Source organism: Malus sylvestris, chromosome 4 (assembly GCF_916048215.2).
Source record: "Malus sylvestris chromosome 4, drMalSylv7.2, whole genome shotgun sequence".
Taxonomy (NCBI): Eukaryota; Viridiplantae; Streptophyta; class Magnoliopsida; order Rosales; family Rosaceae; genus Malus; species Malus sylvestris.
Window position 1 is genome coordinate 6,244 of NC_062263.1, and position 143,549 is coordinate 149,792.

A 143,549-nucleotide genomic window follows, 5' to 3' on the forward strand; every position below is an offset into this window, starting at 1 on the left:
TCAACCCTCAACCCTCAACCCTCAACCCTCAACCCTAAACCCTCAACCCTCAACCCTAAACCCTCAACCCTAAACCCTCAACCCTCAACCCTAAACCCTCAACCCTCAACCCTAAACCCTCAACCCTCAACCCTCAACCCCTAACCCCTCAACCCTCAACCCTCAACCCTCAACCCTCAACCCTCAACCCTCAACCCTCAACCCTCAACCCTGAACCCTGAAACCCTGAACCCTGAACCCTCAACCCTGAACCCTCAACCCTCAACCCTGAACCCTGAACCCACAACCCTGAACCCACAACCCACAACCATCAACCCTCAACCCTCAACCCTCAACCCTCAACCTTAAACCCTCAACCCCTAACCCCTCAACCCTCAACCCTCAACCCTCAACCTTCAACCCTAAACCCTAAACTCTATTATTGATGTATGTCATAGCCGTTTTGAAGTTTATGACGATTACTAAACCTGGTAAAGAGCTTATTTCTCAAGAAAAATGTATTATTGATGTATTTCATAGTCATTTTGAACTCTTAGGACGATTACTAAACTTGATAAAGAGCTTATTTCTCAAAACAAAGCTATTATTGATGTATTTTGTAGCCATTTTGAACTTTAGGACGATTATTAAACCTATTAAAGAGCTTGTTTCTCAAAACAAATCTATTATTGAAGTATTTCATAACTGTTTTGAACTGTATGACGATTACTGAACCTGATAAAGAACTTGTTTCTCAAAACAAATCTATTATTGATGTATTTCATAGCCATTTTGAACTTTACGACGATTACTAAGCCAGATAAAGAGCTTGTTTCTCAAAACAAATCTATTATTAATGTATTTCATAACCATTTTGAACTGTAGGATGATTACTAAACCTAATAAATAGCTTGTTTCTCAAAACAAATCTATTATTGATGCATTTCATAGTTGTTTTGAACTCTTAGGACAATTACTGAACCTGATAAAGACCTTGTTTCTCAAAACAAATCTATTATTGATGCATTTCATAGCCGTTTTGAACTCGAAAAAGTAGCAATTTCCAAAACAAGCTTTTATTGTCATCTTAGCATTACCGATGGACCTAATAAGGTTAAGAAAATTGGGGCCGCTACCCCTGTCCAGGATTTTGAAGCTATGATCATTCGTAGAGATGGCTCAAAATTTGTTGGTAAAGCAATTAAGGATATGAAAAACAAAATGCACAACTTAGTCGAGGACTTTTATGAATGGGATAATTATTCGAAAGCACTAGAATGTTTAATTGCCCCCCGCAAGAAGTCACTAGTTAGACACATATTTCACAATGAATGTCAATACATAAAGGCAAAAGAGTTGAACGATTTACTGTGCAATCTATGTAAATTCTGTTAGGAGAAAGCCATAGGCAATATCTGTTGATTTCTTGCATCCAATAAGCTCATGTTAATTCCCAAGACAAAAGCTATAGACAAGTTACAAATTCATATGCTCTTTGTAATTCTTTGAAAGTCGAACGATGAAAGACAGAAGTCGAACGACAAACGACGAAAAACGAAAGTCGAAATATCTTACGACAAAAGACGAAAGACAAAACCCGATCGACGAAAGAAGAAAGACGAAAGGCGAAAGATGAAAGACGAAAGCCGAAATACGAACCTGAAAGACAAAAGCCGAAACACGAACGACGAAATACAAAAATCAAAAGACGAAAGCTGAAAGACGAAAAACGAAAGTTGAAAGATGAACGACGACAGCCGAAAGACGAACGACGAAAGACTGAAAAACGAACGACAAAAGACAAAAGACGAAATCTGAAAGACGAAACCCTAAACCCTAAACCGTAAAACCCTACGCCCTAACCCCTAAAACCTAAAGATATAAACCGGACGATGTTCACCCCTACTTTCTATCAATTTTTTGTGTCATTATAGTTTCTTTCGCAATTTTCTCTCTTGGTTCTCTATTAAGAAAATATTTTTTATCACGTTTTCATTTAGCGTTTTTTATTTTCACTTCCCCTACTTTTATTTTTCCTCAACACAAGGCTGTGTCACATTTTTCTCGAAGATTTTTTTAGATTTTCACAATTTCCGAACATTGTATATGGGTGAACTTTTGAATCTTCTAGTAAATATTCTCGATAAGGTTCTATCTCTCATGCCGATTAGTGACAATGCTTGGACCAGTGTCTTCTCCCTGATTTGGCACTTTCATTGGAGTATAACTCTCATTCTTGAATTCGATTGGGAGACTTGTCATTGCATCTTGAAGCATTTAGGACATGCGGTTGTTGCGAATCATCATCTTGTTATGGGCTTTATTTTTTTATGAGCAAAGGTAAAACACCAAAAGATTTCTGCAGTGGGTGGACGAAATTCTGAATCAGCATAGGGATATGCCACCAACAAACACGATTAAGATACATTTTCCAATCGACGTTCAGTTATCTACATCCATTAATTGGTGGATGCATTTTTTTTTCTTGAGGAAGAAGGTAAGCACCTCAATTTTGAACTCATAAGTCTATTATATTTTTTGGATACTAAGATATTGACATACAATTCCCATACATTTTTCTTCTTCTAGTTCAAAGATGCACTGTAAGGTATCGTTGAGAACCCTGAATTCTCGTGGCCTATTGTTGGGCAAAGAGTCTACTTCATGGAAGTGTCAACTAATGTAAGAGAGGTAATATTGTAAACTTGTCCTTTCTTTTTTTTCACATATATGACCATGTCGACTATTAGAAAAATTACCATATATAACACAAAACTTCTCCATCAATTCCTTCTAGGTGAGCTTTTCAATTTATCATTATACCTTGAGAAGTAGAAAGAATTAAATGCCAAAGGTGTAGTTCTAAGAAAGAAGTATGTATGATGTGGTTTAGAACTACACCCATAATCTAATTCTCCATCCTCGAAGATATATAGGCAGTCTGATATGGATGTGATTAACATCCCCCCAATTAACCTTATTCATCCCTTGCCAGTGTTCATTGGCAATTCCGACTGAATGATTGCCTCCGGCTACAGATATGCATGATCTTGGTTCCAACATAAGGACTTGGTGAAAAAGCAAAGGGAAAGGTTGGGTCGAGGACAACTATGATCCTCCTCTTCAGACGACAACATCAGTGACTTTGTGAGTTCGAGATTGGTGACAACCCAAATATCTTCCATACCCAACAATTCTATAAAAACCCTCAAACCACTCTCCATCTCTGTAAGGCTCTCCACCCTCTCCATTCTCTCATTTATCCCCATCTGCACAATCTAAATATTTTCCACACCCACAGCAACTCATGAAAGTTTTAGATTCCACACCTAACTTTACTCTTGTATTTCCGATAAGTCGACCAATTTGCTTTGTCTTATTCAAAATATTTTACTTTCGAATAGCCATGGCCATGGACATGGTGTGGGCGTTGGGGTGGACGAGGACGGTTGGGTTTCTACAACAACAATTGTGCAAGAACACCACGAAAAAGGATGAGAGACGTCAAGACCTGGGTTTAGAGTTAAGGAGTTTGTTGAAGTCATAACCTAGTCTGCAATGATACGCTGTGGTTTAGGAGTTTCTTGATTCAAACGAGAGAAATGTGTGATGGTGATGGGGGAAGAGAGTGGTTGTGGCCTTTAATTAATTATTTTAATATCTAACTAATTTTTTTAAAAACATTTAAACAAAATTTAGTTTTTTATTAGTTTTTTAGACGTGTGATGCAAGATTGATAGCCACATTAGCACAAATATAAAACTCATTGTTATTACGTTATTTAACTTAACAGATTTATTACTACATAACTTGTTTTATTAACACCCCACATTTTTATATTAAAATTTTTCTTAACACACCCCACATATTTTCCAATACTACCCTCACATCAAACTCTTCATCCCTTTCAAACAAAAGAATAATCCACATTTTAAAGATAAGAAAGATAAATTAAATTGTTGTATAAAATCTTCATCTTGTTGTTTGATTTATAAACTTCCGTTTCTTGAACAATTACGTTGGATTCTAAGAAGCCTGATGGACAAATGGTATGAACTGTTCTTATAAGGTCATGTCAGTTCCAACCAACCAAAAAACATTGAATTTCTTCATCATCAAACAGCCACAAGAATATTACATTTAATTACATCTTAAAATTTTACAACATTCTCCAGTTTTCTTCTTATTTCTTGGATTCCAATTACAACAGGGCATTGTAAAAAGTCAAATTTTTATTCCATTATTTAAATAATTTCTTGAATGTGAAAACCAACAAATGAACGTGGAGCAAAACTCATATTTTTTTTTTCCGTTCATCAAAAGATATTTTTTCATCAACGTGTTTGTGTTTTTAGGGTTTTGCTCTACAATGGAGAGTAAGAGTAGCTATGAGGGCTCGAATTGTCATTTCATATTAGAGTTACAAGTAGTTTAGTATTACATTTTTAAGTGGGGTGTATTCAACAACATGTGGAGTGTTAATTAAAAAACCCTTAATAGATATATGAAATTGAAATGAAATAATTAGTACATTTAAGATATTGAAATGTTTTAACGGTGTGTTTACACCAAGGGAATGGAAGAAAGGAATAGGAATTGCACTGATTCCAAGGGATTCAAGTGTTTACCAACATTTGGGAAATGAAAATATGTGAGACCCACCTAAAATGGGGAATCAGATTCCTTAAACTTCTGGAACCAGATTCTTAATATTGAGATTGTATTTGGATTCCTCGCAATGAAGCTCATCACAAATTCAACTTTTGTACCAGTATTACCCCCCATTGTTTTTTGCTAATTCTAGAACATTCCTTGCAAATTTACTTGCCCAACTCTAACAGACAACCTTAAAACCTTCAACAAACCCATCTTTTCTTCCCAATTCTGATTGGAGAAGCTTCACCTTTAGCTATATTTCGTTCAGCTTCAGCCCTCTCCCAATTCCTATCAGTCGTTGCCGACTTGTCGACTTTCTAGAATCCATATAAACAGAGAGAGATGAATGATGTGATAGTATGTGCGGCTTGTGAGGGAAGGCTTTGGTGGAAGGTGGCGATGGGCTAGGGAAAAATGGACTTAGGAGGAAGGAAGATCAAGAGGAAGGTAAAAGGGATGGTGGTGGTTACGCTTACACATCTTCTTCAATTATGTTTTAAATACCTATTTTTTCTATTATTTATTTGGGTAAATCTCAGTTTACTACCCTCAAGTTTTGTTGTTTTCAACATTTTGTACATGAAGTTTTTTTCGTCCCAGAGTCATACCTAAAGTGTTAATTTTGGGACAATCTAATACAGCCGCTAGTCTGGCTGTTAAGTTTCCCATTAACTAATAATGTGGCGCCTATGTGAACAATGACTGATCACCACGTGTCATTAAATGGTCCACGTGGAAATTAAAAATTCAAAAAAATATTAAAATAATTAATTAATTAAAAGTATTAAAAAATAAATAATAAATAAAATTTAAAAAAAAAACAGGACCCCATTCTTCTTCCCCACCCGACATCCCTCCATCCCTTCCACCCCCTCCACGGCTCCTCCCCTCCACCCTCATCCACACAACTCTCTTTTTCCTTCCTTATCCTCGGCGACCTACTTGAGAATGCTGACAAAACAGACCACCAAATCCTTAAAAGAATTTGCATCAATGGTAATTAGATTAAACAGTGAGCAGAGCGTGGCACCCATAACGCCTAGATCTTTATCACAGAGTTGCTTCAGAAAATTCGAGACTAGACGTGAAACAGAGAAAGAAAGAGAAATAGATGAAAGAAATAACCACCACTGCTGCAATGGTTTGCAAGTCACCGTCGAGCCTAAACGCACCTACGTCTTCACTATCCACGTGGACTCCCACCGCATCCTGACCATCGTTACCTACTACCATTCCGTCGTCACATAGTGGTTGAAGCAAGTCCTCAAGTCCCCCAACACCAAAAACGACGTCGTTCTAGTCGGTTTCAATGCAGAGGACAAGTACACCGGTAGCTCGGGACTCAAGGAATATTCATACCAACTCCCCACCCTCAACATCGAGTCCCACACCCTCATCTACCACATTCATTTCACCTGGAACTACGGCAAGGTCACGTCGCGCTTCCTCATCTCTTTCTTCCAAGACCCTAGGGTTTTCGTCGTCAGCCGCGACATGGCCACCGTCTCGTGGAAGCTCAAAGCTCATAACCAGATTGAGATCAGGAACACCGTCGACCTCAATGAGCTAGCGATCAATGGGATGAAAAGAGACGACCTGAATCTCGACCGCTATGATCTCGGACGGCTGATGAATGTTATACTTGGGAAGAAGATGGACGTGGTTTGGCCTAAGAATAAGGTCGAGTGGTTTGGCTATCAATATCGATGAGAACTCGGAGCTGAAAATGTCAAGTTCTCCACAGTCAACTCATATCTGTGCTTCTTGATCGCTTCGAAGTTGATTGACGTCATTGATTTCACTGCTGCTGGTCTCTCTCTCTCTCTCTCTCTCTCTGTTCTCTTAAGTTATTCCATTGATGATTGAGGGTTTGAATGTTAGGGTTTTGGATGGAGAATTAAGGGTATGAATTTGGGGGAATTAATCAGTGAATTTCCATTGCATGAAGAAATAAAGGGAGAGGTTTCGAGGGAGAAGGGGGTGCACGGGTGGAGAAAACGAAGAAGGTGAAGGGATGCTCGGGTGGAGGGGATAGAAGGGTGTCGAGTGGGGAAGACGAAGGGGGTTATGAGTTTTTTTATACTTTTATTTTTATTTTATTTTATTTTTTTTTTTTGAATTTTTAATTTCCATGTGGACCCCTTAATGACACGTGGTGCCTAGTCATTATCTATATGGGCTCCATGTCATCAGTTAACGGAAGACTTAACAATCAGACTAACGAATGTATGAGACTATCATAAAATTGACACTTTAAGTATGACTCTGGGACGAAAAAAACTTCATGTACTAAAGGTTGAAAACCACGAAACTTGAAGGTGGTAAACTGAGATTTACCTTATTTATTTTATATACATATTTTTACTTTTTTACTTTTTTTTTTTAACAAACGATATTATCTATATTAAAAGGTATATTTTTAGTTTTATATCTTTATAAAATCTTGTTCAATTGTTTTATAAAATACCTACTTTGGTTGAAATTAATTTTATGAGAATATGTGTAGCATTTAAAAAATATTTATTAAAAACAAACAATTTAGTACTTAAACTGATTTCAATTCTGATTCATATAAATAAGTAAACATTTTACATGAAATCTACATGTCATTTCAACTCCGATTTCTGGCAATCTAGTAAACAACTTCAATAGAAATCTAATTCTGATTTCATCTCATTCCAATTCATCCTCAATTCAATTCTTTTTTAATTTAATTTCTCTTGTTTTAATTACGGATTAGTAAATCAACTATAATGATATTACATGAAGTTGCAATGATAAACAAATCTAATGGGTAAAATGAATTTTTTTTAAGAAAAAAAAAAGGAATGGTGGCAAGCATGGTTATCTACCCTTTCTGGATTTGGCGAGGCTATAAAGAATTTCACCATGTCTGTAGTTGGGGTCAAGCAGACTCTCCAACTCAGAGCATCGAACACATGACCTCCCATATCCTTTTGCTTATAGGAAAAGCAATGAAAATGATTTGAAAACTTTTAATTTAAAGACAAAATAAAGGGTAAAATAAATAATATTAAGATTAATTTTTTAATATAAAAATATAATTTTTTGTTAAAATAAACGATACCAAAAATCTTTTCGTTAAAATCCCAAACTACAATCTGTGACCTTACCACTGGGCATGGCTGAAAACAGCTGAAATTGGTTGTAAGAGAGAAAAAAACCCTCTCACGATAAAAAGGAAAATAAAACCAAAACAACAAAAACTTGTCATCAATTTCTTAAGAGGTAGAGAAGCAGCAATGGCGCTCTCGGCGTCTGACCTGCCAGCCATGTACTCGCTGCTGGCCAACTCTTTGAGTGGCGACGAAAATGTGCGGAAACCGGCGGAGTTAGCGCTTTCGCAGTCGGAGGCAAGGCCTGGTTTCTGCTCTTGTCTGATGGTAAGCAAAGCAGCAGCTGTTTTTCTTAATTAATTAATATTAATTAATAAAGAAATTAGGGTTTTAGTTTTTTGGGGCAGGAATGCGATCGATCTTGGTTGTTTTCTTTCTTGGAGAGATTTCTGAGAAAATAGAATGAATGCTTGTTATTGTTATGCAGGAAGTGATAACTGCCAAGGATTTGGTAGCTCATGTGGATGTTCGCTTGTTGGCTTCAGTGTATTTCAAGAACAGCGTTAATCGCTATTGGAGGCACCGGCGAGATTCGTCGTAAGTATCTCTCTTCTATCTCTCTCCCATTAGCAGCAAAGCAAACCCTTGACCTCTATGTGGTGTGTGCTGAAACGTGTGTTTTCAGGGGAATCAGCAACGAGGAGAAAATGCATCTGAGACAAAAACTCTTATCACACTTTGGAGAAGAGAACGATCAGGTGTTCAATCATTTCCTCTTGTCTTTCATTTCTTCTTTCTTCTTATAACATTACAAGTTTTTGTTATTTTTTATTTTCTGTTGAAAAAAATTTGAAAATACCGTAAGCAATTTCAAGGCCGATTATCTTTACTGGCATCCTCGAGGAAGATTAGACCCATAGTTACTGGAATTGGAAACAATATTGTACCAGTTTTACTTTTTTAACTTCTCTTTAATTTTGTTAATTGCTTCTTTTTTTTATTTAGACTATTGCAAACTTTGCAATTGCCCTTCCATTATGTTATAATTTCACATCTTCGAATTTGATAGGACTTTCTTTTAGTAGTTTTAGTTTAATACGATACAAGCTCTCCTTCTCTCTTCCTCTCCCTCCCTCCCTTCCTTACTCTCTTAAGTTTTAGCATTTGGTGATTCAGAAGTTCACTCAAATTTAGCTGCTACTGATTTCCTGTTTTCTTCTTCTTTCTCTTTTTCCCAACACAGATAGCAAAAGTGTTGGCCGTGCTTGTTTCCAAAATTGCTCGTATTGATTACCCCAAAGAATGGTATGAGTTTACTGTAACTTCAGCTTCTTTGTTTTCTATCTCAAATGGACCTTGCAGGAAAGTTATAAACTTATAATCTCGTTGAGCTTTATGTTACTTAAGATTTCTCTCCTTAACCAATTCTTCATAAGAAATGTGAACTGGGGGAAAATTTTGAAAAGAGCCACATGTCTCAGGTGTATGATGCAGAAAGCCAGAATGGACATGGATCCCATTTTTTGCTTAGTTTGAAGGAAAAGTGAACCCAGAGAGAACTGTATGGGGAAATAGATTTTTTACTGTTGAGATGAGATTTTTTATTGTATCATAATTAGGATAAACTGATGGATGAATTGTGATAACTTTAGAACTTTAGAAGTGAGCATCAACTTGTTTATTTTGATTTGTTATTTTCCATACTTGCAGACTTTTATGCCTTATCCCCTTCTTTGAATGTTCCCATATCAAGTGCATAACTTGTGCTGATCTATCAACATAATGACATGTTCAGGCCACAGCTCTTATCTGTTTTAGCACAAAAGCTTCAATCAACAGATGTTCTTTCTTCCCACAGAATTTTTTTGACCCTCTTTCGAACTTTGAAGGAACTATCCTCTAAGCGTCTTATCTCAGACCAAAAGAACTTTGCAGAGGTATACACTACTGTACACTTTCCTCTTTTCTTTTCTTTTTTTTTTCTTTTTTTTTCTTTTTTTGCTTTCCTACAAATTCAAGTTGCCTTCCATTTTCTCTAATGGTCTTATTGTAAAATTAACAATGTGCTGAAATGTGTTTCTGTTTCATTCCTTTAATTGTTGAACTAGATATCTTTTTTATGGTTTTCATTCCTCTATAACAATAAAACTTGCTGATTATGACTGGGTCTCGGTGTTAAAGCCTTAATGGCATGGTTAAGGAAGCTTGTGCTTTATTTATTTTTTCTCTGTATAGCTTTAAAGCATGTATGGGGTTAAGCTAGATATGCTTTTTCTTTAGTTTAGTTCCTGTTATAGTTAAATATTTTCTTATGGTTTTCATTCCTCTACAACAATAAAATATGCCTTGAGCTGCTAGTCATATCTTTTATGGAGCAATCTTTTGTAATTGAGATTTCAATCGCTGTTAATCTTTATAATTTGGTTGAGGCTCTGAGTAGGCAGTGTGTACCTTTAATATGATGCCCGTGAAGGAGCCGAAGTTTTGCTGAGCCTGGTTGTATGGTCTCGTGAAAGTTAACAATCTTTCAATAAAAATTTATAGTAATTTCAGATTGATGACATACATATTTTTCTTTTCTTACTACTGAGTTCAAAGCTGATTTCTTGAAGAATGTCTTGATTGACACAATTTCTAAGCTCTATCCGCCTGTAGTGTGAAGCAGTGTTTTTAGGGGTGTGGATCAGGTCGAGGTGTACAGAGATATATTTATATAAAAATATATATACATATATGTTAAATATAAGTTTATATGCCCAGTAGAAAGTATTTTTTCTCCATTTTTGTTGACACAACCAGTGCTTCTTTTGTTACCATTAGACCAAAAATTGCAGACAACTGTATGAGAATTTTATATTTCTCCAAGCCTTTTAGCAAATAGGTATTATTTTATTTGGTATTGATTAGCCTCTAATTAAGTTTTGGCCTATTTCTATAATTTGTTAGTAGCTTTTATTAATTTTTATCAAACTGATGCTGACTTTTCCAACAACAACAACAACAACAACAACAAAGCCTTTTCCCACTAAGTGGGGTCGGCTATATGAATCCTAGAACGCCATTGCGCTCGGTTTTGTGTCATGTCCTCCGTTAGATCCAAGTACTCTAAGTCTTTTCTTAGGGTCTCTTCCAAAGTTTTCCTAGGTCTTCATCTACCCCTTCGGCCCTGAACCTCTGTCCCGTGGTCACATCTTCGAACCGGAGCGTCAGTAGGCCTTCTTTGCACATGTCCAAACCACCGTAACCGATTTTCTCTCCTCTTTCCTTCAATTTCGGCTACTCCTACTTTACCTCGGATATCCTCATTCCTAATCTTATCCTTTCTCGTGTGCCCACACATCCAACGAAGCATCCTCATCTCCACTACACCTACGTGTTGATGCCTCACCGCCCAACATTCTATGCCATACAGCATTGCCGGCCTTATTGCCGTCCTATAAAATTTTCCTTGAGCTTCAGTGGCCTACGACGGTCACACAACACGCCGGATGCACTCTTCCACTTCATCCATCTAGCTTGTATTCTATGGGTGAGATCTCCATCAAATTCTCCGTTCTTTTGCAAGATAGATCCTAGGTAGCGAAAACGGTCGCTCTTTGGTATTTCCTGATCTCCGATCCTCACCCCTAACTCATTTTGGCCTCCGTTTGCACTGAACTTGCACTCCATATATTCTGTCTTTGATCGGCTTAGGCGAGGACCTTTAGATTCCAACACTTCTCTCCAAAGGTTAAGCTTCACGTTTACCCCTTCCTGCGTTTCATCTATCAACACTATATCGTTTGCGAAAAGCATACACCAAAGAATATCATCTTAAATATTAAGTTTGTGATCTTCGCTAGATTGCTCCGGTCATTAGTGTGGATAAGTATGCAAATGGATAGAGACAGGAAGCAAACACAAGATGTACGTGGTTCACCCAGATTGGCTACGTCCACGGAGTAAAGGAGTTCTCATTAATTGTGAAGGGTTTACACAGTATATAGGTTCAAGCTCTCCTTTAGTGAGTACAAGTGAATGATTTAGTACAAATGACATTAGGAAATATTGTGGAAACTGATGCTGACTTTTCCGAACAACAAAAAAAAAAAGATAACTTTCAACTAACTTTTCTTTGTTAGTGGTCACGGGACCTTATCATTTATTTTCTGTTGGCAAGCAATGAATGCAGTGTAGCTTCATGCCAACCACATAGTTAAGCTGCCAAATGGACTTGGCACAGAGCTGCACACCTGATGTAGAGTAGAGAGATTTTATTGCTGTTGAAAAATTAGGGGGTGCCACAATCTTTTTTGTTTAAAAACATTTGAACATCCAGCAAAAACAGACTATAGTTCAAGAGTTCTATGCTTTCTCTTCGAATGCACATTTAGAGCACCAAGTTTCGCTGAGGCTTAATTTCTTCAGGACTTTCGGGAAACTCAGCAATGTCCAAGGCATTTTGGGACCGCCTTGCCCTGAAATGGCTTTTTGGGCAGTGAGAATCTTGAACCTCGTACTGTACTTCTGGTCCATCCTCATTGTTTGACATAATTTTTAGTGAATTTTTCTGTTTTTCGCGGGGACTGACTCGAGTTCACTGAGCTGGGCCCATCCAGTCCATGAATCTCACTGGACCCTTATTTTTTTCCACCTATGCAGATTTTGGACCAAAATTTAAGGGCCAGGTTGTTGTTGGCAGTTTGATCTCCTAATATATTTTTGTTTCCAACTACCAACTTGCTTAGTGCTCTGTACGATCTTTACAAATTTGATTGGTTGATAAATAGTTGTTACTATCATCATCAACACATTGACATAAAAGCAAGGACACATTACAATCTCATTGGTGGGTCATTGTGTAGGTCTGTTGTTTATATTTTATAACTAAGATTTAAAACATAAGGCCATCTCCAAACTCAAAATTTTTACCCAAACCCTCATATTAAGTGGTTCAAACTGGTCTTACATAATGACTTACATGGAATAGGTTCATTACATATTAACTGTGTATTAATTCAGTTGTTTCTTTGTAGTGAATTTTGAAGCTTAGTGGTTATTGTCAACTATTAGTGGATTTGCTCTTTATTTTGGGGATGATATTTTACTTGTATAATTTATAAACAATCTTGTATGAAACCTTAATATTTGTTGACATCTTTTGCAGATATCAGCTCAGTTCTTTGATTATAGCTGGCACCTTTGGCAGAGCGACATGCAAACAATTTTACATGGTTTTTGTACAATTTCTGAAAGCTATAACTCAAATGCATTGGAGCTACATCAGGATGAGCTTTATCTAACTTGTGAGCGATGGCTGCTGTGCTTAAGGATAATATGCCAGTTAATAGTTTCAGGGTTTCCAAGTGATGCAAAATGTCTGCAGGTAGTTAAAACCACACCCTTCAAAAGAAATGAAAATTGGTGTTGGTGTGCACCAACGCCTTTCATCAATATGCCTGTACACAAATGTTCATAATTAACTGATCTGTGTATTTCTTAGGAGGTCCGGCCAGTGAAGGAGGTCTCGCCCCTGCTCTTGAATGCCATTCAGTCATTTCTCCCATATTGTGAGATATTGTTCTCCTGTCCAATTTTTTAACAGTTATTGTGGTTTCTATACAAACTTTGTGTAATTGTATGTGTTTGCCAAATGCCTCTGTATGCTCAAGTTCGTCACCCTATGTTTGGATAAAGGATTTTTAAAAGTACCGAGGCTTTAGACTCGATCATAAAAAAATGCACTACAAGAACACTACCAATGAACTACTCAAGCACAACAAAGCTAATCCTAGAGCGCTAAAAATACACTACAAAGACACTAAACAAGGGACTTTCAAAATGACTCCTTGAAGTCATTTAAAAATTCTCTCAAATATACTGCATCTAGTCTTTCAGGCCCCTCTATCTAATTTTGGTAGTGCATTTCTAACATATTTAGCCTAAGTTCCTTGAAACTTTAAAGTCCCTCATACAAACATAGGGCAAAGGTCTCAGTATATCAACTGCTGTTTAAGATCCACTAATTTACGTTATTTAATCAGTTTGACTTTTTACAGGTGTCAATTTCCCCTTTCCATGTGTATATAATGTTTAAATATATATTCAAGGTTGCAATATGTTATTGCTTAACATTTTTCTGAAGCGTTTCCTTTTATAACAGATTCTTCCTTTCAGAAAGGACATCCTAAATTTTGGGACTTTATAAAGAGGGCATGTACTAAGTTGATGAAGGTTTTAATTGCAATTCAGGGCAGACATCCTTACTCATTTAGTGATAAATGTGTCCTTCCAACTGTAGTGGATTTCTGTTTAAAGAAGATAACAGATCCTGAACCAGATGTATTATTATTTGAGCAGTTTCTGATTCAGTGTATGATAATGATTAAGTGTGTCTTGGAATGTAAAGAGTACAAGCCAAGTGTTACTGGTCGGGTGATGGATGAAAATGGGGTTACACTGGAGCAAATGAAGAAAAACATATCCGGTGCAGTTGGTGGCGCCTTGACTTCCCTTATGACAAGCGAACGAATAGTATTCTTGTGCAACATATTAGTAAGAAGGTAATGATGTTCTAACCTCTCTTTCGTTTTATCTACTGCTATGGCATCATCTTGCTTGGTTTTTCCTTGATGTTTGAGATTTGGGGGGGGCGATGGGGGAGTGCTATATTTTGGAGATGTCTTTGGTACTTCACTAAGTTGAATAGAGATGTGTATAATGAAACGATACACCGATTTGCCCAGTACTTTGGGCTTCTGGTTAAATTTGTTTAAGGTAATGGGTATTTACCTGGATAACCCCAAGGGACTGTTTTTCCTTCCTCAAGGAAACCCATACTTTGTTTTGGAAGGTTAAGAAAGCTAAGGATTATGTGGGGTTGCAAGATTCAGGCTTTGCTTTGTGTGGTTTGGTTGGTGAGAAGAAACAAAAGGATTTTTGAAGATTATGTCAGAGTTGGTTTAATGGAGATGTGGGACAGAATTCCGGTTTTTGTCAGCCCTTTGGGCATCTGTGTCTCTTGAGTTCAATGGAATTTCATTCTTCTGAATTTGGCATGATTGGAAGGCGGCTACCTTCTAATAGTTTTAAGGCCTTTCCAGATCTTCAGAGCTGTTTTTTTTTATTTTTTCAAATTTTCAGATTGTTTCCCATTGTTTGGGTTGGTTTGCACCCCCATGCCCCCCATGTTTTTTTCTCTCTCCATTAATACAGTCATCTCTTTATTAAAAAAAAAATGCTATTTGTAAACTTATTTGGGTAATCTGCTGCACAGGTATTTTGTTCTTACATCAAGTGATTTGGAGGAGTGGTACCAAAGTCCTGAATCATTCCATCATGAGCAGGATATGGTTCAGTGGACAGAAAAATTAAGGCCATGCGCTGAAGCTTTATACATTGTTCTATTTGAAAATCACAGCCAGGTTGGTACATGTTTATACATGGTTTTGTTAAATTATTGTTCCTAAAAGAAAATTATATTTTGAGTTTTAGAATGGTGCTTATGTGATCTTAGTTTATTTATTTTAGCTTCTAGCTCCTGTTGTGGTTTCCATCCTTAAAGAGGCAATGAATGGTTGCCCAACTTCAGTGACTGAAATAACTCCAGGGTTGCTTCTAAAAGATGCTGCTTACGGTGCTGCTGCATATGTTTATTACGAGCTCTCAAATTACCTGAGCTTTGATGATTGGTATGCCTATTCTATGCAAGAATATCTATTAATTTATGCATGTCTTGCATTAGGTTATCCAAAATTTAGGTACCTTTAAATTGTTGCAGCATCTATTATGGTGGTGCTTTGTGAAATTGATTTATTTTGCGGAACTCACATGATATAACTCTTATCACATGTCCATTTCATTATTACAACCTTATTTTTTTTATGTCAAATACCAGAAGCTATGCGCAAATTCTCATAATTTTGAGCTATGCATGTGATAGTATGCTGTCATGTTTTCTCTTCCTTTTTTCCGTTTTCTTCTTAATATAAAATTTTTAGTGAACTTTGACAATTTTTCTGGATGAACGATTGAACGATTGAACGATTGCAGGTTTAATGGTGCCTTATCCCTTGAACTCTCAAATGATCATCCAAATATGCGTATCATCCATCGGAAAGTTGCACTAATATTGGGACAATGGGTTTCTGAGGTAGCAATTTGTCTATATATCACTAATCAACCATATTTTCATGTGCCAACATTACTAGTTTTGTATTCCTTAACCTTTCACATTCAACAAAGAAATTGGGATAGATAAGGAGAGATATTTAGTTAATAATGTTCTCTAAAGGAGGAGAGGTGCATGTACTTAATGAAGATTTGATATATGTTGCAAGCAAAGTTTGTTCCATCAAGTCTAGTTAGCTTCGAATGTTTACATTTATGAATAGGGATATAACATTGGTCATGAACTTTTCATATCCTTCTGTTTTGATGTATACTCTTCCCTAAGTAAATTATAGAGCCCATGGCAAACAAGCATATATGGAGAGAATAATAGTAGGACTTGTTTTCTTCTGTTTCCCCTTGATATTATTTCAACACCAGCAAATTAAATAGATTACAGAATTCAATGGTACCTTGTGAACTGTATATAAGTTATGGAGGTATAGGGTGTGGTAGACTACTCTGATGGATTTTCAAGAATCAATGGAACCACTCTCTCTTGTGATATTTATTATGGCAAGCTGATCCTTGATTCATTTATATTCCATTTTGTATATCTGTTAGTCATTCTTGCCCAAGTGTATCTACTAGCTTACGGAAAATGAATCAGTTTTGTTTGTTTTACTTTATCGGCAGATTAAAGAGGACACAAAAAGGCCAGTTTACTGTGCTTTGATCAGATTGCTACAGGACAAGGACCTATCTGTAAGGGTATGTGTATTCTTCTTATGTAGATATTCTCCCCTTCATTGCTTTGAGGTTACTAATGCTGCTAACATTTTGTTGGTGCTGCTTGTTCAATTACTTTAGTGTGCTTTTCTTGTTTTAGTTGGCAGCCTGTAGGTCTCTGTGTTTGCATATTGAAGATGCTAGCTTTTCAGAAAGAGAATTCATCGATCTTCTCCCTATCTGTTGGGATTCATGTTTTAAGTTGATTGAGGACGTTCAGGAGTTTGACTCAAAGGTATGTTCCCCTTTTGCTCTTCCAAACATCTGCTGTTTCACTTGGAAGCAACCTGCTTGAATACTTTTCAGTTTTCACCTTAAATCAATTACATTCACTACCTTTTGTGGTGGCTGAGTAGCCACTGTGGGGTGAGCAGTGGCAACTTACCCCACTGAAGATGTTGCTTTCATTTAGTGTTGCAGGGTGAATTATGCGTCCAACCCTAATTTTTTTTAGTTTATGGGTGGGTGGGGAGGAACAATTTGCCGAGATGCCTAGTGGGCACTCAGCTGTTCTTTCTCATCATGTTTTTTCATCCTTCCTCTCATGTTTTTTCCGTTATCTCTTTCATACATAAGAAAAAGCCCTAAAAACCATAAATGAAGGTACTCTAACAGGCCCTTAGTATTGATCTTTCTATATTAGAGTTTTTGTTGGTGGACGTTTTGGGTATCTATTTATTGGGAGCTGATTTTCACACACCCCTCTTTATTTTTCTGGCCATCGGATTGAATATATCAAACAAAAACCACGGACATGATTCAACAAGGGTGTGTAGGAGGAGAAAAAGGTGTGCGTTTATCATTTCCCTTGTTTTATAATGGGTAGTAGGCCCTTATTACTTATTTTATGTTACTTGGGTTTATAATCAGTGTTTTAAAAAACGGGGCGCGCGTAGGCAAGGCGGCGGTGAAATCGCCTCTACCTAGTGGGAGTAGGCAAAGACTCGCCTAGATGTGGTCGAGGAGCGCCTGTGGCATTTGATTGGGCATCGTTTTTGTTTAAAAGTTGCCGGAAAATGATTTTGGTTCAGTTTTAGTTGCCGGAAAATGATTTTGTTTAAAAGTTTCGAATGAGTTCAGGGATTATTCTCTCTCATATAGTGTTGGGATATATTAGCTGCCGTAAAATGATTTTATTTCAGTTTTATTTACTTGTAAATAGATCTACTTGAGAGGTCTTAGCTAGTTTTGCTAGATGGTGGATTTCTTATCCACTATTTTGTAATTCATGGTTTTGTTTTAATAAATTGTTATCGTTTCTCCTCACAAAAAAAAAAAAAAAAAAAAAAAAGTTGCCATAATCTGGAAAACTTTCAGATGAAGATGAATGCCACGGCGTCGTTTGGAGTGTTTTTCAAACTGACCCATGACAGCTGTACCCCAGCTGTCCAGCATAATCTCAAACTTTCCAGCATATTCCTTAGTATATTCTCCCAACATATATTATTCTATTAGGTTTTAATTTTAATATTGTTTTATCGATTTCAAACATTTCAATAAAAACACCTTTTTAACTTTATATTATTTTTTCCTTAAAATATGATTGGCCAGCAAGAAAAAATAAGAATTTTTTTGTTTTTGGTTTTTTTTATAACGTTATATATTCTTTTTCCTTAAAATGTTTTTTTCTTTTGGGACTCTTAAGTATTCCTCTAAAATATTATATAAATACATAATATACTAAAAATCTTAAGTCCCGTGAGGCGAACCTCAAGGCTTTCGCCTAGGCGGGGCTATCCCTAAAAAGCCTTGCTTATGCCTTCACCTTTTAAAACATTGGTTTATATGCAGTGCTACTTTATGGTAACCACATACATAAGAGCCAAAAGTACTTAGCAGTTCACACAGGGCTAGAAACCCGATTGAGAGATATGTTGCCTGCTAGAATTAAGGGGCCCCACGATCTTAAACAAAATCATTTTCCAGCAACTAAAACTGAATTAAGTAACTAAAACTGAACCAAAATCATTTTTCGGGCTTCAAGCTAATCCAGCCATCCATGTACTTGCATTGCGGCCCGTCCATTAGTTCGATGATTCTTCTTCTCCTTATTGATAGCTAGTCCTTGTGGAGATGGCTCGTTTGGGACTCCTTCTGGAAGGCTAAAAGTGTTTAGTGACAACCAAAAACGCTTAAGACTTCTGACTATGCTTGGTAGAATAGAAGTGCTTTCTGGAGAAGCAGCTGTCAGGTGCTAATAGGTGCACTTAGATTTTTAATTAAAAATAGGGTTTAGTGTTGGATCATTAACAAAAAATTTCACATTTATAATAAATGCACTTTATCAAAATCGCTATGGGCATAAGTGCTTTATAGAGAAGCAATCCCAAATGGGCCTGTGTTTGTCACATAATGCGTTTGACATTTATGTTCACTATTAGGGAGAATGACAAGTCATCCATTTCAGTTACTATAAAATAGTTAGTTATATGTAAATGTGATTAGCTGTGCTAATGATTGTAGGGTTGTTATAAGGTTAGGCAGTTAAGGGGTATTGTTGTAAATAGCCAAAGGCTATATATATATATATATATCCTCACAGTGTACAATTATTTTGTTAAGTCAATACAATTAGAAAACTTACAGAGGAAGTTTTCTGTTTCTATATGGTATCACACCATTTTGCTTAACAGCATCGATTCCTCCTTCCGCTCAAATTGATCGATCGATCGATTCTTGCTCGATTCTTGATTGATTCCTCCTTCTCAGATTCTTCAATTCTTCTTCTTCGATCTTTCTTACCTCGTGATTTCTGCAAGATATGGTGGTGCAATCCTCTTCGACACCGCCTGAATAGTCTTCTCCGTCGATCCAAAACCCTAATTTCTTTGGTAATCCAAGTCCTTTGAGTTCCTACACCTCTCTTACAATTCACAACATCGGCAGCATGGTGCCGATTAAGCTGAAAAGATCAAACTACCTACCATGGTGTGCATTGTTTGGCCCAATCCTCAGGCGATACAAGCTTCTTGGAATCATTGATGGAACTGAAGCATGTCCATCGCCATTCCTGTCTGATCGCAGCATCAATCCTGCATTTGAGGAATGGTATGAAAAAGATCAAAATCTTTTGATCTGGTTTAATTCCACACTTTCTGAGGAAATCATTCCTTTCACGGTTGGGGTTTCCTCTTCTCATGACCTCTGGGTGAAGCTTGAACAGAGATTTGGTGGAATTTCAGAGGCTCACATTCATCAATTGCGGTCGTGTCTTCAATCGGTTCAAAAACGATTTCACTCTATCTCTAAGTATCTTCAAGAAATCAAAGAGATCTCCGATTCCTTGCAAGCTGTTGGTGCCTCTGTCTCTAATCGAGATCTCATTGCAGCCACTCTTCATGGCTTGCCTGATGAATTTGAGTCATTCATAGACTCAATCATGCTTCAATTGTCCTCTACATCTCTTGATGAGCTCCATGGTCTTCTTCTCACTAAGGAATTGTCTATGGCTCGACGCAAAAATGTCAGTTCATCTTCTGCAACTGAGCCTTTTCAAGCTTTCTCGGTGCAATCTCAACCCCCTCTATTATCCACTCCATCCGTGTTTGCTGCTCAGCACCAACTCCAATCATGGCACCAACCAAAATCTCACAATCGTGGCAAGAATAATCAGGGCAATTCCTTCCCTCATAGAGGCAATCGTAACTTCCATACCAACTGTGGTCATTACTCCAACAATCGTGGCAATCGCAATTATCAAAGCCCTCGCCTAGCTCAAGGTTCTTCCACTTTCAAAGTTCCTTGTCAAATCTATGGATCTACCAGTCATGAGGCTATTGACTGCTTTGATCGCATGAATCTAGACATTTGTGGTCGGATTCCTCCAGCCAAACTCGCTACTCTGTATGTCAATCACTCTGCCAAACCATCTCCATCTTGGTTGATTGACTCGGGTGCCACCTCTCACATTACCAATGATGTTGCCAATATTTCTTCTCCTACTCCCTATACTGGCGAGGACAAAGTGTATATTGGTGATGGTAAAGGACTTTCTATTCAATATATTGGTTCATCATTCTTACATATTCCTAATAATTCTTTTGCTCCGCAATGTTTTACATGTTCCACACATGAAACATAATCTCTTGTCTGCCTATCAGTTTCTTAAGGATAATGATTGTTCATTAATCCTTGACCCTTATGGATCCAGTGTCAAGGATCGTATTTCGGGGAAGATGCTTTTGCGGGGACCGGTTAGAAATGGATTCTATCCTCTTCAAGCCTCAAGTACTTCTTCAATTTCTATTGTTTCTTCTCAAAAAAAAAAAAAAAAAAAAAAAAAAAAAAATCTTCACATACAGCTTTGCTTGGTATTAAAGCTCCTGTTAAAGTTTGGCACCGGTGCTTGGGTCATCCTTCCTCCTCTATTCTCCGTAGGGTAATTTCTAATCATCCACTGGCATTACAAGGCAAGTCCACTATTGATTTCTTCTGCTCAGATTGTGCACTTGCAAAGAATCATAAGCTGCCCTTTGGAGTAGCTTCTTCAAAAACAACTCAAAGTCTTCAACTTTTGCACTGTGATCTGTGGGGTCCAGCATCTGTTATTTCAAATAGTGGTTTCAAGTACTATTTGCTTCTTGTTGATGATTTTAGCAAATATAGCTGGTTCTTTCCTTTGAAGTCCAAGTCCGATGTATTTTCTACATTTGTTGTCTTCAAATATTATGTAGAAAATTTACTTGGAAATAAAATCAAAGTTCTGCTTTCAAACTCAGGTTTATGCAGCAACCAAACATCCTCTTCCTGTTGATCTTGATTATGTTCCTAGTACTTACTTGCAAGCTTCTAAGCATGCTCATTGGCGAGCAGCCATGCAAGATGAATACAATGCCTTGATCTCTACTGGTACTTGGTCACTAGTCCCTTCTAATCATTCTCAAAATTTAGTTGGCTGTAAGTGGGTGTTTCGAGTTAAGAAAAAGGCTGATGGTACTATTGATAGGTACAAAGCTCGCCTTGTAGCAAAGGGTTTTCATCAACAAGAGGGTATTGATTTTCAAGAGGCTTTTAGTCTGGTTGCAAAGCCGGTTACAATTTGTATCCTCCTCACTCTTGCTGTCCAATATAATTGGTTCCTTAATCAATTGGATATAAGCAATGCTTTTCTTCATGGAGACTTGAAGGAGGATGTATACATGCAACAACCTCCAGGATTTGTTGATCCAACTTCTCCTAGTCATGTTTGCAAGTTGAGAAAATCATTATATGGACTAAAACAAGCCCCCCGAGCCTGGTTTGACAAACTCTATCAAGCCCTTCATTCTCTTGGATTCCATCAATCATCCTCTGATGCATCCTTGTTTGTTCTCAATGGTCCTCATTTGGTTATTGTCCTAGTGTATGGTGATGACATTCTTGTGACTGGTCCAAACTCTCACCTCTGTCAATAGTTTATTAAACATCTCAGTTCTAGTTTCCAGTAAAGGATCTTGGTCCTTTACACTACTTCTTGGGCTTAGAAGAACACCGATCTTCACAGGGCATTTTTCTACATCAAACCAAATACTTATTTGATCTTCTCAAGAAAACAAACATGGAGGGTGCAAAACCGTGTTGCACACCTCTTAGTTCCGTGAAACTTGATCATAGTGGGCCTCTCTTGTCCAATCCCACTGAATATCGTTCTATTGTAGGCGGTTTACAATACCTAACTAGGACTAGACCGGACCTTGCTTTTGCTGTGAACCAGATCTGCCAATTCATGCATGCTCCTAGGGAACAACATCTTCAGGCAGCTAAAAGAGTTCTCTGGTTTCTTAAAGGTTCTCTTTCCCATGGTCTGTGGTTCACAAAGGGTCCTGTCCATCTTTCAGCCTACTCTGATGCTGATTGGGCCGGCTGTACGTTTGATAGACGTTCTACAAGTGGTTACTGTGTGTTCTTAGGCTCCAATCTCATTAGTTGGAGTGCCAAGAAACAAAGTACAGTGGCTCGGTCCTCTACAAAAGCTGAATATCGCTCCTTAGCTCACACAGCTGCAGAACTCACTTGGGTTTGCAAAATTTTTAGAGATCTTCACTTCCCTCTACCTACACTGCCTAAACTTTGGTGTGACAACATCTCCTCAATCTCCCTAGCATCTAATCCTGTCTTTCATGCTCGCACTAAGCATGTTGAGATCAACTACCAATATATTCGAGAATTGGTTCTCGCTAATCTTCTTAAAGTACAGTTCGTGTGCAGTGAAGACCAATTGGCTGATCTCCACACCAAGTCCCTGTCTAAAAGTCGATTCAACTAAATGTGATTAGCTGTGCCAATGATTGTAATTAGTTAGGGTTGTTATAAGGTTAGGCAGTTAAGGGGTATTGTTGTAAATAGCCAAAGGCTATATATATATCCTCAGTGTACAATTATTTTGTTAAGTCAATACAATTAGAAAACTTACAGAGGAAGTTTTCTGTTTCTATATTCACACTAAACATGTGTATCGTGCTAAAAGGTGTTATAATTGTGACTCTCCTCTACTGGGTCTTGCTCTTTGATGTATCCGGCAATAGACTATACTTATAAAAATTAGGGTATAACTAGAAACACACAAGATTTATACCGGTTCGGCAAAACTTTTGCCTACGTCCAATTGTGATTTCTCTGGTTAGAGAAACCACAGCTTCATATAGCATACAGTACTTTTCCAAACCCTAGAAGTAATCTCTCTCTCCTCTCTCGGCTGTCTCTGTTTTTTCTTTCCTGCTTTTCGGCCTTGCCGCACCCTATTTATGGATATAAGGTGCGGTTTACTGAACCCTCTGCATATTTTCAGGTTGAGCTCTAATTTGGCATATATATTTTAATATTAGTCTGTTTATCTCTTTCCTCATAACGTCGATAGAGAATTAAAATCTATAATTTACCTATGGTTGTATTAGTGGACAGATGTCAAGCTTTGAATGTGATGGTGAGCATACACCATAGTTTATAGTGGGGAGCAAAAATGCACCCCCTGAATAACATCTTAATGTTTTCATGAAAGAAGAAAGAAAATAGTAAAAGTACGGGGATCCCATTCCTTAGTCAGGACCAGGGCCTCCTCGTGAGCCATAGTGATAGTGTAAACATATAAGTTAGCCTTGTCCTATCCAAAGCACATGCACCCATCTGACCAAGTCGATCCCTTTCTGGTTGCAGGGAAATCAATCCTAAACAAATTAGGTCGCTAACATAGACAAGCCAATTCCTAACAAAAGGATAGGATTGGGTGTTCTTATACTGTTAAATTTCTGTTATTTTGAAGTACATGTGCATTAGTTCTTGCATTCAGTCGTGTACAGTGTCCTGTTTTGTTAACAGGTCTGAATTCACCAGGAAAATCTTGATAATTTCTGATAAGAAATTTAAGTATGCCTTTTAACAGATTGCTCTTGGCTTAACCAAAGTCCCTGTTCACTTTCATTTATTTTCAGGTTCAGGTTTTGAACATGATTTCTGTTCTTATTGGACATATGAGTGAAGTTATGACATTTGCAAACAAGCTGGTTCTATTTTTCCAGAAGGTAGGAGAACATTTCTTTATTCTTCAGTGCTATTTGTTCTCCTACTGTTCTAAATGTCACAATACCTAATGTACTAGGACAGAATGATTTTTGAAATGGATTTTGCAAACGTATGCAATGTTGAGTTAGGTTGAGCAACTTCATTGTTTTGAGGTACACAACAGATGGCTGCAGAGTGCTTCGATCCTCAGTCTCATTTGATATTGTTTCTTTTGTTTCTTTGCAAAGGCTTGGGAGGAATCTTCCAGTGAATGCCTTCTGCAGATTCAACTTCTTGTTGCTTTGAGGAACTTTGTAGTTGCACTTGGCTATCAGTCACCCATTTGCTACGATATATTACTGCCCATTCTGCAAAAGGGAATTGATATAAATAGCCCTGATGAGCTCAATCTTCTTGAGGACAGCATGCTGGTTTGCCCTATTAAGTTTGTCTTATTACTTTACCAGCTGGCATCATCCTTTTATTTAATATGCTAAATGCAGTTAGCTTAATTGTGCAGTTATGGGAGGCCACACTTTCTCATGCTCCTACTATGGTGCCTCAACTACTTGCATATTTTCCCTATCTTGTAAAAATCATGGAAAGAAGTTTCGATCACCTGCAGGTAAGAAATCTTGACTCTGCATGGCCTGTCTGTTATATTTTTTGGTTTTTTTCTTTTATTCTGGAACTTCTTTTTTGTTATTTGATCCTTCAAATTTTACTCACAATCTGCCAATGAATGGATGCTTAATATAGCGTAGGATAGAGTGCATTACACAGTTATAGTAATAGCTATTCACATTGCTTTCAACATATGGATACGGATTTACATCGTGCATTATCAACATATCAAGAATTCCTTGATGAAAGAAATATGGTATCATCAGATTTTAGTGAAGCTTCTGTGCTTGAAATGGATATACTCCACTCTTGAATTTTTCATGAATTGGGATTTAAGGAATAAATATTTGAAAACAAAAACACCCTTGGGAAAATTACAACAGAAGTTGGTTAAACGGTTGTTTGAAATATAAGGCAAAACAAGGTTTAATGTGTATTCTTATGACAAGAAATTTGACGTCGTTTCCCTAATAAAAGTCTAATAGTTAATGTTGTTATATTTCTGAATTGAAAAGATGTATCCCTGATTTTTTTTTTCTTGCAGTGAGTTAAAGTTGATTTAAGATGACTTTTATATGACTCTAATGATGGTATTGACTGCTGTTCTCCATTTATCGAATGCTCACACCCATATTATTCGTAGCTTGTTTTGCTAAATGATATTCAAACTGAATCTACCAAACTTCTGAGGGTGGAAAATGGACAAGTAATTATAAGATATACTGCTGTTGTAAAATTTACTTGTAGGAACCCAGTTCAATTTCTGATCTCATCTATACGCCGAGTCCTGTTTTGAGAAGCTGTCTGTTTTTAGTTGCACATTTTGGGAAACTTTCTCAAATCTCAATTAGTTTAGAGATTTCAATTTGTAGGCATTGCCTCTATTATCTTGGCACTGTTTTTTTTTTTTCAGAAAATTTCCCTACAAATATTTCTGTTAGGACCCCACTTTTTTAGCATTTATTATCGTTAAAGGTAGTTTGGTGCTCATGCATTGTTATGTTTGTCCGTTGTAATATTTCGACTCAAAATTATTGGCAGGTTGCAGTCGATATAACTGAAGACTACATTATCTTAGGTGGATCCGAATTTCTTAGTATGCATGCTTCAAGTGTTGCTCAAATTCTAGATCTGGTTGTTGGAAATGTGAATGATAGAGGACTACTTTCAGTTCTTCCTGTCATTGATATTCTAGTACAGGTAACTGATTAAAACTTGCAAGTGAGAGTAGACAGTTGATTAGCAGGCCATTTAGACAATCAACTAAGGTGTTGTGAAATTACTATAAGCTTTGTAGTAAAGATGGAACTGCCAAAGCATTCTATACAGAATATCTAGTTATTATGTTATTGAAGCATGCTTCTAGTGACTATGTTTTTAGAACCATCATGGACTTCACTATCTTATGTTGCTTTGCAGTGTTTCCCTATAGAAGTGCCCCAGTTGATCAGCAGTACATTACAAGTGTGGTTCTTTCTTTTTAGCTCCTTGATATTCTTACTTTATAGTATTTCATGTTTTTGTCCTTAAAAAAAGTTTATCATATGATGCCTTTTGGAGCGTGTCTAAAGCTGAAATTCTTTTCTGTTCAATGTTGTTAGAAATTAATTGTTGTATGTTTGAGTGGAGGCGACGACCAAGATCCTCCTAAGACAGCTGTTAAAGCATCTGCAGCTGCCATCCTGGCAAGAGTTTTGGTTATGAGTACCAATTACCTAGCCCGTTTAACATCAGAACCATCACTTTTGTCGTTCCTTCCGAAGTCAGGTGTCCCAACTGAGGAAAATGTACTTCTTTGTCTTGTTGACGTATGGCTTGACAAGGTTAGTACAGTACAACATGCATCTCCATTGCAAGGATACTTCTCAGGATTGTTCAGTTTTCCCTGTCTTCTCTTATATTATCAGACCAATACTTATGTGTATGTTTTCAGATGCTGAATTTAGATGTTTTATCAATTTGTGTGTCTACATGCATAGGAGGGAGTCCCAACCGAAAAGGATTAAATTTTTTTACAACCCAACCCTCACTAAAAGAAAACATGAGCTGAGCCAACCCTTCCCAATAAAAACAGGTCAGGTTGTGTTGAAAATTGGGTTATAATAGTCTTTAAATAAAATATTGCTTAAAAAAGCCAATGTACTTACTAAATAGGTCCAAGAGCCCTTCTTAAAAAAATATCCTATACAACTTCAACAAGAAATTGCAAGAAACTTTGTGTTTGCAGACAAGTAAATGTTAGGATTTGGTTTGTCCTTTGTTAAAGTCCTGTTTTGTTTGGATTGTATTAGGAAAGCCAAAGGTGCACATATTCTTGTCCTAGAAGGATTAGGAAAGAATTAAGTTTTCTTGTACAATTAGATTTGGAATCCTAAAAGCATAAACGAAATAGGAATGCAGATGTGTTTTCATATCCCAAATAGATTAGGTGCGTTAATCAGTAAATAGGAATGTAATCCGCACCCGATACTTTTTAGAAGCCATGGTTTCTCTGCCCAGAGAAATCACAACTGGACATAGGCAAAAGTTCTGCTAAACCAGTATAAATCTTGTGTGTTTCTAACTTTTTAGTTATTCTCTATTTTTGCTACATTTATTCTATTGCCGAATACATCAAAGATCAAGATCCGGAGGGGGGTCGAAATTCTAACAGTAAAAGCTCCTAGGTCAAATCTGACATAAGCCTGCTTTTAACCCCAAGGCAGCCCCATAGGTGAAATAGGACAGTGCATTGTTTTACTCACTAGTTTATGCATATACAGTTTCACCAGTTATGTCGCTTAATTGGAAAGTTACTGTTAGTGTGGAGTTTCCATAGATACTTCTTTTTCGGGTGACCATTTTGTTGTTTTGCTGATTGCTTTTTGTTTTAACTTTGTGGCATCCTGTACTAGCAATAAATTTTTGTTTTCCTTGTATAAAATAAAATTTTAAAAAATTTAAAAAAAAAAAGAAGAATTTATATACATTAAAAATGTTAGTCATATTTTCGGGGAAGAGGAATGAGGCTTTGCTTGGAAAGTGGTTGTGTAAATTTCAAACAGATATGGTATGCTGTAATCTGAAGTAAATATTGGCTGCAGGAAAATGGGCCATTAATTTTATATATTTTTCTGAATATTGTTACAATATTATAAAGTATTATGATTCATATTAACGCATTTTTGTTAAAGTAGAGTACACTGGAGTTATATAGTGCCAAGACAACCCTAATAAGAGTTATAATGTGCAACATGATCCACAGTATTGAATATTGTACTTGTTGAACCGAATATAATGTGTAAACATACTGCTTACACATACGGATATAATGCACAGGAGTACAAGTTTCATCATTTTTGCTTGTAGTGCCATACACACATAGTAAATAGAGAAAAAAATTTCTGCTCATACTTGTTGAAGTGAACAATGAAATATGTTCTTATGGAAAATGGATAGTGGGAATGAGTTGGATTTTCTGTAAGTTCGTTTCTTATTGCCTTTCTGGTGTGCTTACCAAATAAATTATTTGGTCACAGGTAGACAACGTATCTTCCATCCAAAGGAAGACATATGGCCTAGCCCTTTCAATAATTCTGACATTAAGACTTCCTCAAGTCCTCAACAAACTTGATCAGATCCTAAGGTATGAGCTTCACTATGAATTTGGTCAATCATCTGCTTCCTGATTAATAATCAGTGATTATTGATGATCTTTCTACATTGTGAAATGATGCTTATTTACACATGCAGTGTGTGTACGACTGTAATTTTGGGTGGGAACGATGACTTAACAGAGGAATCGAGGTTAGATCCCTTATGATTCTACTTTGATGTGCTTGCTCATGTCTGAGAACTATTTTACTATTTAATTTTTCCTAATGGACAACAGTGGTGATAACATAAGCTCGAGCGGGTCCCTTAGCAAGGGTACCATTCTGAGTAAAGAATTCAGAAGAAGACAGGTAAACTACTCCTTTCTCCTTTTTGGTCCTCTTTGATATTACTTGTATTTCTGTAGTCCAAGGTTATATGAATCCATGTCCATGTGGGGTACTATTTCCTGATGAAGAAGTTATATCCCACTGCAGCTCAAGGTTTCAGACCCTATCAACCAAATGTCTCTAGAGGCTTCAGTGAGGGAAAATCTCCAAACATGTGCTACCCTTCATGGAGAATCTTTTAATAAGGCGATTGGTTGCATGCATCCCTCAGCATTTTCACAATTGAAGCAGGCATTAAAGATGGAGTAGCTGGCTTTCTTACGTTTTTATTTTCCCAATCGATTGGTGGTTTCATACTCATGCTCAACGCCCTTCAGATTTTCTCTGTTCTCCAAATATTGGGTGAGTTCTTCTACAAGGTGAAAGGATCTTTCCACCGAAGGGTAGGAAATATTCAGGGGGATGGAAGTAGCATTATGGAAGTAAATAATGTGTTGAGCTGATCTCAATATTGTTTTAGATGCATGCCTTTCTAGTAGTGCACATACACGGCGATGATCATTGTCAACTAGTTTGATATATTTCTTTATCAAAATACACAGTTGTAAAGCTAGAGTCTAATGCCATATAAATTCCTTTCCATTCCAGGTGAATGAAGTTTGAAGCATCGTGATTACTGGTCCCCGTATTCATTGGTTTTCATAGTTTCTTGGGCTGGATTTTGATGTCCGTTTGTGTCTTGAATTTCATTTGCATTGCTCTTAGGCAACAAGAGAGACTCTATATAGATTGCCAATCTTGTCACTGCATGTGACAAGCGTTCATTCACCGAGGTAAAAAAGAAACACATAGCAAGTGATTCGTTCTCGAGTAACCAATCCAGCTCTGATATGATGATATCCCCTTGTTATGCGCTGCCTAGAAAAGATAACTTTTTTGTTTTTTTTTATTTGTTATTTGTTAGAGATAGATGTGAGGGCATTGGGAAAGGCGTGGAAAATTTACACGGAATGGAATTATACTTTTTTTTTTAATTGTTTTCATTTTGTGTACTATACAAACTATATTATTTTTTCCACATCCTTCGTCGCAACCCATACGTATTAAATGATTGAACGTTAGGGAAAATTTAGAAATGTTGCGGAGTGTCATTTTAAAGAGACTGTCTTCCCACCGTTAGGGAAAGATAAGAACCTCAACATTTCTAAAGAACGAAACGAACTGTTGTGAACGAATTTCATTTTATCTCATTTAGATCTCCCTACCTAAGCATGGAAATTTTTTCCGAAAAGCCCAAACCAAACCGAAAAAATCCCAATCTCATACCGAAAAATTCTCAAACCAATAGTACAGAAACTTTCCTTACCTGAGGATGGAAATTTTTCTTGAAAATCCTAAACCAAAGCAAAAAAATCCTGATCCCATACTTAAAAATTCTCAAACCAGTAATACAAAACATTTAGGGACTCGAACTAGTCATGAACATTTCGGTACGAGAATTGGGATTACATATTCAATGGTTCGGGAATCCCAAACCAATATATATATATATATATATGGTTGCATGCATGTTAAATTTTGAATTTAAGTAGTTTGATAGTAGACTATATTAGAAATAGAAGTATGAAATTAAGTAGTTAGAAACTTTGGACCATCAATTTGACTTGGTATGAATGAATTGGTATTTAAATTGGTACGAAATTTCAAATTGGTATGAGGTAAAAAACCTAATTTCAATTGATATGCAAATGAGTAACAAAATTTCAGGCCAAAAGTCCAAATTTCGGCCCATACCCAAAAATCTCAAATTTTAGCCTAAAAGCCCAAAATTCAGTTCCAATCCATCCCAATATACCAAAAACAATTCGGGAATACCGAAATTTCGGTTTGAGATTGGTCTTTAAATTCTCGTCCCGAAATTTTTCAATTTGGTATTTGGGATCTCATTCTTGGTTTGGGATCTATATCAAACCACCCCTACCCTTACCACACTATCTAAGACTGAAGTGTGACGTATCCTAGATCTTTAGAGTGTTACTCAAAGCATGCTTGGTGCTTGTACTAATCTAGCGAAAGTGACGAGATCACATATAGCAGCTGCAAACGTGCCTTCAAAGATAAACATACCTAATGGACATCGAACCACTATCCCAGAAGGACGGGAAGCTATTAATGTGTATCGGACATCTCCCGAAAGTAGGTTGCTGCACCTAATGGTCGATTCTAGTATAGTGGCAGCTAGCCATTCATATGCTCCCACCTAGAAGCATGGCAGACCTGTTGGTTCAAAGGATTCACAACCTTAGAAAAGGAAACAATGGCACAAACTAGTGAAACTAGTGTGGATCCGACTATCGCCTACTCGTCATATCCAATGCATGAGGCTATTCTAGATTTATAGAAGCATCCTTGAAGAATCAAATTCTTCTCTCGAGAATCAAGAGATTTCAGTCCATTATGCTAGCTTGGATGAGGTTTGGGAATATGAATGAGATGATAGTCGACAATGCATTCGCATGTACAGTAGCTACTGATATCATTGTGAGAGGGGGTTACTTGTCTGACCCGCACATGACATGTTCTCAAACATGTTATGTTTTTACCGTTTGAGACACTACAATATCTTGGAGGTCAACCAAACAAACCTTAGTTGCAACTTCTTCGAACCATACTAAAATTATCGCCCTACACGAAACCATGTGTGAGTGCTTCTGGCTGAGAGCTGTTGTTGAGCATATTCAAAGTAATTGTGGGCTTTCTTCCGTCGTTGATGTCCCTACAACGATCTATGAAGATAACTCTGCATGTATGGAACATATCAAGAAGGGATACATCAAATGAGACAACATCAAGCATATTGCTCCAAAGTTCTTCTTCTCCCATTAGCAACAAGAACACCAGAAGATTGAAGTCAAGCAAATCCGATCCCAAGACAACCTAGCCAATCTCTTCATAAAGCCTAATTACTTCTCAAGACATCCCAGAAGATTGAGGTAAATTATACACCCAAATTTTATTCAAAACCTAATTAGTTATTTATATATTTTTTTTATTTATCTCTATTGCTTGGATTTTAAACTATGATTGGTTTTTGTGAGAAATGAACGGAAAAAAAAAATCAAGGGGACATCCTTATTTTTGGATTTTCTCCTATGTGAAACAGAGTTAGACCTTAAATCTTCTTTTTGAAAATCAAGGTATTAGTGGATACATTTTTTTACCTGGTAGTTATATTATTGCTTTTATATGTATTATTGACTCTATATTTTGGTATACAATCGGAAAGGAGAATGTATGTAGCATAAGTGGTTGATTATAATTTTGGGTTTTGTTCTTTCACAGTTTCGGACTTTGTACAATTGCTACTCCCATTACCTGGTGAGACATTACAGTCTTTTTTCTGCTCAACTTTTTAGTATTAATTCTCAAAATTTTGCCTTCCCTGCTTCTTTCTCAAGGTCCTTATACCCAAACATGTGCGAGTTTGTATTTTTCTGATCGATTATACTACTGGGAACTTGGTTACTTTTATTATTTTTTTATATATTTTTGTCGGGTTTGTTGTTTTTCGGAAAATTATTCAAACTCTCAATATAGAGTGTTAAATGAGTATATGATGTTGAATTTCACTTTCAAAAGGACTGTTACAAGTTTTGTGTCAATTTGGTTGTGATAATAAGATTACTTCATGGAATTTTTGTTTCTGGTTTCCTTCTCAGTGTTGAAGATGTTCATTCACAAAAGAAATGAGCTATGGAAGACTTCATGATGGACTGATGCAAGAGATTAAGAATATATATATTCTTTTCGGGCTTCCCACTTCTAAGGTTACCTAATGCACAAACAATAAGAACCCGTCTTTTTTTTTTTTTTTTTTTTTTTGCAATTGCCAGAAAGACAAAAGAGCTTGTAAACATGTATTTGTCATGTTGCATGGACAAACAAAATATATGTGAACTGCATGCTACCTCTGTTTCTGATGCAAAGACACTATATTTTGTCATTGCAACTTTTGTTAACAGAAACTTTCGAATTCGCCATTTTGATTGTATATTGGCTTTTGATGTCAACTTAATAGAATGTAAATGCAAACTGAACTGCTTATTTTGTCTAGATTGCTGCATTTGAGAATGCAATTGTGTTGCTGCTGCTTTTTGAGTGAATTTTTCTGTCGATATTATTCATGGTTGTTGTAGATTATAGTTTGAAAACCTGCAACAAAGTGCAATCAAGTTTTCTAATTACATCTATACTAAGAAGACATTCATGGTGTAGCAATCAACATTACCAGTGTAATAAACAAAACCTTTTTACAACCTCACCATTATTGTTTAACGTTGGAGAAGAAACTTTTTATTGTTTAACGTTGGAGAATAAACTTGACGATTAAAAGTAATTTAGAATTTCTCTTCACGGAGTAGTGTAGAATTTCTCTTAATTATAATGGAAAATTCCTCCCCTCGCCTGTATGTATGACAAGAAATTAATTAAGGATACAAATGGATACGAAGCAGAAATGGAACTATTATTGCTATAATTTGAAGAAACAGTGCTTCTTATAGAAAAAGAAAGAACATACACGTCGATCTGCAACAAAGAATTGTGATTCTTTTCTATCCAATAGCTGGAAATTAATTAATCATTGGATTAGTAGTAGGGTATTGCTGGGGGAGGAGGAGATGCATATGACACTCCTATAACTGGTGGAAGTGGCGTGTTTTCGAACGGGGTCGGTGGAGGAAATTGTTGATGTGCTGGTGGTGGTGGAGGATGCCAATGTTGTTCTTTCGGAGGTGATATTGGTAAGTGGTGATGGCTTGATGGTGGCGGTACGAAGTTTAATACCGGTGATGGCACAGTATGCTGGCTTGGTGGTGGTGGTGATGGTGGTGGTGGAATCACACAACCGGTGGGTGGCAGAGGAGCCACTGGATGCGATGGCTCACTTGGTGGAGGAGGAGGAGGAGGAGATGGATGATTTGGGGGTGGACTACTTATACCTGTGCTTGTGTGTGGTGGTGGGGTTTTCGATGAATAATGCTCGTGAGTGGGTGAAGGAGGTGGTGTTGTAGTATAATGTTCCTGTGTTGGTGGGGGTGGAGATGCATATGGTGATGGCAGTGGAGGTGGCGGATGCGGTGATGAAGGTGGAGATTGTGGTGAAGGTGGAGGTGGAGGCGGTGGACTTGTGTAACTATGATAGCTTGGAGGTGGTGGGACGTTGGTTGAGTGCTGTTGAGGTGGGGGAGGCGTGTGGGGCTGATAATCGGGAGCTGCTGCGTGCTGTGGTGGTGGCGGCGAAGCATAATTGTAATGATAGCCTGGAGGCGACGGCGGCACCATATCATGTTTAGAGTGAGGTGGTGGGGGTGGAGGTGATCTTAGATGGGTACTTGGTGACACCTCTTGGGAGGGTGGTGGTGGGGGTGGTGGTGGCGTCAGAGTCCAATGACCATGACTACTGGATGGAGGGGGTGAGGGCGGAAGATGAGTCCTGGGTGATACTCTTTGATTAGGTGGTGGCGGAGGTGGTGAATGGTAAGTGGGCTTTGTATGGGAATGGGAATGGGAGGGAGGAGGAGGTGTCGTATGAGGCGCTACAGGTGAGGGAGGAGAAGGAGAAGAAGAAGGCTGTGATGGTGGTGGCGGAGGATGCGATCTAGTCGAAGGCGATGACTCTGAAGTCGGGGGTGGGGGTGGGGGTGGGGGTGTTGAAACCCGAGGCCTTCTTTGAGTAGGCGGCTTATTCCTAACAGGCGGAGACGGTGTTGAGACCCGTGGAGGCCTTTTAGTAGAGCCGTCGCGGCCTCCTGGACTGCTGCCTCCGCCTCCACCGGGATTGCCGCCGCCGCCTCCAGGAATGCTGCTGCTGCATTTGAGCTTGGTGCAGTCGACGGGACGTGCAGCTGGGGAAGCACATTCCCTTGCAGATCTCTGATCCGACTTGCCACGAATGCAGTTCTTGCGACCATGGATTACATTATTTTTGTTAGAGATGGCAGCACAAGCAGGAGCCTCTCCGCTGAAATAGTTGAAGGAATAGGTAAAGTTCTGCAGCTGAGGCAGCTGGCAAACACTCGCCAGTATGACGCCGGTGAGTCTGTTGTGGGCGACGTCGAGCTGCTCCAAGCTCTTCATGTTTTTGCCAACGGTGGAGGGAAGAGGACCCTGAAGCTGGTTGAAGCTGACGTCCAAGACGGTGAGATTGGTAAGGAGGCCGATCTGGGGCGGCAAGCAGCCGGTGAGGTTGTCGTTGAGGAGGATGATCTCGTTGAGGGTGTTGGCCATCTTTCCAATGCTGGCGGGGATGCAACCGCCGAGTTTGTTGTTGGCCAACACCAGCACAGAAACCGGGGAGTTGCCGAGATTGTGGGGGATGCCGAATCGGAACCTGTTGTCGTTGAGGAAAACAGCGTCGAGATCCTTGTCGAAAAGCTGGGAGGGGACGGAGCCTTCGAACTCGTTGAAGCGGAGATCCAAGTACTTGAGGGAAGGCAGAGACAGCACTACTTTGGGGAAATCTCCGACAAAGCGGTTGTTGCTGAGGTCGAGCTCATGGAGCAGCTTCAGGCGGCGCAGGGTGCTTGGGACAACGCCACAGAAGCGATTGGAGTTGATGTGGAAGAGTGCAAGGTCCGAGAGGAGGCCAAGCTCCGGAGGGAGGTAGCCGGCAATGTCAGCGTGGTTGAGGTCGATGCCAGCCACCACGCGTCCGCCGCGGCCTCCAATTGAATTAGGAGCAGCTGGAGCGCAGTATACGCCCATGTAGGAGCAGACGTCGGAGCCATTCCAGGTGGCGGTGAAATTGAAAGGGTCGGAGAAGATGGAGGACTTCCAAGCTTGGAGGGCAATGTAGGCTTGGCGAAGCCTTGGGTTCTCAAACTGGAGGAGGCTTGGATCTACTGCTTTGACAACTTCATCAGTATCAGTAACAGCAGTACTAGTGATGGCGGCTGTGCAGGCCAACAAAACAAACAGCAGCAAGGAGGAGGAGGAGGAGGAGGAGGAGGAGAGGTGCCTCCTAGAATACGGAGGAGGAGACATTGGCATTGGTGAGTGAGAAGGAGCAGATGGCAGGCAGACAGTCAGTCACATGTGTCTCTCATCTCCCCATGCTCTGTGGTTGTGTTTATAGAAATTTCCTTTTTTTTTTCTATTGGCCTCTCTCTTACAATTGAGATTTTATATTTGATTTGAGATGAATTTCTTCCCTTCATGTTATTATTTTGCCTACACATGTTATGTCTATGAACAAATTTGTTTAGAAAATGAGAATGAGAGAGGGAGAGAAAAGACGTGGAAGGAGTGAGAGATTTTTTTTTTTTTAATATTGAAGGTATTTTAGTATTACCTCTAGGTGATACTTCAATAAAAAATAGTAAAATTTGAACCTATGAAATTACATTATTGCTTTTTTTTTTTTTTTTTTGTATGATAGTTGGTTGACAAAGAAAGTTTCATTAATTAGTAAAGATTATTTCTTTCGGTGAACATTTTTATTATTTGTTTTCAAACTTACCCTAGGGTTTGGTTTGGATTGTCATTCATTATCATGTTCATTTTATGCAGATGCAGACTACAGTGAGGTGAGCACGGCAGTAAGTAGATATGCAATAATGGTTGGTTACAGACTTACGGTGGGTGTGAATAAATTAAAAAAAACAAAAAAGATTATCAGCCAGGGATAGTTGAACATTTGATTTGAAATTTATGTGATATGTAGGGGCATATGAAATTATGAAACATGACATGCTGGCACGTCTCGCAGATAGATTTCTTTTTGAGAGAGAGCTTCTTTCTTTCTACCCTGTTGTCCTGCATGGAGCATGGAATGCAATGTGTAGTGTAGAAGAAGTTGTGACTTGCGAGTCCAGCTAAAAACAGTGTTGATGGTGGTTGCAGCATATTTACTTACTTTACGTGGAAGTGTTGAAGATCACCACTAATCAATGTGTTCTGCCTTAGGGGTGTGATATTCACACCCTATTTTACTTCCCACACACATTCTTAATTTTCGGCCGTCGGATCGGATGAATTAAAAAAGATCAACGAATAGAAATTATCAAGGAGTGTATGAGAAGTAAAATGGGATGTGCATCCATGCTTTATTGCTCAGTTTACCAACCAAAAAAAATCAATGTGTTCTGCTTTTGCTTGACTTGCTCACAACGTGCCAGCCACCCCCACCCCACCCCCCATAGGCTTTTTTCAGGGACGACTAATGAAAAGTCCCTTACAAAACAAAACAAAAAAAATTATCCAAAAACATTTTGACAATTTTTCTTATTATTAAGGATATTTTTATATTGTAAAGACAATAAAAAAAAATGGAATCACACTTCAAAATGGTTTTTGTTGAAAGTATAAATTTTATATCAGAAAAATAAGAAATATTACATGTGCTTATAAATAATTGGCTACTACTCATACAGTTATTTGATTTTATGGTGAAACATTAGCTTCCATCAATTTTAAATTAAAAAAAGTTTTGTGACAAACTTCTTGTTAATTTTTTTTTTTTTTACTCTGCATATAAAATAAAATGATAGTGTTGGTTTTGCTGTTGTATCCGAACTCAATCATGAAATATATCTTAATTAGATTGATCCAACTTATAACATGTTTATTTAACAGAAGCCGAAACCGGAGAATTTAAGAATAAAGACAGTATAGTAGGGAAATCAAATCAACTACTTGATTTCATTACTTGTTTAGATTGAGAGTATTGTATTGGATTACTAATTTGAAAATTTAAAGGTTGAAACTCATGTATTCTCTTTTTAATTATGTATGTACGTGATAGTAAAAGTGGCGCAAGTTCAATTCCCTTTCTTGTCATGCTGATTCATGATATACCCCCTATAAACCTAAGCAGTTTCTTTTCTTTTTTTTTGGTAGAAACCTAAGCAGTTTCTTTGAACTAAAAGGAAACACAAAGATTTTAGGGTATTTTTTTTTTTTTGGGTTCTTCTTTCCTGATGATTAGCAAGTGTGCTTTACTGTGCAACTAAGTAATAAGTCACTAATCAGGACTCAGAATGATTAGCATGTAAATGATTTTTTGTCCGAATCTGAGACATCACCAAACTCTCTCTTTCCCTCCCTCCCTCCCTCCCTCCCTCCCTCCCTCAATGGTCCATATAATATAAGGGGGCGTTTGTTTCACCTTCTTAAGTGGGACTAGACTGGTTAGGATTATTGTCCCATGTTTGGTAAGCTTGGGGACTAACTTAAATGAGACTAGCCCGGACTCGTGTGGACTATCTCCCTCGCTAGGTCGTCTTAGCGAAAACCCCCCCCTCCCCTGGAAAACCACAAGACTGCTAAGACTCGTCTCATTTGTGCCACTTGGTGTCCTCCCTCTGCGAAGACCTTGCTTCGTCTCCTTTTGTGCTGCAAACCTCCGAGGAAGGTCCCGCTCTCGCCGTTGTCCGATTCCTCTGAGCTCGCCTGGGCCCTCGCTATTAGACAAAGAAAGAGAGCTTGACATATTCAAATTTACCCAGTACTCAAATCTCCAAATTCAATTCAAACATGCAAATTTGAGGTTTGCTGAACACAACGGCGATGAAGGAATATTGGAGGCCAAAACGCCGGCGCCCACGACGGCGACGAAAACGGCAAAGGTCTTGGATTGGGACGACAGCAGCTTGGGATCATCGGCGATAAAGATGGGGTAAACAACCTAAGACACCAAATTGTGGAATTGGATTTGATTTAATCTCAAATTGTGGAATTTAAAATTGTTGGGAGTTGATTTTGATTTGATCTGTAATTGCAAGGAGTTGGTTTTGATATGATATGCAATTGTAGGAAGTTGGTTTTGATTTGATCTCATAGTATGGAATTGGGTTTCGAAGAAGAGGAAGAGTTTTCAGAAAAATAGAAGGAAAAATGAGAGAATTAAGAATAAAATATTAACAGAGATATAGATAAATTAATATAATATTAGAATTTATTAATTATCATGCTTCTTAGTCTGACACTGCATCAAACGCTTCACTAAGTTAGTCCAGCTTAGTCTATTCTAAGGCAGTCCAGCTTAATCCTTAAAGCTAGTCAAGTCCGAGATAGTCCGGTGTAACAAACGTTTCCTAATATTATATAATAATAGCATAGAGCATGATACGATATTAATGTAGTCGCTCGGAGAGGATTTCTTCCTGCCCTTTTTAGTTGTTTACTTGTTTAGTTGCAAAGGAAGGAGTGAAGGTACAAGGGTGGGTCCCCTTCCCTTGGAAACACTGTTTGCACGATCTATAATACCTGTTCGATTAAGAATCTTTCCCCAAACTAAAAAGCTTACATTTCAAAACGCGTAAAGGACATGCCACTACCATGATTCATCATTCTTGGCTCATCTTTGTTTTTGTTTTTGTTTTTCTTTTTTTTTTAATAAATAAATAAAACAATAAAAAAAGATAACTGGCAGCAAACATGATTCCTCATCTTACTTTTTCATTACTTATGAGTATTTTGTCTTTCATGCATATCTTTTATTGAGGTCATTATATCAAATTCGACGATTAATTATTCATTACTTATGAGTATTTTGTTTTTCACGTATATCTTCAATTGAGGTCATTATATCAAATTCGACAATTAATTATTCATTACTTATGAGTATTTTGTTTTTCTCGTATATCTTCAATTGAGGTCATTAGACCATCTCCAACCCTGGACTAAAAGCCAAATTACCCCCCCCCAAACACTCTCCAACCCATGCTAAAATTTTAGGCTAAATGCCAAATGCTATTTCTGGGCCAAATACCCCCCAGCTTTCCCCCCGGGCTAAATGCGAAATGTTTATCGGAATTTAAATTTTTTTAGATTAAAATGTTCATAAAATTAATTTACAATAATCTACATATTTATTTTTTTTTTTAAAATTGATTTAAGAAAAAAATTTAGGCTAATTCAATTCTTTAATAATTCCGGGCTAAAATTTTAGAGTAGAAGGGTTGGAGCAGAAAAGATGTTTCTGGGCTAAAAGCTAAATTTTCCGGGCTAAAAAATTTGGCTTTTAGCCCAAGGGTTGGAGATGGTCTTATATCAAATTCAACGATTAATTATTTGCTGTCTATGGCTACTTTAACTGCTCAATTCAAGAAACGGAAACTAATGACAATATTTACTTACCATTCAGCATCTAATACATGAAAATAAGTACACTAGTGATGCAACGGAAAGATACTACGTAAGCATTCAATGGATAAATTAAACCCCCGACACTATGCATTACTTACTTCAAGAGAAAATCTCTCGATGCCATGAGTTCCAATCCTTGATTGGTAGTCGTACTCCTATAAAATTGAAGTAAAATTTGCCATATGGGAGCCAAGATTTCGTTTCTTTCATGGCAAGGATGGGAAAAACAAAACTTCAATGGTGAGACTAAGAAACCCGCAAATATGACCACCATAAAAAATTTATGAAAAAAATATATATTTACGGTTGCAATGATTGAACTGAGATATCATCGCAATAAGAGAAAATTGTAGTAAGGATCCTTAAACTTTAACATAATTTGAGTAATGGTCCTTCAATTAAAAATTCATGACCATTGGTCTCTTAACTCTTCAAAATGTGCAGCTATGGTCATTTTCGTAAACTCCGTTAGAACTTCCGTCAAAATGATTCATGTGCCACACACGTGTGGTTGAATCAAGAGGGTGGCTAAATCAAGAGGCAAATATGGAAAACGAAATGAGAAAAATTATAGTAATGGTCCCTTAATTTTAACCCAATTAGAAAAATGGTCCCTCAACTTTAACTAAATTGGAGCAATGATCTTGCAACTTTAACCCAATTGTAACAATGGTCCTTCCAACATGATTCATTCTGACGGATTTTTGACTGACTTGACGAAAAAGACCAAATATGCATGTTTTGATGAGATAAGGGATCAATCTTTATAAATTTTAGTTAAATGACCATTATTCCCATTAAACTAAAGTTAAAGAATCATTGTTACAATTTTCTATCGCAATTAAGTCTCATTTATAAGCATTTTCTTTAGGTTTACTCAGTACCCACGTGCTACAACTTGGGGATGCCACGCAAGCATATAGCACCAGTGGGAAATTTAAGTGGCTTTTGTCTTCTTTTAGAGCAACTCCACCCATGGAGCTCACCCCCCTGACAATCCACTATTGAATCCACCATATTGAACAGTAACTGCCTTTAATGAATAGTAATTGCCATTAATGAACAGTAATTGCCATTTGCATCTCCACCCTTGGAGCCGTCCCCCTTGGCAATAGGCAATAAAATATTAGTTTTTTTTGTTTTGTTTAAATAATACAAAATAAAATTATTTGTAATTTCGGATAAGATTTTTTAAATCGTTTTTGTTGCCCCATTAAACTAAAGTTAAAGAATCATTGTTACAATTTTCTATCGCAATTAAGTCTCATTTATAAGCATTTTCTTTAGGTTTACTCAGTACCCACGTGCTACAACTTGGGGATGCCACGCAAGCATATAGCACCAGTGGCAAATTTAAGTGGCTTTTGTCTTCTTTTAGAGCAACTCCACCCATGGAGCTCACCCCCCTGACAATCCACTATTGAATCCACCATATTGAACAGTAACTGCCTTTAATGAATAGTAACTGCCATTAATGAACAGTAATTGCCATTTGCATCTCCACCCTTGGAGCCGTCCCCCTTGGCAATAGGCAATAAAATATTAGTTTTTTTTGTTTTGTTTATGTTGGTACCATATATTGGGCCTCGTATATTTGGGCCTTGGGCCTTGTATTTGGGCCTCACACTAAAGCCCATACTTTGTAAAAGAGGAGGAGCCCCTTATTCTATAAAAGGGGACTCCTCCCCTCATTCTAAGGAAGGAAAAGAGTCAGCTTAAGAAGGCTAAGAGAAGCTCTCATTACATTCAGGAGAGACCTCACACCACCGAGGCTCTCCTCTCCCTTCTCTTCTTTCTCTAGGGACTTCCCCCAAACACTGGTATCCATACACTTACAGAGAAACAGAATCAACTACAGTGTGGACGTAGCCCAAACATTGGGGTGAACCACGATAAAATCCTTGTGTTCTTTGTGTTCTTCGTGTTCTTGAGCGTTTGTGCAGATTCACGGTCGGATTTACGTTGTTCCAAGACCGTCCCGGTTTTGTGCATCAACATTTGGCGCCGTCTGTGGGAATCGACGCAAAAAGCTATATCGGTTCTTTTTCATTTTTTCATCTCACCACCGTGAGACCTCACCACAAGATCCACCGTGAATCTACACAACCTAGATGTTGCTGTTGGAGAAGGAAGTTCATGCACTTGGAGGAGTACGGGAAGGAGTTGGCTGACGCCGCCATGAGCTGAGAAGCAGTAGCAAGTCTCTGCTGCTGAACGATTTTAGATCTAAAGAGTTTTTCATGGCCCATCATCTTGAGCTTGCTCGGCGACCCAACAACCACCTGTCCACAGCCGTCAACGGCATCTCCAAGCCTGCCGTCGTGCAAAAATCTGCAGCTGGCTCCGTTCTTGCAGTGGCTTCTGGCGAAATACAAGCAGGGTTTCCACCCAAACCTTGAGTTGGGGTCCTCCAAGCCCATGTCGCTGACTGAGCAAAAAGCAAGACACAAATAAAAAGAACAACACCAACAGCAATAATAGCGACATCAATCACATATCCTTTGGATCTTGTAAGGACACGCCTTGCAACTCAGACAAATGTGATGTACTACAAAGGAATTTGGCACACACTGCGAACTATAAAGGACTCGGAGCAACCCTCTTGGGTGTTGGGCCTAGTATAGCTATCAGTTTTTCAGTTTATGAGACCTTGAGAGCTTCTTGGCAGTCGCATAGGCCTGAGGGTTCTACTGTGTTAGTTAGTCTTGCTTATAGGAGCCTTTCAGGAATTGCATCATCAACAGGCAAATGACTCAGCAACAACAGCAGCACGACCAATCCCCAAACCCCCGCCACTTTGCTCCACTCCAATTGAGTTTGTTACAGCAGGATATTCCAATGGATGATAATCATCATCAAAAGGGCTTGGACAACAACAAAAAACGTTAGGTCTCCATCCACTTTTTCCTGTCGACCGCCAATGTCGGGATAAAGATAAGGCATCTTCTTTCTTTATCAATAGTGTTTCATTATAATCGGCACTCACAAAAGCATAATTAATATATATAATGATAGTTGGCATCACAACAGTATATATATATATATACTTGTTGCTAGAATGCAACCGCATATGCCGCGTGCTTGTGCTTTTATTAAATAATGCTGTTGTAAACTTAAGTCTGCTATGCACATACCAATATCAGTATGCGTAGTGCAATACAAATGCATCACTTATATGCCATGTAACACCATATTCAATGTACTGTGCTGACAGAAAGTCAGTACTTAGTCATTGTAAATGATCATAACTCCATCTATTACATGTGCTAAACATATGCACCGAACTGATCAATATATTATATACTATTGCATCAAAGGCTATTACCTTGAGACAATGGCTAGTCACGTGGCAGAGTTATGGGCACACAACCTTTCACAAGTGTATATATATATATATATATATATATATATATATATATATATATATATCACTAATCCTAGTCGGATCGCGCATATTTATATAAGCATTTATTTGTGCAAATATTTATTCATTGCCCAGTGTTTCAGCTAATTATTTCACTTATGCAACGTGTGATTTACCACACAACTAAATAAATCATTTATTTGTAGTAGGCACATCATACAATATTTTGCCTTGACAAACTATGACAAATGTGATTTATTCATTATACAGTCATACTTATGCTGTCATTTATTGTCAGGAATTATCGAGCAACCAGCTCTACTGATCAACATTGATATCTTGCCTGACCAGACATCCACTTGCTTGGACACCCACGGGCTCATACACCATTCATTTTGGGCACTTACGAAATCAGACCCAACTTACAGACCCTAGTCATGTCGAAAATCAACTCATACTGAGTACACATTAACATAAAGTACGTACTTGCAACCAGGAATGCCACGAGCCGAGCCACCTCGCTGCGAGCATAGCCTCTTACCGAGTAGCCTTGCAATGAGCATCGACTCCAGCCGAGCAACCTCTCGCTGCGAGCATAAGCCTCTAACCAAGCAAGCTCTCACCGCGAGCGTAAGCCTCTAACCAAGCAGCCTCGCAACGGGCATCGCCTCCGGCCGGGCAACCTCGTAACGTGTGCTACCTCTAGCTGAGTATTACTTTATGTTAAGCGTTGACTCATGTTGAGTATTGTTTCAAGACAGCATCCAGTCACTTCGGCCCACACATGGACTGAATTTGAAGTCTCCAGCCAAAAGACGCTCTTGACTGAAGACTTGGGGGACTCCTGTTGGTACCATATATTGGGCCTCGTATATTTGGGCCTTGGGCCTTGTATTTGGGCCTCACACTAAAGCCCATACTTTGTAAAAGAGGAAGAGCCCCTTATTCTATAAAAGGGGACTCCTCCCCTCATTCTAAGGAAGGAAAAGAGCCAGCTTAAGAAGGCTAAGAGAAGCTCTCATTACATTCAGGAGAGACCTCACACCACCGAGGCTCTCCTCTCCCTTCTCTTCTTTCTCTAGGGACTTCCCCCAAACACTGGTATCCATACACTTACAGAGAAACAGAATCAACTACAGTGTGGACGTAGCCCAAACATTGGGGTGAACCACGATAAAATCCTTGTGTTCTTTGTGTTCTTCGTGTTCTTGAGCGTTTGTGCAGATTCACGGTCGAATTTACGTTGTTCCAAGACCGTCCCGGTTTTGTGCATCAATAGTTTAAATAATACAAAATAAAATTATTTGTAATTTCGGATAAGATTTTTTAAATCGTTTTTGTTGCTCCACGTGTCATTTTATAAAAAAAAACAATTATTTCGCGATGGAGTTCGATAAGATTTTTATCCAATGTCATCGTGCCACGTGTCGTTATCTTTTGAGAATCTTTGACGATAGATTTCGATCAGATTTTAACTCGTTCAAAATTGCGCCACGTGTCATTATCCGAAAAGATAATTATTGGAGATCGATTTCGATAAGATTTTTATCCAATACGATCGTGCCACGTGTCATTATCTTTTCAGAATCTTTGAGGATAGATTTCGATCAGATTTTTAACGAATGACGGCATGCCAAGTGGTCTCGTCTACAATCCGATCATTTCTGAATCGTCCATATAATCCACCATCCATCCTCACAAATCTCACACCAATTTTCTCAACATCTCTATCTCATTATTCATAGTTTCTGCTTCTTCTTCACCATCCATCCTTACAATGTCTTCTTCTTCATCAAGGATGATGTGGGAAATCGATCAGCAAGAAGAAGAATTGTTTAACCAATCTGAAGGAATGTTCTACCTTCAAATAGTTGAAAATGAGATGGAAGAGGATGATGAGCGTAGAAGGAGAGATGACGAAACAAGAATGTCCAGAGCCTCACATTCCCGTCGAGTCATCCAGACTATTGCTCAGATATGCCCAGCCATTCAAGAAACCTTGATAGAAGCAGGCAACGACAGGGTGAAGAGCTGTTGGACGATTATTTTGTCCATAATAGTGCATTTTCTGATACGTACTTCAGACGCCGTTTTAGAATGGAACAACATTTGTTCAACAGAATCATGACTGATGTTTGCAACCATGATTCTTACTTTGTGCAAAAGAAGGATGTTTGTGGTGTTATGGGTCTCCTGCCTAAGCAAAAAATCACTGCTGCGTTGCGGATGCTTGCGTATGGAGCATATGCAAACCAAGTGGATGAGATAACGAGGATGGGGAAATCAACCATTCTTGAGGCCTTGATGAGGTTTTGCGGAGCAGTCGAATCTTTGTACACCGCTAAGTACCTCCGAAAATCTACTCACATGGACTTGCAAAGGCTTCTGAAGAAGGGCGAGATGCGAGGTTTTCCTGGGTAGTGCACAACGCAACATCTTCAAGCAGCAACCAATTCGTACCTACATCAGTAGTAATTTTGTGGAAAAAAATTGGATTGAAACTTTGAGAGAAAGATAGGAATTTGATTGAAAGTAGTTGAGAAAATATGAAATTGTGGTGTAAGGTAAATGGAGAAGAAGTGGTATTTATAGAAAAGTAAAAACAATTTTTTACAAAAAAATTTTCAGATTTTTTACAATTTTTTCAGATTTTTTCCATTTTTTTTTATTTTATTCAAATAATTAATCTCTGCCGTTGGATTTTAAAAAATTTGAATTCCAACACTCCAGATTGTGTCACGTGTCACAACGATAACTTTTCTTAATTTTAAAACTATTTTTTCTTTATTTATAAAGCATATTAATATCGACTGTTGATCTCAGATCGAACGATTGATATTAAATAAGATTTTTTTTTTTTACCGTTGAGATCCAACGGTCCAAATTAAGAAGCCGTTGAGATCAAACAGACCGTGAGAAGCCACGTGGCTTCCTAACGGTAACTGAGACCACTACAAAAGTGGACTGCTTTTCTGAAAAGTTGTCGGGCGACGCGCCCTCAAGCGCGAGTGGGGTGCACGCGCCTGACAGAAAAAAATAAAAAAAGGGTTTGGAGCTCCGGCTCACGGGCTGTCAAAAGTTGACAGGCCTTTTGCTCGGGCCTTCTCACCAGCTCGGGCTCTTCAAGGCTAGAGTTGATTCACAGGGCCTCGGGCCCTTTCCTCTCCCCTGTCCCCCGGGCAACTCCCATGGCTGGAGCTGCTCTTAAGAAACATAAAGGTAGTGAGTACAATAACAAAATGTAAAAATAAAAAACTGAAAACCAAATGGCTAAGCCTCCGCTCTTCATGGGATTGATGCATTTTCTAGCCAATGCAATTACATGAACAAACAAGATTTTAACTAAATTTCCCAATCCTTTTTTGGCTTATGTAGGTATGGGCAAAAAACACTGCTTTGGCAGACCACATGGATGCGGACATGGCAAAAAGAACAAAACAAGTCATACGGAGGCACTATTTTTGAAGAAGAGGTGTTCATCAATTTACCCTCTGAACTTGTGACCATTGGTCAATTTTTCCCTTTTAACTTTAATTTTGGCTAATTTCCTCCATCAACTCTCATAATTGGTCAATTTGCACCCTACTGTTAATTTTTTTTTATTTTCCATCTATTCTTCTATTAAGTAGGTATCCGCATGACTGCCTTTGAAAGGCAAAAAAAGTTAATTTGCACCCTACTGTCATTTTCCGTTAAGTAGGTTTCCCTACACCTTAACAGAGGTAGACGAGGCCGAGGGAGGAGGCGACAGGGTGTGGGCAGCTGCAAATCGCAAACGCAGCATATCAAATGGACTGGGCTGCGAACAACGGAGGAGGGAGGCGTTGGCGTCAGTCACGGGCTAGGCTTGGAGAAAAGGAAGAACAAGAGAAAGTTCGAAGAAAAGAAAGAAGATAGAAGGTATAGGGAAAATGACTTTTTTGCCCTCTAAAGGCAGTCATGCGGATACCTACTTAACGGAAGAATAAATGGAAAATTAAAAAAAATTAACAATAGGATGTAAATTGACTAATTATGAGAGTTGAGAGGGGAAATTGGCCAAAATTAAAGTTATGGGGGGAAATTGGCCAATCCTTACAAGTTCAGTGGGAAATTGGCCAATACCTCTCTTTTGAAGAATATGTATATGACAGCGATGTTGTAATCTAATTTCAAACATAGAGAAGAAAATCATGAGCCTTAGCACAGCAAAACTTTAGCCATACAAGAAACAGACTCGTTGACAAACCTCACTTGTTGATAGCTTCTGTTAATACAATTAGTTGCTTATGTTAGTGTGACAAGCTGTGCTTCTTGTAATTATCATTTAATCAATGTACTGAAATCTTCAGTCTCTCTACATTTTCTCAGCATCAAAACAGATGCACAGTTTAGTTTTCTTCACTAGCAAGTGACATGAGTAGCCGCTATGCTTGTACTGCTCCTAGCCACAACTTACAACTCAACCAGTGCCTCTGGTGGATCTTCTTCGGGAATCTGGGGAGAAAGAACAAATTACACCATATATCATGCTTTGAAATAATCAGCAGTAACAGCCATGTATACTTGTTGCATTAACCGGTCCAGAATTAGGTGTAGCTATATCACAAACTCAAGCTTCTACTATGTTAACGGGTATTTACTTGAAGCATGATTGTCCCCCTCACATCATTTTTCATGAGTGAGGGGTTGAGATTAAACGGGTCATTTGATGCTTAGGAAAGCAAAGCTCTTTACTCTAATGGTGCTACTCGTAATTCGATTTTCTGGTTAAAAGTGGAGGCCAGCATCCCAAAACAAACAAATGGAGGCCTTCTAATAGGAGGAGACTATCCTTTTAACTTCACCATCTTTTTATTTTTTTAGCTTAAGCATCAAAGAACGTTCATTATAATTTCTCAACGTGGACAATTAAGACTACTATCCAATCATCATAAGGCTCTGCTTGGAAATACATTATATATTAACAAATGTCGCAGCATGATAAGAGGATAAAAAAGAGAAAGGGTGGCGAAGAAGATAGGTATTAACAAGATTAAGCATATTAAATGCACCACGGTGCAGATGATACTCTAATATTAAATGTCAAGTCTCAACGTTTTACTTTTGAAGTCCATGTATCTAAAGTAAACAAAATATAAGCTTATTTATACCTCTCCAGGACTCCATATCTTTTTCAGCCAAATACTTGTATTCCCGGAAATCTTCTCCGTTTGCATGTTAGTTCTGTAAGATTGACAAAAAAGCGGGATATGAATATAACCAAAAGCAGACATCATTGAAACAGACGATACAAGAGACCCAAAACACAGAATGGTGGAATTTAAAAGACGAGAAACATATATGTCTAAGGATATATTGATAAAAGAGAAACATAAATGAAATGACTAATAAAGTACTTATACAGGCTGGCTCAAGTGCGGACTCTGAGCGCTCAAACACTCATTGGATTATCACACCACATTGCAGGATAAGATAAATGAAAAGTCCAAGCAGCAATCAAGTAAGAAAGAGATGGTTAAGTGCGGGAAATGATATAACATACACGAACAAATAAGACTCCTTTATAAAAGACACATGATAGAGCAAACTTTTTTTCTTCTGTTAACATAACTTACACGAACTCAACTTCTGTTGTTGATTGTCCAACAATGGGTGACTGGCCAGTTGTTGCACTAGGAATTTGTGACACTGCTAAAGTAGCAAATGGGTTGGTTTGAGGTCTTATGATGCCAGTGTTGATGAGTCCCGTATTTGAGGGAAAACCATTTCCATGTGTAGAGGCAGGGAATTGGCTGCCAACTGAAGTCACCGTCTTAAAGTTAGAAGAAACGTTAAGGAACTGCAAATGTAATGGTATTACTGAATTGAAGAAAAAAAACTCTTACCAACACTTCCAGAAGGAAAATTGTTTGTTCCCACACCACTCGGAGTCTGGGAAGAATTAGGAAAAGGATTCAGCTGTTGAAAACCATTATTTGATGGTGCAGATGGCCTGAGAAAGAATTTCGCTACACATTTACAAAGCCCAGCGGAAATCATGGGAGCAGGATTACAATATATTAATAAGGATTACAACAACTAACTAGTGAAGTGAGACTTGCCTTGGTCCAAAACCCGTGTTCAGGGATGTGCCCAATTGGGTAAAGCTTGAGACTGAAGGAGCAACACTATTTTGAGCAGTCTGCAAGAATCCATTTGGACTAGCTGATGGCGAAGGGTTTTGGCTGGCAAGGGTAGAGTTTGGTAAAGCTGTGTGAGGCTTGCAAAGATTCTCAAACTCAAGCAACTTGGTATTGAGTAAACTTCTCTCTCTTTCAACCTGTACAGAATGTATTTAATTAGCAGCCCACAGAAGAAAGCAAAAGGTTTTTATTTTTATATTTTTAGTTCAATCAAAAGAACAGGAGAGTAGTTAATTAGAATTTGTTTCCTATTCCTAATTACTTTTTTTTGAGAAGAATTCCTAATTACTTTGAACAGCATCATTAGAACAATTTTCACATTGAGCAGCAGCGCAGAAGTCAGGACTTAGCTTCTATTTCAGCACAAAAAGATAATCCTACTAAAATTTGAAAACTAAGTCCCATCAAGTATTGTTTTTCATGAAAATGATCCTTCACCTGCTATTAAATTACAAGACTAAACTTAAAATTCTATTTTCTCTAAACTAATTGCAAGAATAAATAACCACCATAAAGGAGCAGCAGTAACCATGTCTCAATACATATTTACTTTTAATCACAAATGTTTCACTAGGCTTTCATTCTCGGTCCTTTTACTAGGCTTTCATTCTTGAGCCAAAAGTTAAGGGATAACCAATTTGTGATTGCAGTTTGGAAACGAAACCAGAAAAGCCAAAAAACAAAAAGAATAAATAGATAAAATTATGTTCTCCCTTTGTCTGTCCTGGAAACAGAAAGCAAAAGAGTTGGATCATACTCCCTACAAGGAGTCAATATTGTATGCAAATGAGAGAGAAATGAAAAAAAGGAAGCCAATTCACTGTAGGTCTAAGCATATCGTTTACATTTATCTTATTATTAAAGAGGCTAGAGGTACAACTGTATAAGACACTTCGCCTTTTATTACACTAGCCCTTAACTTTTTGATTATTTCCTTGGTATCTCTTTCCTTAAATGCAGTCTGAAGCATACCTTTAAATATTTATTAAGTTACAAAATTGAGCTATTCCTTCCAACTTGTGGGAGGCAAGCATCAGGCAACATTCATTGACACACAAACATAACCATAGAAAATATATGATCATGGTATTACAGAACTAATTGTCTTATATCTTTGATATAATACAGAAATAGATCTAAATGTGATATGTCAGACTATCTTACTATTGACTGCAAATTCAACCCGCGGTTGGCATCATCGTATGCTGCTGCCCTCAATTCTTCATAACTAATATCACCAGCAATGTCACAAGGAGAACTGCAAACAATTGGATTATACTTTGTGGACAGTTGGATCGGCCAATTAATCTTAATCATTTCACGAAAAATGACTAAAAGTTCTACTGCAGAGATCTGGTGGTAGACTGAAGAGTAAGTTCAAACAGATAAATATAATTTATGCCTAGTAAATTCTTACATATAAGAAACTATCCACTGAAAATAAAACATAGAGAAAATATGACTCTTTCTTTTTCTTTTATCGATTTTCTCATCATGACAAACCCAGAATTCAAGTTTGAGTAACTGTGGATAAGACTTGTTTAGTAAATCAGACATGTTCAAATAGTACAAAATAAATAATATATGTACAGCCGTGGAAATGATTTCATTTACTGTAAAAGCGGAGGATTTTATACACATGTTGGAAGTTTTTTATATCAGTGGTTACTCAAAACATACTTTTTCCAGTGACCATAGCATGTAAGCTTCCAAAGTGGTCTCTCATGCTTAAAATCGCCAACAATTATACTTCTGCATGACTCGGGATCTGTGCACCTTCAGATACAAGGATTCATATGTGGTCAGATATGTTATTTAAGTGTAACTGAGAAGATAAAAGTGGCAGCACAAAGGTAGTAGCACTACAAACAGACATGCATGTAAATCGTCAATCAGTAACTTACGTATGATTTGTTGTCTGGGCCTGCTTATCAGATTTCTGTGATGATGGGGCAGCAGCTGCAGTTGCAGAGGAGAAACGAGACCACTTGTTTTCAAAAGGCTGGTCAAAGGCAGATCGATTAACCATAGCAATAAGCATAATTCTATGACAAATCTTTAATAGCATTAAGCAATGTGTGGATAGCTAGGATGTTAAACAAAGAAAATTTGAAAGCCAACATCAGCAGTAACCACAAGAATAGTAAATTCTTTAGTACAATTAACTTGTTAGCCTTCAGAAAATTTGAAAGAAATCTTGTCACTTGTCATTCTCATTCTCAATAAGGAGTAGGGACAGTTACAACTTAAATAAGAAAAGACTAAAGATGTAAGAAGGGAAAAAACCTTATTCTGGCTCTGTTTGGGACCAAAATCAGCAGCCCCTTTTGTCTGAGAATTGTTTTGAACCCCAAAACCATAAGGGTTGGACTTTCCCTGTTGGTCGGAGCCAAATCCAAAGAGATTGGACTTGTGCTGTTGGTCGGAGGCAAATCCAAAGGGATTGGACTTGTGCTGTTGCTGAACCACATGAAGATATTTGCACCTATCTCCATACTGACAGCTGAACGGAAAAACAAACGCATCTTACACTTTGGTGGTCAAATACAGAGCTAGTGCTTGAGTGAACAACTCTGCAATGAAAGGGAAGCAAAACTAAAGGGAAAATATAAAATATGCACAAAAGCATGTGCAAAAGAGAAGTTTGAAAAGATGAGAAGAGCATCAGAAGAGCAAGTGGCATCTATTAGACGATTCACACATTGTTTGGAAAGTGCAGTATGTAAACAGATTGGAAACCATTTCCTTGAAGGCAGTTTTCATGGATAAAGTTGTACTTGTGTCAATGGATAAGATATGGTATAACCAATTGGGTTGGGTTGCCCGGCGTGGACGGGGAGAGCCGAGTGTCTCCACTCGATCCTGGTGCTGATGCTAAGGGAGAGTGTTCACATTTTCTTTCCTTTTCTCGTAAGCATTGTAAGTGAAAAAAAAATCATCATATCCTAATAAATTAATAGAGGAAAACTAACATAACCTAACCAGTGCTGCAGTGCATACGCTCAAGAAGCAAGCAATAGGCAAGGCGAAGCATGAATGAATGAATGAACGAAAGAATCACCAATTAGCTAGTCATAATTATTTTTTGAGCTGCTCGCCTGCCTAGGGATCAGGCAGGTTCAAGAATGATTTCTGATTTCTTTTCTACTAGAAAATAAAATTAAGTTGATATTTGCAGCAATCAACAAAAAAAATTCAACATAAGAGATGAGCAACCGACTTACTTGCCGCGCTGAAAAAATTTGCAGGGTTCTCTCTTTACAGGCATCCCTCCCTCTCCCTGCACTGCCCAATGACAATTTCCAAAAGGTTGTCCAACGTCGATGAACCAACCAAACAGCAGAAGCAACCTTTACCCTTTTTTTCTTTCTTTGGTTAATTTTGGGTTCCTTCCTGCCTCCTGCGCAAATTAAACTAAATTGACAGAGAAAAGAGAGAGAAATTGGGGCCAACTCAATGTTGGGCCTTTTATTGAAAAAAAAATGTTGGGCCTTTGACTTGTGGGCCGAAACAGAGCAAAAGGAAACAGCTAGGGTTCCCTTCGATTTGTATCGTATTACTACTGGAACTGGCGCTGGCAGATAGAAGGGAGAACTACGGAGAGGAAGGAGAGACGTTGTAAGTAGACTGAGTAGTTAATTGATATACAAAACAAAATTCATGTATAGAAGAAGAAGAAGTGAATCTGAACCCAATAGTTTGCAAAACAACAAGGAAGAAGAAACAGAAACAGATGGAGATGGAGTAGGAAAGATGTGGATTCGGATACATGTTGGGGGATTGGGAGGTACTGTGACGGAGGTGGACCTGCGTCGGATGTTCTCCGGCGGAGGAACTGTGGAGGGAGTGGACATCGTCAGAACCAAAGGTCGCATCTTTGCGTACGTCGACTTCCTCCCTTCCGACGACAAGTCCCTCTCCAAGCTCTTCACCACGGTTGCTCTCTTTCTCTTATTTTTTTGGTCAAATTTCTCGTAATTCTTTTTTTTTATTGGGTAAATTCCAATAAATTATCATGAAAATTGTATTGTAGTAATAATTATTGTGTAAATTACAATACAAAATTACAGTACAATGGGTGCGCGTGGAAGGGAGGGAAGCTGAGGCTCCAAAAGGCTAAAGAAGATTATCTTGTTCGCTTGCAACGCGAATGGGATGAAGATGCTGCTCGACTAGCTGCTGCTCCTCCTCCTCCAGATGATGCACATGATATTAAACATTCACTATCACACTCAACCAAAACCAGCAGCAACAACACGAAGCAACTTCGGATTTTCTTCCCTGCACTAAGAACCGTAAGTGAAGAAGCACCACACACCTTCCTTCCTTCCTTCCTTCCTTCCTTTGTATTTATTTGTCTATTTTAAACCAACAACATCATCTCATTCGTTCCTTCGTCTATTCATTAATTTGTGTTCTTGTCCTACTGCGTACTTGTGTTTTTGCATAAATATAGGTGAAAGCTTTGCCCTTTACTGGAACTGGCAAACACAAATACAGCTTCCAGCGTCTTCAAACTCCTTCTCTCCCTGTCCATTTCTGCGACTGTGAAGAGCATTATGTCCCCGTCCCTTCTCAACCTACAACTACTAAACCTAGTCAAACTCAATCCGACAATTTATTATGTGATAATGGGATCGATGAGCAAGAGCTTAATATAATGACTAAGGTCATGGACAGGCTATTCCAAACTCAAAATGAAACAAATGTCGATCATGATGGTACTCATCAACAACCCCATCAACTGCATCTTGCTGCTACTACTCCCCCTGACGAAGACAACCTTATCATCAACGTTGTCTCCAGCAACCAGGAAAAAATGGAAAAACTATCAGAGTTTCAGGTATATTCCTTAATCTTGAATTTTCTCTGAGACTCAAGTTTGCTTCTGTGCTCATGCGCACAATGTCTACAGCTTTCTAGCATCATCAGATCTCTCTTTTTTCTATATCTGGTAACTAGGAATTTAAATCCACTGAAACACAAGCTCTGAAAGGAAAAAGATCATCACCAAGTGAAGCGCAGATAAATATTAATGAACCTCCTAAGAAAAAGAGGAAATCCCTTCCTAGTGATTACAACCATCAAAAGGAATTGGAGGCAGCTCTTTCTGGCAGCAAGAAGAATTTGCCAACCCAGTCAAAAGTTTCAGGAAAATTCTTTGGAGCACAACCAGATCAACCAGAATTAGGTCGGCAACAGGTTTCTTGGTCTCAGAAGTCTTCGTGGAGACAACTTGTTGGTCATAGGGGAAGCAGTTCATTCAGCGTTTCACATGTACTGACCGGCATTGCTCCTTCTGCTGACCAAGTTGAAACAAAATCTGGTAGTTCAGAAGTGTCCCTTTCTGATAGTGAAAACCAGGATTTGGAAAGCAATGGAAACTCGGAAGACCAGCCCAGTGAGATGGAACTGGTGGAACCTACCAAGTCAGTTGTAGTTTCAAATAAGTTGTTGGGTAGAGGTGCTTCTTCCACTGACCAAGTTGAACCAAAATCTGTTAGTTTAGAAGTGCCCCTTTTGGATAGTGAAAACCAGGATTTGGAAAGCAATGGAAACTCGGAAGACCTGCCCGGTGATATGGAACTGGTGGAACCTCAACTTACCAAGTCAATTGGAATTTCAAATGAGTTTTCAGGTAGACGTGCTTCTTCCACTGACCCGGTTGAACCAAAATCTGGTAGTCCAGAAGTGCCCCTTTCTGATAGTGAAAGCCAGGATCCAGAAAGCAATGAAAACTTGGAAGACCAGCCCAGTGATATGGAACTGGTGGAACCTCAACCTACCAAGTCAGTTGTAGTTTCAAACAAGTTGTCTGGTAGAGGTTCTTCATGGTGCCAGCAATCCTCATGGACACAGTTAGTTAATGATAATACTGACACTTCATTTAGCATAAAACAAATTGTGCCAGGTATCTCTTCTGAACAGCAGGTCCTTCCAAACCCCAAAGGTGCTGATCCTGTGAGCTCCACTGACGGCAAGCTTATGGAGATGGTAAAACAAGATAATGACAAGGGCAGGTCTTGTTTAGGAATTGGAAGAGAAGACAGTGTTTTACTAGGTAGTCTAGAAGATACTATAGTAGACAACGATGGTGCTTATGATCCAGATGTGGGGAAAATTTGTGATATAACACCAAAGCAAGCATCTGCGGCAAATATTGAGATAGGTGAAACTTGCTCATTTATGAGGACTGCTTCTTCGTTGAAGGAATGGGCGAAAATCAAGGTTGCTCTAAGTGGATCATTGAAAAAAAAGAATGCTGAGAATTAGGTGGCTGTTATTGAAGTAATAGAAGCTTTGCAACTGATGGCATCAAGTCCTGTTCTGAGATGGTACCTCTTTCGAACGTATATTAGCTTTGCCTTGGATCAGTCCCTGCAGAGTCCGAACCAGAGTTTGGACCTGCTTTTGCATCCGTCGCATCTGTCATTGTTACGGCTTTATTCTGCAAGTGATTTGGTTAACAGGGAATTATGCAATTTGTTAGGGACTTTGTATTTTTGTTTTTTTAGAAACTGTTTCAGTATATTGGTGCTCGATTCTGCCAACTTGCTTTTCAGTTAGAAATGGATATTGGGTTGCATTCGGATCAGACCTTCTGAAACTCCGGGGCGATCCAATCTCTTTTATCTCTTTGAGACTGAAAGCTGCAAAGAGGTCATGCTGGTATCGTATCTGATTTGAATTGAGTTTTCTGTTTTGAAAGCAAAATTTTAATTCCTAAGCCGAGCAATGCATTGTCGTCCTTAGCTTAGTTTCACAGCGTCATCCGCAGCTGCATTGCCCGGTATCAACACTGTTAACAGTTGTTTACAGAGTGGATTGCATTTACGACATTGATGCCCAAACGGAGGAAGTAAATGGAGTATGACATTCATCGATCGTTTTTCAATGTGAGGCCACAATTTAGCACGGAAACCCATAAACCTATCTTAGTAGTGGGCAAGGCATTGGTATAGGTCTTAGTAAGGAATGGACTAAAAAATATGGACGGGTAATTATAAATACATTGTATACCAATATAAAGGTATGTAAAAATGATTTGTTATGCTTATATACCTCATCCATCTCACATTTTGTAATTCATTCCCTACTAACTTAGCCTCAATCCCTTTTGAAAAGTTCTCACCCAAACATAGTCCAAAGGTTCGGCCAGAACAGACGTACCAACGATATACTGAGTTAAAATGAGGAATTTCATTTCATTTCATGTTTGGTGCTGGAATTGGAGTAGACAATGGAATACATTCAACGTATATTGAAGAAATAGAGGTAGTAATCCCTACCATGTTGGGCAGGGATAAGTCCTTTCATGATTTCAATTTTATTGCTTGAACATACCTTGACAAGTTATTCCATCAATTCTAATCCTAAGCACCTAGGAAAGCGATCTACATGAAACGGGTTAACCACCACTTGACATTCCAATCCAATAATATATTACCATATGGAAAAAAAACCTTGCATGTGCCAATGCATTATTGGATGGGGAACACCACATGACAGTGAACCCTTAAGTCCACGTTAAAGAGTTACTCTACAGAGCTTGACTTGAGAATGTCAGCTATTTAAGAAATTGAGAGTTGTCCTACACTTCAATAAGAAAAAATGCTATCCCAATCTTTTTGAAAGAACATATTTTCATAAATATTTTTAAACATAAAAATTAGTATCTCTAAAATCAAATTGAGCATTTTACACTAAAATCCACAATTTAAAACACAACGAACAGATGTTCAGTGTCACAGTTGATGCTTACTAATGCATAATTCAATACACTCACTGAGTCCACTTGTAAACAAACATAACGGTGTTACAAGTTCTAACCCTCAATGGAAAAAGCATTTGCCTCCATCTCAACTCTCCATTACATGCATTGGAAATAATAGTTTCCAGTTAAATATGAAATCAAAATACAGATAATAACCTTGGCTATTGCCCTTAACAGAACTGAAGCTGCCACTCTTCTAAATTTCTTTGAGTTCCTGTTCAAATTGAAGCAATTTCTCACGAACAGGCTGCAAAAATAGCTTCAAATCCTGGCTAACACGTAACTTATCTTGATGTAGAAGATCCTTCTCTTCACTCAATTTCACCTCCATCTACATTTTACAATTAACCAAAACAACAACAACAAAAAGGACTGCAAATCATTAGTCGATGCTTTGTAGAGAAAATTAAGGGCTTATATAAATACAAGTTAAATATCAGAACCACATTGTGCGTTTTGACAATTCAATGAGTAGAGACATCTTATGGTTAACTGAAATATTCACAATGTCATCTAGCTGACTGCAGCAATGTTTTCATATTACTGACTAAAAACACATCAAGCCCCAATTTAAAGTAAACAACAGACAACTTAAACTACCTTTCGGTTTCCTCTTACATGACAAATGGAGTTTGGAATATGTAGGACCAACAATAACTTTCATATTGGGAGGGAGAGGGAGCGCCCCCCCCCCCAAAAAAAACAAAATACAATTAGAGATTATCCTTGCTTTCTGACTTACAGTAATCAGGTTTATAGGGACGGTAATCAGTTTATAGGGACTAGGCTCACCTAGATCCCGACATGTATCCCTCAAAGTTAGGAAAACTAAAGATGGCAATGGATATTTTGTAATCCAGTAATTGCTTACTACAGAGATTTTCCAGTGCAAGAAACAATGTTGGAAACTTTAACCCGATAAATCATTTGCTTCTAAAATGTTTTAGTCCTTGGGAAATCGAAAAATAATCCCCCAAAAGAATCAGCAAGACTGCAGAATCAAGGTTCAAGATTTTTCTCGAAAAAAATCCCTTCACAACAGTGGCAATTCAATGGGAAAGTCGAGCCTTCCTCAACTCGAAAAATCTTCCATAAAGCAAAAAATTCTGAGCTCATGAAGGACTCACCCATCCAAACTTATTATCCCCCAGTATCGACATCCATAAATCAAGTCCTAATCCTCTGCTGGATTACCTAAGGGAAACTCTACAACCTCACCAATCATACGCTTTTTCCAAATCTATAAAAATCATGTGCAAATTCTTTTTCATATCTCTATATCTTTCCATCGATCTTCGTAAAAAATAGATTGCCTCCATGTTTGAGCACCCTGGCATGAATCCGAATTGATTGTCTTGAGATCCATGTCTCTTGCCTCAGTCTAGTATGCTCAATTACTCTCTCCCAGAGCTTCAATGTATGACTCATTAACTTTATACTCCTATAGTTCATGCAATTTTGTACGTCGTCCCTATTCTTGTAGATAGGCACCCAAGTGCTTTTTCACCACTCATTTGACATTTTCTTCATTTTCAAAATCTTATTGAAAAGGTTTGTGAGCCATGCTATACCCATCTCTCCCAAGACATTCCACACTTTGATCAGTATATCATTTGGGCTCACTGTTTTTCTATGCTTCATCTTTTTCAAAGCTACCACCACTTTTTCTTTCCTAATTCGGCGGTAGGAGTCATTTCTACTCTTCTAAGTTACTCAACTCCCCCAAAGAAGTACTACTTTTGTGTCCTTCATTAACTAACACTACGAGAATATGCTAAGGTGATAATTCATAGTGTCACTACAAAATAGTCAAGAAAAGTCTAACACTTCCCCTAGGGGCATTTTGGTTGCGTTTGTTGCACTGGACTATCTCTGACTGGACTAAGTTGGATTGGCTTAGAACAAACTACGTTGGACTAACTAAGTGATGCGTTTGATGTAGTATCGAACTATAAGCAGGATAATAAAAGTAATTCTTTTCTTCTTTTTCTTCCTGTTCTATAACCATCTCCCTCTCCCTTTCCCTCTCTATCCGCCATCTCCCTCTCCCTCTCCCTCTTTTTCCGCCAAACCCCATCTCCCTGTTCTCACAAATCAAAAACATAAATCCCAATTTCACATGTTTCTCACATATCACAAAACACAAATATCAAATTTCACAATTGAAATCAAAACCGTAGCTAGGTTTGTCGTAATCGCGACGGTGAAGCTTCCGAATTTACAGTGTCGGCAACGCTCAGCTTCTTTCCCACCACCTACGAAAACCCCAAATGGTACTTGGGCATTTGGTACGCTCTGATTCCGATCCCAACTAGAGTCTGGGTCGCGCACAAACGCGAAGATCAACGTCGAGCTTCTGATGGTGGTCTGGTGGTTGCAGTCGAGCAAGACAAGGAGAGAGGGAGAGTGGTGATTGTTTGATGGTGTTATCTCGCCAGAGAGAGGACAGAGAACAAAGAGGGGAAGCTAGCAAGAGAGGCAGAGACTAAGCCACGATCTTAGCTAGTCCCATGTTTTCAGGGCCTCTTGCTAAGAACCTCTAGCGAAACCCTTAGTCTGGGCTAGTCCCGGCTAATCTCATTAACGTTTGTCCCGCATGATACCAAACATGGGACTAGACGAATAGTTAGTCCAATCTAGTCCAGTGAGAGTTAGTGAGGGCAAACAAACGCCCCCTAAGAGATTAAAATATTATAATTTGGGGGACGGTTTATAATAGTGACGTTTGTAGTGGCGGCAACAGTGGTGGTGGTAATGGCAGTGGTGATGTAATGTTAGTGGTTGGAAGTGACAGCCACTTTGTTCTCTAGTGGAGAAAATATATGTAGAAGGATAAAGAATGTCATTTTTAAAATGAGGGCCTTACATGAATTAAAAATATTCATTAAAGGCTTAGCTCCGCTTTTTATAAAAGCAGCTTTTAAAAGCAACTCGCGGGCTGCTTTTATAGGTTGTTGTCTGGAGGTCATGAGTAATGACTTTAAATATAAGCAGGATATTTATTTTTACCAACACTTTTTTATTGTTTAACTTTAAAGTGAAGCAGGTTTTGGTGAAAAAAAAGGCAATGCCAAACGGAGTCATTTGGATGAAAAGAAAAAATGAATCTTAGATGATCACACGGGGCAGGGGAGGAGGACTTCTAGTGTATGGTAGCTTTTTAGTCATTTTTTTAGCATCTATTTCAATTGTTTAACTTGCTTTTAAGGGTGTAAGTCTTCCATCCACTTCGTCTGATAGGAAGTCATCTGTTAGAGAGTCTGTAGATTGTACTTCAAGAGTGGACTCCTTGACCATCAATATTAACACATGAATTTGTGATTTAATAGAAACATTAAATATTTGTTAAATTTGTACCATCCACACATAATTGCATGATGAGATCGACACGGCACATAAAAAGACTGGTAAAGCAAAACCATATTAAATAAAAACATTAAGTCTCTATTGTCTATCATATTTTCCACATTTACTTTTTTGTAGAATTGAACATGATTATCATATACCTGCAAGTCATCTAGCTCCCCAAACGAGAACTCTGGGATATCTATCTGGCCCTTGATCATCTTTTTCTCCTCCTCAATTACCCACTCCCCTGATTTCATGACAATACAGATTAAACATATCGAAATAGGAATAGAAACAATTCTAGAATGCAGAAAATTATTACCTTTGACTTTCAAGGTTAGTTCATAGGTGTAGCCAACACGTTTCTTGTTTCGCACCGTCACCAAGAATGCCTGATCATTCACTAATGGCCGCAATGAGTCTATTACCGTATCACCAAATCAACAAGAAAACAACCCTATTCACAACTAAAGAAGAACAGATTCAAAGACAGATGTAATATGATTGAGGCTTGGGCATTACACAATGGAACCTAAAAGTTGCTCCTCTATGAGCATGATTAGGGTTTTGGCGATTTTTCTACGACAAATTTACACACATTGGTGTGGATGAAGTTGAAACTTCACTAATTAAGGAGCTAAGTAAACTATTCAACAAAACGTCTGTGGGAGAGAAGATATGGGGGCATTCATCAGCAAAGAGATGACATTAAAGCTTGAATTGGACTACAGTCATACGACAAGGGGGAAGAGTATGACGAGACACACTACTTCATCCTAGCTCTTATATTTTGAAAATTAGATGAGGTCATGGGTCAGTTAAGAAAAGTTTGGTCCATTCATTCCACATTGTTTTATTCATTAAGTTTGAATTTTTCCTACACTAAAGTATCACAACAATCAATCAACCTTCTCAAATATGGAAGCGAGAAAACATTGGGCAACAAAAAGATTAAGAACTCACATCTCCTACACATTTAGAGACATGTGATATTTCTGCTATACCACCTGAGAACTCCAAGGAACCCACCGATGCAATCAACTCCTGCAATAAAGAGAGGGATGCAAAAAGGAAACTGTAGACCGCAATCGCCGGAGAAATATGGGATTGTACAATCGGCAGGGAAAGAAGAGAACAAACCTTCATTCTATCGGTTGCCCATTTATTCACATTCTTCTCCTCCCAAGTTCCAGCCTGGACAAATCAGTCCCAATCACTCAATCTTCACCCAAATCATATCGTATTAATCTATATACTTAGAAGAAAAAAAATACTAGAAATTTTTGTACCCGATTCCAGAGAGAACCGAGGTTGGAAGGGTGGGACTTGGCGGAGATAATGTCCTGAGGTGAGAGCTTTCGAGGAACTGGCAGAGGCGCCGCATCCTCCGTCACTTGCCTCACCCAATAGGTGTACGACGCTCCCTGCTGCTCTTCTTCTTTCCTGTTCTCCGACGAACACGGCGGCGACAATGCTCCTTCGCCCTCCATCCTATCCTTCCTTGTTATTATTCTTAATCTTATTCTACTAGGAAATTAATTTTATTAATCAGAGGGCGGAGGGCAAAGGGCAGAGACTCAGAGTGGTGGAGGTAGGAAGGAGCGGCGGCCGACGACAACAGGGATAGGAAGCTCTTAATTGGGGTTGGGGTTTAGGGTGAAACTGAAACACAAACACTACATTTATATACCAGTTATATGCCCACACGCTATATTAGTCTATTATCTCTATTAATCTCTATTAATTTCTATTAATTAATGAAATATTATTTGTTAATCAAAAGAAGATAAAAAGATTATTAATTTCATAAGTCTAAATTTTACTATTTTTTATTGAAGCATCATCTATATGTGATGTTAAAATACATTCAATATTTAAAAAAAATTCAAAAAACAAAAATCTCTCACCCCCCACACGTTCTCTCTCCCTCACTCCTCATTTTCTAAAAAAATATGTCCATACTTATAAACTATATAAACAAATGCTAGTTTGTTATAAAAATATTTATATCACTTCTCGTTTCTTTTTCTTTCCTTTTCGATTTCTACTCAATTGATCGATAAAAACACAACTATATTATTTTAAAAATAATTTCTGTTTTCTTTAAGCTTTCTTATAATTTCGTTAATGATTAATTAAAACTCGGACAACCAAAGACTCTTCGTGATCTTTCCATTTGATTCCCCCGAGTTGGTTCTTTCAATTCAAGTTTCGTCTATCCATTTTAACATCATCTCCAATAACAGAATGTAAATTAGGTTTATGCACAAATAGTTTTTGAAATTGACTCATATCATTAATATGGTCTATAAAATTAAAAGGGAGTATTTTTGTTCACTATCATTTAGTGTGATGTATGTTCATCACCCTATTAATTACCGTTAGATGAGTTTGAATTTTGAGATTCGTGTAGTGAATAAGCACAAATCTCAAAATTCAAACTCATCTAACGGTAATAAATAGGGTTGTGAGCATACACCACACTAAATGGTGATGAGTAAAAATGCACTCAAATTAAAAATCAATAAATGTAGTTCTACAATAAATATCTCAAATCATGGTGATCCTTCCATCATAGTTTTGTCAAAAAAATTGTTATGTGATGATACGACACATAAATAGACCCACAAGTTTAACTAAATAAAAAAAATTAGAAATAACTCTAATAATTTAATTATTAATTAAAAAAGTTGTGAATCCAGAAACTCGGTCCCGCAATCACTTCGGATCCCAACTCATACTTCTCTACCTCCATTCTATGGTAGCCTTAACTGTCTCTTATGTAAAAAAAATTCTCAAGACATCCATTTTTACACCCTTCATCGAATTGGATCAGGAATGAGACCACCTTTGGTGAAGCCTTGGATTGGTAACGACTTTTTTGAACCCACCGTCAACATTTGGGTGATCGACAACCTCACAAATTTAATCTTAGAGAGCTTGTTAGGCGCTACCCCGTTGATCTTGGTGATGCGGATGATGCCAAGCTCTACCTTGAGATAATATCACTATGCAAAAAGGTGTTTTGCCAATTTTTTTTAATTAATTATTAAATCACATCACCTCATAATAGAATTTTGAGATAATTGTGACGGAATGATCACATTAATTTGCGACACTTATTTTCAAGGACCATCTTGATCGTGTAGGTCAATTTTAGAGATCATTTGTTCTAAAAACTCTTACATCTTGTGGGCCCTATTTATGTGGCAAATCAGCACATAACATAAGTTTTGACAAAATTGTGACGGAAAAACCACATTGATTTGTGACACCTATTTTTCAGTTACTATATTGATCAAATTTCATGAACTATCTTGATAATGTGAGTCAATTTCAAAGACCATTTGTGATATAAACCCTATAAATTATTCACTTTCGCTAAAAAAAATGTAGGGAATTATTATACCCGTCCACATTTCTTATTTTTCATTCACATCATAGTGTTCCAAAATGACCCTTCCTTTACTAAATGAAAAAATGAAATTTTTTTTTTGTCAAGAAAAATAAAATATTTAATACAAACAAACTAAAATTGACAAATTATCTGTTCTTGGATACCGACATCCCCTAAACAGTAAAAACCACAACCGTCCCCCAAAATCACAAGTTCACCCACCGCTACCCAGAACACCTGTTAGTATATCCCAGCAACCTAGGATCAACCTTGACTTGCAGCAATGGAGGTTATAGAGAGAAGGAGATAAAAGTTGAAAAGTATTTGTTTATTCATTTCTGAATATGATCGTTGCCTCCACAATAGTAAAGGTATGGAAAGAGATCATCTTCGGATCTCTTCCACCAGAGCCACCGGATCAAGTAATTTGGGCCCCTTAAATTTGATTCAAAGCTAAAAACAGGAGCCCATTAAAAGTTATAATAACTTTAACCGTTTGATCAAATTTCTAAGGTCCGGATCACTTAATTCGATGACCTTGATGGAAGAGATCCGGAGAGGATCTCTTTTCGATATAACAAACTTACTAGCTCATAAAGTGTGTGAATGCTAGCTAAACACAATAAGACCCCACAACTTTGTCAAAAACCTATTAAAATAACTTCCCACAACTTATATGTATTACAATAAGACCCCTCATATTCCCTTACATTTGGACCCTTCATTACAACTTCATCATATTTATTGTGATCAAGGCATTAACATTTGGACCCTTCATTACAACTTCATCATATTTATTGTGATCAAGGCAATCACACTAGCTAGATCATAACAACAACACCCTAATCTCAACCGCTGCAAGACCAGTACAACACCACCCCAATCACATTTGCATTTTGACACACCCCGTCCCGAAGGAGGGCATGCTGGCCGTCACGTGAGAGTGACGTAACCATTTGCACAGTACGGAAGCTTTAATTATACAATTTATAATTTGATATACCCGAAGGTGAGTCCTAATTTTGTCCAATCTGTCAGAACCCCGCTGAATTCCTCGTAGTCACCACACCTTTGTGATTCCTGAACCTGGAGGGGCGCAAAACCAAAATTGAGTGGGTCAGTAAAACAATTCTTTTCCAAATCCAAACATTTCTCAAAACGTAGTAACCCCTCTCCGTAAAACCTGTATACTTTCCCAGAAATGTAAAATATAAATATACATATATATTCTCAATACTTACTTTTCATTAACTCAACATTTTCATATCAGTTATGCCATGCCATGTTTAAATTGATCAGTTAAGTATGAATGCATCAACAATAATCATATCAGGTGCAAGAAAGAAATCAACCGGAGGCCCTCTAATAGCCCTGTACGGTTGAATCTAGAGCTCAAAATCTATCACTATCACTCTGCCGGAGTCACCTCTGTGACCTGTACGGCCTTCTGCACATAGGTTACGCTCTAGTGCTTCTCTCATTAATCATCTGTGCACATAATCTAAGGTCACCCACCAGTCGAAATCTCACTAACACTCTTCGACTGGCCCGTCGCACCCACTCCGCGTGGACTGTGCGACCAGCATCTACTTGGATCCAAGGCGAGCGTGCGATGCGGTGAATACTATAAGCACTAAACCAAGGTGCAGGATTTGAGCTCAATATACATCAACATCATCATAACAGTAATTAAATACTCACCTGATACTCACCTGTGCGTCCGCCGCACCATTCATTCATATGCATCATATATCTCAAATCATACTTTTCATATCATTTCATGCATGGCAATTCAATTTACATTTCCATATATATTTCATATACTTCTATGCATGATCTTTCAATTCACGTTTTCATATCATTCTATATACCTTTCATTTAAAACATAATTTCATTCTAATTCAATTTCTGGGAAAGCGTCAAGTATATATATATACGGAAAACAAAACTGCCCACTCACAGATTACATCGACGTCTCGTATGTCCCTGAGCATCCTTTGGCCATGTTCGATGTCCGTATAATCCTCGCCTATACGAGAAGTAACCAAATTGACGTTATTTAACGCATAATCCCACTCTTAGCTAATAACTCCTCATATATTGCTCAAATTGGGTATATGAATATACCACCGTGACCTACACAACCTCAGGATCATCCCCATATTTTTAAAATAATTTTTGGAGTCCTCACGCGCCCCCACGCGCCTGACGTGGCACGGACCTACGCGCCCCCCACGCGCGGCCACGTGCCGTGCACACTGACAGCACAGTAACGGCAGTTAGGGAATATTCCGTTAAATCCTAGCATATTCCGTTAAATAATTAACGGCGTCAGTCACGCCGTTAGCATATTCCGTCAAAACTGACGGAATATTCCCTGTCTTCTCCGGCGATTCGTCGGTCGCCGGCGACTGTTCGCCGGTTTCTGGAAAAATTTCAAACTTGCTATTCTCCTTCGTTTTTCATCCAAAATTTTCGTACCTTATACCAAATTGAAGCCCTAAACACCTACTATCACGTTGGACTAGTTTTAGGGTCTAAAAACAACGAGATCATACCTTTCCAATAATTCCAAAATCCGGCCAAACTCGAACCAAGTGATCCCGACGTCCATTTTGTTCAAACGAGGCACTCCGAGCCTCCTCGTGACCTCCTTAAGCTCATTATGAGCTTGGTTTGGCCTAAAACACAACCAATTCAAAGCTCATGAACAGTACACATTCACGGCAACTTTAGAAACTAGGGTTTTCGAAGTGAAACTTACCTTAAACTGGTACCTACGTGATCGTGGAGTCCTCAGGAGTGCAATGGTGGTTTTAAATCCGGCGTTGGTATTAGTTTTAGGTGGTTTTGATGGTTGCCCGTATGTTCGAGAGGGTGAGAGAGAGAGAGAGTGAAGGACAGTATACGGGAAATGGGGAGGGAAATAAGGAATGGGGATCCCACGTGGCCCCTTCTCAGTCCTTAACTAAAATTAATAAACCTAATTCTAAGTTCTTATCCCACAAGATATTTTAATTAACCAAAAGTTATGAACTTAGATTAAAACCAACTTCACACTTACGCACCTTGTCACGTTTAAGGTTATTTTCGTACTTTCACATCCTCGGAATTTATAATTCCGGGACGGGCTGTGACACATTTTGTCTATTGGAGATGCTCTAGAGTGATGCTAAACCAACCCAACTGACTATACAATTTGAAATTTTGAGGATGCTAGTTTGGATGAGTGATTTCAAATACCACATAAATTAGAATAAGTAGTAAATGCTTAAACACAATCACTTAAATTACTAGATGTAACTTTTGCAAAAAGCTTTTGTTAGGAGAACGTTGAAACTACTATTAAATTATGAAGTGTTTCTTTTTTAATACAATATTATATTTACACTAAAGGGGTAAATGAATAAATTGATTGCAAATTCACTATTTTCAAAATTTGAATCTAAAATTTTTCACTTACAAATAAAGAAAAATACAATTAAATCGGAGTACTAAGTGTCATTATGAAGTGTTTTGACACATCCCGACCCGGAATATATGAATCGAACTGTGTTGGCCGACATTGGAAGGTGACGAAGCCATAAAGTGTAGTGATGTGGATAATGCGAATAAATTTAAACCTTAAAGGGCCTAAATACAAGAGTGCGTCGTGAGCGGGAATGAACCCATTTCACACGTGATGTCAGAGCATAAGTAAAGTACAGTAAGATAGGATAAGGATTATACCCTCAAAGATAGCCACATATACTGAGATTTGCCAAGAATCTTCATCGATACAAAAGTTCAGTAGCTATAACCTATAGGGGGAAAAAACAAGGGTGAGTGGGCCTGAAAATAAAGTTTTAATAAAAACCTTTGAAAATGTTATAACCCCTCGCCGTAAAACATGTATAGTTTTCAAAATATACATACTACCTATAGTATGAAAATACTTACCGTAGCCTGCAAGACATCCTAAAATCACAAAATCTCAACAGTAATATAAGTAAAATCAGGTGCTCAACAACCTATGCTAGCACACCAGTCGAAGTCTCCTAATGCGACCTATACAACTGCACATATTGCTAATCAATCTATGCTAGCACATGAGTTGGAGTCGCCTAATGCGACTTGTACGACAAGACTGGGTGTAATCATAATATACGCTCTGGTGCTACGATCACGTGAAGACTGGCGATAATCGCGATCACCTATGAGTTGGAGTCGCCTAATGCGACATGTACGACAAGACTGACACCTACTTGGATCCAAGGCGAGCATGCGGTGTGAAGGTGAACATACATGTGAAGGACTGGCTCTGGCTCAAGGCAAGCACTAACACCGGGGTGCAGCAATGATGAGTAAACTACATGAATATAAGCATGCCACAATGATAAGATAGTTATAATCAACATACTAACATTCATAGCCGTAGATATAATTATGGCATCAAAGATTATAAGCATACATGTGCATCCCGTATGATGTAGTATATTTCATAAATTCTGTCATTTTTCTAATTTTTATAAACTTTAGTCAAATTCAGGCTTACGTAAGGAATTCTTTTTCAAATGCATAAATGGAAACTATCAATCATACACACACACACACACACACACACACACACACACACACACACACACACACACACACACTATAAAAAGGAAAAGACCCATTCACATGTAGTATGCGCTTACAACTCCCTAGCACAAATATCGAGGCATCACAAATGCTCGGCACCTAGAACAAATATTAAATCACGTCTCATAATTCTTATCGATAGAACACGTAACTTACATAAAACACATCTTCAAGGACGTTATAGAATGATTTGAAACCCATTGACCAAAAGTTAATCGTCGGTCGAAGGTCGACGGTAGGGTCCACAACCCTACGTAAATTGATCCATAAGATCCGCACATCAGATTTCTAATCCGTAACTTTCCAAGAGTTTCAATAAGCTTCTAGAACAACATCCTAAAGTTTCGGAACGATCCAACGGTCGGATCTCCGCCAATCTCTAAAATTAAGTGGTGGCGAACGTTTAGATTTACAAACTTAAAAAACTCATCCGGGAAGATCCGTAAGTCAGATTCATGATCCTTCAGTTCCTAATATCCTTATATATTATGTACAATTACGTATTAAAATTTGGTGATGATCCAATGGTCGGATCATCGAATCATATGGTAACCAAGTGGCAACCCTTAACGGAAATATAACCAAACAACAAAATTTCTCCAATCAGATGTCTAAAATGGAAACGGGGCATCCAAATTAACCTAGGAAGGTCAGGTGGGGTCTTGGCCCACGTACCGGCCCGACTCACAAAAAAATTCAACTATTTCTAAAAATTCTCAAATTTTACAGAAATGAAAATCTCAATGAGTAGGGCAAGTTTCATACCTATGACCAAGTCTAATTTGGCCGGAAAAGGCCCCAATTTGGCTCACACCCATCTGAAACCCTAGAATGGGAGAGTTTCGATTTGACTTCCTTGGTGTTCCAACGCCCCTACAACTGGTTGGGTCTTATTCCTGGGTCAAAAGTGAGTTGATTAAGGGTGGTGATGGGTGGTGTAACTCGCCGGAATGGTGGAATCACCGTCGAGCACCGCCGGTGCACCGGTGGAGTTCCTCACGATTTTGGACCTAAAAACCCTCAAATTTGGGTGAAGATGGTATAGGGGAAGTTGTGGAAGAGGTTGCAGGTGTTGGATGGTGGTGATTCAATGGAAATGGCAGAATTCGTCGGATTTGGAATTGGGTCGAAACTGGTTTGGCATGGGTGTATGGTCAACGTGAATAGAGGGGAGCTTTTTCTCCCTTCTCTGATTGGTCCTTAGTTCCTTTAATTTGATTGGTCACTTGTCCTTGTAGCTGATTGGTCCCCTTATTTTTTGCCTAAATATGACTGGGCTTCTTCCTGTAAGAGTTTAATTAACTTAAAAACTATAGTTTAGTAAAACAACTTTAAATGTCCATAACTATACTGTTATAATCTGAACTCGCAAACGGCTTTCGCCTATGCGCTTGTGGTTTCAAGATCTATTCCTAAATGTTACTTGTGACCTCAAAAGGTCAACGAATTTTAAAGGTTAATTACGAAAATTCAAACCCAATAATCATTTGATTTAACTCCTCAAATTAATGGTATTAAAATTAACTAATAAAAATAACGTAAACGTTAAATACAAATTTAAATAACAAGATACATAATGAATAGTGAAATTCCAGGGACGGGATTTCACAAAGACGGTCAACGAAAGTCAACAATATCGCCTCTAGGGGATTTTCGTCAATTCACACTTCTAAAATTTATAAAGTCGTAAAATTAAGAACGAGTTGTCACATGTTTCCTTAAAAGTACATCCTAACGAAGCGCCTAGTTGGTGTTTCCTTTAAAATAATACACATAAGCACATACTAGGCTAGTTTATTATCACTTTCAGATATGCTATGTGAAAAAATTGCATTGAAGGAAACCAGTTAAGCATTGGTAAACTTTATATTTAAAGTTAGGTGAGAATAAAGTCATATTACATAAATTTCAATTAAAAAAAGTGTGATGAATTCAACTGTGTATAAGGGGTTTAATGGTAGACATGAGGATGGAAAATAATACATTTATTAGGAGTGTGTTTCGGAAGGATTGGATCGGAAGCAGTGATTTCAATTTTCGTTCCACAATTTACGAAGAAAGATGCTAGACTCATCTCACAATCCTATTTTCCCACCCCACTCAAAAGGTAAAAAATAAAAACCCTATTTTCTCACTTACTGATATTCCTAAACCATCCCTTACTAAGAAAACTAGTCACCACCACACATCCACCCACTCGACAACAAGCAACCCTATTCTCACCATCAGCCAACTCTGCCTCTAATTTAATCAAGACTATGAGGATGAGCAACATCCTCGGTCGACCTCGTAGTTGCTCTCTGCAATTACAACTTAAGTAGATGACTAATCGTAGAAGAGGGGTATCAAAACCACGTCAATTAGATGAACTGAGCACAGTTCCACACGGATTGCCGCAACCATATATGGGTATGAGAGAAAAATAAAAAGAGTAAGGTTTCTTAAGGTAATTGTAATGGGTCTAGGGTGTTTGATAAAGATTTCGAATGGATGGGAAGGAATTGACATAAGAGATGAGGAAAACGGTGGTTTCAACTTGGTTGGTGCTATGTGAGGTGGTTTCAACTTGCTGGGCTCATTTTTTTGTTCCTTTTATTTTCAGAATTTAATACAAAAACAAAAGAGTAAAATAGTTAAAGATGGCCTTATAAGTCATTTTGCAAAAGGTTAGAGTTGTCATTAAAAGTATCATTAAAAAGTGGGTGGAGAAATAGTGTTGGTGGGTGGGTATATCATCTCCCTTTATGAATTAGATGAAATTGATCATAATTTTCAAATTTGGAATTATCGGCATATTCAAATTTTTTTGAATCAAAATAAACTTAAAAATTTCAGAACATAAATAAGACATTCATATATATTTTATACGCTTTTTTTAATATTCTCAAACTTTTTCGTACATGCAATGTATTGTTTTTTTCTTAATATTTGGGATATGGTTATGTATAAATTCAATTAATTTTGCAGTATACTTGTATGCTTATCATTTTTAATATCACACATGCAGTAGCCTCATGTGCTGCTAGGCCCGCATGAATCCCTAGGCCCAAACTTGCAACAAGACCGCAGCTTGCTATGCAGTGGACTTGGTTGCTCTGTAGTCGTGTCCCTAAGCCTATAAAGTTAGCAGTGGTGTTGCAGTGCCGCGTACCACGGTAGCTAGCCATTATGTGTCGGGGTACGATTTTTCGACCCAACGCTATTTTTGGCATCCCCTGTTTCTTAACTACACCTAAATATTTTGGGATATCCTTGGTTAAATTCATACTAGGCTATATTTTCATAATGGGTAAGTCCTAGTTTATTACTCTCAAGTTTCGTGGTTTTCAACATTTGGTACAAGAAATTTTTTCGTCCCAGAGTCATACCTAAATTGTTAATTTTGGGACAGTCTCATACATCCATTAGTCTGACTGTTAAGTCTCCCGTTAACTGAGAACGTGGCGCCCATGTGGACAATGACTAGGCGCCACGTGGAAATAAAAAATTCAAAAAAAAAAAATTTATGGATACAATTTTTTTTTTGTTGTCTTTTAGCTCCCCTTTCTTATCCCTCCATTCTCTTCTCTGCACCAACCCACCAAACCTTAATCTCCTCTCCTTTTGATTCGTCATACATCCACCATTCCCCTTCCATCTTCGACTCCACCCATCCATCCACCCACCCAACCAACCCTCATCTTCTCTCCCACGGCCTTCATGAGCTCAAACCTTCGACCCCCATCTACCTTATTTGATAGCGATGGAGAGACACGGGATCACCTACAATGTTGCCCACAACTTCACTATCTTCTTCCTTCCTTTTTAGCCTTCACCATTCCCCCCCCTCTCTCTCTCTTTCTTAAATTCACTCTTTGTCTCTCCTCGCTCTCTCACTTCTCCTTATAATTGAGAAGAATTAGGGCTTTGGTAGTTTTAGTAGCACCAGCAGCAGTAGGAGGAGAATTTTGGGGTTTCTTTCTTCTTCTGCTTATTTCAATTTTGTTTAGGCAGGAGAGTGAAATTAAAGTTGGAAACTAAATCAAACTCATAGGTTTGGATATGCATTTCTCCACTTTCTCTCTGTGAATTTTTTTGTCGAGTTTCAGAACTGTCGGCAATGGCTATTTTCTGTTTGGTTGCTCGGAAAATGAGAGGAAAACACATAATTCCCTCCAGTTTTTAGGAATTTCTCCTCTTTTCACTCAATTTCAATTCGGAAAATTGAACTTGTTTCATTTTCCTTGGCATTCGCTTTAGAAATTCAACTCCTTTGAAAGCTCAAATGTGAACTGGTTTTTCAAATTTTCAAATTTCTAATCGTAAATTGGGTCTGGGACAAAGAGGTTTAGTGCATCATCTGGCAGTAGGTCTCGTAACTACAAGGAGTTTTTTCATAGATTTGTAGACAGTGGCATGCTTATTGCACAACTGGAAGACTGGTTTAAACCTATATCCAGTGAATCAGAACCAAAGAAACCGGCCTTTGATGTGCTTTTTGAGATGAAAGGAACTTCAAAAGTTTAACTATGCATTGAAAGGGATTTCATTTTAGCAGGTGATTAGGATGCCCAATTCCGTTTACGCTTCAACATTTGATGCTGTTGAAGCAACTACTTATCTTGCCATTAAAGATTTTTTACATGCTGGTGCGAAGGGATTGTGGGAAGCATTATGAAATTAGGATGGACCTATGCCTTTTTTTGTTGCTTGTCTCTACAATGAAAACTTAAAATTCTACCAGGTTGAGAAGGTAGCTACGAATGGTAAGCTTGGAGGTCTTTGTGCTTGGTGGGTTGGTGCAGAGGAAAGAATTAAGGGATAAGGGAGGAAGGGAAGGTCGGAGGAGGTAAAAGACGACCATTTTTTTTTTTCCATACATTTTTTTAAAAATTTGAATTTCTACGTGGACTCTTGATGACACGACACGTGGCACCTAGTCATTGTCCACATGGGTGCCACATCATTAGTTAACTGGAGATTTAACAGCCAGACTAACAGATGTATGAGACTGTCCCAAAATTAACACTTTACTTTAGGTATGACTCTGAGATGAAAAAAACTTTATGTACCAAATGTTGAAAACCACAAAACTTGAGGGTAGTAAACTGAGATTTACCCTTTCATAATTGCTTGGCCCGTAGCCAACCAAAACTAATATGACCCGAACATTATTTTGCTTCCACGATTAAACCCAAATAGTTCCGATCTATTGAATTAAGGCTTATTTTTAGCTACACCCCTTGAAACTCGATTTTAACATCAGTTTACTCCTTGTAACTTAAAAATCGTCACTTTAATCCCTAAAACTCATAGTTTGCTCCACTTTGCCCCCTGAAGTTTGAAAGTCATCTCTATGAAACTCAAAATTTGCTCTACATTACCTTAGATCTATCAATTCTTATATGAATTTGATTTGGATGCGGCAGGCTAATCAATTTATTTTTTTATTTTTTTCATCTCTTCAATGTCTTTTCATTGTTGAATACTAACACATAATGAAGATTTATAATAAAATTTATTGCACATATGACATATCCTTATTGGGTGTTGGGTTGCACATATGTTTCAAAGACGACTTATAAGTTTTAGGGAGAAAAGGGAGTACACAAGTCAAAGTGGAACGAATTTCAAGTTTCAGGGAGTAAAGTGGTGACTTTTGAGTTATAGGGGCAAAGTGGGATCAAAATGAAGTTTTAGGGGGCGTAGCTAAAAATAAGTCTTGAATTAATTAAAGTGACTAGCAGTCCATTAATTCGACAAAATTCCAAATTTTTTTGCCTGAAGTCCCTTTTTTTGGCATTAACGATCCAATGTTTTATTCATTTCTTTGAACCGTTAACATCCCTTCGTAGTCTCACGCTTGGGTTCTTGAAGCAAACCCTAGATTCACTACACTTTAGTTGTATATTATATTATGTGTTCTTGCAGGTTCCTTTTTTATGGACTAAAAGTTCGTACTAAAATCAAACCTGCAGTTTCAAATATAGCCCATTTGAAACCAAAAATTTTCAATTCAAAATATACAGCATGATATGAAGTTTTCATGTTAAATTAAACCAATACATGTCTATACAACATGAATGTTCTAACTATATGTCTACGGCTTTTTATATGACTAACCACGTTGTTGCTCCATCTGTTGCAGGGATATGTCGAACTTGAATAAGCTCGATTTCATCGCTCTGGAAGTATCTGGAAAAAACTACCTGAAGTGGATTTAAAACATGAAGCACCACCTCATCACCAAAAGTCTTAGAGCCACCATTGAAGAGGCTACGGACATTCCGGTTGGCGAGGTTGATGAAGACATCGCCATAATCTTCATCCGAAAACATATACATGATGCACTGCAAATCGAGTACCTCAATGAAGAGGATCCATGCATTCTCTGGTTCGCTCTAGCTGAATGCTTCAATGACCAAATACATCTTCTTGCCTGAAGCAAGACATAACTGGCATCACTTACGCTTGCAAGACTTTATGTTCGTGAATGAATACAACTCTAAAATTTGTCAAATCCGATTACTGCTCAAGTCTGTCATAAAGACTTGACCCAACAGGATTTTCTGGATAAGATATATTCGACCTTCTATGCCATAAATATTGTCTTGCAACAACAATATAGGGCACATAAGTTCACCAAAATTTCGGATTTGATCTCTGTTTTACTTATCGCTGAAAAGTAGAACCAGCTGTTTATGAAAAATTATCAAGCTCGACCCACTGGCTCGAACACTATGCCTGAAGCGCATGTGACTACTTTTAGCAACTACAAACGACGCAATAACCGTTTGTGGTTGTGGAAATGGGGAGAAATCTCAGCCGCGAGCTCAAGGTTAACAAAGCAGAGGCCCTACCAAAAGAGAAAATTTGACCTAGAAACGCGATTATCTCGCCCATAAGGCCCCTAACTTCAAGAATAAGAGAAACGTTATTGTTCAATCAGATCCCACTAAAATGCACATGTATTATCCCTGTGGATCAATGAAACATTGGTCACGCGTATGCCGAGCTACCTGAGGTTATTGCCAAGTATCATACACGTCGTGAGACTAACTTTGCACGTGTGGAAAAAATCCAAAAGATAATACCATTACCACCATGGAGATTTCAAATTTTCAGGAGGTATCCGCTCCTATGGAAGTATAAATTTATTTTTCCAGACATGTTTGGGAGGGATTTCCCTTATTGGTGGAACCCACTAGGCTTGGCCGAACCCCCTCCCCTATTTTATTTATTTATTTTTTTGTGGTTTAATTTTCAAACAATTTTCTAAGCTTTTGGATAATTTGTTTGGTTGTTTTGTTTTAATTTTGGATCATCAATTTATAAATATTATTTCTCGAATAATTTATTGAATGAATGGAATTAAATTTTATGTATGTAAGCGATCCAATTAATTTATTTCTAGGTATGTCTTGTGGGAAAATTAGTTATCTGACATATATTATAACTACACACACCACTTTGCATGAGCAACACTATTTTACTAATTTTGTACCTAAAAATGCACCTCTGACAACCCTCTCAAGCTCATCCAACCTAATCGATGGATACGAAAATGCCCATCTAATGTTGTCCAATGGTACTAAATTAACCTTTAAAGAAACCCTCTATTCTCCCTATTCTAAAAGAACATTGTTGAGCTTTAAAGACATTCAAAAGAATAAATACCATATTGAAACCACTGAAGAGAATGGTTCTGAATTTCTTTGTAACACTTAATACAAATATGGCTAGAAGTGTACTCACGAGAAGCTGGAACGTCTCGTGAGTGGGTTGTACATCACAACTATTCGAGCCATTAAGACTCACTATGTGGTCGACCCTGTGCCCGGGTTTCAAAGCATTTTGTTGCTTTGGCACAACCATTTGGGACGTCCAAGACGAGATATGATTCACCGTATCCTTAATGTATTACACATAAATCCTTTAACTAGCAATTTGAGCTCTTATCCTGGATATTTGTCTTGCAAAGCATGCTCAGATACTTTATGGTGTTAGATGATGCATCAATACGTTGGTCACTTGTCTGCTTACTATCCACACGCAATGCTGCTTTTGCGAAACTTTTAGCTCAAAACATTAAGCTTAGGGCTTACCACCCTGATTATCCGATTAAGTCGATTCGACTGGATAATGCTGGAGATTTTACGTCGGAGTCTTTCAACGATTATTGTATGCCTATTGGGATTAAAGTTAAACATCCAATACACCATGTTTATACCGAAAACGGCCTGACATAAGCTTTCATAAAGTGTTTTCAATTGACAGCTCGGGCATTGGTTACGCGAATCACGATGCTGGTATCTGTCTGGGGTTATGCAATATTGCATGCAACCATGTTGGTCCGCTGAGGCCCACCGCTGCCCAACCTTATTCACCGTTATAATTGGTTATTGGGTACTAGTATGACGTCTCGCACGTACGTGTGCGTGGGTGCGCAATCTATGTGGCAATATAGCGCCCATTTGTGCCGAAATTCTTTTATACATAACATCAACAACAACATCGGAACACTGAAGTCAAGCAAATTTGTTCCCAGGACAAAATGGTTGATCGCTTAACGAAGCCATTGCCCAATTATACTTTTTAGAAGCTCGTCCAATAATCAGTATGTTTAAACTTTCTGACCTAAATAACTTGTAGTTCTTTTATTTGGAAGTTTTGCCAAACTCAGGGAGAGTATCCATAAGTATATTCACTTGATCTTCATGTACACTTTTTCCCTAGACTATGAGCATTTTTCCAACTGGGTTTTTGCCACCTGACTAGATTTTAATGAGGCACCAATCCTTGACTAGTCATACCCTTGTAAGGTTTCTTACTTTCGTACCGTATGATGTTTAATTTTTAAATTATACATACTTCTCATGTTTCTCCTTAGTCTTTGAGTTTTTCAGCTATATTGGGTTTTACCATAGCGAGGTTTTGTGAGTTTTACTACCAATACATGCTTTCATTAATTCGAGACTCGCATTCGCTCATTGTCCTAATGGTTTAGGAATGTGATCGTGTAAATCCTATTATCTTGGGATATCCTTGTGAGATTTTACCATATTTTGTACATTATATATTATCCTATTAGAGTTGTAATCCTATTGGGACAAGGAATTTACCTTCCCTATTATCATAATAAAGGTATAGTGGGGTGAGATAAGACAAACCTTAGAATTACACATCAGTCTCTTCTCTCTTAGATGTGTCGCACTCCACTCTTTGTCCTTTAATTGTTTAGTCAAATAGGCCTACAACAAATTAAGTAAATAACTAAAATAAAATAAAAATATTTAAGAAGCTTTTATATCAAAAAAAATTTGGCAAAAAAAAAAGAAAAAAAATCGAATTGGAGATTCAAAATTCTTCAAATTTCTAACACTAAGTCTGGATGAGGAAATTTTAAAATTTCCAACAAATTCTAAAGTGATAGAATTTGACATGATGAAAATATATTTTCTAGAATCAGTGTATTTTCTTGTTTGGCTAAATAAGGACATTCCAATACATAATTTAATGTATATCTAGAGTCATTCATTACATGTGAGAGTTGATAGTGACGAAATATACTAGTGGAGGTGGCAGTGGCAACGGTGATGATGGTGGGTGATAGCGGCGATGATCGATGTAATGGTAATATGCGATAGTGGTGGGCTGTAACATCGACGACGTTGATGATGATGGGTGGTGGGTTATAATGGCAGCATATGATGATAGTTGGAGTGGCTGCAGCAACAGTGTTGACAATGATGATAGGAAAAATAACAGTAACACAAATGATGCATTGGCTTATGTGGGACATTCTTCTTTAAATCCAACAATTTGGCTTGAGTAGGTAAAAAAAAAAACAATTTGGCTCGAGTAGCTTGGTTGTGAATTTTGCTAGTTTTTGCCCCACGAGCTTTTGCTTGTCACTTTTATTTATTATATATATATATATATATTTTTTTTATTTATAGTTTATTTAATTATATTAGTAATGACACACCCCGATCCAGAGGATCCAGGCGTGCTGACCGTCACGTGAGCGTGACGTAACCATAAGTGCGACACGGAAGCGAAACAACAGCATACATAAGAAGGAATTCAAACCAACTCTAGCAGAACAACCTACTAGAATAACAGGATGAGTTAAGATAAACACATAAATTCAGAGCATAGGTTTAAGTGCAGTCAAGTAGGACAAAAATAAAAGTACATCACCCTCAGGTGAGTCCTACATGTCAAGTGTCTGTCAGAATGCCGGAAAAAGACCTCGAGAGCCACCAGCTGTTAACTAGAACCTGGAGGGGCGCAAAACAAAATGAGTGGGTCAGTAAAACTAAAGATTTTCCAAAACCTTTCGTTAAAAGCATTTCTAACCCCTCACCGTAAAACCTGTATACTTTCCCAGAAAAAAAATAGTATATAAACATATATATATCATCAAGAGCTCAAATCACAATCCATCATAATAACATCTCAGAAATGATATGCCATGCCCAAAATATAATCAGAATGCATCAATATCAATCAGGTGAATAATAAATCAACCGGAGACCCTACAATGGTCCTGTACGGCTGATTCTAAAGCTCAACATCCCACTCAGCCAGAGTCACCACAGTGACCTATACGGCCTTGCCGGAGCCACCAACCGTGACCTGTACGGCACTACACTGCACATCACTCGGAACAACGTATAGTAGTCTGTACGATGATAGGTGTATAAATAAGCTCTAGTGCTTCTCTCAACAATCATCAGCGCGCATAACTAAGGTCACCCACTAGTCGGAATCACATCTAGTGATCTGTACGACTAGCATGTCGGAACCCTTACATGGTCTGTACGACATCCACCTACTTAGATCCAAGGCGAGCGTGCGGTGTGGTGAATAACAATATAAGCACTAACACCTAAGTGCAGGTTATGAGCTTTCAATGTAATTCATATAAAATAACTCATCTGAAAGATAATAAAACTCACATGTGCGTCCACCGCGTCAATTCACATATATATGCATCAATTCTCAATTCAAATATCTCAACATTTGCATGCATGGCAATTTAAATCATAATTTTCATATAAACGCATTTTCTGGGAAAAACAGTTGTATATAGGTAATACGAAATCAAAACTGCCCACTCACTGATAAGTCGATGGGTCGTAACCCCCGTGGCGTCCCTGGATGCGTTCGTCCTCGGGATACGTGTCACCTATATGCGAAACAACTATAAAAACGTTAATTTTAAACACATCACCAATATTTCGAAATAACTTCTCATACGATGCTCAATTCGGGTATATGAATATACCACATCGACCTACTCGACGTCACGGACGTCGCACAATTTTTAGAAAATTTTTTGGAGGTCCCACGCGCCCCCACGCCCCGTGGGTGGCACGGGTCCACGCGCACCTTCTTCCTCAGCCAGTCGCCGGACTGGTTTTTCCGACGGCCGGTTTCCGGCGAGTTTTAAAACTCTTCGCTCTCCTTCATTTTTCACCCATTTTCTTCGTATTTTATATCAAATTGAAGCCCCAAACATGTAGAATCACGATAGACTAGTTTAAGGCCCTAAAAATCAAGAAATCTCACCGGGAAAATTCCAAGAAATTCGGCCAAACTTGAACCACGTGATCCCGACGTCCAAATCCTTCAAACGAAGTACTCCGAGCCTCCTTGGAACCTCACTAAGCTTACTACAAGCTTAGAATTCCCTGAAACACAACATTTTACGTTCGCATGAACAGTGACAAAAAATGGAGGTTCGGGTTTCACGTGATTCCGAAGGTTTCACTTCCTAAAACTAGTACCATTCAACTCAGAACGTCAAAAGGATGAAGATGCATACCTTGGATGCCTCGATCCGTCGAGTTTGGAAGGTGTTTGGGTGCATCCGTACGTTTGGGTGTGAAGAGAGAGAGGAAGTCGGGAGGAGGAGAGAGAGAGACACGGGGAAGGGAGGAATAACAGGGAGGTGTATGTGTGTGGTCTAAGATCAAATCCACACCATCCATTTACATCCCTAGCCAAACAAACAATCCAACCTTTGAAAATTCTATCCAACTTAATTAATATATCCAATAGGTTAGGAAAAATATGAATATCTAAAACATAACACACACACACCTTAGTAACGTCAAGGGTATTTCCGTCATTACATACTCTCGATATGAAAATCTCGGGACGGGCTGTGACAACCTCCCCTTCTTATAGAATTTCGTCCCCGAAATTCCCATAACCAAATAACCCACTTAATATTCATAGAATAACCTCGGGTACATCTCTCTCCTTCGATCTTCCGTCTCCCAGGTAAATTCTTCTACGGAATGGTTCCTCCACAAAACCTTCACCAAACTCACCGTCTTGTTCCTTAGAACCTTATCTTTCCAATCCAATATAGTGACGGGTTCCTCATCATATGTCAAATCCGGATTAATCTCTAGCGGTTGAGGAGGGATCACATGAGAAGGATCAGAAATATAATGTCGAAGCATAGAGACGTGGAACACATTATGGACATTGGATAATTCCGGAGGCAACTCCAACCGGTAGGCAACTTCACCAATTCTTTCAGTGATCACATAAGGTCCAATGTATCTCGGACTTAGCTTCCCTCTTTTTCCAAATCGTACCACGCCTCTCCAAGGTGACAATTTCAAAAACACCCAATCGCCCACATTATACACTCGATCAGTGGCATGTCGATCAGCTAAACTCTTCTGTTGAGCTTGGGCTGCTTTCAGGTTAGACTTAATCACCTGAACATTTTGAGTTATCTCATCCACAATCTCGGGGCCTTCTAACACCCTTTCACCAACCTCAGACCAACATAATGGCGTACGACACGCCCTACCATAAAGTGCCTCGAATGGTGACATACCAATGCTCGAGTGAAAACTGTTGTTGTAAGCAAACTCCATCAAGTCCAGACGATCATGCCAGGAATCACCAAATTGTAATACTGAAGATCTCAACATATCCTCTAACGTCTGAATAGTTCTCTCTGATTGCCCATCAGTTTGAGGATGATAAGCTGTGCTATAAAGCAATTGCGTACCAAGAGCTTCCTGAAAAGCCACCCAGAATTTAGAAGTAAATCTTGGGTCTCGATCAGAAATAATGTTCACTGGAACTCCATGATACTTCACAATCTTCGTAATGAACAATTTAGCCAATTTATTCAGATGATACTTTTCCCTCACTGGAATGAAATGCGCTGACTTGGTAAGTCGATCCACAATCACCCAAATACCATCAAATCCATTTCGTGTACGAGGAAGTTTATACACGAAATCCATGGTTATATTTTCCCATTTCCACTGGGGAACGGGAAGTGGCTGCATTCGCCCAAATGGCTTCTTCCTTTCTGCTTTAACTTGCTGGCAGATAATGCATCTACTCACATACTCAGCAATTTCCCTTTTCATACCCGGCCAATAATAAAATGGTCGAATGGTATGATACATTTTAGTTCTTCCCGGGTGCATCGCATAAGCTGAACAATGCGCTTCATCCAAAATTTCCTTCTTTAATTCTTCATCATTCGGAACATACATTCTATTTTCCTGCATAAGCATACCATCTGATTCCCGAATTCTGAGGTCTTTCTTTTTCCCTTCATTTCTTAATTGAACCATTTCCTGAATTTCCTCATCCACCATCTGAGCTTCGAGTATGCTATCAATCAAAACTGGTCTGACTTGAAAACTAGCAAGAAAGGCTCCACTTCGATCTTCCAACTTCAACCTTACTCCAGTTGCCCTTAGCTCAGCAAGAAGAGGAACACGGCTAGCATATAAGGCATTGAGTCTGCCTTGAGGTTTCCTACTTAGTGCATCAGCCACCACATTAGCACGACCCGGATGATACTCAATTGTACAATCGTAATCACTTAGCAATTCCATCCACCTTCGCTGACGAAGATTAAGATCATGCTGAGTAAACAAATACTGAAGACTCTTGTGATCAGTGAAGATCTTACATTTCTCACCATATAAATAATGCCTCCAAATCTTCAAAGCGAAGACAATAGCTGCCAATTCAAGATCGTGAGTAGGATAATTCCTTTCATGATTTTTCAGCTGCCGAGAAGCATAGGCAATCACTCTATTATGCTGCATCAAAACACATCCCAAACCATTCAACGAAGCATCACTATAAATCTCAAAATTACCGCTATCATCAGGAAGTACCAATACTGGGGCATGAGTGAGGCAATATTTCAATTGCTGGAAACTCCGCTCACAGTTCTCATCCCACTCGAATTTAACATCCTTCCTGGTCAACTTCGTTAACGGCAAAGCAATCATAGAAAAATCTTGAACAAACCGTCGATAATAACCTGCTAAACCAAGAAAACTTCGTACCTCAGTGACGGTTCGAGGTTGCTCCCAATTCTCCACTGCCGCTATCTTTTGAGGATCAACTTGGATTCCTTGAGCTGATACAACATGCCCCAAAAATGCCACTTCAGTCAACCAAAATTGACATTTACTGAACTTAGCATACAACTGATGCTCCCTCAATTTCTTTAATAACAAGTTCAGATGTCGAATATGATCTGCTTTAGATTTAGAATATACCAGAATATCATTAATAAAAACAATAACAAATTTATCAAGATACTGCTGGAATACCTCATTCATCAACCTCATGAAAGCTGCAGGTGCATTAGTCAACCCAAATGGCATAACCCGAAATTCATAATGTCCGTAACGGGTTCGGAAAACTGTCTTAGGTACATCTTCCTCTTTAATTTTCAACTGATAATAACTGGATCTCAAATCAATTTTAGAGAAGACACACGCACCTTTCAGCTAATCAAACAAATCATCGATGCGAGGCAATGGATAACGGTTTTTAATCATTACCCGGTTCAATTGTCTATAGTCAATGCATAACCTCAGAGTTCCATTTTTCTTCATCACAAATAATACTGGAGCACCCCAAGGTGACGAACTAGGCTGAATAAAACCCTTATCAAGTAATTCTTGCAACTAAATTTTCAATTCTCTCAGCTCAGCATGAGCCATTCTATAAGGAGTTAGAGATATAGGGTCAGTACCTGGAAGCAAATCAATAGAGAATTCCACCTCTCTGTCTGGCGGCAGCCCCGGCAAATCATCAGGAAATACATCAGGGTAATGCCTGACCACACCAACTTCCTCTATACTGGTAGGAACAACATCATTTAATACCACATATGCCAAATATCCCTGACAACCCTTCGATAATAATTTCCTTGCTCTTATGGCAGAAATAACACCATATCTCACCCCACCTCTTTCGCCCACAAAAGTAACCTCGGGTAGTCCAGGGCGATAAAAAGTAACTGATTTACCATAACAATCAATATGGGCACGATTATAATGCAACCAATCAGCTCCTAGGATCACATCAAAATCCACAATATCTAACGGAATAAGATCAGCTGGCATAACTATGCCCTCTACCATCACTGGACACCCAAGATACACACTATCAACATAACATTTATCTCCTCTAGGCATGGCAAACTCTAAATCAAATCCTAGAGGTGAAGGATGAGGTTGAGTCATTTGAGCAAACGTATGAGAAATCACAGAGTGCGTAGCACCACAATCAATCAAAACCTTAGCAAAATGACCAAGAACATTTAACGTACCCATGATCAAGTCTGGATGGTTTTGGGCCTCATGCAGTGAGATGTGATTAACACGCCCCTGAGCTTGCTGTCGTCCACCACGACCTCTACTGCCTTGATTACCTCTCCCCTGGGGAGTACGTCCCTGACCTAGCTGACTAGGCTGTCTAGATGATCCTGCACCACCAGTAGCAATTTCCCCCTGACGGGGCTGACCTCTCTGATGCCACTGAGATCCACCAGCTGGCATAGACGAATAAAAAGAATAACCCCCAAAGTCCTGAGAATACCCTGTCTGAGAATAAGGCTCCTGGGGATACTGATAAGGTCCGGGAGCATACGGAGCAGCATCCCCCTGGTAGTGGTAGGCACCACCACGACTCGACTGGCTATAACCGCCTGATCCAAAGCTCTGCTGAATCGGCGCTGGATGTGGCATAGTGGTCTGCTGCGGTCTCTGCTGACCCTGGGGACACTGAGAAGCCCGATGTCCCATTTGCCCACAAGTAAAACAAGCACCATTACCTCTCATACACTCACCATGATGACGAAAATTACAACGGCGGCACCACGGAGCGCCAGCACCACCAGCACCACTAGAATCCCTCTGCCTCTGAAATCTAAGCCCACCAAAAAATCTACCACCACTTCTCCTCGGGCCAGTAATACTATATCCACCACTAGAAGAACTCGAACTCGCCCCACTCTTCTTAAAATTATGCGTCTTGCGAGGTCCCGGAATAGAGATACCCTTACCTTTATCATCCTTCTTCTCACCGTCATTATTGTCCTCGTCATCCTCACTCTCACTGGGCAGATTATTGGAGTCCTCCATCCTAACCAAAATCTCAAAAAACTCATGGTAATCGGCGCAGGGAAGTACACTGGCAAAAGTCCGCCACTTTTTCTTAGATCCCAACTTGAAACGTCGAAGCATCTCTCCCTGATTACCAGCTGTATCAGGGTCATAACGAGACAAATCAGTAAACTTTCTGTAGTACTCATGAGCTGTCATATTCTTCTATTTCAATCGAGTAAATTCCTGTTTCTTGCGATCAATACACTCTGGGGGGACAAATATTTTCTTGAAATTATCTTTAAATACTTCCCAATCAGATGCCATAACTGGGGACATAAACTGCGTTTGATTCCTCCACCAACCTGCCGGCTCTCGACCCAAAAACCAAGTAGTGGTCTCAACCCACCTATCAGCCGGAAAGTTCCCCTGACTTTGCATTACCTGAAATGTCTTTTCAATATGATATAGCTATTTCTCTGCCCCCTCGTGACCTTCATCACCCATAAAGCGATCCAATTTCAAATTGTACATGGTCTCCAGGGGTGTCCTCTGAGGTGGGGGAGGAGGATGAATCACATTTTGAAAAGCCTGAGCCATTGCTTCCCCCAACTGAACGATATCAGGAAAATTAGGATCAGGAGTACGGCGGGACTCCCTACGCTCTCTACGAGGCGGCATAATTCTGACAGAAAACATCAAAAGATCATTAAAGCATTAACAATTATACAGGACTGCAACCTAAGCTCTGATACCAAACTGACACACCCCGATCCAGAGGATCCAGGCGTGCTGGTCGTCACGTGAGCGTGACGTAACCATAAGTGCGACACGGAAGCGAAACAACAACATACATAAGAAGGAATTCAAACCAACTCTAGCAGAACAACCTACTAGAATAATAGGATGAGTTAAGATAAACACATAAATTCAGAGCATAGGTTTAAGTGCAGTCAAGTAGGACAAAAATAAAAGTACATCACCCTCAGGTGAGTCCTACATGTCAAGTGTCTGTCAGAATGCCGGAAAAAGACCTCGAGAGCCACCAGCTGTTAACTAGAACCTGGAGGGGCGCAAAACAAAATGAGTGGGTCAGTAAAACTAAAGATTTTCCAAAACCTTTCGTTAAAAGCATTTCTAACCCCTCACCGTAAAACCTGTATACTTTCCCAGAAAAAAAATAGTATATAAACATATATATATCATCAAGAGCTCAAATCACAATCCATCATAATAACATCTCAGAAATGATATGCCATGCCCAAAATATAATCAGAATGCATCAATATCAATCAGGTGAATAATAAATCAACTGGAGACCCTACAATGGTCCTGTACGGCTGATTCTAAAGCTCAACATCCCACTCAGCCAGAGTCACCACAGTGATCTATACGGCCCTGCCGGAGCCACCAACTGTGACCTGTACGGCACTACACTGCACATCACTCGGAACAACGTATAGTAGTCTGTACGATGATAGGTGTATAAATACGCTCTAGTGCTTCTCTCAACAATCATCAGTGCGCATAATTAAGGTCACCCACTAGTCGGAATCACATCTAGTGATCTGTACGACTAGCATGTCGGAACCCTTACATGGTCTGTACGACATCCACCTACTTGGATCCAAGGCGAGCGTGCGGTGTGGTGAATAACAATATAAGCACTAACACCTAAGTGCAGGTTATGAGCTTTCAATGTAATTCATATAAAATAACTTATCTGAAAGATAATAAAACTCACATGTGCGTCCACCGCGTCAATTCACATATATATGCATCAATTCTCAATTCAAATATCTCAACATTTGCATGCATGGCAATTTAAATCATAATTTTCATATAAACTCATTTTCTGGGAAAAACAGTTGTATATAGGTAATACGAAATCAAAACTGCCCACTCACTGATAAGTCGATGGGTCGTAACCCCCGTGGCGTCCCTGGATGCGTTCGTCCTCGGGATACGTGTCACCTATATGCGAAACAACTATAAAAACGTTAATTTTAAACACATCACCAATATTTCGAAATAACTTCTCATACGATGCTCAATTCGGGTATATGAATATACCACATCGACCTACTCGACGTCACGGACGTCGCACAATTTTTAGAAAATTTTTTGGAGGTCCCACGCGCCCCCACGCACCGTGGGTGGCACGGGTCCACGCGCCCCCCACGTGCACCTTCTTCCTCAGCCAGTCGCCGGACTGGTTTTTCCGGCGGCCGGTTTCCGGCGAGTTTTAAAACTCTTCGCTCTCCTTCGTTTTTCACCCATTTTCTTCGTATTTTATATCAAATTGAAGCCCCAAACATGTAGAATCACGATATACTAGTTTAAGGCCCTAAAATCAAGAAATCTCACTGGGACAATTCCAAGAAATTCGGCCAAACTTGAACCATGTGATCCCGACGTCCAAATCCTTCAAACGAAGTACTCCAAGCCTCCTTGGAACCTCACTAAGCTTACTACAAGCTTAGAATTCCCTGAAACACAACATTTTACGTTCGCATGAACAGTGACCAAAAATGGAGGTTCGGGTTTCACGTGATTCCGAAGGTTTCACTTCTTAAAACTAGTACCATTCAACTCAGAACGTCAAAATGATGAAGATGCATACCTTGGATGCCTCGATCCGTCGAGTTTGGAAGGTGTTTGGGTGCGTCCGTACGTTTAGGTGTGAAGAGAGAGAGGGAGTCGGGACGAGGAGAGAGAGAGACACGGGGAATGGAGGAATAACATGGAGGTGTATGTGTGTGGTCTAAGATCAAATCCACACCATCCATTTACATCCTTAGCCAAACAAACAATCCAACCTTTGAAAATTCTATCCAACTTAATTAATATATCCAATAGGTTAGGAAAAATATGAATATCTAAAACATAACACACACACACCTTAGTAACGTCAAGGGTATTTCCGTCATTACATACTCTCGATATGAAAATCTCGGGACGGGCTGTGACAAGTAAAAATTAAAGTGAAATATGTGAGATATTAAAAATGGCGTATGAAGAAAAATATGTAGTTTTACAGGAAAAAAGATATTTTCTTCCACCAAGACCACCGGATCAAGTGATTCGGACCTTTAAATTTTCATCTAACGGCAAAAAATTATTATAACTTTTAAGAGATCAAAACGGGTGGGCCGTTAGATGAAAATTCAAAAGTCTGAATCACTTGATCCGATAGCTTTGGTGGAAGAGATGCGGAGATGATCTCTTTCCATTTTACAGCAATTACCTAAGAAAAAGGAAAATGCAATGCAAGGGACAAAAGGTAAAAGGGTAAATTACACTTTCATACCTCAGATTTGGGGTCTATTTCAATTCTTTACAACATCTTTAAAACATTTCACTTTCATACCTTAAGTACTATTTTATTTCAAAATAATACCTCTGTTACATTTTTCATCCATTGATCTGTTAAATGATGACGTGGTTGCCACATATATGCCACATGGCAATTTTTTTAAAAAACCTGAATTTTCTCAAAAAAAAAAAAAATTGAAACCCACATCTGCAAGAAGAAGAAGAAGAAAAAAAAAATTGTCTCTCCCCCCCCCACCAGCGACCAAGAAGAAGAAGAAGAAGAAGAAGAAAAAGAAGAAGAAGAAGAAGAAAAGAAAAAAAAAATTTGTCCTTCCCCCCTCCCAGAAGAAGAAGAAGAAGAGGGAGGAAAAAAGAAAAAAAAATTGTCCCTCCCCCCCAAACGACCCAGAAGAAGAAGAAGAAGAACCCATAACCCCCTTCCTCCCGGCGCCCGGCGACCCTCCCCCCACCCCGAAGAAGAAGAAGAACCCATAACCCCTTTCCTCCCAGCGCCCGGCGACCCTCCCCCCATCCCGACCTAGCTCCCTTCCTCCCTCTTCTTCAAGAAGAAGAAGAAGAAGAAGAAGAAGAGAAGAAAAGAAAAAAAAAATTTGTCCTTCCCATCTCCCAGAAGAAGAAGAAGAGGGAGGAAGAAAGAAAAAAAAAAATTGTCCCTACCCTCAAATGACCCAAGAAGAAGAAGAAGAAGAAGAAGAAGAAAGAAAAAAAAAATTGTCCCTCCCCCCCCCCAAACGACCTAGAAGAAGAAGAAGAAGAACCCATAACCCCCTTCCTCCTGGCGCCCGGCGACCCTCCCCCCACCCCGAAGAAGAAGAAGAAGTAGAACCCATAACCCCCTTCCTCCCAGCGCCCGGCGACCCTCCCCCCACCCCGACCCAGCTCCCTTCCTCTCTTTTCTTCAAGAAGAAGAAGAAGAAGAAGAAGAAGAAGGAGAAGAAGAAGAAGAGGGAAGAAGAAAGAAAAAAAAAATTGTCCCTCCCCCCCCAAACGACCCAAAAGAAGAAGAAGAAGAAGAAGAAGAACCCATAACCCCCTTCCTCCTGGCACCCGGCGACCCTCCCCCCACCCCGAAGAAGAAGAAGAAGAACCCATAACCCTCTTCATCCCGGTGCCTGGCGACCCTCCTCCCACCCCGACCCAACTCCCTTCCTCCCTCTTCTTCTTCTTCTCCCTTCCTCCCTCTTCTTCTTCTTCTCCCTTCCTCCTAGCGCTCGGGGACCCTCCCCCACCCCGAAGAAGAAGAACCTATAACCCTCTTCCTCCCGGCACCCGACGACCCTCCCCCCACCTCGACCCAACTCCCTTCCTCCCTCTTCTTCTTCTTCTTGTAGATATGGGTTTCAATTTTTTTTTTTGAAAGGTTTTTAAAAAAAAATAAAAAATAATTTTATTTGCCACGTGTCATATATATGGCAGCCACGTCAGCATTTAACGGATCAATTGATGAAAAATGTAACGGAGGTATTATTTTGAAATAAAATAGTACTTAAAGTATGAAAGTGAAATATTTTAAAGATATTATAAGAAATTGAAATAGACACCAAATATAATGTATGAAAGTGTAATTTACCTAAGATAAAAATGCAGGATACTTGTCCGCTCCACGTCAACGCATATATTTTTTTATCAAATCAACGCATATGACGTGTACTGACTACTGAGAGACCATTTTCTATTTTCTTTTAATGCAGAGTTATTTTTCCTTTATTGGTTAATATTTTTTATTTGGTTCGTCTGCGTCTGCGCTGCGTGGGCATTTTTATCCGGAGTAGCAAATCTGTTTGGCGACGGTAGCCGCCCGTAATTCAATTCCGGAAGAGATGGATTCTTGTCTTCGTCTTTGTTTTCGTCGGGGATCGCTTCCTCCTCTGCCTTCAATCATCCTCATGATTTCCACTTTTTTACTGGTCTGTCCTCTCTCTCTCTCTCTCTATATCTCTCTCCACACTCACTCTATGCATTTACAAAGCATATGTATTTGTTTTTTTTTCTTTCTATGTATTAATCTCTGCTCTGGGATTAGGAAATTATTGATTTAATATGCAGATGCTTAAGGGCTTGATAGTCTTACTGTTTTGCTGATTTTAAACCCTAAATGCTAAACCTAGAAATGAGAGAGAAAAAGCAAATCTCTATTTGAAATGCTCAGCAGCCCAATTAGTGACATTCAATTTATACAACAGTGTGAGTGTGGGGAAAACATAATGTATTCTTAGTTGTGATGGACTTAGAGCATCTGTGTATATGGAGATGTGTAAACACACATATACGTCTCTTGTTGGCTGTAAAACTCTCCAATTGGGAATTTTAATACCCATCTTGGCCGGAATATATAAATGTTTATGTAAACTTACATCTCCAAGACAGAAAAGAAGGCAGTAGCCCTGTGAGTTGAATAGGAGGCGGACACAAATTTAAATTTACATCTTCCCACTGGAGCAAAACCCACATGTTCATCTGGTGAAAATGTAAATGGGATGGAACTTTTGGGAAGATTACAACAACAACAACAAACCTTATCCCACTAAGTGGGGTCGGCCTAGACCGCCATTGCGCTCGGTACTTTGCCAAGTCTTCTGCTAGTTCCAAGTACTCCATGTTTCTTCTCAAAATCTCCGTCTAAGTCTTCTGTCTCATAATCACATTTTCTAACTAGAGCATCTATAGGCCTTCGTTTTGTCCAAACCACCTCAACCGATTTTCTCTAATCTTATCTTCAGTTGGTGCGATGGCAAGTGCCTTCGCCCATGAGCGGTAGGTCTCGGGTTCGAGACTTGGGAGCAGCCTCTCCATAAATGGGGGAAAGGCTAGCCGACATTCACCTCTCCCAGACCTTGCGTAAAGCGGGAGCCTTGTGCACTGGGTACGACCTTTTTTTATCTTCAGTTGCGGCCACTCCTACTTTACTTTGGATATCCTCGTCCTTAATCATATTCTTTCTTGTGTGCCCACACATCCAACGAAGCATCATCATCTCTGCTACACTCTTTTTTTACATGTGTTGATGCTTGACCACTCCGTGCCATAAAGCATTGTTGGCCTTATTGCCGTCCTATAAAACTTTCCCTTGAGCTCTATTCAAGATGATATCCTTTGGTGTATGCTTTTTGTAGATGATATAGTATTGGTTGATCTGATTGTATCGCTACCCATAATTACTACCTCTGAATAACCATTGGTTCATTTATCTTTTTCAATGGATTTCTACACCTGACTAATTTCAATGAATATCATTATGAGTTATAGAAGCTTAAATTTCTTTTAAACAATAGCAGATGAATGTTAAACCCACACATACACTCTCTCTCTCTCTCTGTGGTTGGACTAAAGGATGAGATTATGCATGTTATCCTGATTGTTGGTGTCATTTTTTTTCAGTTCTTGGCTTCTGCATCTGCTGGATCTCCCTCTGGAATTGGTAAAAGCAGCAAGTCATCAGTCTTCTCTTTATTTAACCTTAAAGAGAAGAGTAGGTTTTGGAGTGAGGCTGTCATACGTGGTGGTAGGACTGCTTGTTCTCTTTTATTAAACACACCTTTTGCTCAATTATGTTAAGGAATGACTTGCTTTATTTCCTTTAATGTCATTGTTTTTGTTAATTTTCAGATTTTGATGATTTGGAATCTTCCAGTCCCAGAAAAAAGGGTGTTGCCAACTTCACTAATGCAGGTAGGAGTTAGAAAACTTCTATAGTGGCCCTTGTTAGCAATATTTATGCACACATGGTCATTATTGATTGTTAGTTTTGGTAAACTTTGGATAGGGAATTGTGATAACTTCTATAGAGGATGGTTCATTGTTGATTTAATTTATTTATATTCTCCAAGGAAAATAGTTATGATATTAGGATAAAGTAGAACAGCCAGCATCTTATCTTTCGGTTGAAATAACAGTGAATGAGATAATCATTGGATTTTGTTTTAAAGCCTACTAGCCTCTTGTCAATTGACGTTTTTATTTTATTATTTGTTTTTGTGTATGAAAAAAAAAATGAAAGCAAAGCAATAAATAATATATTTTAAAGAAAAATAAAATAATATATTTATAGATACTCTCTCTATGTCTCAAGTTTGCAGGTTTTTTATTTTGTGTACTGGTTTGAAAGTTGATTAGTTTTTTGGGGCAGAGAAAATGAAAGAAAGGAGTTCTTTAAGTTTTATGGGTCCTGGATTCGAAGACAAGGCATACTTTTGAAGTGATGTGTTTTTTCTTTCAAACTTTTGGAAATAATGAAAGTTATCTGCCAGTGGCATATTCAGCGATTTTGTGTCTGTTGATAACATAATTAATTTTGTTTGAACTTAGGTGCCAAGTAATTCAATAATTGATTACTGTTGCTTATAGAGCACACAGTTCTATGATGGAGTGACATTTAATGATCGGCAGTTGTTTTTATGGTTTTACTTTTATAAGAAAAGGTGATAGATCCCATTGCTGTTTCTTGCATGTGTCCTTGAGTCATGTAAAGCTAAGGAGCTGGGATGTTGAGTTATAGAAATGAGTTTAGGTTTCAAGTCTTGAGGCTTTTGTAACTAGCTCTATTTGAGAGGTCTTGTTTTGTATTGTAGGCTCAATATATTCAGATTGTAGATACCATAGCATACACGTTGCAATTGAAGTCCGTTTCTTTTCAAAATATTATATAAAAACTCTTTTTTGTCTATGAACGTTGATATGGTTCTCCATATTGTAAGCCCTAAGCACATCAAGCTATTTTTCTCTTCTATTTCAACAAAGAGTTGTTCTCCTGGTTTGGTGGACCACTCGAGAACAAAGATAAGAACTTTTGTCTCTCAGTTCTAAATGAAAGTATCAATCCATGTCTCTTTTTTTTTATCTTGTTCCAGGGAATATTGCAAATTATCTCAAGCTTCTGGAAGTTGATTCTATGTACCTCCCTGTCCCTGTGAATTTCATTTTTATTGGATTTGATGGGAAAGGAAATCAAGGTATATAAATTCGGTGTTCATTTTCTTCTTTCATGTTATCAATTTTGTGTTTCTTTTGTTTACTAAAATGGTTGCATGCTCCTTAATGGTTCTTCCTGTCAATATATTTTTAGGTTTCAAGCTTCACCCTGAGGAACTTGAGCGGTGGTTTACAAAAATTGATCATATCTTTGAACATACACGGGTTCCCCAAATTGGAGAAGTCCTCACTCCGTTTTACAGGATTAGTGTTGATAAAGAACAACGACACCATCTTCCCATTGTCAGTCACATAAACTACAAGTAATACCTCTTGGTACTTTTTATCTGCTTTGTAGGAACTTATGAATTTTAGTTATTGCTGTTATATGACAAATTGATGACGAATGTGATTCTTACAGTTTTTCTGTTCATGCAATACAAATGGGTGAAAAGGTTACTTCAATATTTGAGAAAGCCATAGATGTTTTCTCTCGTCAGGATGATGCATATGGTAACAGGTAATTTCATCATCCTATATGTGTTCTTTTTCCTCGTACATCTGGCTGCTCGATTTGAGAAGGATTGGGCTTCCTTCTGTATTTCTTTTCTTATTAATCTGCATATTTGCGTAAAAGAGTGTGTTTTTCTGTATATCCATTTCTTCTTTTAGTTCAATTGGTTTGTGTTGAACTAGCATGGTTCAGATTGGTTTGGCAGCTTTGAGTTTTCTCTTTATTGCTGTTTTCAGTGATTGATTCATATGTTTTTATTGTGTACAGGGATGGCAGTGGTGTTTTGTGGCAAGTAGATGTGGACATGATGGATGTTCTTTTCACTAGCCTTGTTGGATATCTTGAACTTGAAAATGCATATAATGTTTTCATCTTGAATCCCAAGCATGACTCAAAAAAAGCTAAATATGGTTACCGGTGCGTATATTAGGAATTACTTCTATTTTAATGTTCAGTAGAAGTGAGAGCACTGCAACTCATACATAAACCGGACCTACCTCAAGCTTCAAAGTTGACGTCTTTTACATGAGGTCTTCTTGGTGTCTTTGGGTTTCAGATTGACATAAGTTGTCATGAAGTGCCTCTAACACAATATAGAGATAGTTTAGATACTTGGATATATATGATGGCTTATTTGTTTATGTAACCAAATTTTTTATAGGCCCCAATCAAATATTAAAAGGACTGTATACTGAAACATAAAACATCTGCTTTACAACATAATTGAGTGGAATATCATATGCTGTAGAAGAAATGAAGGAATTGTTATGATAATCATTTCACTTCCAGTATTAATGCAATCATGGAACAGAACAGTTTTCTTCACAAAGCTAGAATGATGTACCTTTTTCCTAATTAAAATTTGCATTTACGGAGGTATGGTGCCTTTCAGTAGTTTGTTTACTGCCCATGATTTTACTCTTAAGCAGTTACTATAGCCTTCCCTTTGTTAGGATAAAAACCGAAAGAGATCTTTATGCATTTATCCAATTCGGGGGGCGGAATTTCTTGATTGCGTTGTTCTTGAACCATGGGTTAAGATGTGGCTAAAGTATCTCCAACCATACGTGTGGCCCATGCGTCTCCCTTACTCTTTATACTGGACATGTAATCTTCTTTTGAAAGAAATAATGAGGGTCTTAAGCTTTGTGGTGATAGAACTACTTTAAAACTTTTTTCCACCTTCGACTCTTCCTAATATCAACTAGTTAGATTTATATTGTGACATTGTGTTAGTAGTACTGAATAACTGAATAGAAGCTTTTCAGTATCTTTGAACGACAATTTCTGCTCAAACTGGAGTGAGCAATGAACATCTTAATTCTTCTCTGGGTCAAGTTTGTATTAGTAGAGCTGCATCACAGTGCTAAATCCTTCAAGTCTCCTCTTTTATTCTGTGTTCGTACCTTCTATTTATTTAAACACTTGTTGCTTGATTTTCTTACTTTCAGTTATTTTCTATTTTGCAGGAGAGGTTTATCGGAGTCAGAGATAAAATTTCTCAAAGAGGTGTACTTTTTATTCTATTTCTTGGCTTTATTGTTTCAAATGTCATGTCATTCTTCTAACATGTCTTATACATCATTCTTCTTTCGACGAGATAGTTCATGCTCTCTTTGACTCCTCTGTTGGTTCCTTAATATTTTAAGGAGAAACTTTAATATCTTTTTTCTTTTATAGAACAAGAATTTGCAAACCAAGATTCTTCAGTCGGGAAGCATTCCGGAAACTGTTCTTGGTATGCTAAACCTATGTTCTGGTTTCTTCTCTTCCCCCCCCCCCCCCCCTTTTCTTTCAGCTGATACTTACTTTTTTTGTTTTTGCATGTTTTCTTTCCTGGAGTTGTATGCAACCTTTTTATTTATCTGCACATTCAATTTTTAGTTTTCTGAATAAGGTTATTCAAAATTTTAATTTTGTAGCTCTTGATAAGATAAAGAGACCTTTGTACGAGAAGCATCCAATGGCAAAGTTTGCGTGGTCTGTAACTGAAGACACTGATACAGTATTTCTCTCTCTCTCTCCCCCCCCTCCCCTTCCCCTTCTCTTGCATCTCCTGCTTATATTGATGAAAGTAGTGGCATTCACTGTAGTTTGTCTGACTAGGAATTTTTTCATTAGAGTTTTGCTAGTTAAATAATTGGAACATGAGGATGTATTGTTTAATAATAATAGAGAAAAGGGAAGATGAAGATGATCATGTCTGTGTCCTTTGGTAAAGGGTAGAACATCCTAAAATTTCAGATTTATTTTATTTGGGCCCTCTCTGGTTATGTTTGTTGCTCCACACATGGGAAGAATATATATGGATCTTTTGTTTCCATCAAGCGGGTACATGCCATAATGTCTAACATATCACATTACAAAAACTTCTTGGTGAATGACAACATACAAACATGTTTTTCGTGCAACATGGTGAACATATTTCATGGAAATTAGATTGGGCTACTCAATTTTAAAGTCTGCTATTGTTTATTCCCACACCAGACAAATGCAGTACAAATTTGAGAAGTCTAATCTGCTACAGGCTTAATCAATCAGTGAATGGTTAAACAACCCAAGTATTCTATATGTTTCTGTATTTTCTAAGCATCAAAAGAATGGGAACACTCTCTGGTTACTCTCTCAGCTGAAGAGAAAGGCTGGAGTGAGTGACTAGATGTATCATGATCAAGAGGAAGAAACCTAAGTATCCCATCCCAATTATCCTAAGTATTTGTTGCAACAGTAAAGAGATAGTGATATTTCCAAGTAACAAAATGGTGTATCTTATTCATTTGGGATATTTATAGGGGAAAAAGAACTTTTTCCTTGTTTAAGTAACATTATGTTTGCTGTCAATAAATGATTGTAAAATAAGTTTGCTTTTGTTTGGATCAAGATGGAATCTCATTTACAAAAATTCTAACCTCTTAAGAACTTTTTCCTCCAATTCGTGTAATGAGTTTCCAAAAGATATGGTTAGGGAACATTGAGTATCCTCTGAACTAAAGATGCTTTATAAAATATAGTTCAAGTTGAAGTTCATACTTACTTTTTGTGCACTATTCACCATGCATGTCATATTTCTTAAATATAGATTACGTATTTCTCCATTGCTTCCTGCAAGGGCTATTATTTAACTAGCATGATGCTGAATTTTTGCTAGCATATATCTTTTTCTTCATTGTTTTTAAATTAGCTCGCTAAGGTAATTTACAGTATTATGGTTCACTTATTTTCTTCAGGTGGAATGGTACAATGCATGCCAAGAGGCATTGAATAATGTGGCAAAGTTGTATCAAGGAAAGGAAACTGCGGAAATCGTGCAGAACAAAGTTTTACAGGTATATATACCTTTTTCTGGTCCTACAAGTGTACTGCTAAGACAGAGCAAAATAAAACTAAAACTTGAGAGATTAAATCTTTTTGACTATTTCGTATACATGTTTGATGAGAATGGTTTTTTCTATTATAGTTATTGAAAGGGAAGAATGAAGATATGAAGCTTCTTTTCAGTAAGGAACTAAAATCTGGAGATGCGAATGTTCTTCATGGTGAATGTCTTACAGATACATGGATTGGAAAGGAGAGGTAAATCCCTCTGTCTCTGTGTGAGTGAGTGTGTGTGTGTGTGTGTGTGTGTGTGTGTGTCTCTCTCTCTCTCTCTCTCCCTAATGCATATCCAGATGTCCACATGCAGATCCATACATGAACACTGGAATAAATACACACCTTCATCATACTCATGCTAATTAATAATATATTCTGGATCAGGTGGGCTTTTATTGATTTAAGTGCAGGTCCTTTCTCGTGGGGACCAGCTGTTGGTGGGGAAGGTGTTCGGACAGAACTAAGTTCTCCCAATGTGCAAAAAACGATTGGTGCAGTTTCAGGTACTGCAAATCTTTCATCAGTAATTATCAAATTATTATGCTTGATCATGTGGTAATGTTTAATATGGGTGTGCTGATCTTTACTGCTCATATTTTAAAAGATTAATATTTTAGGTCCCCATTCAAGCATCATGCTTTGCAAAAACAGGAGCCAGATGAGAAATTATTTAGTCATTAATTTGTAACTAATAAAGATATGAAAACAGGGTTTAGCAATTATTTTTGTTTGGATGAATTACATTCAGTAACGCAAAAGTTTGTTTTGATAGTGAAAACACCTTTGATTTATAAAAGTTATGAAAGGAATTTACGGCATAGAGGACACATCTTTGCAAACTTTATTTCATAAATTGAAGTTTAGGAAAAATTCTTGTGGCCCTGTATTCTGTAAGCATGACCATTATTTTATTCTGCATCCATATATTTTCATTCTTTGCAGATTTTCATATTTTATTCTTGCCCTGCTTGTATTGAATATTCTGTCGGGTGTGCAGAAATTTCAGAAGATGAAGCAGAAGATCGCTTACAAGATGCTATTCAGGAAAAATTTGCTGTATTTGGTGATGTATGTACTCTGTGATAAAAATGATTTTATCCTTTTTTTTTCTCAATTTGAATCTCATTTATTCTTTTGTGCATAATATTTTATTTTGACAGTTCTTATCTTCATGTTTTTGAACTAAAGGGAGAATGTTGCTGTTTTTTTACCAACTAATCAATTGTCGGATTTATGTATTGTAATCCCAACTAAAAGGAGAATGATGCTACTCTTTCCCTATATAGTTTTGTGTCTGGGAGTGAGGGAGAAAGCAAGAGAAAGAGAGAAACTAGCTATGATTCATATATATGTGTGAGCATGTGTGCGTAGAGAGGAAGGAGAGGGGGAATGAACTATAGGATTTTTTTCCCACTTTGAGTTTTAATTGGTGGTGCTTGTGAGATTTGCAGAAAGATCATCAGGCCATTGATATTCTTCTTGCGGAGATTGATATATACGAGCTTTTTGCTTTCAAACACTGCAAAGGCAGGAAAGTAAAGCTTGCTCTGTGTGAAGGTAATCCCCTTCTTCTGAGCAACATCATAATGCACCAGTTTCTTTTTCTTACCAATTATGTTTGATAGCATGGTGGTGTTTGCAATGTGAGTTATTTTGCCCTAGGATTGTTATTTTGCTCAAAAGTAAGGATTTTTGTACCTTTTCTTTGCTGATTTCAGAACTTGATGAGAGAATGAGGGACTTGAAAAATGAGCTCCAATCATTTGAAGGTGAAGAATATGACGAAAGTCATAAGAGAAAGGCAATAGAGGCATTAAAGAGAATGGAGAATTGGAATTTATTCAGTGATACTCATGAGGTATGCCATTTGGTTTTTCAAGGAGGGGGTGTTGTAAGTTGTTTTTCCACTGGGGACTTCTGCTAATCAGTTATTTCTACACTGAACACTGAATTTCCCTTGGATAATGAATATTTTATTATTTATTTATTTATCTTTTTTCTTTGTTAAATGTGAAGCGATTTCTTATATAATTTTATTTATTCTTGTGCAGGAGTTTCAAAATTACACAGTTGCACGTGATACTTTTCTTTCACATTTAGGTGCAACTTTGTGGGGGTCTATGAGACACATCATATCACCTTCCATCGCAGATGGTGCATTTCATTATTATGATGAGATATCATTTCAGTTATTTTTCATCACACAGGAGGTATGAGTATCTTAATTAGTTCAAAGAAGCTTCAACAATTAGTGCAGAATTTTTTTTTCAACCACTCTTCCTAACTACTAATTAATGCAGAAAGTTGGACACATTAAACAGTTGCCTGTGGACCTCAAGGCACTTATGGATGGACTTTCCTCTTTGTTGTTACCCTCTCAAAAACCTGCTTTCAGTCAGCACTTGTATGTAACTAATATTGTTCTTTTTTTGTCCAAATTAGTGATAAAGTTTGTCTTGCATTGGATTTCTAGTTTATATCAGATACTTTTCTTTTCTTGCATGGGTAATCGTTTTGGATATTGGTGTTATGTATTTGATATCATATGCAATCAAAATCGGAATTTTAATGTTGGTTGGGACTTTGTTGTGGTGTCTTTTTCTTCCATGTAAGTTCTTTGTGGTCATAGTTGTATTAATGTGGAAGAGATTTGTAGGTTACCACTTTCAGAAGATCCTGCTTTGGCAATGGCCTTTTCAGTGGCACGAAGAGCTGCAGCTGTACCACTGTTGCTAGTTAATGGAACTTACAGGAAATCTGTCCGTACCTATCTCGATTCCTCCATTGTTCAGCATCAGTTGCAGAGACTGAATGATCATGGCTCACTAAAAGGTTAAATATGTATTAAAATGATCTCCTTATGTACTATTTGGAATTCTTTAACTGAAGATGCCTTTTCTGGGTCATTTTCACCTGCCTTTTTCATGCATAACCTGTGCAATCTGTAGTGATTGTCTTATGTTTGCCCCAGGCTCTGTCTGCCCAGTTCATACAGTCTTGTTTCAGAAACCTCTCAAGTATAGTGCGATATGACAACTTCTAAAACAAATGTTTTACATTTTAGATCACACTTTTATATTAGCAATGAATTTAGGTTCATATGTTATTAAGGAAGTTTTCTTCTTCTAGATGCTTATTGGTAGAATAATGTTGGTAACAAACTGTATTGGTACTGTTTTTTAGGCAAAGCAATGGCTATAATTGAGTCTTTATATTTTATTTTAATTTCACAAGATATTCAGTCCTCCTAGAGTACCGACCAATACTTTGGAACACACAATTTTCCTGTTTTCTGACATGTGCTCATTAGTTCTGGGGACATCTCTTGATGGTGACCCCGAGGGGTTTTTGTAACTTGGATATTGGACCGTTGCTTTTTAGCATGACACATGCCCATTGACCCAGACGCTTGAGATTAGCTCTGATTCACTACTCTATGATAGATCATAATCTTGACCCTTGTAGCTAAACATGTGTGTGTGTGTGTGCGCGCTCATTCACTCGTTTCCTTGATTGTTTGACAAATGACCTCCTGCTTCTAAAATCTTTTGAGATGATATTCCAATGCATTTTATGTTTTGAAATTGACATGCATTCTTTTTTTAACGAACTATGTAGGAAAGCTTGCCCATAGCCGGTCTACACTAGAAGTTCCAATTTTTTGGTTCATTCATGGTGAACCATTGTTGGTGGACAAGCATTATCAGGCAAAGGCTCTTTATGATATGGTTATTGTTGTTCAGTCAGAGCCTTCATCCTGGGAAAGCCATCTGCAATGTAATGGGCAGCCACTTTTGTGGGATTTGAGGTTAGAATTTTATTTCGGGCATATAGTAATCTCTGAATCTTCAACCCTGCTGATAACATTTCTCAGATTTCTTGGAAAATCTGTAGAAAATGGAATGTTTATAATAGGAAAGATATACTTTCATTTCATAAGAGAATAAGATTACATGTTTGGTGTGTATATATAATAGTGACTTACTCACTTGTGCTAACAACTAATTACATCTTTATCTAACTAATCACTAGCTAATTATAAAACTGTTATAACAACCTTATAACTAGGGATGGGCAATGGTTACGGCGGGCGGGTAACCGCGGTTATTTACCCATAACCGTTTATGTTCATACCCGCATAACCGTTTACCCGTTGGGTAATTGCATAAACGGCTATACCCATACCCGTAACCGTTTATAAATGGTTAACCATACCCATAACCGTATACCCATTTAACCATAACCGTTACCTATTAACCATAACCATAACCGTTTACCCATTTAACCATAACCATTTACCATTTTTTCACCCGTCTACATGTTTTTTTTTTTAACAACTTGAAAATTACAAAATTCGGGGATTTCGAAGGCTCGATAGACGACTAAGCATCACAGTCACACACTGCATTTTGTTTCACAACATATACAACATTAACAAAGACCCATTTTTTTCTACATTTTAGCTCATCAACCATAGAAAACATAATACTTAATCCTATAAAATACAAATTAGAAGGCTGCCCAGCATAAATTGAACATGTAAAAATCATATCTAGACCCCTTTTTCTCCATTGACAAAAAAAAAAAAGTATGATTATTCTTTAATACGTAATTAATTATATAGAAATTCAAGCTTCATCAATTGCTAAAGCACAAAAATTCATAAAAATATCGCAATTCTTGGAGAAACCCAATTCATGAAACTTGAAATAATGAGCAATCAAAACCCAGCACCGAATAAGAGTTAAAAAGAAAAATTAAATTTGTTGCCCTGTTTGGTTTCTGAGAAAATGCAAGAAAATATGGAAACTGAAATCAAAGAGAAACCGAGAGAGATAGAGAGGAGGGGAACGCACGGAGACACTTTTCGAGGTAAGAATCTTGAGAGAGAGATGAGCGGCGTAGATGAGAGAGAAGGCAGCAAGGAGGGAGAGATGAGTGGGGATGGGGCGTTTCAGACTCTGGCGGAGAAATTGAAAATTTAAGGTTTTTAATTTTTTTTTAAATTTTACATATATTAAATTAAATGGGTAAATGGATATCCGTTATAATCGCGGATAATACCCATAACCGATGGATACCCGTTATAACTACCCATTTAAATTTCACGGATAAACGGTTATACCCATAACCGTTTGTTCGTCTAAACGGTTACCCATAACCGTAATCGTTAACTTTAAATGGGCGGGTAACCGCGGTTACCCAAACCCATGGGTATTTTGCCCATCCCTACTTATAACAAACTCAACTGTTTACAATTTTACCCATATTATCCCCCCTCAAACCTAACTGAGGTAACCGAAGAGAGAGTTTGTCCCTGAGAAAGAGAAATCTGTGCTTGGATAGTGCTTTGGTGCAGATATCTGCAACTTGATCTTGAGTACAAACAAATAGAACAGTCATGTGTTTTGCTAGCACTTTTTTCCTGATACAGTGGTAATCAATTTCCACATGCTTAGTTCTTGCATGGAAAATAGGATTTCTAGCCAAAGAAATGGCAGAAATATTATCACACCAAAGTTTTGGGGGGGGGAAGAAGGAAGAACAAGACCAACATCAACTAACATCAACCAATAGTTTGCAAATCCATTTCAGTTATGCTGCAGTATTGGCAAGTGATCTATATTCAGTCTCGGTGGAAGATCTAGCCACATTAGGTTGTTTCTCTGCACTCCAACTTATAAAAGAGTCTCCCAAATAGACACAAAACCCACCAGTGGATCTTCGATCAATGCTACACCCTGCCCAATCTGCATCTGAGAAAGTAGTGAGGGTGAGGCTTAGAACATTTTGGAAACCATAAACCAAGGGACAATGTGCCTTTTAGATATCTGAGGATGCGCTTGACTACTTGAAAGTGTGATTGTCTTGGACTTTGTATGAACTGACATACCAAATTCACTGTAAAGGATAATTTTGGCCTGGTCCAGGTTAAATACTGCTATCCACCAACCAAGGACATGTATTCTTAGGATTATCAAGTAGAGGAGACTCACGATCCAATTTAGCTATGCTGAGAGGTGTAACACAAGGTTTGGAGCCTTCCATATGAGCTTTTTTGAGTAGATCTAGGATATACTTGTTATGAGATATGAATATACCAGAGGATGATATCTTGACCTCAATACCAAGAAAGTAATGGAATGAGCCTAGATCTTTAACAGGAAATAATGCACTGAGCTAAGAGATGATTTCTTGATAGAGTTGAGCATTGGGACCAGTGACAATAAACCAAGAGACAAGCAATGGTTAACTTGTCATACCAAGCCCTGGGTCTTCAAACCATACTAGGACTTGTGTAAATGACAGACATGATTAGGCTTGGAAGGATCTTCAAACCCAGGTGGTTGGATCATAAGCACACATTCAGCTAAGTTGCCATGTAAAAAGGCATTACTTACATCAAGTTGATAGAGAAACCAATCAAACTTGGCAGCCAAAGTGAGAAGAAGCATAATAGTGACTAGCTTAGCAACTGGACTAAAAGTCTCAGTGTAGTCCAAGCCTTGTTGCTAATGAAATCCTTTGGCAACAAGCCTGGCTTTGTACCTGTCAATGGTACCATCAGGTTTTCGTTCGATTCTAAATGCCCATATTGCACCAACTAGATTTTGAGAAGAAGTAGCAGGGACTTGAGACCAAGTTCTAGTTTGAATGAGGGCATTAAATTCTTCCTGCATTGCTTGCCTCCAATGAGAGTATTTGGATGCTTGAAGGTAAGTAGATGGTGTATAATCTGGAGATATATCAGAATGGAGAGGGTATTTGGTTGCTAGAAGAGCTTTTGGTTTGAAAATACCAGACTTTGATCTGGTTTGCATAGCATGAGTATTGAGAGGTAATGAAGGTTCAACAATGGGAATAGGTACAGAGACATGATTAGATTCAGACATTGATGGAGCATTAGATATATGGATAGGAGAGTGTGTGGGTAGAGATGTAGGTAGGGGTGTAGGGGGAGGTGGAGGAGATATAGTGGGAAAGGTTAATGTAGTTGGAACGGTATTGTTATGCTGCAATAGAGAAGAACTTGAACTTGACTATTGAATAAGATCCTTTTGAACAAAAGAAAAGGTAACTTCATTAAAAATCACATGTCTCAAGATATATATTTTGCCAGTGAGGGGATCAAGACACTTGTATCCTTTGTGATTCAAACTGTAACCCAAGAAGACATATTCCTTGCTGTTGGGATCAAGTTTAGAAGTTGTATAAGGCTTCAACCATAGGAAGCATCAACATCCAAATATTTTCAGAGATGTATAATCTGGAGGTCTGTGAAATAAAGATTCCCATGGAGATGATTTTGTAGCTGTTGGCATCCTGTTGATTAGATAGATTGTTGTGGCAAAAGCTTCAACCCAGTATGATTTAGGAACCTTGGAGGCTGCTAGAAGAGTTCTAGTAGTTTCAACTAGATGCATGTGCTTGCGCTCAACACAACCATTTTATTCTGGTGTGTGAGGGTAGCTTAACTGATGTGAAAGACCCCAAAGTAACAATTTTGGAACTTTAACAAATTCTCAACCAAAGCTTTGAATTGCACAAACGTATCAAACACATCAGACTTAGATTTAAGAGGAAAGAACCAAGTGTATTTTGTATAGTCATCAACAAAGATAATGTAATATCAATATCCATTGACAGAGAAAAGTGGTGCAGGACCCATACATCAGTGTGCAGAAGCTCTAGAGGCTTACTTGATGTACAAGAAACATGAGCAAATGACAACTTTGAACATTTGCCTGGAGCACAACTAGAACGAAGCTTGTGAATGTGCGATTGCGATGCAGTTGCGAGTCGTGATTTCAATTTTGACCATAGGTTACAAGCCGAATTGACTCCAACAGTGTATAGAATGAGAGAATCCGAGAGTATAGTTAATCCAAATCAAAATGTTCTGATCATTCTCAAACCAAGTAACATACTGAGGATTCAGTGTAGAGGTGCGATTACCATACGAGTCGAGAAGAAATTTCAGCGGAGCAGTCATTGTGTTGTCAATGATTCCGGTGAGATTGTACCGGCGGAAGATCGGAGCGAACAGAGCATTCCAGGTGAGATAGTTCGTTGTGGTGTGCTTAATTGGAACCATAGATCCAATATTCTAGATCATCATCGACGAAATTGTTGAGGAAGTTGAAGAATTAGGGCAACGATTCATCGGAGCAGGATGAATTGGAGAAGCAAATTTAGAGGAAGAAGAGCCTGAAGTCGCCATGGCTGGATTTCTAAGGTTTGAAGCTTCAAGAAGAAGATGAGCGGGAAGTGGGAGAAAGAGGATCGAAGGTCGTGAGACTTAGGCGAAAGATACCATAATAGGAAAGTTATACTTTCATTTCATAAGAGAATAAGATTACATGTTTGGTGTATATATATACTAGTGACTCACTGACTTGTGCCAACAACTAATTACATCTTTATCTAACTAATCACTAGCTAATTACAGAACTGTTACAACCCTATAACAAACTCAACTGTTTACAATTTTACCCTTATTAGTTTAATAGTATTTCTTGTTGATTAAACATTCTATTTTCTATAGTTTTAAATGGTATGTTTAACCAAGTGTGTTCTGTTGTCGGATTCTATGGGGGCAGCACCTGATTTCTGGCAAAGTGGGTATCTTTGTCTGAGAACTAAGAGACGGTCTCTTTAGTGTGATTACACTGGAGTGGAGTTTTGTAATAACTGTGGCTTACTTGTTTCTTTCTGCTTTTTTTCCTTTAGAAGTGTAGCTTTGCTCCTTTTTTTTTTTTACTTTGGATTTCCTTAGATGAACTTCTTGTATGATAGTAGACTTATGAGCCCATTGTTTGCAAAGAGTTTTTTTTTTAATTTCTTGAAACCAATTGGCTTTTGCCAAATAAATAAAAATTTGTAAAATTGCAAATCTGCTGGAGCATCTCACTGACGTCTGCATCTGAAAAAAGTGCTTCTAACTTCCCGTTCTTAAAGTATGTGTTAAGTTCAGATAATATAATTCATTTCTGGAAGTGCTTTTTCTGCCTTAGCATGCCTGATTATCTTAGATGGCATTTGAACTCTGAACCAATTTGAAGTCATTGCTCTGAACCAAAGTCGTTACTTTAACCAAGAAAGGATTGACATATAATATTCATGGCCTATGGTGCCGTATGCAGGAGGCCCATCAAAGCTGCTTTGGCTGCTGCTTCTGAACATCTAGCTGGTTTGCTTCCCCTTCATCTAGCTTACAGTCAAGCCCATGAAACTGCAATTGAGGTAAGCCACATTGTGAAAGTAGGAAAAAAAAAGCTTTTTCTCCTTATGTTCTGCTTGATAGTGTAAACAGTCATTTTGTAAACGTCTGTTTAATCTTGACATAAGTTACTTGTGCTCATTTATAGTGGATGCAAAACATTGAGGTATAGTGCAGTCGAGGGATTTGTATGGCACCCATGACTTAACAATGTGACAGTTTTCTATTTTACTATGCAGTATCTTATGATTTATATTGTAAGTGTTGTGACTTGTCCTGTGTTATGTACAGTTTCTAATGCTTTGTACTCGTGTGAATTATTTAGTCACAATTTTTCTAATAATGATGGCTCGAGAACTCAAGTGAAGAATTTGTTTAAAAGACATTTTATGCATTTGGTTGGGACTGAGTGAAGTCTATAATGAGTTTATGTTACCAAATTGTTGAAGTTCTAACTGCATTTTTATGCATGTTTAATTACATAGTTGCTTAATGCTGTTCACCATGCTGTTACATGCTTCATGACAGGACTGGATGTGGTCAGTCGGATGCAACCCATATTCCATCACTTCTCAAGGCTGGAACATTTCACAATTTCAGTCTGATACAATTGCTCGGAGCTATATTATCACGACTCTGGAAGAGTCAATACAAATGGTCAATTCAGCCATTCATCTTCTAGTCATGGAGCATACATGTATCCTTGTGTATTAGTAATTGAAACCACTCAGTTTATCTTTTCACTTTGTTTGCAATATAATCAGTTAATGGTGATTAGGAGTGGCAGCATTCTGGAAATCTCATAAATGTGGTTATCCTTGTACATAATACTGTATTGTTCAATCAACAGTTGTCCGATTTTATTGGAACATGAGTACATACGATTGCAGACTTGACTGAGACTAGCTGAAAAAACCTTTGAACTTGTTCAGTCTCAGGAGGGCGAGCTAGTTAACAAGTATAATTATGTTGTCAGCCGGTGGAAAAGCGTAAGTAAAAGGATCTATTACTTTCTGTTGTACGTCACAATCTAGTGTCTTGCATTTTCTGGAGTCATCTAGTTTACAATCGGATAATGTTGGTGTTTTCAGATATCAACTGTTACGGGAGAATTGCGATATGCGGATGCCATGAGACTTCTATATACCTTAGAGGATGCCTCAAAAGGGTTAGCTATCCAAGTCCTTTTATTTTTTTCAATTGTTCAGTTATGGATATTGATAAACTATTAAACTATTCTTCTCAAAATAAACTATTAAACTACAAATATCTCTGTCCACGTTATTACGTTTGTATTACATGGAGACTTGGACCTAGGATCTCTGCCTTCACTTCTCCCATCCAATTCAACTTGAGCTATGGCTCATGGTCCAAATTATTATTATTGTTTTCTTTTGTGAAAAAAACTGTTCTATAAAGTTCCAGTCCTTAACAGAAGTTAACCATTTCAAACTGATCCAATTAGTCCAAATTGATACCCTGAATGTTTGCCAAGTTGCATCTTCTTTTGATATGGGAAAAGGGGAGTGCAAGTTGGATTGGAAATTCTAATCCCAACCAAAAATTTCCATTCCGAATCTGAACATTTCCAAATCTAAAAATTTTCAAAAAATTTGGATGGCAATTGGAATATACCTATAACCTATCTGATCTGATAATTTCTCAAACTTAGTACTCTTAGAAAAAACCATGCATATCCTTATTTTATCAATGCTTATTGTTATATTTAGATATGCTTTATTTCGTATTTTGTATATTTAATCATACGGTTATATATTAAACATGAAGAGTATGATTATACATACTACTTTATCTTGTCTAATAGGATTTTATGTCATACACATATGTAAAAAACATACAAATATCGCAAAAATTCAGAAAAAAAATGGTGGATACATATTAAAAGTTTTCAAAGTCTTGCATAATGTAGGAGATCTGAATTATGTTCTGAAAAATTCCAAAGTAAAACCGATTCTGAATTTTCCGATAATCTAAAATTCTGAAATTGGAGCTAATAGTTTGATTCCGAAACTTTTTGGATTGGTTGGAATGCTTGTTTCCGATCCAACTGAAAATCACCCCTCATACTCATTTTCTGTTTATTTTTTTCCCTTCTCATTTCTGTTGCAGGTTTGTAGATAAAGTAAATACAACCATCGCTGTTCTCCACCCAATCCACTGCACAAGAGAGAGAAAAGTGCACGTGGTGTTTAATTTGAGTACGATTCCTGCTTACTTGGTTGTGCTTGGTGTACTGTATCTTGTATTAAGGCCAAGACGACCAAAGCCAAAAATCAATTGAAAATCCTGCAAATGTGATCTATGGTACAATCGGCAAAGGATTCTGGAGATGCTGTTGAGGAGAGTGGTTTCTAACATATCCCTGTGGCTAGTTTGCGGCAGTGCATCATCTATGTCCAAGTGATGAGTGAAGAGCAGATTTTACTGAAACGGTGACCAGGTCCGAAATCAGGTGACTTTTGAAGTAGTGAAACCTCTTGTCCCTTGCAACTATAGCTGACAGTGCAATTTACTCAAAGTAGCCTATGTAATCATTTGGTCTCTGAGCTCTAATTTGTATCTCTCAAGGTTGTGCCTTGTGCGATACGGAAACTGAAATTTAGCTTGCCATAACATGTTTTACGGTCGGCAAAGAGGAAAGAGGTTGATTGAATATTTGTGATAACTTGCGAAGAGGAAATGTATTTGTGATTAAAGCTCACGTGTTTGTTTTGTATTCTATAAAAAAGATATTATCACAAATAAAAGGTATAATTTGTGTCATTGACCCATCCATACCTTCGCTTGCATTTACGTGAGTGCAAAAAGGTTGGACTTTTGGGCTTTAGTTAATTGGTTACAGTCCTAAATTGCATGGGCTAAAAAAATTAAGTGCTATAATGACTCCTCGGGTAGGGGCACAAAATGTAGCATGAGCTACATATTATTCTTTGCAAGAGAAACATTGTATGCGTGTGGAGAAAGATATACACAATGTATATTGCAGGTAAGTTACTCCATATTGTGGCACTATCATAGGGTGTGGCTTCAATGCTATGAATGAAGATTTGACTTCCACAACTTTTAAATCTTTTATTTTTCATCTGTCATTTATTCTTATATCATTATAATTCAACTATACGTAGTGTATCATAATAGGTCTTTTAAAAGTGTGCGCAGAATTCAATTGTAAAAACAAAAAAACAAAAAAAAAAAAAAAGGGACGAGGGACAGACAAGCTTTGAATGGGTGATTATTGAGAGATGGTAATGGTGAGTGTCAGAGCTGGATTAGTGAGAATTCAAATAGAGTGAGAGTGAGTGAGTCGCAACGGGTGTCTAAGAAACGTAACGTTAGGTGAGGTCATCAATAAGCACGGTCATCTCCAGTCCATTTCGGAGAGGACTGGCATGACACAGAGACATTGTGACGTGGTTTTTTGTGTTAATAATATTATAATATGTGGTCATTTTTATTTTTTTAACATATCCTTGTGTTATTGGCATGAGATACTTACTCTAAGGATGTACATGTTATGTACCAATAATATTAGAATATGTGTCCACTTTTTTCATATTACTTTGTGTTATTAGCACGAGTGTTAGCATATCGATGTACCGGTGCCATACGAATTCTCCCCCAATCATGAGTTATGGGCCATTTTTAGTTTGAATTTGTGCAAAACCATCTCCATAGGTAATTTCAAATTTTAAACCAAAAATTTTAATTTTGACAGCTTATGTGGCACTTTAACATTTTTAAAGTTTTGTTCTCCAACCGATATGTCCAATTAAATTATTATTTTCTTATTTTATAAAATAAATTATCAAACTAATTAAAATTTAATAAATGACATTTAAAGTTTAATTAGTAATCGGTTCACCTTTCTTGATTGAAAAGAAAAAAAAAAGTATGATAATTGCATCAGTCAACTCAACATTAATTATGATAAATGATTAAACTAATTAAAAATTAATAAAATACATTTAATAATTAATAAAAAAAGCATTTGAAGTTGTTGTCAAATTTGACAGCAACTTCTTTTGCTGCCAATTCATGTCATCGCCACATAGAATTTGACACTTCGGTTGGAGAATATTAGTATGGTCTTTTTTTTACCGTTATAATTGATGTGTACATTTTGACATCTCTTAGAAATGCTCTCAGACAAATTTACCCAAGATACTAGCTACATTTATCGGGATTGTGATAGCTTTCAAGCTTTTCAGTGAACCCCAACATGTGCATTTCATTGCACTCATAATGAGTAATGTTATTCATATCATGTTTTTATACCATATTTTTATATCATCTTAGGTGGTATCTAATGTGGACGGCCACATCATTTTAAAAATTTGCAAAACCCAAGGAAAGGAATGAGAAAGACTCCTCATATACCACAGTCATAATTTAATTAACTAGTTTTTCTTAATTATTAGTTTATTAAATAATGAACTAAATTTAAAAATCTGATTAATTCAAATGATATGGTTATCCACATCAAATGCCACCTAAAATAATATGAAAATGTGGTACAAAAACATGATATGAATAATATTACTCTTGCATAATTGAAAGATGAAAAAGTTTAATTTTATAATGTTTTTAAAAAATTTGGAAGGACAAAAGACAATCAAGTTACCTTTGTCTCTCTACGACGAAAGACATCGACTAAGCAATTGCAACATAGACAGTAACAACGTCATGTCATTTAGTACTACGATAGAGTGGTATTTGTCTTCATTTATAAGTAAGAGTTCTTAAATTTAAATTTTGTGAATGACGAATTCGATACCAAATTAAATTACTCATGTATGGTTTAACCGAACTTTTTTTTCTTCGTGTACAAATATTAATGTATTAAAAAAAATAATAATAAACAACGTGATGTCGCATCAAAGTAATGGATTTGGATTCTCTTTGGATCCCCTCCGTGGGGATCTTAGGGATTAACGAACACGGATCATTGATAAAAAATCGTGCAGTCCCAATTAAATACTTTTTATATTTTTAAAAGAAAAGCATCATTGTTTTGCGTGAAAAATATAAAAAAAAAATTATGGCTGCACGATTTTTTATCAATGATCCATGTTCGTTGATCCCTATGATCCAAATCCCAAAGTAATTGCCACTTGAGCATGCGCTGTGCAGTAGTGTAGTGCAAAAAAGAGGAGAGAGAGATACAACGTGTAATATTGTGAAGAGTAAATTGTAATTATAGTTCCTTAACTTTAACTCAATTGGAGCAATAGTCTCTCAACTAAAAATCCATTACCATTGGTCCTTCAATTCATCAAAACGTGCAGCTATGGTCCCTCAACTTTAATTCAATTAGAGAAATGATCCCTTAACTTTAACCCTATTGTAGCAATGGTCATTCTAACATAACTCGTTTTGACAAAAAATTTAACATAATTGACGAAAATGACCATAATTACACATTTTGATGAGTTGAGGGATCCTAATTATATAAATGGTTATTCCAACGTAACTTATTTTGACAAAATTTTGACGAAATTGATAAAAATGACTATAGTTACACATTTTGATAAGTTAAGGAACCAATGTTAATGAATTTTTAGTTAAAATATTATTGCTCCAATTTGATTAAAGTTGAGAAACCATTATTACAATTTACTCTATTGAAAACAGACACAGAACACAACGAAACACGCTTGTTTAGTTGCTTGCTTAATTTCGCTTTGGTTTTTTTTTATTGTTGCATCTCTATCTTCTATGTACTCCTGTCCCCTACAGTATAATAAGAATATGACATCTTTGCAGCTCCTTTAGTCTACTTTTCACTTTCCTTTCTCTCTCTTAACTTTCTCTCTCTAGCAAGTATAAGAAGTAGCAACAGCGAGTGTAGGAAGAAGGATGTATAGCCAGTAGTAAGAACGGGTAAGTGATAGATTGTTGAGCTTATCTATTAGATTAGATTAGATTACAAACTCCATCGCCAAAACGAAGGAAAGACGAGAGAGAATCAATCTTCATCGCCTTTGCCCCAATCTCTCTCTATTCTAGTGGGATTTGTATTAATCCTATCTATCCTGGGGTGGCGTTCCTTTCCTTATACGAGAGGCTGGCTGGCTCGCTGTTGGTTTTAATTAGTTGTTGAGTTGTTTCTTGTCTGTCTAAATCTTCTAGAACCTCACCATATCTCATCTGGCTGAGCTGTCAATCACATATATCATGCAATGATTTAATGACTGATTCATTTCTGGGTAAGAGTAATAGTTACTTGTCTGTTTTGATCTTCCTTTCCTTGTTAGTTAATTAGTTGTTAGATTAGAAATATCACTCTCACACCAGTATCTATTATCCATCAATCTATCTGTTGACCCTAAAAACTAAAAATGGGGTCCAAACACTATCTAATCACTGCTTTTCTGGGTTTTTATTTGTTGTACATTTATTTTGCTGATAACTGACTGATTACAAAAACCTCTCATCATCCATAAACAGTGTTTGAGTGAGTAATTACAGCTATTGAAGATGATGGGGATGATGAGGATGATAAGGGTGGCCTGTTTGGTAACAATGATAGTGGTGCTCATGTGGAGCAGCAGCACCAACAGCAGACTGAGAATGGTGAGAATGGTGAGCGGGATTGGAGCCAACTGGGGGACACAGGCATCCCACCCTCTCCCCCCAGACACCGTAGTCCGGCTTCTCAAAGACAACGGCTTTCAGCGGGTTAAGCTTTTCGATGCTGACTACGACACTCTCAACAGTCTCGCTAAGTCTGGCATTGAGGTCATGGTCGGCATTCCCAACGATATGCTCGCCTCTCTCGCCACCAGCGTTAAGGCTGCTGAGAAATGGGTTTCCAAGAACGTCTCTGCCCACATCTCCTCCAATAATGTCAAGATCAGGTCCCTACATCCCCCTCCTTCTCCCCCCCCCCCCCCCCAACCCCACCTTTCTGTCCATTTCATTTCTTACTTTCAATCAATCATTTTCTCTCTTACTGTTTCTATATTTGGTGGAAAATTGGATTTTCTCTAGTATTATTTGCAGAATATATAGTTATAATGAAAACAAGCTAACTCTTGGTCTGTTGGTATTTCTCTCCCATTTATTCTAAAAGTTAAAAAAGGAAGTTGAATTGTCTCATCGTTCCATAACAGCAATGCCCCCGGTTTTCTAAGAATGCTCATGAAGTAATTGAATCTTCACTTCAGTCTCTGATGAGCTTACTTCCTCGACTATCCAATCTTATCTTCAATTTATGTCCTATTTTTGGTTTAAACTCATCAAAACTCTCCTGAAGTTCTGGTTTTTCTAAATTACATGGTCCCTTGTGTTCTAAATATCTTATCTTTTTCCACCATGCATGATGAAATATTACCAATTATAATCCCCAGCTTAACCACCTTGTGAACGTATGAGGTTTTATCTTCAGAGGCCTGGGTGAATTTAAATGAATTCTCTATGGTTTTATCCGAACCATTAACTACAATACCACTTCTTTTCTTTTTTTCATTTTTTTGCTAGTTACAATACCACTTCTTGATGACCCACGTTTCTTGCACTTTCCTACTTAACCACCTTTGTAAGCATTCAATGGTGGGGTTTTATCTTAGAAGGCTTTGGTGCAACAAATCTCTCTCTTAATACATGATCAGATCCATTTGCTTCGACTCCGTAACATTTGTACTATATAAGCTCCCAGCTTGTTGTGCCTGGACCACTGTTATTTTTCTTGTCTTACAAAGATAACCAGATGTTTAACTTGTTTGGATTTTAGTTATGTATTGTGATTCTTTCATATGTGGATGCGTCACATACTTAATGTGGTGTCTGCTAAGCTAAGAGAACCACGAAATTAATAAATCTCCTGTCTAGCAACTCAGCAAGGACAATCAAGAACTTATTTGTTCTGATTTCTTGATTAATTTTATATGTTATGCTTTTCAATGCTGTATAATGTGCAGAGGAACCTTTTATTCTTCTACTTCTTGCAAGATTTGCATAGTCTTGACCTCTTTGCATGTGTTCATCCTATTTCTTCAGGTATGTTGCTGTTGGAAATGAGCCTTTCTTGGAAACATACAACGGTAGCTTCCTCAGAACAACCTTCCCTGCACTGCAGAATGTCCAGTCTGCCCTGATAAAAGCTGGCCTTAGCAACCAAGTAAAGGTGACTGTACCCCAGAACGCTGACGTGTATGCGAGTTCAAATGGATTTCCATCCGGTGGTGACTTCCGAACTGATATCCATGATTACATGATTCAAATTGTGAAGTTCTTGAGTGACAATGGTTGCCCCTTCACCGTGAACATTTACCCATTTATAAGCCTTTACATTGACTCCAACTTCCCTGTTGATTATGCCTTCTTTGATGGCAATGCCTCACCTATTACTGATGGTAGTGCAACATACTACAATATGTTTGACGCAAACTACGATACTCTTGTGTGGACCCTGCAGAAGAATGGCTTTGGAAATTTACCAATCATAGTTGGAGAGATTGGATGGCCGACAGATGGCGACCGGAATGCTAATCTAGTTTATGCTCAGAGGTTCAACCAAGGTTTCATGTCCCACATATTGGGTGGCAGAGGAACCCCAATGAGACCAGGGCCAATTGATGCTTATCTGTTCAGTTTGATTGACGAGGATGCTAAAAGCATTGATCCAGGAAACTTTGAACGACACTGGGGAATATTTACCTTTGATGGGTTAGCAAAATACCAGCTTAACCTTGGTTCCACAAATTCAGGGGCATTAGTTCCAGCAAAAGGTGTGCACTATTTGGAGCGTAAGTGGTGCGTGATGAAGCCTTCAGCAAGCCTTGATGACCCACAAGTAGCACTAAGTGTGAGCTATGCCTGTGGACTTGCAGATTGTACTAGCCTTGGTTACGGGACATCTTGTGGAAACTTGGATGATCGAGCAAACATTTCGTATGCTGTTAACAGTTACTACCAGAGGAACAATCAACTTGATGAAGCTTGCAAGTTTCCAAACCTTTCAATGATCACCAAAACAAACCCATCTGTCGGATCATGCAGATTTGAGATAATGATCGAACCATATTACGGAGCTGCAGAAAGGAGATCCGGGCATCTCCAAAAGCCTCTGAGCCTGGTTGCACTTTTCGTTTTCTTGATGCTAACACTTGTGTGAGTTCCAAGGCTTTGAATTCGTGAGGAACCACATTTGATGTAGGATAGCGTAGTGGAAGGTAATGAGCAATTGACATTTGCATAATTGTAGTTCAAATTTGTCAGCAGTCTGCATATTTGAAACTAGAACTGCTTTGAATTATTGGTTTACCATGGAGAAGGTTTTGTTAGCCAGCCACGTCGTCTTCTTCTTCACTATATATTGGTTGATCAAAATGTACTGCTCAGTGCTCACTAAAATTAGGACTCGCTGTTGATGGGATTAAGAGTAATTCCAATGAAAATCTTAAGTAATACTGGAAAACTTAACCTGTTTAATAATTATTACTGCTGTCATTAAACAAAAGTTGGCAGTTTTGTTATTATTTATGTTAGGCGTGGTATTTTTACGTCGTAGAGTTTTCCAGTAGGATATTTAGGGATGCAGTATTTTCTATGTTAAGCGTAGTTTTGCTTTGTATTTGTGTTTTTGTTCTAGGACCTTTGGTTTTTGTTGGTGTTAATGGTGACTCTGCCCACCCGAGTGATGGAAACTAATGGTGACTACCGACCCAAGTGATGGAATGGCAAGGTGTACAGTGGCTGTGACGGTGATGACTTGTGTTAACGGACTAAGTCTAATTGGATCATTATGTGCTTTGCTTGGGCTTCTTTATCCTTTCCTAATTGCAGCTTATTTTTATGTTTAACCTCCGTAACATCTTCTATCAATGAAGTTTATGTTTTAAAACAATAAAAAAGATATTTAGGGTTGCTTCTTCTTTTCTACTGAGGTTCGAGATTCGTATATGGTTTGTTTAAGAATTAGGTTTTTTTATAACTCAATAGGAGGAATTAAAGTCTTGACGAAATGTGATATTTTTCGTTATTTTAATCAATGGAATAATAAGCATCGTTTCAACCAGAATTGTATGTTGTCTGTAACTTACTAAATTAAAGATATATCATATATTGAAAGGAGATGTTATAAATTAGAAGATGATTAAATTAAAGAAAAACTAATGAAAATGGTTTGAAAACTTTGAATTTTAACGATAAGGACAAAATAAAGGATAAAGTGATTAGTACCAGGATTGATTTTTTAGTGTAAAAATGTGGTTTTTCGTTAAAATGAACAGTACCGGGAGCTTTTCGTTAAAGTTCTCTTAAATTAAAGATATATCATATATTGAAAGGAGAGATTATAAAATAGAAGAGGTTTAGTTATTAAGGAGTCTATCTCTTCTATCTAGTGCACAGAGGATTACACTTAGGGATGGGTAAAATACCCATGGGTATGGGTAACTGCGGTTATCCGCCCATTTAAAGTTGACGGTTATGGTTATGGGTAACTGTTTAGACAAATAAACGGTTATGGGTATAACCGTTTATCCATGAAATTTAAATGGGCGGTTATGGGTATTATTCGCGGTTATAACGGGTATCCATCGGTTATGGGTAATATTCATAATTATAACGGGTATCCATTTACCCATTTAATTTAATATATGTAAAATTATAAAAAAAAAATTAAAAACCCTCAGAGAATAAGTTACAACTCCGTCACTCTCTCTCTCCGCCTCTCGACTTCGTCACTCTCTCTCTCCGTCACTCACACTTCACAGATACACAGAAAAGGGTTAGAATAACGAACTTTTCTGTTTATTATTCTCCGCTTATTTTCTCTCTCTCTCTTCACTCACACTTCACAGATACACATCTCATACAACACCTTCTTGTATGAGCCTTTAAATAGAACCAACAACTCTACCCGCCAAGTTACAACCTAATCATTTGTTCTATTTTGTTATCCTTTTTGTTCTCTCTCTCTCTCTCTCTCTCTCTCTCTCTCTCTCTCTCTCTCTCTCTCTCTCTCTCTGTTTTCATTTGCGCTTGCTTGGGTTTTATGACAAATTTTTCTTTTGTAATTTTCAAATTGTTAAAAAAAAATAATGTAGACGGGCGAAAAAAAAGGTAAATGGATAAAAAAGGATAAACGGGCGAAAAAATGGGTAAACGGGTAAATGGTTATGGTTATGGTTAAATGGGTAAATGGTTATGGGTAAATGGGTACACGGTTATGGGTATGGATAATCGTTTATAAACGGTTATGGTTATGGATATAACCATTTATGTAATTACCCAAAGGGTAAACGGTTATGCGGGTATGAACATAAACGGTTATGGGTAAATAATCGCGGTTACCTGCCCGCCATAACCGTTGCCCATCCCTAATTACACTACAAGTACATGACAAGGATAACAGCAAAGGAACTTTATCAGATGCTAGTTAGATTTCATTGTTTTCTTAATCCATACTTGTATCCTGATAGTTTCTAAACAAATTAGTAAAGCAACAAGGTTCAGAAACCGTGCCATCATTTTTTTTTTTTTTGATGTTTGAGGTTTTCGACATTTTCAGCATTCAACGTAGGTTCCCGAGTGCTCCCGAAGTATGATATACTTTGGGTGTTTTTAACGATCGGGAATATTATAGCTCTACATAAACAAAGTAGATATAAAAGAGTAAAAAGGTCCGTGTTAAATGAGAGCTACAACCCAAATCAATAGTGTAGGTATTAAATAGCATATTCATGATTAATTGTAACATATATGATACATTTAGATTACTAAACGATATTGAAATCGAATGTCTTTTGTAGGATGATTTTCAAGTAAAGATTAAGACATTAAGCGGTTCGATTATGAAATTTATACGATGAAGATATGTTATTTGCAAATGGAAGAATGTGCACATCCCCTAAAGGGGGAATGCAAGTGTTATCCACATTTTTATAATTGAATCTCTCACTCCACTTGGTGGTGTATCAATGTAGAACTCCTAAGGGCTCAAAACTGAAGAGTTTTCATAAAGCAGAAGAAATAAACATAAGGATGATAAAGAAGAATGTTGGAACCAAATTTGCGCACCGTCGCGAGGAGATGAGGTGCATAAACTCTACCTGTAAAACATTAACAAATTGTAAAGTAATCTTAGGACCGGTGGGATGCTGACCAAAGGCTCTTCAACGGTCAAGTTAGTAAACAAAATATGAGACTCCAGCAATGGCTAGATAATAGAGTATGCGATATTGTGTTACCCCAGATGAACCTTAGAAAGGTGTACTTATACCAGTCGAGAAGGAATTCTTTTAAGATATAGAATCCGTATCAAACCAGAAGAATCCCATAGGACATCTAGGAGTAGATATTGCATTCCCGTATGAGTGTGATTACTTTCCACACATGCCAAAACCCTAGATTTAGGAACTCCAAAAATATAGGAAACCTGCTGATTCCATATTGGATCAAGTTTCTATTTCTTGCGGAACAAGAATGGTTTATTTCAGCGAAGTCGACGGACTTTGCCCACTTATCTGGGACAAAATGATGGTGGCATCGCTAATCCATTTGTAAAGCTCTGCGACATAAGCTATTGAATTCATGACCGAATGACACGCCCTAACCCCGATATTCCCCAAATACTAGGATGGGCACGTGCTGGCTGACACCCGAGGGTGACGAAGCCATTTTAAATGCGCGTATAACTAAAATATATGCAATTAGAACGATTATACCAAACAGAAACGTGTTCAGAGCATACATCTAACTAAAAGATATGAACGTGGAAATGATACCTATACTGAGAAGACTCGAGGATAACTAAGCCAAAACGCCTTGATGTCGGGATCATGTGCATCGATCCTAACTTCTAAGGGGGTGCAAAATAGAAAAGGTGAGTGGACTAGAGTTTATATTAATAATACTAATAATAGGAAAACATTTTATTATGAACATAATAACCCCCTGTTTTGAAAACACATATATAATACTAAGTAATAGGTTTTCTAAAAATCCTAGCATGCCATGAAAACCCTTTATGAAACATGTATGTGTAAACCAATGCTCCAGAATAATAATAGTCACCCGAAGGAAAATCCGTCAAACCTTTATAAATCGTAACCATGTAAAACATCCATAAAACATCTGTAAATCACGTCAGCGAGGTACTCAACTAGGGGTATCATAGTCGTCCGAAGGCAATACTTGTCCATCACCCGAAGGTGAAGCTGTATAACCTATCCATCACCCGAATGTGAAGTTGTATAAAATAGCATACATCCACACCGACACTAGCCGTGGCTAGTGAAGCTGTCTGACACTGCTTTCGGTAGTGAAACTGGGGGTATATCATATATCATATCTCACTCCTCCATCATCTATGTCCTATGGCCATAGACATCTATACCCGTGGTGTGCAGATGTGACGTATGATAACCCGCTAGGTAAGTACCAAAAACATATCTCAAAACTCGTATAAAAAATCCATGATAAACCATCATCATAAATCCATAACAATCATATACGTGAAACCATAGAATTTCATAACCGAAAATCCAATGATTCATGACCATTAGTACTATATAAATCCGATAAATCATAATTATTCCGTAAAAGCAATCTAAATAAAGTATGAAATCTGTAAAACATTCTATAAATCATGCTCCATTCATAAAATATGCAATGCATGCTAGGCTAATATTTTATAAAAATATATAAGTTATGAAAGGGTCCACTCACAATTTTTATTGCCCGAGAACCGCTCGAACTAGCGAGGATGACGTCACTTCCCACCAACGCGCCTAAACACAATTAGAGACCTTTTAGTAAAACTCTACTAAAACGTTAGAATTTGGAAAAATGGATGGCGGATTCGGATTCGGCACGTTGAGAAACCTAAGGAGTGACCTCGGGATTTCCCCCCTCGCCGCCGTACGTGGCGGCCGGCCACCTCGACTCGTGGGAAAATCGAACAACTCCAAAAATTCCCAAAATTTACAAGAATGAAGATCTCAATGAGATGAACAACTTTCATACATGGGCCGAAGTCCAATTCGACCGAGAAACACCCCAAATCGCCCTCAAACCACCGGAAAACCCAAAATAAGTGAACCCCAATTCGTCGAATTCGTAGCTCTGTCGCGCCCAAATTTTTTTGGGCTTTGATCCAGACCTTGAATGGAGTTGAACAAGGGTGGTGGTTGACGGTGGTGCTTGCAAAAACGACGGATTTTCGTCGATCTTCCCATGATGCCGCTGGTGGTACCTTTACGAAACCAAGGCTAAAAACTGTCAGATTTGGGGTGGAACTTGAAGAAAAAGGTCATGGAGTTGGTTCTAGGTGGTTAGGTGACATGATCTATCAGAAAAACCGTCGGATTCCATAGCTACCATTCAGGTCGGGTCGAAAAAGGAGAAACGGGTCGTGGATCTCGTGCTTCTCCTTTCCCTCATTTCTCCGCATTTCTTTCTTCTCTCATTGGTCATCATCCATCTCAACCCTACACCTCCCTCCTTTCTCTTCTTTCTTTTCCATCCTAGCCATACACGTGGCATCAGATTGGTGTTCCAAGAAAATTTGGAGCCTTTCAGTTTTATGGTCAAATGACCATTTTGCCCTCAACTTTGTTCATTTATAACTTCTTCGTTATAAGTCCAAAAAAGGATTTTACATGACACGATAAGGCGGTCAACAAAAGTTAACGTATTTGCCTCGAAAGGCATTTTCGTAAATTCATGCTTTAAAATTATAAAAACTATAATTTTTTGGGACAAGTCGTTACACCGAACTTATGAGGTATTCGTATTCTGATCTGCTTTACTCCAACCTTTAGAAAATGATGGTCTCACAGTTGCCCCTAATTATGTATTTGAAATGGAGGTTCCCCACGAGGATGAATAGTTATCCAAAGACCATGCATTTCAAAGTAAAATCAGAAGTCAGGAGTAAGGTGGATCGGAACACGAATACCTTAGAAGTCTGGTCATGGACTCAACAGCTTCTACAACGGAGCTGCATATATGAAGCATCGATGCTACCATCGTCCTGTTCTAGAGTAGTGGGCGAAGTCATATGACTTTGCTGAGATTGACCATGCTTGTTACACAGAACATAAAAACAAAATTTAGTGAGGAATTAGCAGGTTTCCTATATTCTTAGAATCCTTACAATCTAAAGATTAGCATGTGCCACAAGTAATCATACTCCTAAGAAGATGCAGTATCTAATCCTAGATATCCTTTGGGATTCTCCCGATTTAATACGAATTTTCTATCCTAAAAGGTATTTATCTCGACTGATATAAATACAACATCTAGGGTTCATCTTTGATAATGTTATCACCACACATTTATAATCTTGCCTAATGCTTGAGTCTCATATATTTGCTTACTAACTTGGCCGTCAAATAGCCTTTGGTCAACATCCATTAGTCTTTGACTACTTACGATTGTCTGTTGTTTTACAGATTCTTCATGCTGCGTGAATTTGGTTCCACCAATTAGTGATTTCATAGAGAGTGAACCTATATTCCTCTTGACTAAATCACTTTACCAAAAACATGTCTACAGAAGAAAGTTCTGTTAGCGCTAATGTTAGCATGGCGACGGGAGATAATCCACTCCCCGACGCCTCCATCACTCCAACTAGGAATAACCCAATCCTTGACGTCTTCACCACTCCCAATGTGAATAACCAAACCCCTGATACTAATACCATCCCAGGGAATGGTAAAGCTCATGTCACTAGACTTCATCCCCCATAGAACAGACTTGGGAGATTTCACTGAAGATTAACACTTCTGTTGATAAGTTGCAAAGAGCCTATACAGCTTTGCGAGTAGAGAATCATGTAAACTTCTTGAACATTGACAAATGGATGAAAAATCTAGAAAACTCTAGCAGAACCAATCCACAAACCTAAGTTTCAGTCTTCAACTATGGTAACATGAGTACCATAACTCTAGAGGGGCAACCCGTCATGCCGATTTTTACTCTCACCCAGTGAAAATTGCTAATCTAATTACGAGTGTCTCGCACGAGGGATAAATTGTCAGCAATACCTCTGTAAACGGAATATAGATCATATACGACGACACTGCATGAGTACCAAAGATGGAACCCTATCATCTAAACTTCGATGACCTAAAATCCTCGAAAGAGCAAGAGCGATGTTGACCCCTGAACCCTGACAGAGCTAGGAATGCACCAAGGGAAATTCAGCCTTGCACTCCAACAAGATTGTCGCCAAAGTTTGAAGCCTTCTTTCTTCAACAAAAAAATTGGCGCTCCGCTTGAGAAGTTCTCTCAACTTTGGTTTAAGTACATTTGCGGAGATTTTGACTCGAATTATCACACTATGTACTATTGGAGCACCTTGTCGTTGGATATGCAAGATATTTTTATCCACTTTAGAGGACCTTGCAATGAGATGGTTCTCTAAGTTACCAGCCCGTTCGATAGGCTGCTTTGAAAGCCTGGCTGACATCTTCACGAACACCTATTCGGTGTATCGTTATGTTTGCAAACATCATGAAACCATATTTAGCATGGCTTCCCAAAGTAAGGATGAAAGTCTCAAGGCATACTTGAAGCGATTATGCTTAGAATTAGCCAAAGTAGAAATGCCAGATGATAGGCTCGCCACCATGGCTTTCAAGCAAGCACTCTATGTCCACTCACATCTCTCCCAAAAGTTGAACAAAAGGAAATACGACCATGCTACCCTGGCATAATGCTTCGATGTGGCGAATGACCTCACTAATTAGAATGACAAAACCAAGAAAAAGATCATCGATCAGGACCATATCAGAAAATCTGATCGGAAGAAGGAGGGAAGATCGTGATACCTCGCCTCTTTCTCCTCGTTGAAATGATAAAAGAGGACATAAGGACAAACCAGCTTTGTCCAAGCCAATGTAATACACAGTTTTGAACACCAATATCAACAATTTCCTCCTTAGCATCAAGGACAAAGCTTTCCTTAAGCAGCCAGAACCTCTCCCAAAACATCTGGCCAAGAAAAGGCTAAACGAGTACTGCTCTTGTCACTAATGCATTGGTCACACCACTCGAAATTATTGCACATTGAGATATCATATTGAAGAACTTTTTGACCATATGCATTGCTAAGAATTTGTTAGAATCAAGAAAGAAATTAGGGGTCTGGTAAGGTGAAAGATTGGATGTGTATATATTATATACTTGCCTCAACACGACATAAATCCGACAAAATACAAGTCATTACAAGTTCTACTAAGTAACAAGGATAGAACCCCTACAACGGTACAAGATAGGCTAGGGTGCACAAATATGGCTTCACTAAAATCTTGTCAAATTTTTCAGTCTCATCTATATGAGAAATTCCATTGGCTTGCGATTACTATCCATTTGAATAAATGGAAAGCTGTTTTGTTAAGCATGTAGTTTTTAAAGGGAAGTGATTTTCATCCTCTTTTTAATTCTTTTATTTATAGACAATTGAATTAAATAAATCAAACACAATTAACAGATAAGAGTAAAAGTGGCATTTGAGATAAAAATAAGTTTGTGTTTATTATTATTATTTTTGGGTAAAGATGTGTTTATTATTTTCCCTTAGCTAAATAACCAAAATGGTTCCTGAGATTTGCATAACTCATCACTTTGGTCTCTAACATTTCAAATCAATAAAAGTGGTCCTGAGATTGTCCACCATCCATCATTTTGGTCATTTCGTTAAAAACTCCGTTAAGTGTCCCGAAGCTTTTGGCCGGAAGTTTGGGCAATTTTCAAAGCTTCGTAACTCAATCGTTTCTTAACCAAATTTGACCCATAATATATCAAAATGAAGATAGGAAAGTGTAGAATAAGATTATACTTATATGGAAGCCCAATGGCTGCTGGAGATGGCCGGAAAATAGCCTTAAAGTTGACTGTTCAGAGGGAAAACTGGAAAACTCGCCGGAAAATCATACTTTGCGACGAGACGAAGAGAATGGTGTATTTTTATATGGCTAAATCTCCGTGGTTTGGCCAGAAAACGGCTCAAAAGTGGCTTTCTTGGTCTCGAGTTAGCCATTTCGAGCTATTTTTCGGCCAAACCACGTCTATTTAGCCGTCTAAAAAGGTGTCATTCTCTTCATCTCGTCGAGAAGTATGATTTTTGTTTTTGAATCACTTGATTTCGTTGAGTATTGAAGAAGTTATAAACGTTTAATGTTTACCCAGTTTTCGGCGAGTTTTCTAGTTTTCCAGTTTTCCCTTGGACCAGTCAACTTTAAGGCTATTTTCCAGCCATCTTCGGCAGCCATTGGGCTTCCAAATAGGTATAATCTTATTCTACACTTTCCAATCTTCATTTTGATATATTATGGGTCGAATTTGGTTAAGAAACAATTGAGTTACGAAGCTTTGAAAATTGCCCAAACTTCCGGCTAAGAGCTCCGGGACACTTAACGGAGTTTTTAACGGAATGACCAAAATGATGGATGGTGGACAATTTCAGGGACCACTTTTATTGATTTGAAATGTTAGAGACCAAAGTGTTGAGTTATGCAAATTTCAGGAACTATTTTGACTATTTAGCACTTTCCCCTTCAAAGGAATGAAATAAAAATTACTTTGGACTGAAAAATAGAGAAAGAAAACATATTTAAAAGTGAGTTACACGCATGGAAATAGTGGATGCTCTGCTCACACGCAAGACTTCCCTCTTCCTCTGGTAATAAAATGTCAAAAAAAAAAATAAAATAAAACATATTATTGAAAAATAGGAAAACAGAACAAGAAAAAGGAAAGTAAGAGAGAGACAAAGGAAAGGACGACTTGGAGACTGAGAGGAAGAAGTGGTCTTTTGTTTCCTGCGTCCTCAATTCCATTCGATCTTCCTCAATCCGACTGCTGCCCTCGATTTTGTTTGATTGAGGTACGTGCTTCTCTCATCTGATCATCCATCATTGGAATTATCCAAGTACATGGGTTTCCTCGAATTTTGATGCCAGCTTCCGAATCCCTTTTTTTTTTTTTTTTTTTAGAATACTTTCATGTTGTGTGATTTCCTCTCAACCCTTTTCATTTGAATGAGCTGTCGATTCTGCTCAGATTATTTCTTTAAATTGGTTTTGGGTTTGCTGTTGTTTGATTTCGCATATGTTGGCGTATTATTTTTAACAATTAGTGTATTTCCCTAATTGTTTTTCTCGATTGAGTCGATTTGGTGGTGTTAATCAACCTAAGACATACTAATCTTGGTTCCCTTAGATTTCAGGATTTCATCCTTATTAGATGCTAGTCGTAGGGAGTCCTGTCCTGTCCTGTCCTGTCGTCTGCAGTGCAGTTTCCACATATATATGGTATTGAATTGGACGTTACAGTAATCATCGTATGTATAATTCTGTATTTATGCTTCCAAAACAAAACCCAATGATGGGCTTTTTGCTCCTCATTTGATTCAACTTGGAAAACCGTCTACTTACGATATTTTGTGGGTCGATCTTGGTTTCAGGGTTTCGAAAGAGAGAAGGGGGTATTGAGTTCGAAATTTGATATTTTGTATGTGGAACAAGTAGTGCAACTTCGAGGAATTTGCTTTTCTCTGAGGGAAGAAAATGTTGGAGGGCGGCGCCAAATTCACTGGAATTATTGGTCTAAACAACCATGATAACAACTATGACGATTTGTCACAAGGATTCTACCTCAAACTCCAGGAGGGCGAAGGTACCAACATGTCCATCGACAGTATGCAAATGAGCAACGACGGAGGCTCTGTGGCCATGTCTGTAGACAACAGCAGCATTGCTTCAAATACTAATGATTCCCACACTCGAATCTTGAACCACCAAGGGCTGCGGCGACGTACTAAGGATAACTACTCTGTGCAACAGAGTGTTAATCCCCGAGGAAGAGTCACACATGCTCTAAGTCATGATCAACTGGCTCGAGCTCTATTGGACAGCCATTCCTTGACAGAGGGGCTTGAGGATTATGAGGACTGGACAATTGACTTAAGAAAGCTAAACATGGGTGAAGCTTTTGCGCAAGGTGCTTTTGGGAAGCTATACAGAGGTACCTACAATGGCGAAGATGTTGCCATCAAACTTTTGGAGCGGCCAGAAAATGACCCAGAAAGGGCTCAGGTGATGGAGCAGCAGTTTCAACAGGAAGTCAAGATGCTGGCTAATTTGAAGCATCCAAACATAGTTCGTTTCATTGGTGCTTGCCGTAAACCAATGGTTTGGTGCATTGTAACAGAGTATGCTAAGGGGGGTTCAGTTAGGCAGTTCTTGGCGAAGCGGCAGAGCCGATCGGTTCCATTGAAATTAGCAGTCAAGCAAGCTTTGGATGTCGCGAGGGGGTTTGCGTATGTTCATGGGCTCGGTCTGATTCACAGGGACTTGAAATCTGACAACCTGTTGATTTCGTCTGACAAATCTATAAAAATTGCTGATTTTGGAGTTGCCCGTATTGAGGTGCAGACAGAAGGAATGACTCCAGAGACTGGGACATACCGCTGGATGGCACCGTAAGACTTCTAAAGCTTTAGCTGAAATATCTTATCCTTTGTTGCTGTCATTGGTTCATCCACTTGATATTATCTTCTATTGAATTCTCAATTCTCACTCTTGCCTTTTTTTAGACGACTTTAATTTCAGTATGTGACAGTTGTATGAAATCCTTCCAGCTAAGTATACTTCTTGTTTGGCAGATATAAATGCGCATTAGCTTTCAGTTACTAATATTTGTTGTGTTCTCTGCTTTGGTCTTTTGTCATTGCTTGTTAGTAGGCATGTACCCCGTATCTGATTTTGCTTCTATTTTTCTCGTGTTTTTATTTTTATTTATTGGGTCTCTTTGTTGCTTGTTAGTAGACGTGTACCACGTTGGAAACATTTTAAAAAGTTTCGTGTGGAATTGTACGTTACATAATTTAAGTAAAAAGATTTACTGACAACTTTTTTTAACATTGACTGAAATGGGTTGTCTATGAAAATCATGCTAGCAACTCTCACATAATATGTAGTTTTGGGTTCATATTTAATTGGTTGTATGATGAGTACTTTTCCATGGAAATGGCAGAAATAGATTTTTAGTCGAAAATTTTCATATATTCATCTAGGATCATGTTGGTTTGCTCCTATACACTATGATAACGAGGGATTCATTTTGTGTCATTTTGTTCCCCCAACTATCCTTAACCTCTTATACATGAAAAACTCTTAGTTATGAGAATATCTTTGTTTTTCCATACTTAAAAAAGAACCTGATGCTGTTCTTTGATTATTTCAATATTTTGTTTAATCCCCCCCCGGGCTTTTCCTTCCCTGCAGATATTATCTCTATTTTATCATATTATTCCTTTTCTGTTACTTTATATTTACTATGCCCTGTTGCATGAAACAAACAAAGTCACACGTGTCTTGCCCCTCTTGTTGGTGGATGAATAGTTCAGATTTTGCTTGCATTTCTTGAGATTTAGATTTAGAGCGTCTATGTCTGAGAAATTCATGAAGTTCTATTGGAGAGTACGTTACTAGATATTTACCACTCCCTGTTGCATGAAACAACCAAAGTCACACGCTTCCTCTTTTGCCCCTCTTGTTGGTGAATGATAGTTCAGATTTTGCTTGCATTTCTTGAGATTTAGGTTTAGAGTGTCTATGTCAGAGAATTTCTTGAACTTATATTGGAGAGTACTTGTCTTTTTCCATAATGAGCGATACACTAAGGTTCTTTGTTTCTTTTTTTTTTGTTCTGGACAACATAAATTCACATCTTTGAAGTGAAAGACATTGACTAATATGTGTTTGTGTCTCTCAATGATTTTCATTGTGGGTCTCCTCTGAACCATATCTTTTTTTGTTAAAGATTTTCCTTGTGTCTCTGCTAGTGTTTCCTTGAAATAAATATTGTTCAACAATAGCCTGGCAATGCATTGGTTGCCTCAACAACCCTTTGGCATTTTTGATACTATAAGGAGACTCGATCTAATTTGTGACATGTGAAAACATGTACACTGTAAAGAAGCATGTTTGATAGTAACCAAGATAATTTAAATCGGACCATGATTCATTGCTGTCCGTTATACAAGATAGTTGCACATAACTCAAACTCATTCAAAACATTTCTGCATCCCCTCCCAAAAATACAGAAATAAGAAAAGAACCAGCCTAGAATAACTTTTTCCAAGCAACTCATAAGTCAATCAACTGAAATTGAACCATAATTTGGTTCCAGAACAAGTCAGAATAATATTGGGGCATGGAGTTCATGCATAAGAGCAGTTGTGGTGCGTCATTCATCTTAGTATCTTACAACCCTGAGTTGATGTGGATAAGTGGGTTGTGAATATAGGTGCATTGTGAGTCCATCATGCACTGTTTGAGGACCATCGGTTGAACTCAGAAAGGATACCAAGCACAATGTCAGTGTTCCTGCCCTGGTTCCCTGGTGGGTCATGGTGCTGGGTTGTTTCTGTTTCTGGTACTGTTGTAGTCACTTGTGGGAAAGGTTGTATTGAGAAGGCGGCTCTTTAGGTTGAACTTTGGGTTCTTCTCATATCACAGGAGGGCATGTGTTAAAACCGCTCTCGATGATGGAGACACATGTGATGCATCTTTGTTTGTGCTCTTATGGTGTTCTCTTTTTAGAAGAAAGAAATGGAAAAAGAAACTTGCGGTTAGATGGAAACACATATGATGCATGTATGGTTGTGTTAGTGGGAACGTATTGGACTGTTGAATGGATTATGACTGCAATGGTTGTGACATGTGGACGTGAAGTTGGGGTCTATTATTTTGATTCTGGAGTCTATACTGTGTACTCAGGTGTTGGAAAATAATTTGACTCTTGAGTCTATAGTTACATGATTAATATGTGATGCACTGTTTGAAATATATAGATATTAATTTTATATTCTGAAGGTAGCTCAAGTGCTGTAACCCTTATTTTTTCTGCGTATGATGGAATTTAAAATTGAAGTCCACTTCCATAATGGTTTTGTTGTTGTAATTTTTTTCAGGTCGTCATTTTTAATAATAATTTTGATTTTACATATTTTAGTTAAAATAATTCATTTTCCTGCGGGGCAAGAAGTGTCTCCCATATGAAAATGTTGGTATCAGCGACTAGTATCTATGAAACTAGGATCGATTAACTAACTACTTAATTCGTTTTGTGACTTTATCATGGCTGGATGTTATCAGTTTCATTAATACATAGGTTATTGGCATGGATACCCCCTATAAGCGGCTACACAATTGCACTCATTGATTTTTTGTCTGTGTGCAGGGAGATGATCCAGCACAGGCATTACACACAGAAAGTTGACGTTTATAGCTTTGGGATAGTTCTTTGGGAACTTATAACAGGGATGCTTCCATTCCAGAACATGACAGCAGTACAGGCAGCATTTGCAGTTGTTAATAAGAGTGTCCGCCCTAACATTCCGAATGACTGCTTACCTGTTCTTTGTGAGATTATGACGAGGTGTTGGGATGCAAACCCTGATGTGAGGCCATCCTTCACTGAAGTCGTGAGAATGCTCGAGCATGCAGAGACTGAGATCATGACGACTGTTCGCAAGGCCCGGTTCAGGTGTTGCATTACCCAGCCAATGACAGCGGACTGACCCCAGAAGAAAGACTGGAAAAGAAAACAGTAATGAATAGCAAGATAAAAGAGGAAAAAGGAAATGGAAAGGGGAAAAAGAGGGGGGGGGGAGAGAGAGAGAGAGAGAGAGAGAGAGAGAGGGTAATTATATTGTAAGCCTTGTGTATTTATCAGGTTTCATTTATTTATTAAGATAGATAAGGAATTGGTATTAAAAAAATATTTGGTTTTTGAGGTTTCTATTTGGGTTGAGCGAGTTTCTGACGCTGAAGCATGAGTAATAGAAAAGAGGAGAATTGAATCTGATCATGTATATGATTATGGCATGCATTGTATTCCCCTGTTTTGAGTTTTCTTTAGATTCATGTTGTAATGATTATGGCATGATTTGATTGTCCCTTTGCCTTTGTTGCCCCAACTTCTCGCTAATTCAATCAACTCCTCCTCCTCCTCCTTTGTCATCTTTCATTAATTTGGAGCACCAGCTTAAAATGAAGCGACAACATTTCAAAACTGATCAACATCATTGAACGCCTACTTATATGATAACACTTTGAACAAAAAAAACCTTATATTATAACACAAGTGAATGAGAGGTTTTTTATTGCTTTTTCCTTTGTGGGGCCCAAAGACCAACTCGTTGATGTTCTTACTAAGGTTGTGTCTAGTGGTGTGTTTTTCAATTCGATTGACAAGTTAGACATGCATGATATTTTTGCTCCAACTTGAGAAAGAGTATTGCTAGTTGTATGTATATATTAGTTAAGTAGTAGATAGGCTTATTGTTCCACATCAACAAAATACCATGTAACAAGACTTATATCCCTACATATACTACACATTAGAGAATAATAAGATAAATATAGGTCAACTAAACTCTATTAGCTTTCCATCCTATCTATTTGAAAAAGGGGACATCATGTTTCTAAAACAACATAAAAGATCATGTACTAATCTTTAAATAGCACATATCAAAGTTAAGCCTAGACATAACTTCCTTACGCACAACCAAATAAAGAGATGATCATATTTATCATCTAAATTAGTAGTTAACTCTATCCAGCTATCAAATTTATTTTTTTTTGAAGAATATCCAGCTATCAATTAATCTTTTTTTTTTCAAGTAGTTTTTATAGGAATGGAATATTTGGACATAAAAACAGAGACAGAATAGATATTTGAAGAAAGTTGAGTTTGATGCATGAAATGGGTGCGTGCTCACACGCACGCTGACCGTCTTGTAATTATAATAAATAAAAAAATAGAAAAAAGGAAAGTGAGAGAGATAGAAGAAAAGACGACTTGGGAGACTGAGAGGAAGAAGAGGTCTTTGTTTTCTGCGCCCTCGATTCCATTCGATCTTCCTCCATCCGACTGCTGCCCTCGATTTTGTTTGATTGAGGTACGTGCTTCTCTCATCTGATCATCGATCATTGGAATTATCCAAGCACATGGGTTTCCTCGAATTTTGATGCCGGCTTCTGAATCATTTTCCTTTTTAAAAAAAAAAAAAAAACTTTCATTTTGTGTGATTTCCTCTCATCCTTTTTCATTTGAATAATCTGAGCTGTCGATTCTGTTCAGATTCTTTCTTTAAATTGGTTTTGGGTTTGCTGTTGTTTGATTTCGCATATGTTGGTTGGCAGTTGGCGTATTGTTCTTAACAATTAGTAAATTTCCATAAATGTTTTCTTGATTGAGTTGATTTGGTGGTTTTAGTCAACCTAAAACCTACTATTCTCGGTTCCCTTAAATTTCGGGATTTCATCCTTATTAGATGCTAGCCGTAGGGAGTCCTGTCGTGTCTTTCGGTAGTTTCCACATGTATATGGTATTGAATTGGACATTACAGTAATCATCTCAGAATTCTGTAGTTTTACTTCCAAAACAAAACCCAATGATGGGCTCTTTGCTCCTCATTTGATTCAACTTGGAAAACCGTCTACTTAAGGTATTTTGTGGTTTGATCTTGGTTTCAGGGTTTCGAAAGAGAGAAGGGGGAGTATTGAGTTCGAAATTTGATATTTGTATGTGGAAAAAGTAGGGCAACTTTGAGGAATTTGCTTTTCTCCGAGAGAAGAAAATGTTGGAGGGCGGTGCCAAATTCACTGGAATTATTGGTCTAAACAACCATGATAACAACTATGATGATTTGTCGCAAGGATTCTACCTCAAACTCCATGAGGGTGAGGGTACCAACATGTCCATCGACAGTATGCAAACGAGCAATGATGGAGGCTCTGTGGCCATGTCTATAGACAACAGCAGCGTTGCTTCAAATACTAATGATTCCCACACTCGAATCTTGAACCACCAAGGGCTGCGGCGACGTACTAAGGATAACTACTCCGTTCAACAGAGTGTTAACCACCGAGGAAGAGTCACACATGCTCTGAGTAATGATCAGCTTGCTCAAGCTCTACTTGACAGCCATTCCTCGACAGAAGGGCTTGAGAATTATGAAGAGTGGACAATTGACTTAAGAAAGCTAAACATGGGTGAAGCTTTTGCACAAGGTGCTTTTGGGAAGCTATATAGAGGTACCTACAATGGTGAAGATGTTGCTATCAAACTTTTGGAGAGTCCGGAAAATGACCCAGAAAAGGCTCAGGTGATGGAGCAGCAGTTTCAACAGGAAGTCAAGATGCTGGCTAATTTGAAGCATCCAAACATAGTTCGTTTCATCGGTGCTTGCCGTAAACCAATGGTTTGGTGCATTGTAACAGAGTATGCTAAGGGGGGTTCAGTTAGGCAGTTCTTGGCAAAGCGGCAGAGCCAATCAGTTCCATTGAAATTAGCAGTCAAGCAAGCATTAGATGTTGCAAGGGGGTTTGCTTATGTTCATGGGCTCGGTCTGATTCATAGGGACTTGAAATCTGACAACCTGTTGATTTCTTCTGACAAATCTATAAAAATTGCTGATTTTGGAGTTGCTCGTATTGAAGTGCAGACGGAAGGAATGACTCCGGAGACTGGGACATACCGCTGGATGGCGCCGTAAGACTTCTAATGCTTTAGCTGAAATATCTTATCCATTGATTCTATCATTGGCTCATCTGCTTTATTTTATCTGTGGGCACATTTCATGGCTTTTATTGGCTTTGTCATCTTCTATTGAATTCTCAATTCTCAGTCTGGTCTTTATTAGACAAGATTTATTGCAGTATGTGACAGTTGTATGAATTTCTTACAGCTAAGTGTACTTATTTTCTTGCAGATATAAATAAGCGTTAGCTTTCCGTTACTAATATTTGGTGTCTTCTTTGCCTTGTTCTTTTGTCGTTGTTTCTTGTAGACATGTACCCCGTATCTGATTTTTCTTGCAACTTTTTTTTATTAATTTTCCGGTCTTAGAAAAAAAAGAAGAAGCATATGGTGTATAGCATTTCAAAAAGTGGAATTGTAAGTTACAGAACTTAAGCAAAAAGATTTACCCACTACCTTTTCTATCATTGGCTGAAATTCCAACGATTCCTAAAACCTATTCAAGCAACCCGAATATTCCAATGATACGCTCTTTCCATATTTTATCACAAAATACTTTTAAGGTTGAATGTGAATTTTCTTGCGTCGTCTCTTGCCAATCGTCCACCATTGTCTTTTCTCTAATTTTTGCCACTTTAATCAACCTCTATTTTGTCCTACATCAGGTTGTCTATGAAAATCATCCCAGGATTCTGGGAATTCTCTTCACATAATGAGTATGTAGTTTCGGGTTCAAATCTAATTGGTGGTATGAGTGCGTTTCCGTGTAAACGCTAGAAAAGGAAAAAGAATCTAAGTAGATGAAAATTTTCATATATTCTTCTACCATCATGTTGGTTTTGCTCCTATACACTATGAAAATGTCAGGTTCATTTGGTATCTACCACTTTGTCTTTCCCCAACTAACCTTAACCTCTTATACGTTGCAAACTCTTAATTATGAGGATAATCTTTCTTTTTGCATACTTAAAAAGAACCCAGTACTGTACTATGATTATTTCAGTATTTTATTTAATTTACCGCCACAAAGTATATCATTATTGTCTTTAATTGATTTTTTCATGTTATCCCTTTTTTGTTACTGTATATTTACTATTCCCTGTTTGAAACAAGAAAAAGTTATACGTGTGTCCACTCTTGCCTTCCCTTGTTGGTGGATGAATAGTTAATATTTTGCTTGCATTTTTTTGAGATTTAGTTGTGTTTATGTTTGTGATGTTCTTGAGTTTACTTATATTAGAGACTACTTCTCCAAATGAGTAAAATCAGCATTGAACTATTTTTGGAATGTTTCAAAAAAAATTAATGAATTTGCCATTTTCCAATATCTGCTTATAATAATTTCAATCATATATGACGTTCTTCTCTTGTTCCATAATGTGCAATACATTTAGGTTCTTTGTTTTCTTTTTTGTTTTGGAAAAATAAATTTGTGTTTGAATTTGAAATGAAGGACTTTGACTTGTACATGTTTGTTTCTCTGCTGCTTTTACCTTGTAAAACTAAATCCTTGTACAACAATATCCAGGCAACAATTTACTTGCTTCAACAACCCTTTGATATTAATGATACTATAGTAAGATTTGGTCTAATTTAGGACATGTGAAAACACATATACTGTAAAGAACGTACCATGTTTGACAGTAACCAAGAGAATTTCACTCAGCCCATGATTCAACCCCCCCCCCAAACAAAAAAAAGAAAAAAGAAAAAAGAAAAGGAATCAGCCTAGAATAACATTTTCCAAGCAACTCATAAGTCACTCAATGGAAATTGAACCATAATTTGGTTCCGGAGTAAGTAAGAATAGCATGGAGTTCATGCATGAAAGTCTGATGGTATCATGCACTGTTTGAAAAGAGGTATGAGGATCATTGGTTGAATTCAGAAAGGATACTAAGCTCAATGGCTCATACTGTTGTCATCACTTCTGGGAAAGGTTGCATGGTTGAACTTTGGGTACTTCTCTTAGCACAGGAGGGCATGTGTTACAACCATCCTCGATAACTTGCTCTGAGTTGTATGGTGTACTTTTTTTAGAGAAAAAGAGGAAAAAGAAACTTGTGGTTAGACAGAGACCCATATGATGCATGTGTGGTTGTGCTAGTGGCAACTTACTGATCTATTGAATGGATTATGACTGTAATGGTCGTGACAATGTGGATATGAAGTTGGGGTCAAGTAATTTGACTCTGGAGCCTATACGCAGATGTTGGAAAAGTAATTTGACTCTGGAGTCTATAGTTATATGGATAATATGTGATGCACTGTTGGAAATTTTTAGATATTGATTTTATAATTTTAAGGTAGATCAAGTTCTCTAACTCAGTCTTGTGTTTGCATATGATGTAATCTACAATTGATGTCAAATTCCATAATGGTTTTATTCTTATAATCCTTTCCCCTTCTTCCTAATAATTTTTTTAACTACATATTTTAATTAAGATAAGTCATGTTCCTGTGGGGCTAAAAGCGTCTCCCATTTGAAAACGTTAGCTATTAGTATCTATAGAACTAGCACCTGTTAACTATCTACTACATTTTTTATTTTGTTTGGCATGTTGTATGCCCTTAAAGTGTATCATATGAACTATGGGTAGCATTGCACGATTGATTATTTATTTTATTTATTTATATCTTGGCAATTATTACCAGCTTCTGTGCTCGTTTGCAACTATAGCATGGCAGGATGTTTTGAGTTTCCTCAATACATACATTGTTGGCATGGATGCACCTATAAGTTTTTTTGTGTGGGCTTCTTAATTGCATTGTTTGATTGGTTGAGTGCAGGGAGATGATCCAGCATAGGCATTACACACAGAAAGTTGACGTTTATAGCTTTGGGATTGTTCTTTGGGAACTTATAACGGGGATGCTTCCATTCCAGAACATGACAGCGGTACAGGCAGCATTTGCAGTTGTCAAGGGTGTCCGCCCTATCATTCCAAATGACTGCTTGCCTGTTCTTTGTGAGATCATGACGAGATGTTGGGATGCAAACCCTGAAGTCCGGCCATCCTTCACTGAAGTCGTGAGAATGCTCGAGCATGCAGAGATAGAAATCATGACGACTGTTCGCAAGGCCCGGTTCAGGTGTTGCATTACCCAGCCAATGACAGCGGACTGACCCCTGAAGAAAAATTAGAAAAGAAAACAGTTATGAATAACAACATAGGAAAGAAAGGTGAGAGAGAGAGAGAGAGAGAGAGAAGGTACCGTAATTATATAGTAAGCCCTGTGTATTTATCAGGTTTCATTTCTTTGTTAAGATAGATAAGGAATTGGTGTCCAAAAATATTTTGGTTTTGAGGTTTCTATTTGGTTGAATTTCTGACTCTGAAGGATGACTAATAGAAGAGGAGAATTGAATCTGATGGTGTATATGATTATGGCAGGCTTTGCATCCCCTGGTTTATATCAATTACGTTCATTTGCGCTGTGCGCATCAAATTATCAAGCTGAGTAATTAAAACTTGTGGGAGCTATGCTGATAAACAATTGCAGGTTATTAAGCCTTAAGCTAGAACAACTAGAAACACTTGTCATTTTGTCCTCTTTGTAATCTGGCTGCCATGCATAAGAGTTAAATCTAACTCGTCAAACCATGGACTCTGCTTGGGTGTCCCAACATTCTTAAGAGCCTTTCAAACGACGCTGTTACACTTGAATCCTGAGCCGAAGGTGAGCTGCCAAAACCGACCACCCCTCTTGATCTTTGAAGTTGCCTCTGTTTGCACTCAAAATATACCCATTTTTACTTATTTGGGCAATTTGGGTCAAATATAGCATTTGGAGGATTAATATGCAAGAAAGCTAACTTGGAGAGATATTTGGTGCAAGTGGGATAGGTTTTACACTATAATATTGTTTCTCCTATTTGTTTGGGTGGTGGAAGTTTGTCTAGCCTTTGTTTAATCAAGATACATGCATGTATTGCAAGTAGATGGAAAGGCATCAGCAAGCTTTCGGGCAAGGAACATGTGAAAGAAGCCAACTTGCTTCTTTTAAATGTTAGTTTATTACAAGTGGGAAAACATGTGCTAAAAACATGTGGTGGAGATGCAAATTCCCCTTTTAAAATTGTTTCTACATGCAAGTTGGCAAAATCAATGCAAGCTACCCAAGTAAGGAAATGCAAACTGCCCAAGCTTCTTTCGAGCAGGTACAAAACCTCAGCAGGAGGGTTTCCTCCAGACCTCTATAAAAAGGAGCAGATGCACAAGGATTATAGACACTCAATCAAACAAACAAAAGCACAAACTCTGCTCAAACCAGATTTGCCAAAAGCCTTCTTTTATCTAGTTTATTAGCTCTACTGCTCACTTGCGGTATCGATCTCATTTGTAGCTTTTATGTACTCATTTCCAGCCATATAAATTACAAGCAATCTGCAATTTTAGTCACTTTCCTCTGTCATTTATATTTCCAAGCAACCTTGTCATTTACATATTGTTCTATTTCTCCATATAAGTAAAGTCCTTATTTTTAAGGCAAACAAAGAACCTTAATTTGAGCAACTCTCACTCAAATAGCACAATCTCTTGATTTGAAGTCAAAAGGCGCAACCTCAATCATTCAAATCCCGTCTACTAGCGGCATCTAGTAGTGGCACGCCCGCACCCACCAATCTCGTCTGTGAAGTAAATCCCCGGCTTGCCCGCAAGGCGCCATGGCGGATTTAGGAAGCGAACATATTTTGGCACGCCCAGTGGGACCCTTATATGAAGTTAGATCATGAACAATCCTTATGTTCATGATTTTTTGGAGGATGACGGTGTGGAAGAGCGCCCAAGCCATGGCTATCACATAGAGCCAACCTATGAGTTGCCCACCAATGGATACATGGCGGGAGAGTACTCAAGTCCCATGGAACATGATTGTTGGCCAACTAATGGCCATCAAATAAATAATAATCTTGAAGATTGGCCAACTTATGGCTATGATGAAGGTTATTATTCTTTTGAAGACAATCATATTCATGAATACTATGATAGGCCAATAAATGGCTTTGAGTATCAAAATGCTTCCAATGAATACATAGAGCCAATATATGAGATGCCAACTCATGATCATCCAGATGAAGAGCTCTACAAAGAGGATGTGGGCAAATTAGAGAAGGTGTCCAAACTCCATATGGCAAGCATCGAATATGGTGAAGAGGTGACTAAGTGTTTTAAAAGGGTGGAGGAAAGCTATACAACTTTTGGAGAAACTTTGAGAAAGTTGATAGATCAAATGTGTCAAATCCCCTCTACAAAGCACACTTACCCTACTACAACCAAGGAAGAACAGATCATACACGTTGATGAAGGCCAAACTATGGCCCCACCCAATGAAAAATCTATGAAAATAGATATGGTTGTAGAAGACCAAGCCGACATATCAAAACCGATAACGGCTAAGATGGAGCTTGTGGCTATTGTAGGCCAAACACCAACGCTCGGGGGGCATGAGCCCACACCTTATGTCGAGCCCGAAGAAGAAGAAAAAAGCTCCTACGCTCTTCCCCGCCAACACAAGCATATTGTCCGCATCAAGATCTCAAGGAGGGTAAAGCTTGAGATCAAACATGAATGGCCACCTCCTATGGTTCCCAAGCTACATAGCATGGCCAATTTAAATGGTGGATTTGATCTCTCTACACTCAATTTTAAAAAGAGAAAAAGATTTGAGTGTTGAGAGAAAAATAACATATGGGCAATGAAGGAGTTTCATCCATTGTGCCCGAATAAGGCTCGTTTTGTTTCTCCCTCTTTCCTTTTCCAATTTATTTCTCTCATTCCCTTCATTTTCTAAAAAACTCCACTCTGCCCGAAAGGGCTTTATATATATATATTTATATATTATTTATAAAGATCTTTGCCCGTGTGGGCTATATATATATATATATATATATATATATAGTATTATAATATATATTATATATATACTTTGCCCGAGTGTGGGCTTATTTTATATATATATATATATATATATATATATATATATATCTATATATCTATATATTTATTATTATATAATGTTATAGTGTATTATATTATATTGTGTTCTTTGCCCGAAAGGGCTTTATATATATATTTTTAATATAGAAGGCCCATTCGGACAAGTATAATATATATATATATCTAGTTTGTTTTTTAATTTGCCCGAATGAGCTTTTTGCTGTTTTAAGCTGCCCAAAAGGGCTCTTCCTTTTCCTTTTTCTATTATTTCTCTCTTTCTTTTTCTCTCTTTCTCTTTCTCCTTGTCAGTCTTGTCTCATTGTCTCTCTCTTTCTCCTTCCATTTTGCTCGAAAGGGCTCTCTCTCTCTCTCTCTCTTTCTTTCTCCTTTTCTTTTAACTTTTTTATTATTTCTTTCTCTTCCCTTCTTTCTTTCTCTGTTCTCTTTTTTCCTGTCTCTCCCTCAGTTTTTGTCTACCAAAAAGTTATATATATGTATTTTATTATATATATATATATATATATATATATATATATATATTATACTTGTCCGAATGGGCCTTCTATATATGTATATATATTTATTATATTTAGTTTTTGAAAAAAGACAACTGATCACTCATATATTTCATGCATTTATACCATCAATTTCTAAAATCTTTGTGATGTTTTTGTGTCAAAATTGTAGCATTTTATCTTACCTTGTGTTAATGTGCAGTTAATTTTGTTTTAGGATCAAAGAAATAAAAAAAGAAAACAAAAGAAATAAAATAAGCAAAGGGGAGTGCAGCACTGGCAGGAAGAAAAAGAAAAGAAAAAATATTTATATAATAAGAGGGAGTGGAAGGCAGAAAGCAGAGAGCACAGCAGAAAAGCAAAAGAATAAAAGAATAAGTGCAGGACACTCGGATTGGCAGAAACAAAAACAAACAGAAAATAAGAAGTGGACGGACTGATAGAAAGACAGAGAGAAGTGGACAGACGCAGCAAAATGATGTGGAGTGCGCTGGCGAAAAGAAGAATAATAAAAGAATAAGGAGTGGGAGCAGGGGAGAGCAGAAAAGAATGAAAGAAAGGAAGTGAGAGGGGAGCGGACGAAGTGGAAAAACGGAAAATAAAGAGAAGAATAAGATGGAGTGGAGAGACCGACAGCTTGAAGAGAAAATAATAAAAAAAATAATAAAGATTGAAGAAAGCAGAGGACATGCGGTACTGACGGAGCAGAAAATAAGAGAAATAAAGAGAAGGAGCAAAGGTGACTGGCAGGGAGACTGACAGAAGCAGAAACCAGAGGACAGAGGCTCCGCAGCGCAGCAGAGCATAGAAGCAGAGACTGAGGGGAGAAGAGACTGACGGGAAGAGACTGGCGCAGGGAAGTCAGAAGCAACAGAGAGCTCGTCTTGTTAAAACGGGTGTTTTCTTTCTTGTTATTTCTTATGAATAATTTCTTATGTATGAAAATAATTATGTGTAACTAATTTATTATGCTAGAGTGAGGCCATGAGCCGCAACATGAATACGTAGTTTTATTTTTCAATTGCTTAAGTGTTGTTACATGTTTGCTTTGATATTTTCAATCACTGAATTAAACTATCTATGTACCTTGATGCTTGATCACCATTAGGATGCTTAGAAAAGTTATCGGATGCAATTTTGAACGAATGTCACGTTAAAATTGGTTGTGCTTCTTGTGATTGAGACTTATACTCTCCTAAGGTAAATATCATGCTCTTAGGGATTATATGGTTTAACAAAAGGATTTTCACCAAGATTAATGAATCACTCATGTTTATATTTAATCCAAATGTCATGGATAAGTTGCATGTAGTGGTATGCGTTTTAGCTTGAATGTCACAAGTAAAATATACACAAGGAAAATCCAACCTTCAAAGCATGTGTGTTTTCAATTATTTAAGCAATTGGAAGAGCTACATAGGAGTGTTGTTGGTAAATGTTGAACTCTAGCGTATTGTCAATTTATTTTTCTTCAGTCATTTATTTTATCTTAAATTTCCGTATTTACTTGTTTTGTTTAAGTTGAATCATTATTCTTATAAATCAATTCCCATTTTAGATATTTGTTTAAGTCACATCCAGTAATATTTAGTTTCGTCAAATTAGTGTAATTCTTAGAATTAAATAAGTTAAATACACAAAAACTCGTAAATTGTTTATATCAGTCCCTGAGGAGATCGACATTGCTTGAGCCATTCTATACTACAAACACTTGTTCTCTTGCAAGAATTTTCTATGGTTTAACCTCTTGTTTTACAAGTGGTAAAATCGCTATCAACAACAAAAAAAAACAAAATTCGGTTGCTTTTTCAATTTGCCCGAAAGGGCCTTTCTTTCTCCCTTTTCCCTCTGTTTTCTCTTTTTGCCCGACTTGGGCATATGTTCTGTGTGCCCGACATGGGCTGTTATTTCTTTCTTTAAAGCTGCCCGAAAGGTTCATATATATATATATATATTATATTATATATACGAAAAGAGGCCAAAAGAAAAAGACAAAAAAGAATAGTTGCCTAAGTTTATTTCTCTCTTAACTCTCTTTTCCAGTTTGTCCGACTTCGGGCATTTTTCTAGTTTACTATCTCGGTAACCAGTGAGGATGCTCATATGTTTTTTGGTATCAACAAGAAGGGTGAACAAGTCAGAGAACATTTTTTCCAATGCTAGTTGCACTTCCAATTGCCTTGCTCCTCTTGCCAAAGTTTATCAACGACAGAATGACCGAAGAGGTAGACGTGCCTCTTCCTTCGACATCAATCCTGGCAGCATTGGGGTTGTAAGTTTCACAAACTTTGCTCAAATTTGTAAAACTTGGGGGGCACTGTTTGCACTCAAAATATACCCATTTTTACTTATTTGGGCAATTTTGGTAAAATATGGCATTTGGAGGATTAATATGCAAGAAAGCTAACTTGGAGAGATATTTGGTGCAAGTGGGATAGGTTTTACACTATAATATTGTTTCTCCTATTTGTTTGGGTGGTGGAAGTTTGTCTAGCCTTTGTTTAATCAAGATACATGCATGTATTGCAAGTAGATGGAAAGGCATCAGCAAGCTTTCGGGCAAGGAACATGTGAAAGAAGCCAACTTGCTTCTTTTAAATGTTAGTTTATTACAAGTGGGAAAACATGTGCTAAAAACATGTGGTGGAGATGCAAATTCCCCTTTTAAAATTGTTTCTACATGCAAGTTGGCAAAATCAATGCAAGCTACCCAAGCTTCTTTCGGGCATGTACAAAACCTCAGCAGGAGGGTTTCCTCCAGACCTCTATAAAAAGGAGCAGATGCACAAGGATTATAGACACTCAATCAAACAAACAAAAGCACAAACTCTGCTCAAACCAGATTTGCCAAAAGCCTTCTTTTATCTAGTTTATTAGCTCTACTGCTCACTTGCGGTATCGATCTCATTTGTAGCTTTTATGTACTCATTTCCAGCCATATAAATTACAAGCAATCTGCAATTTTAGTCACTTTCCTCTGTCATTTATATTTCCAAGCAACCTTATCATTTACATATTGTTCTATTTCTCCATATAAGTAAAGTCCTTATTTTTAAGGCAAACAAAGAACCTTAATTTGAGCAACTCTCACTCAAATGGCACAATCTCTTGATTTGAAGTCAAAAGGCGCAACCTCAATCATTCAAATCCCGTCTACTAGCGGCATCTAGTAGTGGCACGCCCGCACCCACCAATCTCGTATGTGAAGTAAATCCCCGGCTTGCCCGCAAGGCGCCATGGCGGATTTAGGGAGCGAACAACCTCTAAGTAAGCGAGTTCGTACCAAACACTACTACTAAAAGTGTCTCCAAATCGCTCCAGGGTTTTCCTGGATGCCTCCATGTAGTCCTCCGTAAGCTCTAGGTTCTTCTGTATTTCATTGAGCACCTTCTCGCTAGTTTGGCTAATAGTGGAAGACAATGATGATGTTTCATGGGATTCTTTTGTTTTGGCCTTTTTTATTGATTTCCCATTTGCATGCCACGAAAATGGCTTTGGGTTTTGAGTAAAAGGCAAAGGGAGCATGATGCATCATCATTATGTATGTGCAAAAAAGGAGAGGTTGATTCATTTTCTTTCCATTTAACTGCAAAGAGCCGAAGTGGAGAAAGAGAGAGAGAGAGCATTTGGCTCTCTCCTGAGAAGGCATCAGAGAGCATCCAAAGGGGGAGAGCATTCGGCTCTCCCATGGGAAAGCATGGGCATGGGTGAGAGAAAAATCAAGAGAGCTAGAGTGAAAAGTATTCTAGTGAAAGAACTCTTGGGGTAGAGTGAGGCTCTTGGGAAAATTCTATGAGTGGGTGTGCAAGGGATTTGGGATTGGGTTATGTTGATTTAACTCATGTGTACTTGTACTGTTATTCTCATAGTGAAGAGCAATATCTCTCCGGGGACGTAGGCATGATTTTTGCCGAACCTCGTAAATTTCTCGGTGTCTTTATTTCTTGTATTTTATTCTGTTCAACTGAGTGTGATTTTGGTGAGGTTGTAATCTGAATCTCGTTTCCGCACTGATGAACGGACCAAGGCACAACAATTGGTATCAGAGCATCGTTGGAGGCTTGGTTCGTTGGAGGTCCAGATTTGTTGTTCACCATGGAATTTTCAGTTGAGCAGTTTAATGGGAGAGGCGGTTTTACTCTTGGTAAAGGAGAGTAATGGAAGCCTGAAGAAATTGAAGCTATGTTCAGGGATGCTTAGATCAACTGCGAAAGTTGATGTTGAGGAAGAAGACAAAGACCTCTTTCTTCTTACCTCACCTTCAGATTTGTCTTAGAACCTTGTGAAACTTTACTGCATGGAAAGTTACAGTAAGTTTGGAGCATGTGCAAGCTTCTTTGGTGTGGAATGATACACAAAGGAGACCATGGATGATGGTGGGCACAAGATTGCTTAAGTTATTAA

The 143,549-nt window shown here is 38.0% G+C and overlaps 10 protein-coding genes and 1 long non-coding RNA gene across 16 annotated transcripts in view; 7 read left to right on the forward strand and 4 right to left on the reverse strand.

Annotated features, from left to right (window-relative positions):
• Positions 1-7,775: 7,775 nt before the first annotated feature.
• Positions 7,776-29,690, forward strand: LOC126618909 (uncharacterized). Of its 2 annotated transcripts, XR_007621886.1 has the most exons (24): positions 7,776-8,039; positions 8,200-8,309; positions 8,398-8,470; positions 8,956-9,017; positions 9,508-9,649; positions 12,859-13,077; positions 13,195-13,261; positions 13,855-14,254; positions 14,968-15,115; positions 15,222-15,382; positions 15,744-15,843; positions 16,497-16,571; positions 16,690-16,824; positions 23,996-24,085; positions 24,314-24,496; positions 24,586-24,690; positions 25,731-25,889; positions 26,109-26,153; positions 26,291-26,512; positions 28,208-28,314; positions 28,422-28,475; positions 28,561-28,633; positions 28,760-29,014; positions 29,261-29,690. XR_007621886.1 is itself a non-coding variant. In XM_050287123.1 (23 exons), the coding sequence occupies exons 1-23, from the start codon at positions 7,899-7,901 to the stop codon at positions 28,919-28,921; spliced, it is 3,033 nt and encodes a 1,010-aa protein (XP_050143080.1). In that variant the 5' UTR covers positions 7,776-7,898; the 3' UTR covers positions 28,922-29,259. The 2 variants fall into 2 exon arrangements, 1 of the variants encoding a protein (XP_050143080.1); XM_050287123.1 differs by lacking the exon at positions 29,261-29,690 and having other exon boundaries at positions 28,760-29,259.
• Positions 29,691-33,116: 3,426 nt separating this feature from the next.
• LOC126620075 (leucine-rich repeat extensin-like protein 4) lies at positions 33,117-35,780 on the reverse strand. The gene has a single exon (XM_050288546.1). It carries the CDS (start codon positions 35,660-35,662, stop codon positions 33,260-33,262), a length of 2,403 nt encoding a protein of 800 aa, XP_050144503.1. The 5' UTR covers positions 35,663-35,780; the 3' UTR covers positions 33,117-33,259.
• Positions 35,781-47,343: 11,563 nt separating this feature from the next.
• Positions 47,344-52,688, reverse strand: LOC126618464 (zinc finger CCCH domain-containing protein 16). Its single transcript, XM_050286541.1, has 10 exons — positions 52,513-52,688; positions 51,575-51,791; positions 51,193-51,290; positions 50,969-51,064; positions 50,453-50,546; positions 49,208-49,425; positions 48,992-49,098; positions 48,722-48,905; positions 48,257-48,329; positions 47,344-47,600 (listed from the first exon to the last, which is right to left on the reverse strand). The coding sequence occupies exons 1-10, from the start codon at positions 52,554-52,556 to the stop codon at positions 47,559-47,561; spliced, it is 1,173 nt and encodes a 390-aa protein (XP_050142498.1). The 5' UTR covers positions 52,557-52,688; the 3' UTR covers positions 47,344-47,558.
• Positions 52,689-52,855: 167 nt separating this feature from the next.
• On the forward strand, positions 52,856-56,002 carry LOC126618463 (protein REPRESSOR OF SILENCING 3). Its single transcript, XM_050286540.1, has 4 exons — positions 52,856-53,224; positions 53,359-53,583; positions 53,745-54,131; positions 54,251-56,002. Exons 1-4 carry the CDS (start codon positions 52,949-52,951, stop codon positions 55,559-55,561), a joined length of 2,199 nt encoding a protein of 732 aa, XP_050142497.1. The 5' UTR covers positions 52,856-52,948; the 3' UTR covers positions 55,562-56,002.
• A 982-nt stretch (positions 56,003-56,984) lies between these two features.
• LOC126618465 (uncharacterized) lies at positions 56,985-62,078 on the reverse strand. Its single transcript, XM_050286542.1, has 6 exons — positions 61,700-62,078; positions 61,551-61,604; positions 61,374-61,454; positions 60,733-60,802; positions 60,569-60,657; positions 56,985-57,393 (listed from the first exon to the last, which is right to left on the reverse strand). The coding sequence occupies exons 1-6, from the start codon at positions 61,898-61,900 to the stop codon at positions 57,259-57,261; spliced, it is 630 nt and encodes a 209-aa protein (XP_050142499.1). The 5' UTR covers positions 61,901-62,078; the 3' UTR covers positions 56,985-57,258.
• Positions 62,079-89,859: 27,781 nt separating this feature from the next.
• Positions 89,860-108,946, forward strand: LOC126618927 (uncharacterized). The gene is made up of 25 exons (XM_050287154.1): positions 89,860-90,055; positions 91,527-91,650; positions 91,755-91,817; positions 92,996-93,097; positions 93,211-93,379; positions 93,478-93,576; positions 93,838-93,987; positions 95,040-95,079; positions 95,251-95,308; positions 95,493-95,575; positions 96,798-96,896; positions 97,028-97,143; positions 97,327-97,445; positions 97,940-98,010; positions 98,394-98,499; positions 98,661-98,800; positions 98,994-99,152; positions 99,243-99,346; positions 99,599-99,774; positions 100,561-100,750; positions 106,086-106,185; positions 106,691-106,859; positions 107,069-107,151; positions 107,254-107,330; positions 108,293-108,946. The coding sequence occupies exons 1-25, from the start codon at positions 89,969-89,971 to the stop codon at positions 108,462-108,464; spliced, it is 2,856 nt and encodes a 951-aa protein (XP_050143111.1). The 5' UTR covers positions 89,860-89,968; the 3' UTR covers positions 108,465-108,946.
• Positions 108,947-111,907: 2,961 nt separating this feature from the next.
• On the forward strand, positions 111,908-115,471 carry LOC126619814 (glucan endo-1,3-beta-glucosidase 6). Of its 2 annotated transcripts, none has more exons than XM_050288229.1 (3): positions 111,908-112,063; positions 112,631-113,040; positions 114,182-115,471. In XM_050288229.1, the coding sequence occupies exons 2-3, from the start codon at positions 112,661-112,663 to the stop codon at positions 115,296-115,298; spliced, it is 1,497 nt and encodes a 498-aa protein (XP_050144186.1). In that variant the 5' UTR covers positions 111,908-112,063; positions 112,631-112,660; the 3' UTR covers positions 115,299-115,471. The 2 variants fall into 2 exon arrangements, with proteins under 2 accessions (XP_050144186.1, XP_050144185.1); XM_050288228.1 differs by having other exon boundaries at positions 111,940-112,389.
• A 9,401-nt stretch (positions 115,472-124,872) lies between these two features.
• Positions 124,873-130,101, forward strand: LOC126618414 (serine/threonine-protein kinase STY13-like). 3 transcript variants are annotated; one of them, XM_050286468.1, is made up of 4 exons: positions 124,880-125,021; positions 125,357-125,448; positions 125,601-126,617; positions 129,383-130,101. In XM_050286468.1, the coding sequence occupies exons 3-4, from the start codon at positions 125,704-125,706 to the stop codon at positions 129,720-129,722; spliced, it is 1,254 nt and encodes a 417-aa protein (XP_050142425.1). In that variant the 5' UTR covers positions 124,880-125,021; positions 125,357-125,448; positions 125,601-125,703; the 3' UTR covers positions 129,723-130,101. The 3 variants fall into 3 exon arrangements, with proteins under 3 accessions (XP_050142424.1, XP_050142425.1, XP_050142427.1); XM_050286470.1 differs by having other exon boundaries at positions 124,889-125,021; positions 125,364-125,448; XM_050286467.1 differs by lacking the exon at positions 125,357-125,448 and having other exon boundaries at positions 124,873-125,021.
• Positions 124,873-136,069, forward strand: LOC126618415 (serine/threonine-protein kinase STY13-like). 2 transcript variants are annotated; one of them, XM_050286472.1, is made up of 3 exons: positions 124,873-125,021; positions 131,683-132,700; positions 135,479-136,069. In XM_050286472.1, exons 2-3 carry the CDS (start codon positions 131,787-131,789, stop codon positions 135,813-135,815), a joined length of 1,251 nt encoding a protein of 416 aa, XP_050142429.1. In that variant the 5' UTR covers positions 124,873-125,021; positions 131,683-131,786; the 3' UTR covers positions 135,816-136,069. The 2 variants fall into 2 exon arrangements, with proteins under 2 accessions (XP_050142429.1, XP_050142428.1); XM_050286471.1 differs by lacking the exon at positions 124,873-125,021 and adding an exon at positions 130,940-131,105.
• Positions 136,070-136,118: 49 nt separating this feature from the next.
• LOC126618416 (3-ketoacyl-CoA synthase 15) overlaps positions 136,119-143,549 on the reverse strand; it is a 9,671-nt gene continuing 2,240 nt past the window's right edge. Inside the window, exons 3-5 of the mRNA XM_050286473.1 lie at positions 143,386-143,387; positions 142,407-142,539; positions 136,119-136,413 (exon numbers count right to left, since the gene is read on the reverse strand). Coding sequence (XP_050142430.1) covers positions 136,333-136,413; positions 142,407-142,539; positions 143,386-143,387 — 216 coding nt within the window. The 3' untranslated portion in view covers positions 136,119-136,332. The remainder of the gene's footprint in view (positions 136,414-142,406; positions 142,540-143,385; positions 143,388-143,549) is intronic.
• The window catches only part of LOC126618417 (uncharacterized), a 1,928-nt gene continuing 1,139 nt past the window's right edge, over positions 142,761-143,549 (forward strand). Inside the window, exon 1 of the long non-coding RNA XR_007621703.1 lies at positions 142,761-142,915. This is a non-coding gene — a long non-coding RNA (uncharacterized LOC126618417). The remainder of the gene's footprint in view (positions 142,916-143,549) is intronic.

Bases quoted from the DNA above. Each gene is read 5' to 3' on its own strand.
- LOC126619814 (XM_050288229.1), top strand. From the start codon at position 112,661: ATGATGGGGATGATGAGGATGATAAGGGTGGCCTGTTTGGTAACAATG. The intron at 113,041-114,181 runs GTCCCTACATCC...CTATTTCTTCAG, and splicing joins TCCAATAATGTCAAGATCAG to GTATGTTGCTGTTGGAAATG.
- LOC126618465 (XM_050286542.1), bottom strand. From the start codon at position 61,900: ATGGAGGGCGAAGGAGCATTGTCGCCGCCGTGTTCGTCGGAGAACAGG. The intron at 61,455-61,550 runs GTTTGTTCTCTT...TCTTTATTGCAG, and splicing joins GGGCAACCGATAGAATGAAG to GAGTTGATTGCATCGGTGGG. The intron at 60,658-60,732 runs GTAATAATTTTC...TCATGAAATCAG, and splicing joins ACTAACCTTGAAAGTCAAAG to GGGAGTGGGTAATTGAGGAG.
- LOC126618415 (XM_050286472.1), top strand. From the start codon at position 131,787: ATGTTGGAGGGCGGTGCCAAATTCACTGGAATTATTGGTCTAAACAAC. The intron at 132,701-135,478 runs GTAAGACTTCTA...GGTTGAGTGCAG, and splicing joins ACATACCGCTGGATGGCGCC to GGAGATGATCCAGCATAGGC.
- LOC126620075 (XM_050288546.1), bottom strand. From the start codon at position 35,662: ATGCCAATGTCTCCTCCTCCGTATTCTAGGAGGCACCTCTCCTCCTCC.
- LOC126618414 (XM_050286467.1), top strand. From the start codon at position 125,704: ATGTTGGAGGGCGGCGCCAAATTCACTGGAATTATTGGTCTAAACAAC. The intron at 126,618-129,382 runs GTAAGACTTCTA...GTCTGTGTGCAG, and splicing joins ACATACCGCTGGATGGCACC to GGAGATGATCCAGCACAGGC.
- LOC126618909 (XM_050287123.1), top strand. From the start codon at position 7,899: ATGGCGCTCTCGGCGTCTGACCTGCCAGCCATGTACTCGCTGCTGGCC. The intron at 26,154-26,290 runs GTGTGGTTCTTT...CAATGTTGTTAG, and splicing joins TGATCAGCAGTACATTACAA to AAATTAATTGTTGTATGTTT. The intron at 28,476-28,560 runs GTTAGATCCCTT...AATGGACAACAG, and splicing joins GACTTAACAGAGGAATCGAG to TGGTGATAACATAAGCTCGA.
- LOC126618463 (XM_050286540.1), top strand. From the start codon at position 52,949: ATGTATAGAAGAAGAAGAAGTGAATCTGAACCCAATAGTTTGCAAAAC. The intron at 53,225-53,358 runs GTTGCTCTCTTT...ACAAAATTACAG, and splicing joins TCTCCAAGCTCTTCACCACG to TACAATGGGTGCGCGTGGAA. The intron at 53,584-53,744 runs GTAAGTGAAGAA...GCATAAATATAG, and splicing joins TCTTCCCTGCACTAAGAACC to GTGAAAGCTTTGCCCTTTAC.
- LOC126618927 (XM_050287154.1), top strand. From the start codon at position 89,969: ATGGATTCTTGTCTTCGTCTTTGTTTTCGTCGGGGATCGCTTCCTCCT. The intron at 91,818-92,995 runs GTAGGAGTTAGA...ATCTTGTTCCAG, and splicing joins TGCCAACTTCACTAATGCAG to GGAATATTGCAAATTATCTC. The intron at 98,801-98,993 runs GTATGCCATTTG...ATTCTTGTGCAG, and splicing joins TATTCAGTGATACTCATGAG to GAGTTTCAAAATTACACAGT.
- LOC126618464 (XM_050286541.1), bottom strand. From the start codon at position 52,556: ATGCCTGTAAAGAGAGAACCCTGCAAATTTTTTCAGCGCGGCAA. The intron at 50,547-50,968 runs GTATGTTTTGAG...AATTGTTTGCAG, and splicing joins TGCTATGGTCACTGGAAAAA to TTCTCCTTGTGACATTGCTG. The intron at 49,426-50,452 runs GTAAGATAGTCT...CATTCTGTACAG, and splicing joins GGTTGAATTTGCAGTCAATA to GTTGAAAGAGAGAGAAGTTT.